Source organism: Prionailurus viverrinus, chromosome A1 (genome assembly GCF_022837055.1).
Source record: "Prionailurus viverrinus isolate Anna chromosome A1, UM_Priviv_1.0, whole genome shotgun sequence".
NCBI lineage: Eukaryota > Metazoa > Chordata > Mammalia > Carnivora > Felidae > Prionailurus > Prionailurus viverrinus.
In genome coordinates this window covers 2,166,413-2,276,456 of record NC_062561.1, presented here as the reverse complement: position 1 = coordinate 2,276,456, position 110,044 = coordinate 2,166,413, and the positions used below count along the sequence as shown (strand labels likewise).

General features: G+C 40.8%; 1 protein-coding gene across 3 annotated transcripts; it reads left to right on the top strand.

Annotated features, from left to right (window-relative positions):
- The first annotated feature begins 23,716 nt into the window (after positions 1–23,716).
- ZDHHC20 (zinc finger DHHC-type palmitoyltransferase 20) lies at positions 23,717–95,892 on the top strand. 3 transcript variants are annotated; one of them, XM_047853080.1, is made up of 13 exons: positions 23,719–23,982; positions 49,510–49,536; positions 54,148–54,251; positions 60,074–60,194; positions 67,868–67,937; positions 69,484–69,516; positions 70,619–70,739; positions 80,470–80,602; positions 84,571–84,697; positions 87,851–87,940; positions 89,377–89,492; positions 90,585–90,662; positions 92,388–95,892. In XM_047853080.1, the coding sequence occupies exons 1-12, from the start codon at positions 23,865–23,867 to the stop codon at positions 90,620–90,622; spliced, it is 1,098 nt and encodes a 365-aa protein (XP_047709036.1). In that variant the 5' UTR covers positions 23,719–23,864; the 3' UTR covers positions 90,623–90,662; positions 92,388–95,892. The 3 variants fall into 3 exon arrangements, with proteins under 3 accessions (XP_047709053.1, XP_047709036.1, XP_047709044.1); XM_047853097.1 differs by lacking the exons at positions 90,585–90,662; positions 92,388–95,892 and adding an exon at positions 88,985–89,029 and having other exon boundaries at positions 23,717–23,982; XM_047853088.1 differs by lacking the exon at positions 90,585–90,662.
- The last annotated feature ends 14,152 nt before the right edge of the window (positions 95,893–110,044 follow it).

Genomic DNA, 110,044 nt, shown 5'->3' with positions numbered 1-110,044 from the left:
AAGCAGAGATAATACCTATCCTTCTCAAGCTATTCCAAAAAATAGAAAGGGAGGGAAAACTTCCAGACTCATTCTATGAAGCCAGCATTACTTTGATTCCCAAACCAGACAGAGACCCAGCAAAGAAAGAGAACTACAGGCCAATATCCCTGATGAATATGGATGCAAAAATTCTCAACAAGGTACTAGCAAATCTAATTCAACAGCTTATAAAAAGAATTATTCACCATGATCAAGTGGGATTCATTCGTGGGCTGCAGGGCTGGTTCAACATTTGCAAATCAATCAATGTGATACATCACAGTAATAAAAGGATAAGAACCATACGATCCTGTCAATCGATGCAGAAAAAGCATTTGACAAAATTCAGCATTCTTTCTTAATAAAAACCCTTGAGAAAATTGGGATAGAAGGAGCATACTTAAACATCATAAAAGCCATTTATGAAAAGCCCACAGCTAATATCATCCTCAATGGGGAAAAACTGAGAGCTTTCCCCCTGAGATGAGGAACACGACAGGGATGTCCACTCTCACCACGGTGTTTAACATAGCGTTGGAAGTTCTAGCATCAGCAATCAGACAACAAAAGGAAATTTGTCAAAGGCATCCAAATTGGCAAAGATGAAGTCAAGCTTTCACTTTTTGCAGATGACATGATATTATACCTGGAAAACCCAATAGACTCCACCAAAAGGCTGCTAGAACTGATACATGAATTCAGCAAAGTCGCAGGATACAAAATGAATGTACAGAAATCAGTTGCATTTTTATAAACTAATAATGAAGCAACAGAAAGACAAATAAAGAAACTGATCCCATTCATAATTGCACCAAGAATCATAAAATACCTAGGAATAAACCTAACCAAAGATGTAAAAGATCTATAGGCTGATAACTATATAATGCTTATGAAGGAAATTGAAGAAGATACAAAGAGATGGAAAAACATTCCATGTTCATGGATTGGAAGAATAAATATTATTAAAATACTTAACAAAGTATTAACAATATTACCCAAAGCAATCTACACATTCAATGCAATCAAAATTGCACCAGCATTCTTCTCAAAGCTAGAACAAGCAATCCTAAAATTTGTATGGAACCACACAAGACACCGAATAGCCAAAGTAATTTTGAAGAAGACCAAAGCGGGAGGCATCACAATCCCAGAATTTAGCCTCTCCTACAAAGCTGTAATCATCAAGACAGCATGGTATTGGCACAAAAACAGACACATAGACCAATGGAATAGACTAGAGACTCCAGAATTGGACCCACAAAAGTATGGCCAACTAATCTTTGACAAAGCAGGGAAGAATATCCAATGGAAAAGAGACAGTCTCTTTAGCAAATGGTGCTGGGAGAACTGGACAGCAACATGCATAAGAATGAAACTAGACCACTTTCTTACACCATTCACAAAAATAATCTCAAAATGGATATAGGACCTGAATCTAAGACAGGAAACCATCAAAACCCTAGAGGAGAAAGCAGGAAAAAGCCTCTCTGACCTCAGCCGCAGCAATTTCTTACTGGACACATCTCCAAAGGCAAGGGAATTAAAAGCAAAACTGAGCTATCGGGACCTCACCAAAGATAAAAAGCTTCTGCACTGCAAAGGAAATGATCAGCAAAGCTAAAAGGCAACCGACAGAATGGGAAAAGATATTTGCAAATGACATATCGGATAAAGGGCTAGTATCCAAAATCTATAAAGAACTCACCAAACTCCACACCCAAAAAACAATCCAGTGAGGAAATGGAGAGAAGACATGAATAGACACTTTTCTAAAGAAGACATCCAGATGGCCAACTGACACATGAAATGATGCTCAACGTCACTCCTCATCAGGGAAATACAAATCAAAACCGCACTGAGATACCACTTCATGCTGGTCAGAATGGCTAAAATGAACAAATCAGGAGACTATAGATGCTGGCGAGGATGTGGAGAAACAGGAACCCTCTTGCACTGTTGGTGGGAATGCGAACTGGTGCAGCCACTCTGGAAAACAGTGTGGAGGGTCCTCAAAAAATTAAAAATAGATCTCCCCTATGACCCAGCAATAGCACTGCTAGGAATTTACCCAAGGGATCCAGGAGTGCTGATGTATAGGGGCACTTGTACCCCAATGTTTATAGCAGCACTTTCAACAATAGCCAAATTACGGAAAGAGCCTAAATGTCCATCAACTGACGAATGGATAAAGAAGATGTGGTTTATATACACAATGGAATACTACTTGGCGATGAGAAAGAATGAAATCTGGCCATTTGCAGCAACGTGGATGGAACTGGAGGGTATTATGCTGAGTGAAATAAGTCAGTCAGAGAAAGACAGATGCCATATGTTTTCACTCATATGTGGATCCTGAGAAACTTAACAGAAGTCCATGGGGGAGGGGAAGGGAAAAAAAGTTACAAACAGAGAGAGAGGGAGGCAAACCATAAGAGACTCTTAAATACGGAGAACAAACTGAGGGTGGATGGGGGGTGGGACGGAGGGCGGGGTGGGTGATGGGCATTGAGGAGGGCACTTGTTGGGACGAGCACTGGGTGTTGTATGGAAGCCAATTTGACAATAAATTATATTAAAAATAAATAAATAATCCATGAGCTTACACTGATAACTGACTGACTGATTAATGGGACAAGAGAAACCCCTCCCTTTCCAGCTGTCAAATGGTAAGGCCTTGAAATACGCCAGCCTGCTAAGTGGGAGACTCGTGTGATTTAATGCTTGAGAATGACAAGGGGTGAAAACTTTTTGTCCAATTATTATAAAAAAACACTTATTTTGCTGCTGATTAGGAAACAAACTTGTTCTCATTTTAGAAATAACTAATTCTTGTATTTCTCTATTGTAGAACCAAACCAAGAGAAAGGAGAAACAGTGCAAATGGAGAATGTGCATCCGCCATCATTTCCTCTGTTAGCCACGAAAATACTGTCTAATTCTCTCCTACCTGTCTGCTCACTTGTACTTAGGGGTATAAAAACCAAAAACTAGGATAGTTTCTGGTGTCTTCAGAGTCTCAACTTTTCCAGCCCCTCCCCTGGTGCTGACCCCCCTGACTACTTTCCACAGCATCCCATGAATACCCTGCTCCCACCCTATAAAACCCTTGGCCTTTCCCCACACAGGCCACGTGCTTTTCATTGTCACGTTTCCCTACCCCCACGCCTTTACACACACCCCAACTTCTGATGGCAATGCTTTTCCCTCTCCTGTCCTTCTGGTGAAGCTTTAGACCTCAAGTTGCTGTCTACATATCAAGTTTGTGTCTACTAAACTGTTAAAATTAGGAGCAGGAACGGTGACTTTGTCATCTTTATATAATCTAGCTGACTACCTGACACAGAAGGCATCCAACAAATATTGGTTAAACAAAGGAAGGGAAGAGGAGAGAAGGACAGAAGAGAAAGGCAAAGAGTGGAAGAGAAAGGAGGGAAGGAAGGGTTTTAACGTCTGGCAGCCAATAACGGTGCAAACGAGGACCTACGAGGTTGGTGAGCATAAAATGGTGAATTAAGACAAATGGTCACTTATGGAACACAGTCGAATGTTTATTTCTAAAAAAGCAAAAAAATTCAAATATACCATTATAAATTGATTGTTTAAAAATAGAGTAATGTTAGGGGCGCCTGGGTGGCTCAGTCGGTTTGAGCGTCCAACTTCGGCTCAGGTCGTGATCTCCTGGTTTGTGAGTTTGAGCCCCGCATCAGGCTCTGTGCTGACAGCTAAGAGCCTGGAGCCTGTTTCAGATTTCGCACTCTGAAATTTTCAGAGCTTGCACTGTCTCTCTCTGCCTCTCAAAAATAAATAAACATTTTAAAAAATGTTTAAGAAATAAAGCAATTTGGGAGAACTGCAATAAACTTTCTTAAACCAAGAGTTTTCAGGAATTGAGGATACAGTTTTCAATTTTTCTAAGACAAAAAGAGTTCTAAGCAAAAAGTCTGAAAATGAATAGTTCATTATCACTGTCTATGATTGCTGCAAACAACTCGATCCCATTTGAAAAGAATATGGATAAAATATCTGTATCAAATAAGCAAATTAGATTTCCCAGTGTCTCCTTGTAGGAGTCTGGAGACAGTCACCTTGAAAGCAGCTGCACTTCCTAATCTGAGCTGAATTTTCAGGCACTTCCTTTACTGTGATTATGTTGAATAAATGATCATTAAGTCTCCTACTATTTTGGTGGTTAGCTTGTATTTCTCTGCTTCTCGAAGGCAGGGAGGGGGGCGGTTGTCCATTCCTGAGCCCTGCCTCCACCTGTCTTCTCGTCCACTGCCATCTCATGAACACCTCTGGCTTCTGTTGCCTCCGCTGAATTCCTGGCCCAGTTACATTCAGGATGTCTGCATTTGGTTGGTGCAACTCAGCATGTCCAAAATTGATCTGGTCATCTCCCCCTCTTTTCCCAAACCTTCTTCACATGTGTTCCTCTATTTCAGCAAGTTCCTCTATTTCTATTTCAGTGACCAAACTGGGAAGCAGGGAGTTGTCCTAGAATCTTACTTCCCTATTCCTCCATATTGAATGAAGTTCTGTCAATTCTACTTCCTCAAAATCTCCCAAACTTGCTCTCCACCTTCCAGCCCCATTGCCACTGCCTTAGTAGAGGCCTGGAGCAGTTAGTTATTACTGACATCGCCACAGTAGAATCCTAACTGCTACCCTCCAGGCCCCACCCCCAGTAAAAGCACAGTGATTAAGCATCCAAACTGATGTTAGACTGGATTTAAATCTCCATCACTTACCAACTTTCTAGCCTTTGGCAAAGTACTTAACTTTTAAGTGCCCCCGTCCTCATCTAAAAGGTGGAAATGATTATCATTCCAGTGTGGTAGTGTTTTATGAGGATTAAATGAGATAATATTTAAAATGCATGGGAGTACATCCTCATTATGTGTTAAACTACTGTTGTTAACTTCTTTCAAATCCGCCTTCAGAACAGATTGATTTTTCAAAAACAAATCTGATCACATTACTCCACTACTACCATTCCTGTGACACTACAGTCCCTACAAAATAAAATTCAAGGGGCACCTGGGTGGGTCAGTCTGTTAAGCATCTTCGCGACTTCGACTCAGGTCATGCTCTCATGGTTTGTGAGCTCAAGCCCCGCGCCGGGCTCTGTGCTGACAGCTCAGAGCCTGGAGCCTGCTTCAGATTCTGTGTCTCCTCCTCTCTCTGCCCATCCCCTACCCATGCTCTGTCTCTCTCTCAGTAGTAAATAAATGTTAAAGAAAAAAATTTTTAAATAAAATAAAATTCAATTCCTACCTGATCTCGCCCCACCTACCTTTCTGGCCTCATCTCCTAACCCTCCCTCCCCGGACCCCACACCTCACACCAAAATTACTTGTTAGCACTCCAGCTGGCTGTGTTCTCACTCTGCATGTATTTGGACTTGGTGCTTCTGCTGAAGATGTTCCCACCTGGCTAACTTCTTCAAGTGCCACTTCATTTGTGAAGTTACTCGTTTTTCTCCCAGCTTTTCCCTCAAACTCATTTAGGAAGTCCCTCTCTTAGCTCCCTCAACATCTTTTCCACCTCTTTCAAACCTCACCAAGTATACTGAAATTTTTCTCTTGCCTCTCGGACTCAACTAGCAGCTCATTAAGAACAAGGATCTATGGTTCTTTTAAGACCATCTCCCCAGCATCCATCAAAGAGCTGGCACATCGTGGTTGCTCAAAAATATGTGAGAAATCAGAAAGAAAAAGGAGGGAAGGAAGGAGGAAGAAAAAAATGAGACGAGTAATATCCCCATATGTGCATGGCCTTTCCTGGTAGTTCAGCTTTTCTGTTATAGGATGGACAGGAAAAAGAAGACCACTCTCTCAGGATCTGTCTTAGCGGAACTACAAGACAGTTCTGGTTTGGCCTCTGCCTTGGACATAGAGGGCAAGTGAGAGAATCTGGCCAGGGCTCTGATCTGGTCGAAAGGCAGAACAGGTGCTGCACACAGAAACAAAGGCGAAGTTCCCTCCCGAGACAGAAATAGGTTTACCGTCAGGGAGTTCAAGAATATAAACAAACATAACATAGAGAACGATGTCAGGAAAGATGGCAGAGTAGGAGTCCCAAGAATCTGTCTCTCCACATAAACAACTACTGAGCTGGCAGGAACTGTCTAAAGTTACTATTGTGGAACTCAAGTTCAGCATCTGTGGGAGAGCTCAAGGAAGAGGCTGACAAATTTTGGTGAATTTGAGCCTTTTGCAAGGTTGCAGTTACCAGCCTACATCCCAGCAGCAGGCAGCTGTGGATGTAGCAACCTACATTCCTTGTGTGGCCTACTAGAGCCAGGAGGGGCAAAAAGTTTGTCGTGTTGATGGCTGATTGCTGCCTTTGGTCACTGAAGGCCCAACACAGAGGTCAGCCATTTTTCAATGCCCATTTCCTATGAGCAGCTTCTGAGTCACATGGAATTTAACGAGGCAAGACTTTTTCCCCCTTACTCTTAGGAGCCAGACATGTAAGGAAATCTTTGTCAGGTCAGGGCTGGCCACAGAGAAAATTGAAAAGAAACTTCGATGACTACAAAACAAAAAGTATACACTTCAAAAAATAGTTTGGAAAAGCCACAAGTGGATGGATCTAATCCAATGAAAAAAAAAATCTCAGAGGAGTGGAAGAATTTAGGTTTCCAGAGTTCCTATAACACAGACTATCGAGTTTTCAACAAAAAGTTATAAAATATAAAAAGCAACAAGCAGGTATGATCTTTTCACAGGAAAAAAAATTCACAAAAATCATCCCTGAAGAATCCCAGATACTGGAATTAATACTCAAAGACATTAAATTAACTGTCCTAAATATGTTCGATGAGCTAAAGGCAACGATGGACAAAGACCTTTAGGACAACTTCCTTTAGGAAATCAGGAAACTGATGTCTGAACAAAATAAGAAGGTCTATAAAGAGAAATTATGAAAAGGACCAAAATAGATCACTAGAGTGACTTAGCAGCAGACTTGAACAGGCAAAACAAAGAATGGGTGAACTTGAAGACAATGCATTTGAAATGATGTGGTCTCAGCAATGGAAATAAAAAAGAATGAAGAAAAATGAACAGTCTGAAGGACCTGTGGGACACTGTTAAACATACCAAGGTATGCATAGGTATCCCAGAAGAGAGAAAAAAGCAGGAGCAGAAAACATATTTGAAGAAATAATAGCTGAAAACTTCCCAAATCTAATGAAAGCCATGAATATACACATCCAAGGAACTCAATGAACTTTAAAACTATAAAATTCTTAGAAGAAAACATAGGGAACAAGCTCATGACATTGGATTTGGCAATAATTTCTTAGATATGACACCCAAAGCACAAGCAACAAAAGAAAAATTAAGTAAATTAGTCTTCACCAAAATTAGAAAGATATATTTATCAAAGGAAAGTATCAAGAAAATGAAAAGAGGGGTGCCTGGGTGGCTCAGTAGGTTGAGCTTCCGACTTCGGCTGGGCTAATGATCTCACAGTTGATGGGTTTGAGCCCAATGTCCAGCTCTGTGCCGATAGCACAGAGCCTGGGGCCTGCTTTGGATTGTGTGTCTCCCTCTCTCTCTGCCCCTCCTCCACCTGTGCTCTGTCTCTCCCTGTCTCTCAAAATTAAATAAAAATGTTAAAAAAATGAAAATAACCCATAGGATGGGAGAAATATTCACAAATCATATACTTGATAAGGGATTAAAACCAGAATATATAAAGACCTACAACTCAACAACAAAAACAACCAGATTCAAAAAATATGCCAAGGACTTGAGTAGACAATTCTCCAAAGAAGATATACAAATGGCCACTGAGCACATGAAAAGATGCCAAACATCATTAGCCACTAGGGAACCAAATCAAAACCAATTCACACCCATTAAGATGCCTATTATAAAAAAAAAAAAAACCCTGAAAATACCAAGTTTTGGTGAGAATGTGGAGAAATGGGAACACTTATTCATTGTTGGTGGGAATTTAAAATGGTGCAGCCACTCATGAAAAACAGTTTAGTGGTTCCCCCAAAATGTAAACATAGAGTTATCATACGATCCAAGAATTCCACCCCTAGGAATTGAAACAGATATTTGCATGACAATATTCATTATTGTTCATGCATCATTATATACTTAGCCAAAAGACACTCAAGTATCCATCAACAGATGAATGGAAAAACAAATATGGTATATCCATACAACAGAGTATTATTCAATCACAAAAAGAAGTGAGGCTCTGCCATGCTACATGGATGACCTTGAAAACATGCTAAGTAAAATAAACGAGGCACAGAAGGACTAATATTGTATGATTCCACTTACATAGATACTTCATAGGCAACTTCATAGAGACACAAAGTGGATTAGATATCACCAGGGGTTGGGGAGGAAAGAGAATGGGGAAATGCTTAAGGGTACAGAATTTTAGTCTGGATGATGAACATTTTTGGAAATAAATAGTGATGATAGTTGCACAAATTTGTGAAGGTAATTAATGCCACTAATTATATACTTAAAAATGGATAAATTAGGAGGGCACCTGGGTGGCTCAGCTGGTTAAGTGGCCGACTTCAGCTCAGGTCACGATCTCACAGCTCGTGAGTTCAAGCCCTGTGTCAGGCTCTCTGCTGACAGCCTGGAGCCTTCTTCGGATTCTGTGCTTCCCTCTCTGCCCCTCCCCTGCTCATACTCTGTCTCTGTGTGTGTGTCTGTGTGTGTGTGTGTGTGTGTGTGTGTGTGTGTGTGTCAAAAATAAATAAAACATTAAAAAAATTGTTTTTCAAATGGTTAAAATAGGGCACCTGGCTGGGTCAACTGGCTAAGCATCTGACTCTTGGTTTTGTCTCAGGTCATGATCTCATGGTTTGTGAGTTTGAGCCCCACATCAGGCTCTTCACTGACAGCATGGAGACTGCTTGGGATTCTCTCTCTCCCTCTCTCTCTCTCTCTGCCCCTCTCCAGCTTGTGCTCTCTCTCTCTCTGTCTCTCTCACTCAAAAATAAATTTAAAAATAAACATTAAAAATGGTTAAAATGGAAAATGTTGTTATACATTTTACAGAAGTTTTAAAAATTAGTCATGTTATATACCAATGAATGCTGAAGTTTATCCTTTACATGGTTGAACCATATGGTATGTGAATTATATCTCAATCTATTTTTTTAAGAAACCATAATGTATAATACAGACCAGGTTAGCCAATGGTAGGTTGAGAAAACATATTTGGAAATGTCAGAAGTCAACAAGGGATTAATATCTAGATCAGTGGTACTCAATCTGATGAGACTCAATATCTTCCCTACCACCATCACTATTTTTTAAAAATATTTTGTAATGTCCTTTTTCCTCTCCTGAAATAAAATTCATAGGTAATATAACCTTCTTACACACAGGTTTTTTAAAAATAACATAAAGCACTAACAAATGTTTTAAAGAATTTATAATAAAATAACATGTAATCAATATGCATATGTTCAGGCACTACTCTACTAGAAGATCCAAAAAAGAAAAATATCTATATATTTCCAAAATACCTCCAAGGGTCAGTACAATATTGAATATATATATAACAACAAAAAAATAACTAAATGAGGGGTGCTCGGATGGCTCAGGTACAACATGCAACTGTTGATTTTGGGGTCATGAGTTCAAGCCCCATGTTGGGCGTAGAGCTTACATGAAATGAATGGATGGATGGATGGATGGGTGGATGAAAGAAAGAAAGAAAGAAAGAAAGAGGCTCTTGGTAGGAAAATAGGCAGTTAATACCGATTTGGGTAACTCACGAAAGGAAAATGAAGTAGTAAGTAGAAGATGGATCTGGGTGACTGAAAAAGAAATCTTTGCTCACTAGCAATCAGAGAAATACAAATTAAAACAACAAGATATCAATTTACACTTATCAGACTGGCGAAAAATAGGAATCTGATAATACCAAATGTTCATGTAGACATGGAGAGACGGAGTCCCTCCTATGCTGCTGTTTTCTAAAACAATCTGGTGGTCTTAAGTGAAATTAAGTATGTGTTCACCCTGTGACTCAGAAGTCTCACTCTTGGATAGATGCCCTCAGAAAAACAAGCACACACCTCCATGAGGGCATGTACAAAGATGTTCATCCCAGTATTAACTGGGGGAAAGGTGGAGGAACACAGGTGTCCACCACTACAAGCTGCATAAGAAAAATGTGGGGAGTGCATGCTGTGGAATACTAGGTACAAAATAGAGCTACAAAATGGAACAACATGAATAGATCTTCAAAATATAATATTGAGTTTAAAACAGAAAAAAAAAATAAGATTGATAGCAAATACAACTTACATAAATTTAAAATACAAGAGCAACCACATTGGCAGAGGGGAGGAGGGGAAGGAACAGCGATGAGAAAAAGGAATAAAGAGGAAAGCGAACAGCAGTGAAATAGAATGAGACCAATAATGATGGCGTGCCTCAAAATAAGGAGTATGACTAACTCAACGCTATGGACCTGAGGTCCAATATAAAGCAAAACTAATAGGATCTGATGCAGGCAACATCACCTAATAAGATGGCTTCATGTTATAATTTAATAGAATATTAATCTATCCAAAAACTTTTTTCTCTCAGGCTCATACACTGGATTTCTCTTCAGAAACCATGTGAGCAAGAAGAGAATGGAGTGAAATATTTATAAGAGTTGGAAGAAAAAGGAGGCACCTGAGTGGCTCAGTCGGTTAAGCGTCCAACTTCGGCTCAGGTCATGATCTCACAGTTCATGAGTTCGAGCCCCACATCGGGCTTTGTGCTGACAGCTCAGAGCCTGGAGCCTGCTTCATATTCTGTGTCTCCCTTTCTCCCCCTCCCTGCTCATGCTCTGTCTCTCTCTGTCTCTCAAAAATGAATATATGTTAAAAAAAAAAAAGAGTTGGAAGAAAACAACCCCACCAACCTAGAATTTTCTATCTAGCAAAATCATCCTTCAAAAGTGAAGCAAACAAACAAAAATTCAGGGAATCTGTTGCCAGGGTTCCAGCTTTGCAAGAAATGTTAAAAGAAATTCTTAAGAAAGAAAGAAAATTATGTAAGTCAGAAACTCAGCTCTACATAAAGGGAGAACATTAGAGAAGGAATAAGTGAAGGTTTTTTTTTTTTTCTTATTCTTTATTGATTTAACAGATGACGGTTTGCTCAAAACGATAATAGCAACAATGTCTTGGGTGATTCTGGATCACCAGTTTATAGATAAGTGAAATGAAATGGCAGCAATACTATCATTATTGGGTGTGAGGGAGAAATTGGGAACACCCTGTCGTACATGAAGTGTATAGTGTTCTCTGAAAGAGGGCGTGATTAGTTGTAAATGTATATTGAAAACTCTAGCACAACCACTAAAAAAGTAAACAACATATTTAGGTTACTTTCGAAGGCCTCCTGTAACAATAAAATATGAATGTTACCATGGTCTCAAGGTTCTTCCAGGCCCTGCCCCGACTGTCCCCATCCTGCCGCCCATTCTTCTTCTTGCTTGGCCATTGTGGCCATTTTGTTTCTTCTGGAACTACAAGCTCACTCCTGCCTCGAGATGTTTGCCCCTGCTATTCACTTAGCCTACACTGTTCTGACGCTGGGTCTTCCATGGGACCCCCTCTCTCAGCCTCTACCCTCTCTCAAGCTATTCTTACCAAAGAGACTCTCACAATGTCCATCCTCTTGTGATCTCCAACTCCTTTCCGTCTTCTTATTCCACTTTTTCTTCATAGAACTTTATCATCACCTAAAAGGGCATATGCACATATCTTTTTGAAATACTCTGGTCTGGCCAACCTTTCCTGATCACTCTGTGACCTGGATGTGGTCCTTCCATGTGTATTCATTAAGACTCTTGGACACAGACGGTAGAAAATTATTCTTTTTTTTTTTTATGTTTGTTTATTTTTGACAGAGAGACAGAGAGAGACAGAGCATGAGCAGGGGAGGGGCAAAGAGAGAGAGAGACACAGAATCTAAAACAGAATCTGGAACAGGCTCTGAGCTGTCAGCACAGAGCCCGACGCGGGGCTCGAATTCACAGATCGCAACATCATGACCTGAGCCGAAGTCGGACACTCAAGCGACTGAGCCATCCAGACGCCCCTGTAGAAAACTACTCTGAAACAGGTTAGACTTAGACAAAAGAGGAACTTTTTGGAACTGTGTCACATAGTCAAGCCCTGGGAAAGTCAGAGGAGCAGCTGAGACTTAGAAAAACTCCAACCAAGGACTTGAAAACCACCAGAACTTTACCATCCTTTGCTCTGCTCTGTCTGGGTAACAATTTCATTCTCTTTCACTGCACATGCACCAGAAAAGGACCAGTTCTGCTCTCTCTGAAGTTCAGAAACTCCTGGGAATGGTGCTGATTGGCTGGCCAGCCGGATCAGGTTCCAGCCCAGGCCAATCAACTGTGGCCAGAGGGTGCCAGCTTCTAGGAGGCCGGGTGGTCGGAGTGTGGCCGAGCAGGGGCCTTTTCTAAAACAGCGGACTGCCGCTCTCAGAAGAATGGGAAGGTACCGGGCAGACACACAGTAGATTCTTTCTCCTCAAAATGAAATTATGTAAACTACAACCAGTTCAGGAGTCTCTAGAGGCATGCAGGGCAAGGTAGAACTCAAACAGGCTTCAGGAGAACTTTCAAGAAGTTGGCTGCCTGGCCAAAAAAAGGATACAACTAGGCAAATTCCTCCAAAAATTCAATATGCTTAACCTTTTTTCACAAGTGGATTCGAAAGGAATAAATTAAGAGCTATGGAAGAGGTCTGAATCTGACTTGCATACTTCATTTTTTTCCTCCTCTTGCTACGGCACGTCTTATACTTCTGCGTGGGGCCAGGAGGTGGAAGAGAAGGAAGATTTGGCCAGAGAGCAGCTAGCGAGGTCTTTGGGTCCTGCGTCTTCCTTTCTAAGCCCGTAAGGATCCCACATACGAGTCAAAGCACTAGGGCCTGGAATCTTTCTCTTACTGACGTGTGCAATCTTTCTCCAGACCCCACCCTCCCTACCAACAGGGTACCAAAGAGAAGCAGAATCGGTATCTGCAAATGCACGTGTTGAACATTAAATTTCATTTCATGGAAATTACCTGTGCTCAAAAGCTGGGATGCAAATCAATACTAATACTACCCCAATGCCAAAAGGATGAGATGTTTAAAAAGAAAAATTAATATTGAGAAAAATGTAAAGAATCCTGCAAATGTTTTGTAGTAGCTCTACAGTTAATTTAAAATCATGAAAGAAAGAAAGAGAAAAAGGGAAAGAAAGAAGAAAATTAAATACCAACGTTCCACCAGATGGCACTCTTGCTTTTCCAAAATGTTTCACCTGCCCTGAGCACCAAGCATGATCTTTAAGAGAAAAACCAAGCAAATGTATAGAAAATTACAGAACGTTTCAAAGAGGACTTCCTTGTTAAAGGAGAAGCACTCTGGGAGACCTTGGACTGACCTTGGACTGACATGCCTTAGCTAAATATTTACCAGCTCTCAGAGAAATAAACACAGTAAGTTACCATATTTACCACTAACATGTGCTATTTGTGTTTGGTTAGATTCAGCGAGGAAGGAAATTAATCTTTGGAATCTGCAGCTAATGCACCGGAATTGGGGAGGTTACGTCCTCAGCAGCACTGCCATCAAATCTTTATTGAAACTCTCTGTTCAGGGCACTCCCTGAGGGGCTAATCGTCCTTCTGTAAGAGTTTTATTCCCAAAAGGATGGGAACAGAAGATATTTTGGTTATAGCATTTATACCACCTGGATTTACATAATTATGAGACATCCAATATTGCAGGAAAAGAGTACAGATTAATAACTCCGTTATTGTTTGTGGAACGTCATAAAGCCCTCCCCAACTGCAAGTTTTACAATCCAAAGAATATTAATTGCAGCATCATTCCAGATAATAAAACCCTGGACCCGACTTGAATATCCAGCAGCATGAAAATGGATAAATAAACTGTGTCTACAGCTGCGCCGTGGAATTCTAGGCAGCTGCCAAAATGATGAATGAATCGACTAGAGTTACATGATTTCGCTGGTCACTAAGCTATTGTCTCTGGCTCCCACCCCTCCCTTGCACACCCTCTGCTTTCTGATGCTGGGCAGACCCTGCAAAGCCTGTTCCCCTTTGCTGGGAGGTTCTTCAGGGCTGGAGCAGCTCCCGTTGGCCTGCTGTCCTGGCGGTGTCCCCACGGTCACAGCCTTCGCCCTGGCAGCTGCTGGTACCAGTCTCGGGCTCTTGTTGTTATTGTTGTGAAGCTCCCAGAACCAGCCCATTGTGTCCTGGAGGGCCAGTACTGACTGGCAGGCGCCCCCCTCCCTGAGCAGGACAGGGCCTTTCCCCCAAGCTTCTAGATCTTAACACACCTGACCTCTCCCTTTGTGCCCCTGGCCTTGGGAGTGGTAGCCCTTGCTGCAGATGCTTTCCCTGTGCTTTCCCTTTGCTTTGTTAGTTCTCTAACACCTGTTTGACCCATTCCTTCATAGTACACTTTGTCTGTTGAAATACTTAATGTGGCCCCTGACCGATACAGTTGCTATATATACACCAGGAACTATAGATATATAATATAGGTAGATGATAAACAGACGGATTCATATATACATATGAAACTGTATGTGTGTATATACATGTGTGTATATATACCGACAAGTATATACATATACTTGTTTTACGTATACTACATGAATACCCATATGCCTACATTGTACTTAAAACTTCATCTAGTCCTGGCAAATGCTAAGAGATAGATACTATTACCCCTGTTATACAAAGGAAAAAAGTCTCAGGGAGCTGAGACAAATTTCCCAATACTACATGGCTGATAAGTGACGAAGCTGGAATCTGAGTCCAAATATCACTGACTCCACAATCTTTTTTCTAGTCTGCCCAAAGTCAATTTATCCTGAATAGGGCTCTATATTAAAGTTCAATCCCTAGGCTCATCCACAAAATTTTTTTTCACCTCATAATATAAACTATAACACTATTCTAATAACCTAGAGAATATAACCATCATATACAAGACTGCCTCTGTGATTGAAGTTATGGGGAGTTCTAGAAGAATCAGGAAAGCATGGACATACATAATTCCAGGGTACTTATCATTCATTTGATCATTTAATATGATTTAGTGCCTTTTATGTCCCTGGCAATGCACTGGGCTATCAGTGCTAAGCAAAACAGACCTAGTCACTCTTTTAAAAAGCTTGCAGTCTGGGGAAAGTGACTATGTTTGTTTGTTTTGAGAGAGAGAGAGAGAGAGAGAGAGAGAGCAAGCACACGCAGGCGAGCGGGGTAGAGGGGCAGAGAAAGTGGGGGGAGAGAATCTTAAGCAGACTCCACGCTCAGCACAGAGCCCGACTTGGGGCTTGATCCCCCAACCCTGGGATTGTGACCTGAGTCAAAGTCAAGAGTTGGATACTTAACCGACTGGGCCACCAGGCACCCCAAAAGTGACTGTGTTTAATTAAATAATCGTACATAGGAGAGATACCTGAGTGTATTATATAGGGACAAACAGAATGATTACAGGGCAGTTCCAAAAGCTGGACCCCCTGTACACACACATTCACACTCACACTCGCTCACATACACACATACACACACACACACACACACACACACACACACACAATGTGGCGTCTATCCATCTCCTGTCGAGTTGGTGTGTCCTTTCTGCTTTTGTTTTCCGAGAACTTGTCAGCTCTTAATTCAAAGTGATCAGAGAGAGAGAGAGAGAGATCACAACAGTGGAGACTGTGGAGTTGTGAATGTTTCCTGAAATCTGCTCTCCTCCTACAAGGAGTCAATCAATGTTTCCAACGGCAGCAGCCACACCCAGACTCTTCTCTGTCGGCTAAATGCAATCAGTGACACATGCCTGGACTGATAGATGAACAAGCGGCCGAGAAGCTTTCTGGAGGACAGACTTCCAGATGTGCAAACATAAATGTAACCAAACCAGAAACTCTTGCGGTCATCAGGGTCAGGAATCTATCTGTCATCTCATCGTGACAGCTGATCGTGACTCCCTTTTTGGCTGTATCTCATTAGTCAAGAAACAGATCATTAGTCAACGATGCAGCAAAGCAAAAGGCCTCGCCGCAGCCCAGGTCCCCAGATGGATGTGTTAACATTTGAGAAACCTCACAGAGAAACAGGATATTTGCATAGCCTCAAAGTACCTCCAATTACTGTTAACGGTTGGAATAGATGTCCACACATTCTTTGACATTCCTCCCTCCGGGAGGTAGAATTTAATTGCCCACTCCGTGAGTGCGGCCAGACTTAATGACTGTTTTCCAACGAATAGTGTAGGGAAAGAGAGAAATTGTGACTTCACGGTAGCGACAGCATCTTATCCAAGGGATGAAGGCCAGACTAATATTACCAGTAAGAGCATGTCCACACCGACATGATCGGAGGGGAAAAGCACATCATCTCTGCAGTTTTCTTCCCCAAACCCATAGCCCCAGTCTCGTCAAGGGAAAGCATCAGACAAACCCAAATTGAGGAGCCTTCCACAAAATACCTGACCAGTCCTTTTCAAAAGTGTTTTTCCATGCAAGGCAAGGAATGTCTGAGAAATGGTCGGAGAAAGAAGTGTTGACTGAAAGCCAACCTCCAAGTAGGTTAGGAAGCACTTTATTCATTATCCTCCTGAGGACAGTAGACTGGGAGTTTTTCAGCTTGCCCTGAAGAACTGCTCCACAGCTTCCAGAATTAAAAACAATTCTAGAATTAAAAACAGGGGATTCTAGAATTTAAAGCGTATAGGGGTATATGTGCTTGTAAGCTTCACAAGGTATACTTTGGTTGTAAAACTTAAGGTTTTCGGATTTCCACATAGACATGAGAAAGACCCTTAGGGCATCTTAATACATTATGTTTCTATCACATCTGATTGTCCAAAATTATTGCCTGCATGCTTCTGCTTAACTGGCTTCCCGGTTCTTCCTGCTTTGGTATTTCCTTGAGGTCTCTTGAAGGTGTCACAGAAGGCTGACATCAGTCACCTACTGCAGTTTGAGTGCACAGGAGACTAAGAAGACATGATAACTAAATGCAAGTCCTGGACCAGAAAATTACATTAGCAGAAAAACTGGTAAAAAACAGCCTGTAGTTTAGTGAAAAGTGTCGTACCAGGGTTCATTTCTTACTTTTGAGAATTACGCCATCATTGCGTAAGATACTAACGTTAGAGAAGCTGGGTGAAGCTTATATGGGAACTCTCTGTAGCATCTTCGTAACTTCTCTGCATATTGAAAATTATTTTCTAATAGGGGCGCCTGGGTGGCTCAGTCGGTTAAGCGTCCAACTTCAGCTCGGGTCATGATCTCACAGTTCACGGGTTTGAGCCCCACCTTGAGCTCTGTGCTGACAGCTCAGAGCCTGGAGCCTGCTTCAGATTCTGTCTCTCTCTCTCTCTCTCAAAAATAAACATTAAAAAAGTGAGATTTCATTAGGAACATGTGGTGATAATATCTGTAGGGTAAGTGCTGATTAACTACTTGTCCTACAAGTTCCTTTGATGATAAGCAAGCATTCCCATCCCTTGAGCCTAGGCCTATGTGTTCTTGGTTCCTTCAGCTGTGCCTGGGGATGAAATGACCTCTAGTGCTCTGAACTGATAAGATGGGTGTTTGGATGGTGTCTTCATTTCCACCTTTCAACAATTGTGAATGGTGCTGCTATGAACGTGGGTGTACAATATCTGTGTGAGTCCCTGCTTTTTTTCTCTGGGGGATACACCAGAAGTAGATCATAGGATCATCCCGTGGTTAATTTTTTGAGGGATTGCCATATGTTTTCCACAGCAGCTACACAAGTTTTATATTTTCTGTTTATATATAAATATATTTTATATTCCCACCAGCAGCATACAAGTGTTCCAAGTTTCTTCATATCCTCAAAATTTGTTATTTCCTTCTTTTGTTGTTGTTGTTGTTTATGTATTTTGAGATAGAGAGAGAATGAGTGGGGAAGGGGCAGAGACAGAGGGGGACAGAGGCTCCAAAGCGGGCTCTGTGCTGACAGCAGAGAGCCCGATGCGAGGCTTGAACTCATAAGCCGTGTGAGCAAAGCCAGATGCTTAACCAACTGAGCCACCCAGGAACCCATGTTGTTTGTTTCAGAATAGCCATCCTAATGGGTGTAAAGTGGTATCTCATTTTTTTGTTTTGCATTTTCCTAATGGTTAGTAATGTTGAGTGTCTTCTCATGTGCTTATTGGTCATTTGTATATCACTTTTTGGAGAAATATCTATTCAACTCCTTTGCCCACTTTTTAGTGTATGTGCTGCAGAAGTGAGCACTCCTTTGCTCACTTTTTAATGGAGTTGTCTGGTTTTGTTGTTGTGCAGTTGTAGGGGCTCTTTATATACTCTTGATATCAATCCCTTAGCAGATATATGATTAAAAGTATTTGCTCCCATTCCAGTAGGCATTTTCAATTTGTCTTTATTCTTAAGTAATCGTTTCTCTGGGGATAAAATTTAAGGATAGTATTTTCTCTCAGCACTTTGAAAATATTACTTCAGGGGCGCCTGGGTGGCGCAGTCGGTTAAGCGTCCGACTTCAGCCAGGTCACGATCTCACGGTCCGTGAGTTCGAGCCCGCATCGGGCTCTGGGCTGATGGCTCAGAGCCTGGAGCCTGTTTCCGATTCTGTGTCTCCCTCTCTCTCTGCCCCTCCCCCGTTCATGCTCTGTCTCTCTCTGTCCCAAAAATAAATAAACGTTGAAAAAAAATTAAAAAAAAAAAAAAAGAAAATATTACTTCATTCTCTTCTGGCATCTGTCATGGCCAATAAGAAGTCAGCCATCAGTCTAATCGGTGTTTCTTTGGTAATTTAACTTTTATGCCTGGAATTCTATAAGAGTTTTTTCTTTTTCCTAAACATTCAATAGTTTCACTACTCTTTGTCTAGGTAAAGATTTATCATTATTTGTCCTGGTTGATATCCAAGTGCCATTTTAACATAAGACTTACATCTTTCTTCAATTATGAAATACTCTCATGTATAATCTCTTCAAAACTTGCTTCTTTAATATTATTCTCATTCTCTTTTTATTTTTAAATTTTTTTAACGTTTTATTTATTTTTGAGACAGAGAGAGACAGAGCATGAACGGGGGAGGGGCAGAGAGAGAGAGAGAGACAGAATCGGAAGCAGGCTCCAGGCTCCGAGCCATCAGCCCAGAGCCCGACGCGGGGCTTGAACTCATGGACCGCGAGATCGTGACCTGAGCTGAAGTCGGACGCTTAACTGACTGAGCCACCCAAGCGCCCCCTCATTCTCTTCTTTTGGAACTCTTTTTTTTTTTTTTAATAAAAAGTTTTTTCGTTATTTTTTGAGAGAGAGAGAGAGAGCGAGAAGGGGAAGGGCAGAGACACAGCGAGAGAGAGACAGTCCCAAGCAAGGCCCCACACTGTCAGCACAGAGCCCAATGCAGGGCTTGAACTCATGAACCATGAGATCATGACCTGAGCGGAAATCAAGAGTTGGAAGCTCTTGATGAAGTCCCAATAATTTGTTTTTGCTTTTAATTCCCTTGCCTTTGGAGACATGTGGAGCAAGAAATTGCTGCGGCTGAGGTCAAAGAGATTGTTGCCTGTTTTCTCCTCTAGGATTTTGGGTATCCACCCCCCAAACCAAAAGCACACTGTATACACTGTATGTTAGCCAACTTGACAATAAATTATATTAAAATAAATAAATACAAAAATAAAATAAAAAGAAGTTAAAAAAAAAAAAGAATTGGAAGCTCAACCAATTGAGCCATCCAGGCACCCCCTTCTGGAACTCTTAGTAAAGATTTATGTTGAAGCCTGCTAATATAAGTGTTTTTCCATGTGTTTTCATATTTAAAGAAAACTGTCTGTGTTGTGTTCTGCATGAGTTACTCAGCACTGTCTTCCAACTTGCTAAGTCCCTCTTCTCTGGTGTCCAGATTACACTTATTTTATCGATTTTTTAAATTTGACAACAATATTTCATTATCTTGAAGATTCCTAAATATTTTTCAAAGCCACCTGCTCTTTTTCCATTTTTGTTTATTATGTGTTTCATATTTTCTTGTTCTATTTAGATAGAAGTTATTCTTTTACCTCTTTGGGCATGCAATATAGAGTTTGGAAGTCTTTTTAAGATTGCTTCATAAAATTAATTTTGTTTTGAATGAATTAATTTTTTGTGTGTGATCATTTTTTTTTTTTTGGAGGGAGAGAAAGTGCAAGCAGGGGTGGGGCAGAGGAAAAGGGAGAGGGAGAGAGAGAATCTCAAGCAGGCTCCATGCCCAGCACAGAGCCCAACATGGGGCTCGATCCTGCAACCATGAGATCATGACTTGAGCTGAAATTAAGAGTTGGACACTCAACTGACTAAGCCACCCACACGTCCCTGCATTCTTTCTTAGTATCTTTGTGGGTTTGGGCATTGTTACTTGATTCTGAATTTGTGAGTTTGTATTTTTTTCTTCACTTTTTCCATATCCACATGGTTTCTGTAAACCCTGTCTAATGGTTCCATAGCTGCCTCTAGCTGCCCTTACTCTTCTCCATCTTGTAGTTCAAAACTTGAACTTGAAATGGCATTTTGAGGTTCCTAGATGGTGGTAATAATAGGGACACCATATCGAGTCACAGCTGGCAGTTTGGTCTACTTCCAGGTCAGGGAGCTGCACTGTGTCCTTCGGCCTCTCCTAAAAGCCGTGATCCAAGGGGTTGAGCACTTTTTTCTGTCCCCTTTATTGAAGGCTGGGGACAATAGAAGTTGGGACTGGAGGTTTGAACCTGAGTTGGTCTGATTAGTTTTCCATGTTTAGATTTATATTTCCTATTGATGTGCTTTTGGAGCAGAGTGGGTATGTCAAAGTTGATCTGAAGCCCTAAATAGCTTTCTTATCACCCTCTTCACTGCCACACCCAGTTCGGGCCACCATACCTGTTGCCGGCATGACTGCAGCATTGTCCTAACTGGTCTCTCTGCCTCTAGTCTTTCTTTCCTCCAGTCCATTCTTCCCCCTCAGGCCGGGGGATTGTGAGAAAATGTAATTCCACTCACACCACTACCCTGCCTAAAGTCTTTAATGATACTCTGTTGTCACAATCAGTAGCAGAGATGGTGAGAAATCACCAGCCCAACGTGGAGAAGGAAGCAAGGAATCTAAGTTGCAGGTTCTTTTTTTTTTTTTTTAATTTTTTTTTCAACGTTTATTTATTTTTGGGACAGAGAGAGACAGAGCATGAATGGGGGAGGGGCAGAGAGAGAGGGAGACACCGAATCGGAAACAGGCTCCAGGCCCTGAGCCATCAGCCCAGAGCCCGATGCGGGGCTCGAACTCACGGACGGCGAGATCGTGACCTGGCTGAAGTCGGACGCTTAACCGACTGCGCCACCCAGGCGCCCTAAGTTGCAGGTTCTTAGTGATTCCAGGCAAAGGAACATTAACTCATGTCTCGTCATTTAAGATAGAAAAATTCTCAAAAGAATGAAAATGTTATTACCTCCCTGAAAATGTGGAATGATCTCAGGGCAAGGCAATAGATCAGAAACATTCTCTCGATCCCATGTAGAATCAACACCTTCTTAGAACACGTGACAATCATTTAGAAATCAAAACTAATGTGATCCGGTTGGTGGCTCCAAAAGTTAGGCAGAGTAGCTAGATCATAACGGAAGCATTTAAACATCCACTCAAGAAATAGCTATTGAAAATTCACAAGGCACTGTGGAGAAAATCAGATGTGTAGATACCATCTACCTTCAAGGATCTCACAAGGTAGTAGGCAAGGTGACATTTACAATTAACTACCAAAAATGTGTGTTGTTGTGGGTCGGATGGTGTTCCCCAAAAGATATGTTGAAGTCCTAACCGCCAGTACTTTAGAACGTGACCTTACTTGGAAATAGAATCCTTGCAGATATTGTTACTTAAGACGCGGCAGTATTGGAGTAGGATGGGTCCTTAATCCAATAGAGAAAGACGGATATGGACACAGGAAGGGAAAACATCATGCGACAATCGAGGCAGAGATTAGAGTGATATAGTACCAGAAATGGGCAAGGACTATCCTCTATAATTTTCAGAGGGAGTACAGCCCTGCTGTCACCTTAATTTAGGACTTCTAGCCTTCACAACTCTGAGACAATACATTTCTGTTGTGTTAAGCCATTCAGTTTGTGGTACTTTGTTATGGCAGTCCTAGGAAACCAATAACGTGTATTATGAGCAAAACGGCACAATGGAAATGAATCATTCCCAGATTAAGAATGACTTCTAGAGGACATGGCATTTGTACTGAGCTTTAGTGGGATGATTTTTATATACAGAGATGGCAGGAAGGAAAAAGGCTTTAAGTTATGGTCTTGCCTGTCAATCCAAATTCCAGCCTGAAGCCTAAACCTCCTTGAGAAGCCTCTCTGGACAAGCAGCTGAATTTGCTCGACTTTAATGCCTTCAACCTGCTGTCAGTTTTGCCACTAACACCACTTTCAAGACACAGAATCTGGGACAACAAAGTATTTCCCACATCCTTTATTGTTTCTAGCACCGGTGTGCGGTGGTTAAATATTATTTGCTCTCACTAGCTTTTTATCACACCCATAAAAGGGGGAAATCCATCTCACGGAGACGTGGAGAGCAGTAGCTAATTAAAATCTTAGTCTAACCAAAATAGACATGAGAGCAACTGGAAATGCGGCTTGGAATAACTCGTCATGCTCCTGACCTTGTATTATGATGTCTTCACAGTGATGCTTCAGGGTTGTTATGACTACAGGCATCATTTAGCAAGGTGCCCCAGTTGTAAATAAATTCTCGAAGATTCAGTAGTCGTTTGGGGGGCAGGGAGCCGGTGGTTCCCCCACTTCTCACAACCCGATCTTAAATTTGGGTTCCAGACCAAATTGCCAGATGCTACATGGCTTCTATACTAAATCTCAGGCAACTACCAGTTCCATCTTCGAAAAATGATAACGCCCTGGGGTCTGCGGTCGCCCCTGGGCACCTCTTCCTCCTGGGAAGGAGGGATCGATCAAAGGGGTGTTTTCATCTGTCAGTTCTGCCTGCAATACGGAGCATATTACTTCCAAGTACAGGGGTTCCTAACCTGAGATGTCATCGTAAGCATCGGAGGAGCTTAAAACAATACCCATTCCTCGCCCGCACTTGACGGGGGCACGGTCTGCTCCTTATCGGAAAATGGGCCCCGACCAGTCAGAGTCCGCAGGACCCCAGGGGAGCAAGTTCCGTACTTCGTGGCCGGAGGCCCACGACCCGGCCAAGGAAATCTTTCCCAGCTGCCCCCCGACGTGAGACGCAATCCACGAGAGCCACGTCCTCTCCCGGGCAGCCACCCAGGAAGCGTCCGTCGCCGCGCGCACCGCGCCGGGCTCGCTTCCTTCTCGGCCGCCGCGGCCTCCCCCGCCCCCCGGGCCGGTCCGCACCCAGCCCCGCCACGCCCCAACGGCCGCCGCCGGCGCAGGCCCCGCCCCCACGCCCGGGCCCCGCCTCCTCTGGCGGCGGGAGCCACGCCCCCGGAGGCGCGGCGCGGGCTGCGGCGCGCGGAGGCGGGGCGGGCGTGGGCGCGGGGGCGGGGTGGGGGCGGGGGCGGCGGGATGCAGGACCGGGGCGGGACCCGGCCGGGCGAGGCGCGGGGAGGAGTCGCGGAGGGGCCTCCCATCTACCCTTCCTGGGGCTCGGGCTCGGCCTCGGCCTCGGAGGCGGGGCGCCTGGACGAGGAGCGGCCCGGAGCTCCCGAGTCGCCGCCGCCGCCGCCGCCGCCGGGGGCCTGGCGCTCCCCTCGACCGTGGGGCGCCCGCTTCTGCAGCCGCCAGCGGAACATGGCGCCGTGGACGTTCTGGCGCTGCTGCCAGCGCGGCGTGGGCTGGGTGCCGGTGCTCTTCATCACCTTCGTGGTCGTCTGGTCCTACTACGCGTACGTGGTGGAGCTGTGCGTGTGTGAGTACCCGGCGGCCGGGCTGCGGGCGGGCGGAAGGCCGGGCCTCTGCGGCCCCGCGCCCCGCCGGCCGGCGCCTGCGCTCGCCAGGCGGCCGGGGTCCGGCCCAGACCCGGGAGGAAGGCCGGGCCGCCGCGCCCGTGGCTTTGTCGCGGCGGTGCGGGGCGGCGCGGCCTTCCGGCGTGCGCGACACCCCGCGCCGCGCTCCTCGGGGCCGAGGTCGGGGCGGAGCGAGGCGGTGTGAGCGTCCTGGGGTCTGCGGTCCCCCGCGGGCGCCTCGTTCTCCTGGGGCGGAGCGCTCAGAGAGGGGCTTTCCTCGAAAGGAGCAGCCGCACATCGTCCAAGTGTGTGTGTGTGTGTGTGTTGCATTCTTTGCTTTTGTTAATGTTGGCAATAAAGAAATCTGTCCCTCCTAGATCGCCTAACCAGCGCGAGAGGAAAACTGTGCCACCCGAAGAGCCGGCTGGGGGCCGGGGTGGGGGGTGGGGGGGTGGGGACAGGTGGCCTGTTCGCTGTCCCCTGCTGACCGCAGGCAGGTGAGCGGCGCGAGTGAGCGCCCGCTTCTGATTTCTCGTGGCGCGGGACCCGTTTTAAAGTTCATTTCTTTCGAGTTTGAATCCAGGAACTTACAGAAAATGCCATTTTTAAGACCGAAAGAATGAGTGATGAGACCTAGCCCGATTCTCTTTGATATTACGTCCATGCTGGGGGTTTGAGGTCTTATGTTCGTTACTGCCGATTCTCTCGTTAGTTCTTCGTACCCAGTTTCTCACCAGGTTCCCTGGGATTAAAAAAAAAAAAAAAAAAAAAAGGAGTAGCATGGCGGTACGCTTCGAGGATGTACGATTCCGATTTGAATAAGTTGCCGTTAAGATGGAAGGGAATTGTTTGTAATCAAAACGTTGTTTGAGGGCTCCGACTGTGTGTGTCACAGTGATTGGTTGCTCGGCCTTAAATGTTCGTAGGCTTTGGGTGTGCGGCTGTTCTAGGGTTAGGCTAGACGGTTAGACTAGCCTTCTGCTTTCCCGTATGTCTGCTGTTTATACCAGTGCTTCTTGAAAACTCAGGACCGAGTGGGAAGTGGTGTTAGTAAAAGCAGTCCCTTGGCATCCCAGAATGATCTAGTTCGTCCCCAGACTGAGGCCAAAGCTATCCAGAGGGCTCTTGTGACATGCACTTAATAAAAGAGCCACCTGAGCTAGACTGATCCCAACAGGATGAAATGAAAAGTAGTTACACCACCCAGTCCTCTTGAAAGTGGCAAACCCGGGACCGTCGGGTTGTGGCTCTGGGATCTGTGCAGCTCTCTACCTGGTTTGGACCGAGTTCTGCACGTGAAAGAATGCTTTGGTTCAGGAAGTTTCAGGGTCAGTTTTTAAATGAAAATAACCACCTTCAAAAAAATTATACAGGGGAGCCTGGGTGGCTCAGTCGGTTAAGTGTCCGACTTCGGCTCAGGTCACGATCTTGTGGCTCACGAGTTCCAGCCCCGCGTCGGGCTCTGGGCTGATGGCTCAGAGCCTGGCGCCTGCTTCCGATTCTGTGTTTCCCTCTCTCTCTCTGACCGTCCCCCCATTCATGCTCTGTCCCTCTCTGTCTCAAAAATAAATAAACATTTAAAAAAAATTTTTAAAAATTTATACAGAAAACTACCCCTGCGACTAGGCCCAGAATAAATTAGCTGTCAATAATAATAGCATTCATCTGTTGAATGTGATTGAAAAATGATGTTTGAATCCGTTAAAATTGACTAGATTTAGGTATTTCTTGAAGCTGCTTCCCAAAAGTGATAGTGATCATAGGATTGATTCTCTTCCGCTTTTGATAATACTTGGTCTTATTTACTCTGAAGTGGGCGTTTATTCCAGAAGTGGTACCAGTCTCATTTAATTCTGTCAGAAGATTATTCCCACGCCATTCTAATGCCACAGTGGCTTCGAAGTGCATCTTGTGAAGGAACGCTGTTACGTTGAAATCACACGTCTTAACCTATAGTTGGGTTTTGTCCAGAATATCAAAAGGTGACATTAAACATAAGGAAAGGGAAATGAATATGAATTGGGAAGTGCTGGGTGCGAGTGTGGGTGGAGGGGACATTTTATTCATTCTCTCCTTTAATCCTCAGTATCTCATAGCATAGATGTCTCTACAGATGTAGGAAATGAGACTGAGCACATAGGTCGTCCTTTGGTCACACAATTGTTGAGTGGCCGTTGTACTGTGATCCACATCTTTATACTCTCCAGGTAACCTTTAGTGAGTCAGTGCAATGATAATTGTTCCATGATTGGGGAAGGGGTTTCGGTGGGGATAAGTGGTTGCCCTTTCTGGAGATCGTACCTTGAGTTAGGCTTTAGGCCCATCCTTTAGAGAGCATACCCCAGGATTTCATGAAGTTACACATTCTGCAACAATTAAGGCCCAGTGCTTGACAAAATTTTAAAATATTCAGTAGTGAAAGGTCTTCCATAGGGCCTGCATTCAATACTTCTAAGTTTGGGACGCCTGGGTGGCTCAGTCAGGTAAGTGTCCGACTTTGGCTCAGATCATGATCTCGTGGTCTGGTGGTTCGAGCCCCACGTCGGGCTCCATGCTGGCAGCTCAGAGCCTGGAGCCTGCTTCAGATTCTGTGTCTCCCTCTCTGCCCCTCTCCCACTCACGCTCTGTCCCTCTCTTTCTCAAAATAATAAATATTTTAAAAAATTTTAATACTTCTAAGTTGTCTGAGTTTAACTAGGGAGGATTTGGGAGGTGTGCAGTGTCACGGGACTGTCTGGTTGAGCATAAAAGCTCATTCACTTTCATAGTAAAACTATCTTTACTGCTTATATATATTTGTTTTCATAGCACGGACCCTGCCACTAGAATATATCGCTATATAACTTTGCTTTAAGTTGAGTGAAGTGTGAGTTTTACTTGAAGTGCTGTTTTAGCATTATTTACAATAGCTACACTGCAGAAGTAGCCCAAGTATCCACTGGTTGATGAACGGATAAAGAGGAAATGGTGTATATATACAAGGGAATATTACTCGGCCATAAAAAAGAATGAAATCTTGCCATTTGCAACAACATGGACGGAGCTAGAGACTATTATACTAAATGAAATCAGTTAAAGAAAAATATCATGTGATTTCACTCTTAGGTGGAATTTAAGAAGCAGAACAAATGAACAACAGGTGAAAAAAAGGCAAACCAAAAAATGGGCTGTTAATTACAGAGAACATAGGGGAGGTAGGTGAGAGGATTGGTAAAGTCGGTGAAGGGAATTAAGAGTACACTTGATGAGCACGGAGTGCTGTATGCAATTGTTGAATCGGCCTGTTTTACACCTGAAACTGATACAACACTAGTATGTTAACTACATGAATTAAAATAAAAAAATAAAGTGCTGTTTTAATAATTTTTATAGAGTTTTCTTAGTTCCTGGTAATTTTTTTATCAAACCAGATGGGAAAGGATGATTGTATCTTTACTGTGTTAATTCATTTAATACTCAGAAGTGAAATAATTTGTCCAGGGTCATACAACCAGTAAGTGGCGTCAAGTGGCTTGGAGCTAGAACCCGTGCTTTTAAAATTAGCTGCTATGCGGGGCGCCTGGATGGGTCAGGCGGTTAAGCGTCCGACTTCGGCTCAGGTCGTGATCTAGCGGTTCTTGAGTTCGAGCCCCGCGTCAGGCTCTGTGCTGACGGCTTGGAGTCTGGAGCCTGCTTCGGATTCTGTGTGTGTGTGTCTCTCTCTCTGCCCCTTACCCGCTCATGCTCTGTCTCTCTCTGCCTCTGAAAAAATGAATAAATATTAAAAAAATAAAAAAAATAAAATTAACTACTATGCAAGAATAGTCTACTTGGTTATCAGGATCTGTACACTGAAGGCAGATTTCAGTCTTATCTGTAATATATGTATAGAAGGTAATTTTCTCCTAAAAGATAGCCTCAGAAGGTTCCTAAATATCTCAGACAATTAAAATGCCTGGCCCACAGGAAGACAGTTGACAAATAGGGTATGAGAGGCCCTCATTCCATCTTAGCCTCTGTAAGTTTCTAATTTTGTAATTCCATACACACACATATGAAATGTGTAATTACTGTTAGAAGACGGAATAATATTGAGGACAAAATTGAGTAAGAATTCATTAATCGAAGGTGGCCATGTTACAAGGGTGATAAGCAGAGAAATAAGGATCAAGTAATTAGTCATATCGGTGCTTGGTGTTCAGCTGAACTCCTCTTTTGATTTTCTCCCAAGGCTGATATTTAAACATGAATTTATGGGCGGATTGCCCCATTTTTACACTTTGGCCAAGATGGTTATTTCTGAGGAAAGTGCTAATTCAGGTTCCCAGGGTTTTATCAGGGTGTCTCATTCAGGTCAGCTAGAGCTGTTAATAGTAGACGTGTCCCTCTTATGTGGCATGTAGAAGATCTTAGAGCCCAGAGAGATTTTAGAGATGATCTAATCATTCCATTTATTTAACTGATGAAGAAACTACTGCATGGAACAGCTGTGTGGTTTGCCCGAGGATGGATATGGCTCTTTTCTCGGAGAGAAGTGTGTAGAGTAGAAACGTAACCTCTGAGTCTATGTATCTGACATTCCTGTGTCTCCTTCGTAATTTCTTCAAATTTAGAATGAGGCAAGATAAATAGTTGAAATATCAACATTGAGCATAGCTCTTGCCACAGTTGATTCCAGTGTTTTTTATTGATTTCAAAAGAACCAGCTTTTGATTTTTCTTGATTTTATTTTCTATTTCATGGATTTCTTGTCTGATATTTATTATTTCTTTTCTTTTACTTTGGGTTCCTTTGCTCTTTTTTCTAGTTTTTTTTTTTTTTTTTTTTTTTTCTTTTTAGAGAGTGCGAGCAGGGGAAGGGCCGAGGGGACGGGGGAGAGAGAATCTTAAACAGGCTCCGTGCCCAGCGTGGAGTCCAAGGTGGGGCTCCATCCCATGACCCTGGGATCATGACCTGAACCAAACTCAAGTTGGACACTCAACCGACTGAGTCACTCAGGTACACCCCCTCTTTTTCTAGTTTCTTAATATGGAAACTGGAGTCACTGATTTGAGTCCTTTCTTACGTGTTTAGTCTTGGAAATTTATTCCAGATACTGCTTAGTTCACATCCCATCAATGTTGATATGTTATACTTTCATTTTCATTCAGTTAAAACAATTTTCTAATTTCACTTTTGATTTCATCTTTGACCCATGGGTCAGGCTAGAACTATGCTAGTTTGCAGTTATTTGAAGATTTTTCCAGATACCTTTTGGTACTGATTTTGAATCACTTCCATGTGGTTGGAAGACATACCTTGCATGACACGACTCTTTATGTACCTGGGCTTGGTTTTTGGCCCAAAATGTGGTCTGTGGTAGAAGCGTTTCATCTGCATTTGAGGAAAACATATTCAGTGTTCAGTCGTGTGTTTTGCTGTTTGCCAGTAGGTAGAGTTTTCTATTATGTCATAATGTGCTGTGGATGTCAAGGCAAGTTGGTTGACAGTGTTTTTCAGGTCTCCTATGTTCTTGCTGATTTGCTGTTTGTTCTAGCAATTAATTATTGAGAGAGGTATGACTATAATTACACATTTGTCTCTCCTTGTAGTTCTGGCAGTTTTTGCTTCATGCATTTTTCAGCTCTGTAATTAGGTACATATAATGTTTGGGATTATTGTGTTCTCCTGGTGAATTGACCCTTTGTCATTATGGAATGACTTTCTTATCCCTGGTATTGTTTGCTTTCAAATCTAGTTTGGCAGATATTAACAGTACCACTAACCTTCCTTGTGATTAGAGTTAGCGTGGCAGATCCTTCCCCGCCCTTTTAGCTTGTTTGTGTCTTTATATTTAAAATGCATTTAAAATGCCTGGGTGGCTCAGTCGGTTCAGCGTCCCGACTCTTGATCTCAGGGATGTGAGTTGAAGCCCCACATTGGGCTTCATGTTGGGTGTGATGCCTATTTTAAAAAAAGAATTGAAATGCATTTCCTATAAGCAGCATGTAGTTGGGTTTTTTGTTTGTTTGTTTGTTTGTTTCTTTGTTTGTTTTAATTCAATCCAGTCTGAAATGTCTGGCCTTTTTTCCCCTTTTTTGGGGGCACTTTATAGAGCTAAAATTGACATATAACATTATATTAGCTTCAAGTGTACAACATAATAATTTAAAATATAAATATATTTGGGGCGCCTGGGTGGCGCAGTCGGTTAAGCGTCCGACTTCAGCCAGGTCACGATCTCGCGGTCTGTGAGTTCGAGCCCCGCGTGGGGCTCTGGGCTGATGGCTCAGAGCCTGGAACCTGTTTCCGATTCTGTGTCTCCCTCTCTCTCTGCCCCTCCCCCGTTCATGCTTTGTCTCTCTCTGTCCCAAAAATAAATAAACGTTGAAAAAAAAAATTTTTTTTTTAAATAATAAAATATAAATATATTTGACATAATTAAATGATCACTGCAGTAAGTCTGGTTAACATCCATCACCCACATATAGTTAAGTAATTTTTTTGCTTGTGTTGAGAACTTTAAATATAAACTCTCTGCAACTTTCAAATATACAATAATATTATCAACTATAGTCACCCTGCTGTAGAATCTATTTTAATTGAGGTGTTTTAACCAGTAACATGTAGTGTGATTATGATGTAGTTAGGTTTAAGTTAGGTAGTCAGGTCATGACCTGAGCCAAAGTCCACGCTCAACTGACTGAGCCACCCAGGCGCCCCTTGAGTTAATTTTTAAATGATTTTTGAGTTTCGGTTTTTTTAAATGATTCTGTTTTCTCTCCTTTGTTGGCTTATCAGCTGTAACTGTTATTTTAGTGATTTGCGTTAGGGTTTAGAGCATACATTTTTAAAAATGTTTTTATGTATTTTTGACAGAGAGAGAGAGCGTGTGCGCAAGTAGGGGAGGGGTGAGGGGAGGGGTGAGTACAGAGGATCTGAAGCAGGCTGTGCACTGACAGCAGAGAGCCTGAGGCAGGGCTTGAACTCATGAGCCCTGAGACCAACACCTGAGCTGAAGTCAGATGCTCAACCAACTAAGCCACCCAGGCGCCCCTTAGAGAGTCTAATTTCCATTTGACATTCAGTTAATGTGTGTTCAGTTGAATAGAATCATACAGTGAGGGTCTTCAAACTCACTTGAATTGTGTTTGAATATGTTAGAACAAACATCCACAGTAACAATATTAATTAAATTGTAATTACCTGACATATATTTCAGTAGTCTTCAGGGTTGAAGCCTAGATGAGAATGCCTAGTCTTTGTTTTGGATAATGAAACAATGATTCTTTGAAATTATGCTCATGTTATTTAAGAAAAAATTCTGGCCCCTATGTCTCATCGCCAGTGGTTGACGTAATTATAGGAAAATTTAAGATGTGATTTAGAATATTTTTAAAAACCTTCTTATTTTGTTATTTCCTTTTCCTATCTGTTCTCAGATCCTGGAGTGTAGTAATTTTCTATATAACTTGCCTTTTGAAAGCTATAGTGCCCTGCAAGCCTTATTTACATTCTATAATTATCCCAGCCTTCTTTCCTTTTTTTTCTTTTTCTAAAGAACAGATTTTTTTTTTCTTTTCACTGCTAGTGAATTAATCTGTTCTTATGTTATTCTCTGTTGAGACCAGAAAGCAAACTGGTCAGAGAGAGCTCTATAAACAAGTATCCAAAAAAAAAAAAAAAGTCCAAAAACAGCCCAACCCAAATGAACAAAAAGAGCTTTTTTTTTTTTTTTTAATGTTTATTTATTTTTGAGAGAGAGACAGAGCACGAGCAGTGGAGGGACCAAGAGAGAGGGAGACACAGAGTATGAAGCAGGCTCTAGGCTCTGAGCTGTTAGCACAGAGCCCAATGCGGGGCTTGAACTCACAAACTGGGAGATCATGACCAGAGCCAAAGTCAGATGCTCAACCAACTGAGCCACCCAGGCGCCCTCAGAAAGAGCTTTTGTATATTCTTTTCTATAAACTGATCCTTTGCGTCTTCACTGGTTTCTTATAAGACAGGAGATACGAAGGAGAAGGTACTGGACAACTTAGAAACCAAGGCAGACTGTTTGGAAGAGGGTGATGCCCTTGTGATACAAATAAAACTTTCCTTCTCCCCTGGCCTCTTCTAGTTTGTGACACAGAAGATAGAGCATATATCTTTCTTTGTCTCTCTTTGTCCTTGCCTCTCTCTCTCTCCCCTGAACCAGCTCTTCCTGTCCTAGCTCAGTAAATGAGTTTCATCCTTCTCGTTTCTTGGTTGACAAATCATCCCATAGCCAATTAATCAGCAAATCCTGGCATTAAATCTGCCTGCTGACCATCACTCCTGCCACTATATTCATTCAAGCCACCTTAAAATCTCTGTCTTGTGAAGCAGATGGAAAAACAGGATTCCAGCAATTTGCACCTCCTTTCGTCAGGATAGGGAGTCTTTGCCTGCCCCCTGAGTCTGGGTTTGGCGTTGTACTGGCTTTGATCAATAGAATGTGATAGAAGTGATGTGTGAGATTTGGACCCGAGGCATCAAGACAGCATGCCGCTCCTGTCTCAGCTCTTTGAAACCGGTTGCCTTAAGGGAGGTCAGACTATGGAGAGAGAGGCCCAGCCAAGATGAGCTAAGTGCCAAAGGCCTTGATGTGTGAATGAGACCATCTTAGACTCTCCTGCCCCAGCTGAGCTGCCAGTTGACTGTAAGGAGCAGGAGAACAGTCCAGCTGATCATGGCCTGAACTGCTAACCCCCACGATTCCTGGAAATAATACATGGTGGTTTTTTAAAGCCATTGAGTTATCGGTGGTCTGTTACATCATTATAGTACTCTACATTTTTGGCGCTCTCTCCTCACCCCGTACCCCGTCCATTCTCCACACAGCAGCCAGAATAACTCCTTGAAAATCAATACCACATTCGTCACTCCTCTTCTGAAAACCTCGGCTGGCTTCCTGTCTTGTTCAGTGGACTACGTAAGGTCCCTACCATGGCCTCCTCCCCTCACGACTTCTCCGACATAATTTCCTCTCCATTCCTCCTTTGTTTCGACAGCTGCTACACACTGGCCTCCTGGCCAAACTAATACTTGTTGGATGATCTTCATAAATTATTTAACCTGCCTGTGCTTGTTGCCATGCTATAAAATGGAATAATACCGGTCTTGCAAAATAATGTAAAGTTTTTAGCAGAGCAGGCTTTCAAATATTACTGGAGGTGGGGCAAAGATTTAAGTAGCCACTAGCATATTTTTTCTTGTCTTCCTTTTTTGGGCAGTTTTCTTTGTTTCTTTATTTTTAGTTTTTTACAATGTTTATTTATTTATTTTGAGAGAGAGGGAGAGAGAGCACCAGCAGGGGTGGGGGGCAGAAAGAGGGAGAGAGAAGATCTCAGGCAGTCTCCATGCGGCCAGCACAGAGCCTGACATAGGGCTCAGTCACACAAACCGGGAGATCATGACCTGAGCCAAAACCAAGAGTCTGATGCTTGACCAGGTGGCCACCCAGGCGCCCCGTGTTTCTCTATTTTTAATTCTTAGAGTTTTTATCCCTTCCTCCCTCTGACTTCAGTGCATGAAAGAGCACTTTCTTACAGTCTTTTTTAATTCTTAATTGACTGCATCTGAAGATCATACTGCAAAAGCGTGTGCCTATCTGGCATGAGCGGGTGGGGGGGAGGGGGAGTATGCTGAGAGAGGGGGTCCTCCACGTCACATGGGACTTTAAGATTGATACCTGGCACTGTTCTTGCAGGTGTATGAGCTACACAGATTTAGGTGTTGCTGAGATACGCAGCACGTCGTCTTTAGGGGATGGGCCTCTCCACTGAACTCAAGTAGTAGGTCCCAAGTAATGGTGATGATGCTTTGATGGAAAACAGGTCTCTCTAGAGTTGAGATCCACACGCCTTGATGATAAAAGATCGTTTAAAATTATTTTTAAAACATTTCTGTTCTCTGTGTCCTCCCACTTCTTCCAGTGCTTCATTATACTTACTAACGTGAACGTAGGCCCACCCAGTTGGAATCATAGGAGGAGACATTTTTATTAGCATACTAATTGGACAACGTATAAAACTAAGTATGAACTTATTAAATGTGAAGTCTTCAGGGAAGCTTTTTAAACTAATTGCATGAAAAGGATATCATCAGCACCTGGAGGAATTAATAACACCAAAATGTTATTTTTGCACATGTGGATCGCATATATCACTGGTGTGAATTTACACTGATTTTTTCTTGTTCCTGGTACTGTATGATTCTTATTTTTCTGTGGATAAGTGTATACTTTTTACAAGTATTAAAAAAGGAGAAGTGAGGGGTCATGGCTATGAGAAATACCATGTACACATATGCAGTAGCTTCCTAACAGTCCCCCCCTCAAATGTCAGCGGGAATCATTAAAAATCCGAGGCAAGATGATTACTTCTGTGTCCAGCACCCTCCAGTGGCTTTCCTCTTTGCTCCTCACGAAATCCAGTGTTCTTTCTGTAGTCCGTCAGGCCCTAAGTGTTCTGGTCTGCCACTGATTTTGACTCCTCTCTTCCTTTGCCCGCTTTGCTTCGGCCAAACAGGCCTCCTTGCTTTTTACCTGTCAGACCACGCACGTCCCACCTGAGGACCTTTGTACTTCCTTCTCTTTCTGCTTGGGATGCTTTCCTCCCAGATTCCGAAGGGCTGCTTGTCTCCATCTAGGTTTCTTTCAGAATACTCAACTGTCAGAGAGGCTTTGCTGACTACGCCATGGAACATAAGTACTTCCTCTTTCACTTTCTTACCCTGCGTTGTTTTTCTTCATGGCACTTACTGCTGCTTAATGTAGTTATTTATGTTTCTCTCCTGAGTAATATGTTCACTGCTTTATTTCCAGAACCTAAAAACAGGTCCTGCTTAATATGTACTCAGATATTTGTTGACTGAGTGAATTGATTATATAGCACCAATTCCCATGCTAGTAGAAGAGAGAGAATTGAATGTATTCACATAGGAGATAGCTCACAATTAATCTTGAATACAGATATGCCCCCGACCTTAAGAATATCTCCGTGTTGATTTCGTCATTTAACAAACATTAAGTGCGTATAGTGTTCTCTGTGCCGTATTTGGCACTGGGAATACAAAGATGTATAAATGTGCACGGTCAAATGCACTTGTACTTCATACGGTAGTTCTTTAATATCACAGTGCTCATTTGCATATTACAAGTTTCCGTTTTAAATGCCGGTGTGATTAACAGTGTTGTATTAGTGTCAGGTGTTCAGTGTAGTGATTCAGCAGTCCCATAGACTTCGCATCTCTCATCAGCATAAGCGTCCTCTTAATCCCCTTCCCCTGTTTCATCCACCACCCACCTCCCCCCTGGTAACCATCAGTTTGTTCTCTGTAGTGAAGAGTCAGTTATTTTTGGTTTGCCTTTGTTCGTTTGTTTTGCCTTTTAAATTCCACAGATGAGTGAAGCCATGCGCTATTCGTCTTTCTCTGACCGGCTTATTTCACATAGCATTGTACCCTCTGGATCCATCCGTGTTGTTGCCAATGGCAAGGTTTCATTCTTCTTTATGGCTCAGTAATATTCCATTGTAAATATATAGCACAGCTTCTTTATGCATTTATCTGTCAACACTTGGGTTGCTTCCATAGTTGGTTATTGTAAATAATGCTGCAGTAAACATAGGGGTGCATATATCCCTTCAAGTTAGCGTTTTCATATTCTTTGAGTAAATACCCAGTAGTGCAGTTCCTGGATCATAGAGTCGCTCTATTTTTAATGTTTTCAAGAACCTCCGTCTTCCACAGTGGCTGTACCAGTTTGCATTTCTACCATCAGTGCACAAGGGTTTCTTTTTCTCTACTTCCTCACCAACGCTTGTTTCTTGAGTTTTTGGTTTCAGCCATTCTGACAGAAGTGAGATAATCTCTCGTTGTGGTTTTGATTTGCATTTCCTTGATCATTAGTGATGTTGAGTACATCTTCCTGTGTCTGTTAGACAAATGTGTGTCTTCTTGGACAAATGTCTATTCATGTCTTCTCCCATTTTTAATTGCATTATTTGTTTTTTTGGTGTTGAGTTGTAGAAGTTCTTCATATAGTTTGGATATTAACCCTTTATTGTATAGGTCATTGGCAAACATCTCCCATTCGGTAGGTTTTTTAGGTTGTTGATTGTTACCTTTGCTGTGCAGAAGCTTTATATTTTGATGTAATCCCAATAGTTTATTTTTGCTTTTGTTTCCCTTGCCTCAGGAGACACATCTAAGAAGTTGCCGTGGCCGATGTCAAAGGTTACTGTCTTTGCTCTTTTATGGTTTCAGGTCTCATATGTAGGTCTTTGATCCGTTTTGAATTTATTTTTTGTGTGTAAGAAAGTCGTCCAGTTTCATTCTTTTGCATGTGGCTGTCCAGTTTTCTCAGTGCCATTTATGAAGAGATTGTCTTTTTCTGATTGGATATTCTTTCTTGCTTTGTTAAAGATTATTTGACCATATAATTAGGAATTTCCTTCTGGGCTCTGTATTCTTTTCCATTGATCTATGTGTCTGTTTTTCTGCCAGCACTGTGCTGTTTTGATCACTACGGCTTCGTAATATAACTTGAAGTCTGGAATTGTGATAACTCCAGTTTTGTTTCTTATCTTTTCAAGATATTTTTTGGCTATTTGGGGTCTTTTGTGGTCCCATACAAATTATAGGATTGTTTGTCCTAGTTCTTTGAAAAATGCTGTTGGTATTTCGATAAGGATTGCATTAAATGTGTAGATTGCTTTGGGTAATAATAGATATTTTTTAACAATATGTGTTCTTCCAGTCTACGAGTATGGAATGTCTATTTTTTTTGTGTCATCTTCAATTTCTTTCATCAGTGTTTTATAGTTTTCAGAGTACAGGTCTTTCACCTCTTTTGTTAAGTTTATTCCTAGATATTTTATGCATATTACAAGTTTTAAGAAGCCCTGCCATAACCAAGTCAGTAACTGTTTCACCCAGTATTTTTCTAAACTTTTGCCATAGAATTCTTTTTTCATGAAATACCTATTTAAATTCTTTCAGACTTGTTGATCTTTGGGAACAAAGCTACCAATAGTGGTGATGGGGGTGGAGGGTGGGGAGCACATCACTACTGAAAGGACTGTGCCTCTGGAAAAAGTGGTATTACAGTACATCCGGGAGGTAGTAGCTAATTTCTTCTACTTACCTTTTGTTATTAAATTCATCATTTAGGAAGAAAAGTCATTATTGCGGTAGATGATGAAGAGTTACTTGCAAAATGCCAACATCTATTTCTAATTTTATGTATTTTTTAAGGTTTATTTATTTATTTTGAGAGAGTGAGAGAGAGAATGAGTGCTAACAGAGGAGGGGCAGAGAGAGACGGAGAGAGAGAATCCGAAGCAGGCTCTGCACTGTCAGCACAGAGCCCAGTGTGGGTCTTGAACTCACAACTGTAAGAACATGACCTGAGCTGAAACTAAGAGTCGGATGCTTAACTGACTGAGCCACTGAGATGCCCCTATTTCTCATTTTAAAAAAGACTTGACAAAATAGTAATAAATGACTTTTGGACAAAATTACACACATAACAAAATACTTGATCACGTTCTGCTAAAACCAGGAACAAGTAAGATGCTTTGTTACCATGGCCATTGCTGTGTGCCATTGTACTGTATTGACAAAATCAACTGCTATATTCAATCAAGAGAAAATAATTAGAAGCATAAGACATTGGAAAGGAATAGAAAAAGCTACTTCTCTGTGTAGATGATGTGATAGTATATGTTGAAAAGCCAAGAGGATCAATAACAGCAGAACACTGAAACCAAAAGAATTGAGTAAAATTAGCAAACAAAAACCCAATACTTTCTGTGTATACATAATAATTTGTTTGAAAACATAGTGGAAGAAAAGTCTCCTTTTCCACTAACATCAAAAAGATAAAATACTTAAGAATAAACTTAAGAAATATGCCAAATCTGTAAGGGGTAAACATTCTTGAAAAACACAAAAGTAGACTTAAATAAGTGGAAAGACATTTCATATTTCATGTTCATGAATAGAATAACATTACAGAGATTTCTGATCTCCTCAAGTCAATATGTAAATGAATTCCATTCTCAACAAAGTTGTCTTTTTTCTGGCACTAGATAAGTCGATCCTAAAAGTCATTGGGAAAAACAAACAAGAAAGAACCAGGAAACCTCTGAAAAAGAGTCATAAAGAGGGCAAACCCCACCAGATTTTAAACTACAAAACCTCTACAATTAAATCTGTTGAGGGGAGCCTGGGTGGCTCAGTCAGTTGAGTGTCTGACTCTTGATTTCGGGTCAGGTCATGATCTCATGGTTAATGGGATCAAGCCCCACATCGGGCTCTGGGCGGACAACATGGAGCTTGCTTGGGATTCTCTCTCTTTCTCTCTCTCTGCCCTTCCCTTGCTCATGCACCGTGCGCGCGCTGTCTCTCTTAAATTAAAAAAACCTGTTGGGGTAAGGGGGGTATTTGAGAACTCACTCTACTGTCCCTTCAGTTTTGCTCTGAACCTAAAGCTGCTCTAGAAAATAAAGCCTTAAACAATTGTATGGTATGGTGTGTGGATAGAAGTATTGGCCAATGGAGCAGACTAGAATGTCCACAAATAGTAATTATAGAAATGTAGGACATGATAAAAGTAGCATCTCAAGTCACAGAGGAACAGATGGGACAACTGGGTAGATATTTGGTGAGAGATAAAATCCAGTCCATACCTCACATGATACTCCAAGAATAAACTACAAATTGATAAAATCTAATTTTTTCTTTTCTTCTATTTCAACATTTTAATTTTATTATTTTTTTAATGTTTATTTATTTATTTTGAGAGACAGCAAGAGCTGAGGAGGGGCAGAGAGAGAGAGAGGGAGGGAGAGAGACAGAGAGAAAGAGAGAGAGAAAATCCCAAGCAGGCTCCACACTGCCAGCACAGAGCCCGATGGAGGGCTTGGTCTCACAAACCGTGAGATCGTGACCTGAGCCAAGATCAAGAGTTGGATGCCTAACCGCCTGAGCCAGCCACCCGGGCATCCCTAAACTTTTAATTTCAAAGTAATTTCAGACTTGTGAAAAATAGTCCAAAGAATTTTCATATGTCCTTCACCCTGATTCCCTGAATGTTATTATTTGCTGCCCGTTCTTTGTCATTGTCTCTGAAACAGTTTGAGAGTAAGTTGTAGATACAATGTCCCTTCACCGATACTTCAGTGATATTTTCTAAGAACAAGTTTGTTCAAACTTCTGTAACAGCACCGCAGGCCAGGTGGCTTATAAACAACAGAAATTTATTTCTCAGAAGGCTGGGAAGTCCAACATCAGGCACCACAGATGTGTTGTCTGGTGAGGGCCCGCTTACTGGTTCATAGATGGCCATCTTTTCACTATATCGTCACGTGGCAGAAGGGGCAAAGGATTTCTCTGAGATCTCCTATGAGGGCACGAATCCCATTCTCGAAGGCTTCACCTTTATGACCTGATCACCTCCCAAAGGCCCCATCTTCAAAAAATCTATGAATTGGGCGGGGCGGGGGGGGGGGGACACAAACTTCCATCCCCAGCAAAGAGCATTTTCTTACGTAGTATCAGCATACAGTTCACAAAATCAGGAAATTAGCGTTGATAAAATACTACCCCAGTCTGTAAGCCTTACTCAGATTTCACCAGGTGCCCCACTAATCCCTTCTGCTCCACAGTCCGGCCTAGGATCGCACTGCGGGTAGTCTCCTGTCTCTTAGTGTCTTTTCATCTGGAAGAGTTGCTCAGTATGGCTTTCTCTCTCATGACCACAACAGTTTTGACGAGGACAGGCTTCCTCTGCGGAAGGCCCCTTAAATTAGGTGGTGTTGCCTCACGATTAGATTCAAAGCGCATATTTTTAGCAGGAGTACCCCAGAGTGACGCTGTGCCATTGATCGTACCATGTCTCGGATGTTAACTTCAGTCACCACTTCGGGCGCTTCAGGCCAAGTTTCTCCATCCCGTAAAGGTACAGCGTTTCTTTGTAATTAACAAGTAGACTCAAACGTACCACACAGATCCTCCGAGGAAGCGCTTGCCGCTCAGTGGTGTCCGCTTCTGGCTGTCAGCTCTGTCAGTGTGACTAACTGCACACACGGTCACACCTTCCTGTGCCAGCCTGCATCCATCCCGTGTCTGAGTGAGAAGGGGCCGCCTGCTCTAGAGCTCTCTGTAGTCGGCCAAGGTTTTGGTAAGCCTGCGCCACGGTTGGATTTCTCCTTAGTACACGGCTTGTAGCCCGCACGGTGTCTCGGCATCTGACTCCAGATGGGTGTCTTGGTGGGCAAATACCTTGAGACTCTGTAATCTGTTCCTCATATTGTCCCGGATTTGGCTGGGAGGAGCCCCTTCGACTTTTCCATGTTCTTTCAACATGTCGCCATCATTTATCCTTCCCTGACTTTCTGGCGACACAAGATTTTTCAGGCTTATCTGATACTTTTCCCCTTTCAAAATGGGCCACATTTGAATGTAAAAAATGAAAACATTCAAGTACTGGAAGGAAACATGGGTGGATGGCCTTATAAGCGGGGAGTGAGGAAAGCCCAATAGAAAAAAAAAAGTGCATAAGTGACAGAAACAGTTGCGGGGAAAGGATGGAAGGAAGGGACTGGCTCATAAACATATGAAAAGATGCTTATTCTCACGTAGAAGAAAACGCAAAGTAAAATCACCCTGTGATACAAAACGTTTAGAAACACTGTGTTGGGTCGATGGTGGAAAAACGGGCAGTCTCCAGCATTGCTGGGAGGGGTACAAAATGGAACAACCCTTCTAACAGGGATTTGGGGAAACCAGGCAGATTTACTTTTGGTCCAGCAATTTCATTATCAGTAATCGACACCGAGAATAAACTTCCACAAGTAAACAACACATGCATAAGGTTATTCATTGCCACATTGTTTGTAACAGTAGAGGTTGGAGACTGCCCAAGTGTCTATCAATAGAGCCCTGATTGTAGAACTGGAACACCCACACAACGGAATACTGTGCACTGCTTTAAAACACAAACAATGATTGTCTCTGTGTACTAATGTGCAGTGATTTCCCGGGTGTGTTAAATGAGAAAAGCAAGATGCAGAATAAATATGTAAAGGAAGAAATTAGAAATACATTTTTATTTGTTTACTTTGCTAAAAGAAATATGATAAAGGAGGCTAAGAAAAATGACTACCTGGAGTGAGAGGGTAAGGAAGGAAAGCCAGGTCTTTCTGAGTACCTTTTTGTGTAGTTTCGACTTTTAGGCCATTTATATTTTTTGCATATTCAAAAAATAAAATTAAACAAAGAGGAGGCAAAAGCAAACTGTAAAGTTTGGGACCGTGACACAAATAACGTAATTTTACGTAAAATTGATACTATACACAGGAAGGAATCGTTTCAAGTGGCTTTTGGATGTTGTACTCCTTCGTGGGATATAGTTTAAAGCCAAAACGAAGCAGAATTTTAAAACTACAAAGAAACCGTAAACTAGAATGCAGTTTTTAAACTATTTTGTTTATATTTTAGGATGAGCTGAGTAAGTAAATTAATTAGGAACTAAGATTTTCACTGTACATAAATGCAAAGAGATACAAATATAATGCCAAGAAAATTAAGGAAAAACTTCATAATGTTCTATTTGAATTGGAAATATCAATGTGAATATAAATACGGATTTGTAACACTATTTCGGTCATCCCAAAGGGCCTAAAAGCAATGAAACTCCAGTAGCTATGAGCACCCCTAGTATTCAACACTTGGTTTCCAAATACTACTAAAAGGAACCAGTGCGGGCACCGTGGCAGGCTGGGTCCATAATGCATGCCCTCTTGATTTGGTGGGGGGGTATGGGTAGGGGTCGTGAGTTCAAGGCCCACATTAGGGTTAGAGCCTACTTAAAAAAAAAAAAAAAAAGAACCAGTGCCCCTTGGAGAAACGGCTAATTTCAGGTCTGCAGGAGGGAAGATGTAAAGTGGGCCCTGGGACATCTTGTGCTAGACAGCAAAGACGTGCTCAGAGGCTAACGGGGCCCACTCAGGGGGTTGCAGGGGTCCCTCGGAAGAGCATTGGCCAAAGACGAGACAGTTTGAGCCTAAAAAAGAATGAGGGTAGCCGATAATGGCATATTAAATAAAAATCCATAAGTTTCCTCATTGACATTCAAAAAGAGAAAATTTGAATTTATTTGCTAACAGTGGAGTTGAATGTTATATCAACATTCTGTTCTGAAAGTGGGTAAAGGGCAATAATTAAGTTTTTGTGCTGCCTTTTTCGGAAGCTCTAGTTAATCACTAGTTGAAAGCGCTTTATAGAAGAATGCCTGCTTAAAAGTGTAGAAATAAATAAAAGAGGGTTTTTAATGGTAATTTTCAGATTCTACAAAATAATTGATTCATCAGCGGATATTAACACCATTCGGTGAAACGTGTTGGGTGAAGAAGATATTCACATATTGTTAACTTTTACCCCACAAAAGACTTCATGATTGTTAAGTGAAAAATGTGCCTTCACAAAGGAGAGGCTTGGTGGTTGCCACCTTGTCAAGTGATCCAAGTGTGGCAGAGTGACAAACTTCAATAATATACCTCCTGATCCCAGAATACTTCAGATCTGAATATTCTTGTCCATTCTCTCCCTCCCACCCCCAAATTACATCGAAACCTTTACACTTGGAGTGGAATAATAGGAAGAGGAGTTTGGGGTAGGGGGATAGAGTATGAAGTTGAGGACACCAAAAAGAAACAGACAAATCAGTACATTTCATAAGGCGTCTGGCCTATTCTTTTCATTACTTATTTATTTTCAGAGAGGAAGAGGGAGAGCACCCATGGGAGAGCAGGGGAGGGGGTGGGGGAAGAGAGAGAACCTTTCTTTAAAAAAATTTTTTTAACGTTTATTTATTTTTGGGACAGAGCATGAGCAGGGGAGGGGCAGAGAGAGAGGGAGACACAGAATCTGAAACAGGCTCCAGGCTCTGAGCTGTCGGCACAGAGCCCGACGCGGGGCTCAAACTCACGGACCGCGAGATCGTGACCTGAGCCGAAGTCGGATGCTTAACCGACCGAGCCACCCAGGCGCCCCGAGAGAAAGAATCTTAAGCAGGCTCTGTGCTAAGCTTGGGGCTCAGTCCTCTGACCCTGGGATCATGACCTGAGCTGAAATCAGGAGTCGGATGCTCAACCATCCCAGGCACCTCTGGTCTGTTCTTTTCAAAAAGTCACTGTCCTGGGGCGCCTGGGTGGCACAGTCGGTTAAGCGTCCGACTTCAGCCAGGTCACGATCTCGCGGTCCGTGAGTTCGAGCCCCGCGTCAGGCTCTGGGCTGATGGCTCGGAGCCTGGAGCCTGTTTCCGATGCTGTGTCTCCCTCTCTCTCTGCCCCTCCCCCGTTCATGCTCTGTCTCTCTCTGTCCCAAAAATAAATAAAAAACGTTGAAAAAAATTAAAAAAAAAAAAAAGTCACTGTCCTGAGATTCTGGGAAGGTGATGGTGCATTATTTTTTAGTCTCCCCAGAGCACAAAAACATTCAACAAATTGAATAATATCTATGACAAAACCAGTTTGCTAGAGAATGGGAATGAGTTTTAGGCAACCAGAGTGATTGCAGAGATCTCAACTTAAACTCTGATATGAACATTAAGTACGTCTGTTCTTAGAGACCTAAGACCTATAAGTAAAGGTAATAAGGAAAAGGGACTACAGTTTGTAATTGGGTATATGCTACAACATGTAGATATAGTAGAGCTATTAGAAAATGGACAGCAGTGTGAAAAAATTATTTAAATGAGTAATCATATTTTCAGTAATAATATTGGTCTCATTATCAAAGTTGTTGGGTGGGCAATATGGGATAAAGAACATGAGTAATAAGGGGCACCTGGGTGGCTCAGTCAGTTGAGCATCCAATTTCAGCTCAGGTCATGATATCGTGGTTGGAGAGTTCGAGCCCTGCATTGGACCCGCTGCTGTCAGCACAGAGCCAGCATCAGATCCTCTGTCTTCCTCTCTCTCTGCCCCTCCTCTGCTTGTTCTCTCTCTCTCTCTCTCTCTCTCTCTCTCTCTCTCTCTCTCTCAAAAATAAGCATTTAAAAAAATAAAATGAGTAATATATGATATTCTAATTCTTCATCCTGTCTTTGAGAACCAGTGTTCTCCGTTCTTAAAAAAAAAATACAATTACAAGATAAATGATAAAAACTTTGTAGACTTGAATTTGAATTTGAATTATTAGTATGAACTCATGAGATGTTTTACTTAAAAAAAAAGCATGTATATGCATATACATAGATAGTAGGGAGAGGAAAACTGTTAATAGACATCATATATGTAGAAAATCCCAAGGAATATACAAAAATACTACTAAAAACTAATAAGTGAATTTAGCAAGTTCATAGGATATGATGCAAGATCACTAAAGAAAACTCAGCTATATTTCTAACTAATAAGAATTAGAAATTGAAATTTTTTAAAAGCACTATTTATAATCACATCAAAAACATTAAACACTTTAGGGATAAATGTAACAAAATACATACAAGATTTTGTGTATTGATGAGATAAAATCTAAAACGAAGAGATGCGCTGTGTCCACGGAACGGAAGACTGATTATTACAAAGATGTCCGTTCTTTCCAAATTGATCTATGGAGTCAACACAAAGCCAACCAAAATCCCAGCAGGCATTTTTTTTTTTTTAAAGAAATCAGTAAGATAAGTTTAGAATTTATGTGGATGTGCCAAGGACCTAAAATAGCCAAAACACCTTTCAAAAAGAAGAAGTTGGAGGACTCACACTGTCTGATTTCAAGATTTACTAAGAGCTACATATATTCAAGTGAGTGTGGTATTGGGGTAAGATTGGTCACATATACATCAATAGGCAGAATAAGAGTTCAGAAACAGACCCTTACACATATTAATTATTTACTTTTTAAAAAATGTTTATTTATTTTTGAGAGAGAGAAAGCATGGGGGAGGGGCAGAGAGAGGAGACAGAGGATCTGAAGCGGTTTCTGCACTAACAGCAGAGAATCTGAGCCATGAGATCATGATGTGAACCAAAGTCGGATGCTTGGCCAACTGAGCCACGTAGGTAACCCCCATTAATTTAATTTTTAATTAGTTTTTTATCAAAAGTTTCAAGGCAATTCAACAGGGAAAGGGTAGTTTCAGCTAAAAAGATTGGAACTGTTGGCCATCTAACTGCAATAAAATTGATTTCAGCCCTGTTTATACCATCTTTCTTATACCCTAATTTTTAAAATCAGCTTTTAAAATAGACTACAGACCTAAATGTAAAGCCTGTATAACCTCAAGAAAGAAATATATGAGCAAGTCTTTGTGTCCTGTAGTTGGTAAAGATTTGCTAAGTAGGGCCCAAAGCATGAACCATATAAGAAAAAAAATGATAAATTAGGCTTCATCAAAATAAAATATTTCTGCTCTTTAAAACTCACTGTTTGGGGCGCCTGGGTGGCGCAGTCGGTTAAGTGTCCGACTTCAGCCAGGTCACGATCTTGCGGTCCGGGAGTTCGAGCCCCGCGTCAGGCTCTGGGCTGATGGCTCAGAGCCTGGAGCCTGTTTCCAATTCTGTGTCTCCCTCTCTCTCTGCCCCTCCCCCGTTCATGCTCTGTCTCTCTCTGTCCCAAAAAAAAATAAATAAACGTTGAAAAAAAAAATTAAAAAAAAAAAATAAAACTCACTGTTTTACTGTGTTTCTTTAAAAAAATAAATAAAACTCACTGTTAAATAAGTGAAAAGATAAAATATGGACTAGATGGAAATATTTGCACAATATATTGGTTAAAGGACTATATCTAGGATATATGAGGAGCCTACAGTTCAATAATAAAGGAAATAATGATTAAAATGTGGCCAACAATTTCAACACACAACTTCACAAAGAAGTGTAGGACTGGCCAATAAGCATGTAAAAAGATATTCAGCATCAGTAGTCTTTAGGGAAACACGAAATCACAGTGAGGTATCACTATATATTTTTTAGAATAGCTGCGAGTTTAAAGATTGACAGTTCCAAGTGTTGATGAGGGTGTGAAGCAACTTGTGACATACATTTTTGGTGGGGAATGTAAAACAATACAGCCACTTTTGAAAGCGGTGTGGCTGTTTCTGATAAAGTTAAACAGAGCTCCAGCAATCTCGTATCTAATATTTACCCAAGTAATGAAAATATATGTCCACCCAAAGGTTTGTATGTGAGTATTCATAGTAGCCAAAAACCAAAAGCAAATGTCTTATCAGCTGGTAAATGGATAAATAAGTTGTGGGACCTCCGTACAATAGAATACTACTCTGCAGTAAAAAGAAACAAATTGGAATTTCCAGTTCTGGGACGAGTGAATACACACTCTTACTGTTCTTCCTGCTAAGTACAACGAAAACCCCTGGATATTGTACGGGGGGCGCCTGGGTGGCTCAGTCGGTTGAGCGTCCGACTTCAGCTCAGGTCATGATCTCGCGGTCCATGAGTTCGAGCCCCGCGTCGGGCTCTGTGCTGACAGCTCGGAGCCTGGAGCCTGCTTCAGAATCTGTGACTCCCTCTCTCTCTGTCCCTCCCCTGCTCATGGTCTGTCTCTATCTCTCTCTCTCTCTCAAATAAATAACCATTAAAAAAATAATAATAATAATAAAAAACCCCTGGAACATAAACAAACATAAGATGCTGAAGTGTGGAGAGAGAAAGGCAGATCAGCTGAGGACCTTGGTGCCTGAGGAATGATACTGAGGCAAACTCCCTGCTTCATGTGTCCCATCCTGCATGCTAGAGAAGCTGCCAACCTGGAAGCACCAGTGGGCACAGACAGAAAAACCCCAAGAAAGCTGGTTTTCTTTAGCCAAACCAGGAGAAGAGCAACCTAGGAAGACAAACTAGACAGTAACTGCCCTGCTCCAGCCAAAAACCATGGAAAAACTACACTCTGTCCTCACTTTCTCCAGCAGAGGCTGAGCGTGGGCTTAGACTTCCCCCTGGCCCAGCTTTCACAAGGAAACCCTCTTGTATCTCCTCCCCCACTTTCCTCCTGGGGCCGTAACAGAGCAGGTGAAGGCCTGGGCAGTTGGTAGATGTCCATTCCCACGGGGCAGGAATGAAGCATCGTCCCCATGGTATCAGTGGAGGCTTGTGGGGAGCCCTCGTGTAGATCTTGCCCAGTTCTTATGTCCATCCATAGGAATGTTATCTTTTTAGGTGGCTTTATAAATAAAACTTTTATTCACTTATAATTTCTACAGAGTGATTGCACGTATGTTGGGAAAGCTCTGATTTCTGTATACCACTACCACCTTCGTTTATGGTAGTTTCTCCGTTGGTTTTCTTTGGCTATGAAGGCATGTAGTCTTACAATATACAACTAGTGATATGTTTGCTTCTTTTCCATTTGTATACCACTAATTTATTTCTCATAATTGTGTGGCTCGCATAGTGCTTCCTAATCATTTCACATCAGGACAGTATTGAAAATTATATTTTTAGTGTATATTAGCACAAATGGGGAATGCTCTGTGAGGCCAGGGGGGACCAGCCCAGGATCTAACTACTCCGCTGTTCTACCTGATTGATCTGAACTGCGTTGAGAAGAAGCCCTATGCCTCTCTAAAACAATGCTTTAAAAAAAATCATGAACTTGCTTATTTTGTTCCTGAACGTTAGTGGGAATACTTCTCTCGTGTTTCTCATTAGTTATGCTGGTTTGGGGATCGAAGTAGATATATTTTAGTTTATTAAGGAGGTGTCCAGGTACTTCTCTCTTTTATCAACAGATTTTAGTCCAAAATGGTTATTGAATTAACAAGTATTTCTTAAGCATTGCTGCTGTATGCCAGGCTTTGGGACTAAAACAATGAATAAGGTGAGAGACACTATAGGACACGTTACAAGTCCAAGGAGGCTTGAGCTGCACCCCATGTGCTAGTTTTGCGACTTGAGCCAAGTCACTTAAATATTTTGAGCTTTAGCTTACTTGTCTGTAAAATACAGTTAATAATAATTTTTAGGGTTGTTGATCTAAGACGTGATTCCACACCTGTGCAGTCCAGTAGAGTGAGACAGACATATCACCAAGTAATTGCAAAAAAAGTGGCGTGGCATGGTGGAGATGAAAGAGTGAGCAGTGATGATAGAAAGGAGTGTCTGCTCTGCCTAAAGAGGGACTCGGGAAGGCTTTACAAAGGAGGTAGTATTTAAACTGTGCCTTGGAGTGTGAGTTGGAGAGGCGCACGGCACATGTGAAACTGCTTGATACATTTAGGAAACTGCTGTTTGTTGAGGATAATTAGACCACAGGTATGGGCAAATGACAGACTGGAGAGGTAGATCACAGAGGGCCTGTGGTTGCTACCCTGAAGATCTTGGACTTTATTCTGAAGGCTGCTGGGAAGTGTTAAAGAATATTCAGCCATCAAATTTGCTGGTGGTGAGGTGTGTTGAAACTGATAGTTGAAAGTGTCTTTAAGCCATTATGTTTGAAGAGGGCCTGAAATAAGGTAATGGGAAAAAATGAAAGGAGGTGACAGATTTGAAGAGGCTTAGGTAGTAGAATTAACAGGACCTAAAAGCCATTGGACTACCTGGAGAGAAGGAATAAATAGCAATTCCCAGGGTTTTAGGCTAGAGATAAAAAGCACTCTAAAAATTATAGGGATGGGTTCCTTTCCTTTTTTCTATAGAAAAAGACAAATTGTCTTGAGTATAGTTTTCACAAAGTTTAGTAAGGTACATCCCAGACTGATTACGTAAATATGAGTGCCATAGAGGAGAGTCCTATTTATTCTGTAGGTGGCATTAAGGAAAGAGCTAAAGAAAACATAACTGTACTGTTTCCGATTCTGTGTCTCCCTCTCTCTCTGCCCCTCCCCCGTTCATGCTCTGTCTCTCTCTGTCCCAAAAATAAATAAAAAACGTTGAAAAAAAAATAAAAAAAACCCATAACTGTATACATATTGATAGGTTTGAAAGTAACAAAGGTCTGAAAAAAATTTTAATGTGATTGGTTGAGGAGAAAAAAAATTTTATGTTTAGCACTTTAGTGTTTTTAAAGTGTGCAGTCTTCTCATGTATGGAACTTGAGAAACTTAACAGAAGACTATGGGGGAGGGGAAGGGGAAAAAAGTTACAAACAGAGAGGGAGGGAGGCAAACCATAAGAGACTCTTAAATACAGAGAACAAACAGAGGTGAAGAGGGGTGGGGGAGAGGGGAGAATGGGTGATGGGCATTGAGGGGGGCACTTGTTGGGATGAGCCCTGGGTGTTGTATGTAAGTGATGAATCATGGGAATCTACCCCCAAAACCAAGAGCACACTGTATACGCTGTATGTTAGCCAATTTGACAATAAATTATATTTTAAAAAATAATAAAAAGTGTGCAATCTTGAATTTGCATTAGTGTTTACATATTATAACTAAATTTTATTTTTGTGAAAAAGATATTAGGATGAATAGTTGCTCTGAAATAAAATTTATGTACAAAATGTTTAAAGTATATTATTTATTCACTATTTTTCTTCTATTCTAGTTACTCTCTCTGGAAATGGAGAAAACGGTAAGACAATTTAAGTCTCAATTTAAGTAGAATATTTATGGTATCGTAATTGCAACCCGCTTGCTTTTATTTAGTGATGACTATATGTGTTTTTGTTTTCAGAAATAAAATCTATGTTTTTAAAGTTTAAGTAGGAGATACAGTATTGTGTTTATTCGTATTCATTCGATATCTTTTCATTTGTGGTGTTTATATAAATTGGAGTAGCTGTTATTTTGTAAGGCACCTAGTACCCAAACTTCTTTGATATATTTATGTACATATTTATGCCTTGTATGTTCTTCAGAACTCTTGACAGTAGTACTTCAAAGACTTTTTTTTCTTTTTTTTTTAATGTTTAGTTAGTTATTTTAGAGGGACAGAGAGAGCTTGAGTGGGGGAGGGGCAGAGGGAGACCGAGAATCCCAAGCAGGCTCCATCCTCAGCATGGAACTGACACAGGACTTGGTCAGTTTCATGACCTGAGCCAAAATCAAGAGTCAGGTGCCCAACCAACTGAGCCATCCAGGCACCCCCAAAGATTTTTAATATCCGTTCTAGCTAGGGTTGAAGAGGGGATTTTGTTTCATGACGCCCAGATTTTACTGATGGTTCTTCTGATAATGTGTTTGTTAAAAATAATGCTTTACTGCTCACAGACATCTTACAAAATAACCAGACTAAATTTGTGAATTGTATTACGAGTTTATTTTGAAAGGGAATTCTGCTTTTTGTAAGAACTAGTCAACGAGATAATGCCTAGAGGGAAAAATCATTGCTCAATATTTCACCAGGATAAAAGAAAATACTAAGTTATTGAAATCAAATTTCAAAAATAAAATTTGATTTGAGATACAAAATCCAGAGGATTTCTAAAACAGTTGAACAGTTAGAAATTACTGATAAATACTTATTCTTATTGGAAAGAATTAGGCATTAAGCATGTAGATCTCAAGTTGCCTTTGACTCTGATTTGTCAGTTCTAGCCAGGGTTGGAGAGGAATATAGACTTCCCCTTGGTAGGCTTAATTTTCTTCCTTTCAATCAAAACTGTTTTCTATATGTGATAGCACAGATACAGAAAGCAGAGAAATTTCTGAAGTATTTATAAAAGAACATCTAACTTATTCTTTCTTGGGGCTATTTTGCCCATGTCTTTCAAAGATTGTTTTGATGGAGTTTTTTTTTGTTTGCTTATTTGTTTTTTTAAATTCACTTACAGGTGATTTTTGAATCAGATTTTTTGATTTATAGATTTTTTTTTGCTTTTATTTAATTTGCTTAGTTAACTAAGATTTTACTTTGTTACTTCTGACCAATGGTTTATAGCATATATATGTGACCAGAAGTTTTCTTACTAACAATCACATTATTTCTAATTTATTTAAAAGCAGTATTTCATCAGGGCGCCTGGGTGGCTCAGTCGGTTGAGCGTCCAATGTCGGCTCAGGTCATGATCTTGTGGTTCGTGAGTTCAAGCCCCATGTTGGGCTCTGTGCTGACAGCCCAGAGCCTGGAGCCTGCTTTGGATTCTGTGTCTCCTTCTCTCTCTGCCCCTCCCCTGCTTGTGCTCTGTCTGTCTGTCTATCTCTGTCTCCCTCCCTCTCAAGATTAAAAATAAACATAAATAAATAAAAGCAGTGTTTCATTACATTATAATGTGATAATTTCCATTTGTTAAGAACTTATTATATTTCAGGCATTATGCTAAGAGATTTATCTGTTTTGTTCTTTTAGCTGAGGGTTGAGATTTTTTAAAGCAGAAACCATTTTGTTCTGTGGAGAGCAGAAATACTCTCAAAATATATTAAATGTCTTTAAAAATATTTTGAGAGTATATTGTTTCATATGCTGACCTTAGTTGTAAGTAACTAAATGATTAAGAAGTTTAAAGTACCTCAAGGTTACCGTTTATCTCAAAGCTATACAGTAGTATACAGACGAAGATTGACAAATTTGATTGAATATGGAGGCCAGGCAAAAATATAAAGAAGTGAAGCAAGCTAAGTAAAAATAATACTGCAGACTCAGTAAATGCCTCACTGTTCATATAACAGTAGGAGACTGAGCTCCAGTATACTTTTCCAAAGGAAAGTCGAATGAAGGAATAATAATGAATCCATTAGGTAGACCATGGGGTTCAACCTGAAGGGAGCAGAGATTTTCAGAAACCAGAATTTTCAATGAGGGTGACAGTCAGTTTTAGTGGACGTTGAAAAGAAAGCAAATTTGAAGGTAGATGGGAGTTGTGGGAAAGATTTTATCTTGGCATCAGATGTTGGCTCTGAAATCGGATGTAACTACTAAGATGGTGGGTAAAGTGAAGGAAAATATACTTTTGGAAAATACGACGTAATGAAAAGAACCTTGGATTTTTGTCAAGCGGATGTGGGTTTGAATTCTGGCTTTATCATTTACTAAGTGACACTGGGCAAGATACTAAATTCTCTGAGCCTCAGGTTTCACGTTTGTAAACTGAAAGAACACCTTCCAGGACTATAGGGAGGGTTAGAAATAAGGTATACATTATATACCTTCAGGTAGGCTTTCAGTGGGTGGAATTAGTGATCTGAGTAGCTGTGGTCAAACGTGGCTACTAAGAAGTCCCAGTGGTTTACAGCGCATACACCAGTCATGCACGTGGAGTTCCTTCCCAGCCGTGTCACAGCCAAGGTGATACTCTGAACAACAACACATTTTACACTGGCCATTGAGCTGGGCTGGAGGCAAGGAGACCAGTTGGCTTTTGCAGTGAACCAAATGAGATCAGCAACAGGATATGAGCTGTTACACTGAGAGTGGAAATAACGAGAGAGAGTTTACTTTGAAAGAGATTTTAGGAATTGGAATTTGAAGGACTTTGTGCCGATCAGCGGTGCGATGTGAGGAGTCCTTGGGCCCGGGCTTCCCGCGCCAGTTAACTGTGGGACTGGTGGTTCTGCTCTCTTAGCCACACATGCACCAGTATAACAGCAAAAGAAAAGGCTGGGTCCAACGATTGTTAATTTTTTTTATCATTATTTTATTTCAAAAGAACACTTTTTTTTTTTTTAATTTTTTTTTTCAACGTTTTTATTTATTTTTGGGACAGAGAGAGACAGAGCATGAACGGGGGAGGGGCAGAGAGAGAGGGAGACACAGAATCGGAAACAGGCTCCAGGCTCTGAGCCATCAGCCCAGAGCCCGACGCGGGGCTCGAACTCCCGGACCGCGAGATCGTGACCTGGCTGAAGTCGGTCAAAAGAACACTTTTTAAACCAGAAGTGAGAGAAAAATAACCTCAGACCAAAGGAAGAATAGTACTTCGAATTCAATACATGTTAGCTTTATGAAAACTTCACTACATCGTTCTTAATGTTTCTCATTTCACTGCAGACCAGTGAAAACTTTTATCATTTCTTTAACTTGGGAAACACTGAAATAGGGAACGTGCAAAAAGAACCAAATTTTGAGAGGAAATTAAGATTCTTGGATAGTAATGATAATAATAGCCAGTACTGGGGCTCCTGGCCGGCTGAGTCAGTAGACATGCGACTCTCGATGTCAGGGTTGTGAGTGCGAGCCTCACGTTGGGCGTAGAGATTACTTAAAAAAATAGCCAGTATTTATTAAGGATGTATTATGTGCCAGGCACTGTTTTAAATGTTTTGCATGTATTAGGTCATCAATATTAAGCAGCTAACTTTAATGAAACCAGTTAAGTGCTTTAACTGAAGTCTGAGCAGATTTTGGAGGGAGTATGGTGTGAAGAGGTAATGAGTTGCAAAAGTAATAGAGAAGGCTTATGTGGAAGAAGTAATATTTGATCTCAACTTTCAAAAGGAGTAGAATTGCAGACTTTTATGCTTGTGTCTGCTTGGTTTTGTTCAGTGGTTTGTGGTGCCACATTCCAAATGGAAAAGGACTTTAGGCACCTGGTAAACAGTCCTTGCTTCTTTCGGAAACCTGTTCTGCTTCTTTCGAATAGAAAAACTGCAGAAACAACAAAAAGCTTTGAATTATATCTGTGAGTTAATATTTGGAGCTAAGGGTGTTAGAATGTTACGCTAATCTACTTGGGAACCAGTTATGGCAGGAATTTTAAGGGGCTGAAAATTCTTGGGTACCCTTTGTGGAAAGGAGAATGAAATTTAGCGTAACTTTTCTGGACAATCCAGGAACTGAGTTTTTCAGATGACTCATTATTCACTGTGATGGGAACTCCCTGTATTACTTTCAGCTGATAGTTCCTTGGACTTAATGTTCATGGTGGTGGCTTCTGTCTTAAATAAGTTTTAAATCATTTAAAATGTAACTTTTAGATGTAACTTTTAGAAAGACCTTGAAATACACTGAGAGAAGGTGTTTCAACTTGAATCTTAAGCATTTTAATAAAATCAAATCTCTTAGACTGCAGTCTTTACTTATAAACCAGGCTGATAACCCTTAAATGCAGGAATTGAATGTTTCTTCATATCTGTAATTGTGACGTCATGCAGATAAAGGCGTTTACATATTTGATGTCTTCAGTAGATTTTAATGAAGGTTATTTATTGGATTAAGCCTCCTGACCCTAAATATTGTGTTTTAATGTAAAGCTTCTTCCTGTTTTCACCTGGATTCAATGAAATGTTATTTGTTTTTATTTACCAGGAAAGGCCGTTGTTTACCTTGTGGCTTTCCATCTGTTCTTTGTTATGTTTGTATGGTCCTATTGGATGACAATTTTCACATCTCCCGCTTCCCCCTCCAAAGAGGTAAATTTCATGTTGGTAAATTGCCAAATGCTGTAGCTAATTGTGGAATTATTTTCCCTGTGTTACCTTCGTTAAAACTTTATTACATAATGCATTTGTTCTGTTTCCGCTCATGAACTCGCTTGGTGACTCCACACTGTGAATGTGAGTCGTCAGCCCGGTCTCAGATACAACCCGCTCAGCTCGCTGAGATCGAGAATAGTGCTAACGTTTGCTTATACTGGTATTTTTCTGCCATGCTATGTTTTCTTAAAGACATATATTTTTTTTTATTGGAGTAAAAAATCTTAAGGGACAGAGAATTGAATTAGAGAAGTAGAGTTTATTTTTGGACACCTTAACGTATTTTCTCAGGCCTGAACAAATATGCTGCGACAGAAGAAAGTTTTGGCTGTGGAGAACAACTTGTCTAGGCTATTGTTTGTTATACTTTAGTATATCTAGTGTTTCTTCTAATTTGAGGTTCCATTGGGAAAGATAATGTGAGTAAATATTCATGTAGAGTAAGTTTTAAGACCAGTGTGTTTCTCCTGCCTTGACATAGCTGACTGACATTCGGTATAGCTAGATGGCTAAGAATATGCTCTCTGGCGTTAGGGTTACCTGAGTTTGATTTTCTGCTCTAACACATTACATAATGTCTCTGAACCTCAGTTTTCTCATTGGAAAATGGAGCTAACAAGTAGTGCCTGTTTCCGTAAGATGTTTGTGAGGATTAAGTGAGATTCATTCACGTAAAGCTTTTAACACAGTACCTGCCACATGGTTGGCAACCAGTGATGATGACAATTATTTCCCCTCCTATCAAATTCTTTCAGAATTATAGACCCTGTGTTTAAAAATGATATCAACGTTCGTTTAACTTTTTGTAGAACATACATGCAGAAGAGTATAAACATAAGTGTACGCTTGATGGATTTTCACAAACTTTCACACCTTTTAGTAACCACCACCCAGTCGAAGACACGACACATCTCCAGCATCTCGTAAGCCTCCTCGTGCGCCCTTCCAGGCACCCACCTGCCACAAACCACTCTCCTGCCCCCCTAATAGCATCAGTTTGCTCTGCCTGGTTTTGCACTTCATGTAAATGGGATCCTGCACTCTGTGTGTTTGTGTGTCTGGCTTCTTTCATTAACATTCCGTTTGTGAGATTCATCCGTGTCGTTGCATATAGTTGTGAAGCATTCATTCTCATTCTTGTTGAGTATTCGGTTGCGGTAAATAACAGTTTGTTTAGCTGGGCTGTTGTTCATGGGCAAGGGCATTTGGGTGGGTTCCAGTTTAAGGCTGTTAAAAATAGGGCTGCTGTAAACATTCTTCTGCATATGCATACTGTATACACATACATGCATATTTACAAACGTACATATATAGCTCTTTTGGGTAGATGCCTAGGATTACAACTGCTGGATCGTATGTGGTGTGTAATTGAGCATTAAGAAAATGCCAAATGGTTTTTGCCCTTTTTTTCTATTGGGTGCTTTTGTTTTAAGGGGTAGTGAAATCATCGATCAAACTTTGTGTTTCTTCATATATTCTTCAGACATTTGACCATAATTAGTCGCCCCTTAAAAGTTATGTTACAAACTGCCATCCATACCTTAAGCTCTGAGCTGAAAAGGAACTGATTTTATTGGATCACTCAATACTAGTGATGGCCGTTGAAAATATAGCATGTGTAGAAGTAAATAGTTGTCATTATAGGAAAGAAAACATAGAATAAGAAAAACAGTCGGTAATGCTTTTGAGAAGCAGTACAGCGTAGAGGTGAAGAACTCAGGCTCCGGCCCCAGACTGCCCCGGCTCAACAACACTGGAGACTTCCCTCAACCGTCTGAACCTCACGTCTGTCCTGTAGAACGAGGACAATACTAGTGTGTGCCTTACGGGGTTGTTGTAAACGTTGAATAAATTAATAATATACGTGGTTAGTAATGTTTATAATAACAGTAAATGGTTAACAGTGTACGTAAAGTGCTCCGAAGAATACACAGCACGTAATAAGCACCATTTGAGTGTTATTTACTTATTTTGGTGGTTGTTTTGTCATAGTGCATCCATCTAGCATTCAGCCCAGGACCCAAGCCGTTACATACACCCCCATTCTTGACGCTCCCTCTTCTGAGAAGGTGAGCTGACTGCCCCGGCCTGTGGCCAGTGGCCCTGCCCTGGCACGCTCTACCTTCCCGTCATAGAACTTACCGTCCGGTTTCATAGTTGCCTGGTGCCTTGAATGCATCACTTTGCTGTCCGTTTTTTGAGGGCAGAGGTCATTTTCATGCTGTTCTGTGCTACACCCGTCTCCCCACTACTTAGCACGTAGTAGGTGTTCACTACTGAATGAGTTGATTATGAAATCGTCAGGGGCAGGCTAAGTTAAGCTAGGGTGACAGCCAGAGAAGAGCAGGAGTTTGTGGTTCTCTGCTGGCTGACTGAGGTAGCTCCTCGTAGGAGTTACAAAGCTGTGAGGTGGCTCCTAAAGTAACTGCATCAAAAGGACTCTGTGAGCTGAGAGGTTAGAAAAACACTTGGCCATCAGACGCACGGAAATCGTTTGACTCTAAGAAGCTCTACATTTTTAGGAAAGTTAAGTTATACATACGGGTATTTTTTTCTTTTTTTCTTTTTTTCTTTTTTTTCTTTGAGTGTTTTTATGTTTAAGAGAGAGAGAGAGAGAGCGAGCACGAGTGTGCACAGGCGGGAGAGGGGCAGAACGAGAAGGGGGAGAGGATCCGAAGCGGGGCTCTGCGCTGACAGCAGCAAGCCCGACGCGGGGCTCGAACTCACAAACTGGGAGATCGTGACCTGAGCCGAAATCAGACGTTCAACCGACTGAGCCACCCAGGCGCCCCTGGGTATATTCTTCATTCTTTGTCAGCAAGTACTTAGCACCTCCTGTTTACCAGACTGTGCTAGGCTCTGGGAATTAAGGGAACAAGACAGACATGGTCCTTACATTTTAAAGGGAGACACAGATGGTAAACAAATGATTATAACTGTGATACATTTACCTAGTTTTAGAGTGAGAACATGATGATGGAGTAAAGCATAACAATAAAAGCCACCAGGGAGAAAAGCTACTTCGGGTCGTATGGTCAAGGAAACCTCTGAGGACGTGGCACCTAAACTGAGACCTCTATAAGCACAGTATCTCTCTCACTGAAGTCTTAGCTCTTTGAAGGGAGGATCTTCGTTGTTTATTGCTCTGTCCCCATTGCCTCGAGTCAGACGTCTTACACAGCAGGCAGATTGCTAAATATGTGAATGAACGAACTGTGAGGAGGAGCAGCATCTGAAGAGCCAGCAGGCGTCTTCTGTCACTAGGCGTCTTCTCTCCGAGGACAAGATACGGCCCCATCGCTCCTCCCATCACCCTGCAGCGGCTGCCGGCCAGCTACAGGGTGCAAGCCGTGCTCCTTTGCACGGTGCACGAGACCCTTCGTGACAGCTGCAGGGTGCAAGCCGTGCTCCTTTGCACGGTGCACGAGACCCTTCGTGATCTAACATCTTAGCAGCGTCATCTCCACTGCTTCTTCCTGGCCCTCGACAGCCAAGTCCTATCTCGCGCTGACTATACCTTGCGGTCACGTTGTCGTGCTTTCTGCATGCTGCGCCTGTTACCGAGATTCTCTTCCCCTCCTTGTTTTCCTGCAAGATTCCTATTTATCTCTCAGAACCCGGCCCGGACCCCACTTCCTCCAAGACACTTTCATTGGCAGTTCCCGCTCCCTCCTAAGGGAGCTTTTATCGTACCTGGCACTTACGCTGATTTGTAATTTGTACTTCTCTGTTGGCATGGCTGACCTTCCGACTGGGCTGTAGAAACGGACTTTGGAGGCAAGGGCCCCGTTGTTACTCATCTGTGGATTCCTGTTACCTGGAACAGTGCCAGGTTCCTAACTGGTATTTAATGTGTATTTAAATGGAACCATCTGAACACTGAATTTAAGATACTGGCGTTTTATAGTTTGAATGATAGCCATAGCTTTTAACGAAGACCAGAATCATCATAATAATTTCAGAACTCGAACCCATTAACATTTTTTTTGTTCCATTCCTCACCTAAAATTCTGGTGTCTCGTGAGATTTTCATTTCGTTTAAGTTTTTCACAGTTTGTGACAGTAGTCCTTAAGGCAGAGTGATGATGTTGAGGCCTGGCTAGAAATAGGACGGTCCAGGGAAATCTGTTCACGTTTTACGAGGAATGTCTCCCTTCCAAATACATATTTATCCTCATACCATATGGTTCTTATACTTTACTGTGAATGCGACAGGAGCACATCATGTCAGGAAAGAACGTCTAATTCAAACAAGTTACAAGTTATAATTCTCTTAAAAGAGAATGGGCCATTTCGCAAAGCAGGGAAGTACTTCATTATCTGATTCAAGAGGGGCTGGATCTCAGAAACGTCGTCTGAAGATTCCTACCTGCCCGGGAGGTTAGATACGTGACCTCCACAGTCTCAGGTTAAGGTGATGGGAATCTTTTCTGACTGCTTTCTGTCCTTTTTATTTGTCTGCATTACTCCTTGCACATCATTTGGGGATTTCTTGTGCCATCAAGATTTGAGTGTGAGAACCAGGTGAGGTAATCTAAATAGACTTCCACATCCTGAACTGTGCTGTCCGGTCAGGTTAGAGTAATAGTCTGCGAAAATCAAGAACATGTATTTTACGTTAGCAGTATGGAGGGACGCATGCTGGAGTAAAACTCAAAAGACTTGTATCTTAATGTCAGCTCTGTCAGTAGATGCGCAGTCTTAGAAAGTTCCTCAACCCAGAGCTCCTTCAGACATGCCAAACTGTTGCCTTGTTTGCAATAGGAGAGACTGCACTGCTAAGCTAATACTGTTATTATTGATGGTGGGGCACCAGGAGTATGAAAGTTTAGTAGTGAGTTAGCAGGTGGCTCAAAATACTTGAACGGAAAGAGATGAAACTCCATTCAAGCAAAACCCTGTAAGTAAAAATTGAGAAACAGAGCAAGTCTCAAGCCATTTTAGGTTGAAAAAGAAATTCTGTGAAATAGAGAGAGAGAAACTGGAAGCATCCATCTGCCTGAAATTATAGAGGCATAAGACTCAGGGTCCTTGAGATGCTGGGATGACCACGACCTGACAAGAAGAGCAGCCTGGACAGTCCTTTGTGGGGAAGGTGCTGTTCAAGGAAACGAACTGCAAGCTGGCCACACTGCGGGATTGAAGACGTGAGAGATGGAAACTGGAAATAACTCCATAAAGGAATCGCTCTTGGAGAAAGGGAGACTGTGCCTGCCTCGACAATCCTTAGTCATTTTGCAGAAAGTACTCCTGTTGGTTGGCTTTTTCAAAGCTGAAACAAAGTAGTAAAAGAATGGCTTGTCCTCACTGAGATATTTGGCCAGAAAGTAGTTGGACCCCGTGCCCGCGATGTAACCTGTCACCCAAAGCAAGCGAACCTTTGGGCATCCTTGCAAAAATTAAAACTTTCCTGACGCTAATTTCCAAGCACCAACGTTTTCCTAGTAGAAAGTGTATACTCAACCCTGTTTGGCTGGGAGGTATTTAGTTTTGTCTGTAGAAAGCAAAGATACACAATTTTCTAGTTCATATTCTTTCCCATCATTACAGTAGAGGGCAGATATTTTTTAATCTGTCAAAGGTATGTAGTTTTGTTAAAACGTACTTGATTTAGCCTCTTAAATCTGAAAACAAATTTTGCCTTTTCTTCATGGAAGAAAATGTTTTTGGTTTGTTCTGGATAACACTTTCTTTTTCTGAGTGTGATAGTTCATGATCATGGGATTAAAAAGAATTAATAGTTATTTGTCCTTTTATAGTTCTATTTGTCCAATTCTGAAAAGGAACGTTACGAAAAGGAATTCAGCCAAGAAAGACAACAAGAAATTTTGAGAAGAGCGGCAAGGGACTTACCTATCTACACCACATCAGCTTCAAGGAGTAAGAAAAACCAGTCTTAAGTTTTCCTTTCCGTAGAAGTTTTAAAATATAATTAACCCTGCCAAGATGTGTCTGCGTGATTTGACTATTAAATGGATATTGTAATTGCTGCAGATAATGTCTTCAAGAACAAGATTTTCCCGTGTTCTGTATCTTCTGTGGTATTTCAGAGATATGTCCATATATGTACATATGTTGATAACTGATTTTTTTTTAATTTTTATTTATTTTTGAGACCGAGAAAGACAGAACATGAATGGGGGAGGGTCAGAGAGAGGGAGACGCAGAATCTGAAGCAGGCTCCAGGCTCCGAGCTGTCAGCACAGAGCCCGACGCGGGGCTTGAACTCAGGGAGTGTGAGATCACGACCTGAGCCGAAGTCGGACGCTCAACCGACTGCGCCACCCAGGTGCCCTGATAATTGATTTTTTAAGGGGCTCACTATGAGTCTCCGTGCATTTATTTTCCAACTCAACATCATGGCTAAAAATTTCATTTGTTATTCTTAGTGAACCATCTTTTGGAAATTCTGGTTTGAATTTGAATATCGTGTGTCATCACAAGAGTAATTTTTTTTTAAGCAAGAATGCACGAACTTAGAATGGATAGGAATAAAAGACACAAAGGGGAGGAAGCCTGTTCCAGTTTTTTTTTTTTTTTTAATGTTTGTTTATTTTTGAGGCTGGGGGAGGGGTAGAGAGCGAGAAAGAGGATCCGAAGTGGCTTCTGCGCTGACAGCAGTGAACCCAGGGTGGGGCTCAAACTCACTATGAGTTCGACCTGAGCCAAAGTTGGACGCTCAACCGACTGAGCCACCCGGGTGCTCTCTGTTCAGTTTTTAAAACTACTGTTCAGAGAGCCAAAATTTGAACTCAGGTTAGTCTGGTTCCAAAGCCACTGGTATTTCCGCTGTCCCACTTCCTGCACTGAGGTGGGTGCTCCTCCAGCACCTTCCTTTTCTCAGGTGAGAGTCTTACGATAGGGATGAATTTCTGAGTGACCAGTGTGGTCACTTCAATACAGGAAATTGTCTTACGTTATGTATTACGTACCTCCTGAGTTTGTTCAAATAGCAGATACTGTAATGGCCGACAGTTACTCAGTTCTGAGTGCTTTACACACACTCGTTTAAACTTCACGACAGCCCTGTGCCGTAGACACTGTTGTCTTCATTTCACAGGTGAGGAGACTGAGACACAGAGAGGTTGATAACTTGTTCAAGGTCAGACAGAGACTATGTGAAAAATTGGCATAAAATCGAGGTGCTGTGGCCCTAGAACCCACTATGCTGCTGAACTCCGCGGGGAAGCAAAAGGAACTTTACTTTCGTATAGTCACATACAAGCTGTGACTAAGGAAGTACAAAGTTTGTGCCAGACTTTAGGAGGGGATATTTGATTTTTAAATTTTTCGTGCGCTTAATACTATTCATTTTGCACGACTAATACGTTGCCATACATAACGAAAACGTGAATATCAGATCAGACCCCAGCTTTTCTATTACTAGTGTAGCGAGAGTCACTAGCTTTGTAAGTGCTTGTGTCCTTATTTTCAAACAAGGCTAAACATATCTACGTCTTTGGGTTAGTGGAAATATTAAGTGAGATACGTAAATGAGATGTGCATTTAGTGTAGATCTTGGTATATAATTATAAATTTTCAGTAAATGACAGCTAATATAAAATAATCCTTTTTCTATTCAATCATGAAAAGTGTGGTTTACAATAATTATTTGCGCTTCTAGTTCTGTAGATTAGACGTTCTTAACCTGAAATCCAAGATTTTGAAGAACTTATGAATCCTGAGATAATATGCAAAGTTGTGGGTACGTGTAGCTTTCAGAGTAGCCCATTCATAGCAAGATCATCTGATTTTCAGAGCAGTACATGTGTCCTGAAGAGTTAATAGCCGCTGATGTAAAATCTTTACACTTTAAGCTTTATTATTTTTCATTAATTATAATGACTTTCCTCTAATCTGAATAATGTCCTTCATCTATTCAGTCTTACACACTTTGCTGGTGATGATTTAATCCTCGGGACATCTCTGAGGTAGGTGATGCACTTGTCCTCATTTCAGAGATGAGGACAGGAGGCACAATGAGGGGTCCAAAGTCCCCGAGTGAGAAGGTCTGAGATTCACAGCTTCTCGCCTTCTGACGACAGGCAGAGTCCTAGCTCTGGAGCACTGTTTTATACTGCACTTCTGCTGCTCAGAATTCCAAACTTTGGGGACTTTTATTCTTTTTTCTTGTTGTAGAAGTCAAATCTATTCATTCTTTAAAAAACAAAATTACAGAAACACGTATTATAGGAAGTGGACCTTCCATAGGCCAGAGACGAATGAAAGTGACAGAGCGGCCTCCACAGGAAGGATCTCCGGGGGCAGAAGGGAAGCTTTTCACTCACTTCCTCTTTGGTCTTTTTGAACCATGTGGACATATTATTATCTATTCGTCAAACAAACAAAATTTAGTCTCCACAGGGTGGATCCAACCAACGTCTCTCTCCCTTTGTCCCACACTGTTTCCCTGCATCAGCTCTGTGCTGAAGCACTCTGTCTTTCCCCACCTTTTTGAAATGTCTTTTCCTCTGCCTAGAATGATTATTTTTTCCTCTTTAAATCCAGTGTAAGTTTTAATGTCTACTTTTCACCCATTTCTATTCACTTGAACAAGAAGTGATTTTTAAACGTGCTTGGAACTTCTCAAATTCTCACCTTGTTGATCACAAATCACAGCCTCATAGTCATTTCTGTTTATCTCACCTCCTCGACCTGATTCTAAGAGTCTGGCAGTCAGGAGTTTCTCCCGTGGTCCCTAACGAAGTGTCTCATTAATAGGCCCTCGGTAGGTGTTTGTTGAATGAGTCTGTCCCTCCTCCGGGGCCGCTCCTGCGCTCCCTGCACGTCACTCGCGTGCGGGGGCCGTGCCGACCTTCTCTGTGTCATCCCAGTTCTGGTGTCGCACCGTTGGTGCACTTGCGAATCTAACTAGCCTTCTCTCCGTGATTTTTCCCATCGTAGCCCGAACTTCTATCTTATCAGGAATTGTCATCATATATTTACCAGAAATAATTTTTATTATCCTATGAATCACACCTGCTTTATTGAGAATCTGATATGTTCTAGAAGATTTTGTATTTAATCTGCACGGCAGTCCCTTACACCTGGTATTATTTGCACTCACACAGGAGGAAACTGAGGCTCGTGGAAAGTGAGTTACGGACCCAGTAACTGACGCGGTTGGCTGGAGAACTGGCATCTCACCCGACTGGTGACAGAGTCCCTGCTGCTCCCAGCACAGTGCACTGTCACCACACCCTTACAGGCTGGCTTTTCCAGAGCTTATCAGTTTCCTCTTGGTGTCTGTGTTCCTCTGCTTTTTTTTCTTAATGTTGATTTTACTCATTTCGAGAGAGAAGAGGGCGGTAGAGGGCCAGAGACGGAGAGAAAGAATCCCAAGTAGGCTTTGCGCTGGCAGCATAGGGCCTGACGTGGGGCTTAACCTCATGAACCGTGAGATCACGACCTGAGCCGAAATCAAGAGCCAGACGTTTAACAGCTGAGCCACGCAGGCGCCCTCGTCCTTTCGTGTATTCGCACGGAGACTGCTGACCTTTTTCCTCTCTTCTCCCCCGGTTTTCTCCTAAAACTCTTGCTTCTCCACTTAATAAATTACCGCCAACTTCTTCCTTCTGCTTTCAGGTATGCGTCAAAGTATGTCTCTCTTAAAAACAAAAAAAAAAATTCAGGGCACCTGGGTGGCTCAGTCGGTTAAGCACCAGCTGTTGCCTTCGGCTCAGGTCCCGGCCTCACAGTTCGTGGGTTCAAGCCCCACATCGGGCTCTGTGCTGACAGCGAGGAGGCTGCTTGGGATTCTCTCCCCGCTCCCCGCCCCTCTCTCTGCCCCTCCCCCACTCATACACTCTCTCTCTCTCTCTCTCTCTCTCAAAATAAATAAACTTAAAACAACAGTCACAACAAAAATTCGGTTCTGTTGATATTCTAACCACTGTTATATTTTGAGTTAGATCCTCTGGTAAGCTGTCTGTACCCAGGGCCTGTGTTCCCTCCCACGTGATTCCAGACAGCCGGCCTCCATTCTCCCTACTTGAGCTCAGTGGCTTTTGCCCTCTGACTTCTTGAGAAGCTTTCTTCTTTTTGCTTTTCTAGTATAGTTCTGTTCTGCTTCCTTGAATGATGATTCATCCTCCTGAATTTTTTTCTTTTTTTTTTAATTTAATTTATTTAAATTTTTTTTCTTTCTTTTTTTCTTTTTGGAGAGAGAGAGAGAGAGAATGGGAATCTAAAGCAGGCTCCCTTCTCAGTGCAGAGTCCCATACAAGGTTTGATCCCACGACCCTGGGATCATGACCTGAGCCAGATTCAGGAGTCAGATGCTCAGCCAACTGAGACACCCAAGCGCCCCTCATTTTTCTATTTCTTCACTTCACAAGGGTGCCCTGCCCCAATTCTTTTTGTACTGTTCCTTCAACTTTTGTTTTCAGTTATGGAATTCTGACACTGTGATATTGTGATCATTCGTTTATTATGTCTCAATTTGTTTTCTTTAATAGTTTTCAAGAAGGAGTTCACTTTCCTCATATGAATTAGAGCAGATGCAAGGACACTGTCACACCAGCACTCACCTATCCCAGACCCTTTCTTGTACGTCAGGTACACGGGCGGAGTTGCAGCTACACATGAGGATTGCTTGTCTGCCTGGAGGCCTCCCACCTCCCTGCCCCAGGGCTGCAGCGTCCTCCCTGGGGATGCAGAGGGAAGAAGGTGCAGCCCTCTCCCCCTGGGGGCCCAGGACCCATCATTTAAGGCTTCCCACTCTCCTTGGCCTGCGCCGCCCAGTTCAGCATCTCCCGCTTGGTTCCTGTTCTGGGTTTCTTGCACCGATGTGTCTGTGATCTGTGGGTGTCCGTGGGATGAGGTGAGCTCGGGGTCGTGCTGCTCCATCGTCTTCCCAGGCCTCCCCCAGGACAGCTGTCCTTGAGCCACCTATTATCCAAACCTACAAACCCAAACAGAACTGGGCGCATCAATTCAGACTTTAATACCGTCAAGCGGTATTTGCCACATGGCAGAAACTCTCTGAATACAGTACTTGCTGCCTGAATGGGTGAGAGAATGAATCCGTGAAAAACGCCTACCCCAGGCTACCCGCCCGGCCCGCCCTCACCTGGGCTCCCTTCGGTGGTTTGCCGCCTCGTTCATCTAGGTGCCCTAGACCAGAAACTGAAGTTTTCTGATTGCTTCCTTTTCCTCGGTTCCTCTATCCGCTCAGTCCTCAAGATCCACCACAAGTCTTCTTCAAACGTCTGTTCAGGGGCGCCTGGCTGGCTCGGTCGGTTAAGCGTCTGACTCTCCGTGGCAGCTCGGGTCATGACCTCACGGTTTTGTGAGTTCGGGCCCCGCACGGGGCTCTGTGCTGACAGCACGGAGCCTGCTTGGGGTCCTCTCTCTCTGCCCTTCCCCCACTCACACTGTGTCTCTGTCTCAAAACACATAAATAAAAACTGAAAAAAAAAAGTCTGTTCAGTTTAGTCTCCTCTCAGGGCAAAATTACCATCTCAGAATTTTGAGTAGAAGAATAGAGGAAAAAGAAACTAAGATACTCTTGACCCTCTTACTTAACCGCCAGTTCAGCTGTGTTTAGCCTTTGGGCAGATTACTTCCTCTCGACTTTGGGGTGTTTTTCATCTGTTGAATGGAGAGATCAGCTAGCACATTCCTACGGTCCTCAAGCTTTACTTTTTCTACATTGTCTGGTTTTACCTCCCTAGTGTCCAACCCCGGTGATGGGGTGAAGGCCCTCTAGAAGGCCCTCAGTGTTGTACGGCTTACTCATTTAAGGAGCGGGTGTTTACCTACATCCCCTTCATTTTAAAGACGTCTTTGTTGAAATTACAAAAGTAATACATGCACACGATTTTAAAAACAATTTTTTAGGGCACCAAATGAAAAGTGAGGTTGTCCTTCACCCTGGCAGTGTTCTCCGGGGGGACCCTGTTACATCCTCGCAGAAAATTTTCATACTTGGCAGAGTACTACAAAACGTACATGCAATTAATATAGTTCAACAACTAGAGTGGATAGATAGGTATTAACCAATACAGAGTTAGTTACCTGGATAGTGCCTTTTAGCAAGTATAACATTGCTTCAAAGCTTCAGAATAGCACTTTGTCTCTCTTACATGTTAATTCGCCTCTAGAAGGTGGATATATTTTATTGGGATATGTGAAGAGGAAAGAATATACTTATTTCCCTTAGAGATGTGAAATATATTCAAACTGTTCTACAGTTTGCTTTTTTTCATCTGATATATTTGCATTTTTCCAATTTAGGGTGCGTGTGTATTTTGTGTGGAAAATTCTCGTTAAAGTCTGCGTAGTATTCCACTGTATGGATAGATATAAAATGCCTAGCCATTTACATAATTTAAGTAATTCATAATATTTTATTGTTAAAAATAATACTATAGTGAACATGCCTGTAGAATCTTCTAGAAGTAGAAATCCTGGGTCAGAGAACATATACATCTTAAGTTTTTATAGATGCTCCCAAATTTCCTTCCAAAAAGATTGTAACACACGACATCGTCCGTGCAATTTTTAGAGGGTATCGTTAATTTAAATTTTTATTTGAACCTATTTTCTGTGCTAGGAAACAAACAGTAATAGTACAGAAAATAGGCTCAAACAAATAGGATCACAAGTAATAGGCAGCAACTTAGGCTTTTTAACTCTCACCCCAAAAAACCACCGAAAAATATGAGATGGTGTCAGGAATTGGTGGGTATTTCCAGTATCTTAAGGGCAAGACTGCAAGACAGAACTGAAACCAGAATTGGAGAGCCAAAGCTGGGACTCTGTGGAGCTTGTTTCTTCTGGTTCCTGTAGATCTGTTTGATTTGTAACACTGTCTGCCTCCAAATGAGTTTTCATTTTTTCCCCAAGTCACATGGCAGACTATCACCGTCGCGTGTTTCCCAGCTCCAGTGCTCCGTCTCTGTGCTGCATCCGTGGGAGACAGAGCACGAACTAGAAGGGGGAAGGGTGGTCTGGACTTGTTCCCCAGAGGAGGAGAGAGTGGCTTTTCGACCAGGCAGATATGCCCCAAAGAAGCCCACTACACTTAGAATATCAAGTAGAGTATTTACCATTTAATTGCTCTAATCTGTAAAAGTTTCAACAGTTTGCGAGAGACCATTGGCCTTGTTGCCAAGTCGGTACAATCTGTTTGCTTTAGAGGCCGTCACGCAGAGAACAGTGAGCATCTAACTATGATGATATTGTCGTTATTCATCCATAATCATGGTTTAAAAAAGTACTTTTTGAGGGGCACCTGGGTGGTTCAGTCGGTTGAGCATCCATCCGACTCTTGGTTTCAGCTCAGGTCATGATCTCATGGTTTGTGAGTTCTGCATTGGGCGGAGCCTGCTTGGGATTTCTCTCTCCCTCTCTCTCTCTGCCCCTCCCTGGCTTGCTCTCTCTCTCTCTCTCTCTCTCTCTCTCTCTCTCAAAATAAGTGAACATTAAATTTTTTTTAAATGTTTAGTTGCCAGTTTCACAGAGTTATTTGTAAAAGAATGAAAGCAAATGTTATAGCCAAATTCAGCTTGTGCATCCTTCAACAATTTCCTTTTAATTCTTAAATGTAGCCATCAGATATTGTGAAAGATGTCAGTTGATTAAACCTGACCGGGCACATCACTGCTCAGCATGTGACATGTAAGTATGACTCATTTGTTTTCATTTAACCCTAGCACTGCACATTGGTGACGGGAGAATAGTAGGGGATGGAATATTTTGTATGCTTTATGCTTAGCAGAAACGCTTCATCCTCTCCAATTACTTGCTATGTATGCTGGGCTAACAAAAATATTTATATAAGCTAGAATATACTTTGAAGTAATCTCGCTTCCTATACTAGTTGATAGAATGTTTTTTAAATATACTTCCTATGCTTACGCCTAATGTAACATTGATGAGCAAGTAATAACCCCTTTGAGAAAGCTAACTTTAGCTCGCGGATTAAAAAGACTATCATGACAATATTCTTGTTTATCTTGTTAATATTAAAACATAACAAACCACAAACATACTGTTTTCAGTTACTGTCTGTGACATCGTTCCCAGAAAAATTTGAAAGATTTTATTTTATGTGCACTTTTGAGAAGATAGTGTGTTGAAGGAAAGATCTATAGTTTAGGAATCTCTGCTAGTCCTTGAACTGTAGTTAGGTTGTTTAACATTCTGGGTATTAGTTTATTCATTTCTTATGTTACAGCAGTCCCCTCTTATCTGTCTGAGGATATGTCCCAAGATCCCCAGTGAATGCCTGAAACTATATACACTATGTTTTTTCCTATACATACATAACTATATGAAAAAATTTAACTCCTAAATTATGCACGGTAAGAAATTAACAGTAGCTAATAATAAAACAATAGTTATGACAATAGGCTGTAATAAGTGTATGTGAATGTGGACTCTCTAAAAATGTCTTACCGTGTACCTACCCCAACTGGGAAGAGATGAAGGGAGGTGGGTGACATAGACCCTGTGACGCAGCGTCTGGCTGCCGCTGACCTTCTGGGTGCGTCAGAGGGAGGATCATCTGCTTCCAGACCGTGGGTGACTGCTGGGAGCTGAGACGCAGAGAAGCAACTCTAGATAGGGGAGACGGCTGTATTTGAGATGTTCTCTGGTCTGACTTCATACAAATCTGGATTATGTGTATTGGCGGGGAGGCAGATTTGGAGGGGTTTTTTTTAATTATAAAAGCATAGTCGTGCTCATCTATGGAATCCAATTTTGTGAGTTGTGTGGAAAAAATAACCATCTACAAGCCCATCGTTGGTAATATTTTAACATATTTGCTCCTATGGTTTTATTTTTATGTCTTGCATGTGGTTAAAACAGCCTAGGGATTTCTGTGTTTCATTTTATCTCCCTCAGCTAATTTGTAAGCTGGACCTGTCTAAGTGACCTAGTGTTACGTGTACCATATCAGTATATTAAAATATCATTTGATGTGGTTCAAAGCAGTTGACTGTGCACAACTGAATTCCCAGCATTAAAAATCATTATTTCTTACCTGTAAAAGTACTTGGCGAAATATCAGAAATATTTTTGAGCCTAATGTTCACTGGGTTGGTTTTTCTAAGATGTTACTTGTAAAGGTAAAAATTTAAGCCAAAGAAAAAGAAAATTATGAGCAATTAGAATTAGGGGAATTTTTATAAGGATTTTCTTATGCTTATTTGTTTTTTAGATGTATTCTTAAGATGGATCATCACTGTCCTTGGTATGTATAAAAAATAGAGGAAATCTCATTGGGGGTGGAGAGGTGGGAAGGAGAGAATTGAGCGTAATTTACCTCAGCATTTTTAAATTTTGAAGGGCAGTGTAATTACTCCTAGATATCAAGATTGATGTAGTCATTTATATGCATGTATATGTATGTAGTTGTTTATATTAAATATATTCCTTTAACTATACAGCTGATGTATTAACCCAAGTAAGTACATAATAAGAATTGACATTGGGGCACCTGAGCGGCTGTCAGTTAAGTGTCCACTCTTGATCTCAGCTCAGAGCATGATCTCGCGGTTCGTGGGATCAAACCCCCTCCGCCCCCCACCCCCCCCCCCCCCCCCCCGGGCTCCACACTGACAGCACGGACCCTGCTTGGGATTCTTCTCTCCCTCTGTCTCTGCCCCTCCCCTGCTCGTTCTCTCTCTCTCTCAGAATAAATGCATTAAATTAAAAAAAAAAAGAATTAAACATCAAAATTCCAAATTGCTTGAGACACCTGTGTAGCTCAGGCGTTTAAGTGTCTGAACTGTTGATTTCGGCTCAGGTCATGATCTCACAGTCGTGAGGTCAAGGCCCGTGTTGGGCCCCATACCGAGCTTGGAGACTGCTTAAGATTCCGTCTCCCTCTGCCTGTGTCCTTTCCTCTTCCTCTCACTCACTCTCTCTCTCTCAGAAATAATCAAATCAAATCAAATCAAATCAAATCGAATAAATTCCAAATTCCTCACGGAATTCACTAAAAGCACGCGTCCACAATGAAGACACTGCCTCTCCTACTTCCCAAATGGCTCATTTCCAAGGAATAATGATTACGTTTTTTATCCGTCGTATGTGTTATTGTTGTTTTTATTACGGTTCAAAAACTGACGCAGAATGTACCACCTCAGCCATTTCTACGTGCGCACTTCAGCGGGTACGCAGTGCGTTCGCACTGTTGTGCGCCCCGCGTCCAGAGCTTCTCATCCTGCACAGCTCAGGTCCTGTGCCCACCCCTGCCCCCTGCAGCCCCTGCGAAACACCACTCTGTGTCTCGTCTCTGTGAGTTTGTGGCTTGTCATATTTTTACAGTGTGACTTTTTGTATTCTTCTAGGGTGAATAACTGTGTGGGATTTTCTAATTACAAATTCTTCCTGCTGTTTTTATTGTATTCCTTGTTATATTGCCTTTTTGTGGCTACGACAGTTTTACAGTACTTTATAAAATTTTGGACGGTAAGTCTTTTTTCTATCTTAAACCGTATATTTAAGCCTTTTTAAGATGCTGTATTCATAAAGAGTTCCTTCATTCTTTATTATAAATAGATACATTTCATTTCAGTTTTACTAGATGGAATTTATAATGGATCAGAAAGCAGATCGGCTATAATTTACCTTCGTGTGTTTATGTTTATTTGTATATAAATGGATAGTAAACAAGATACGGTGAACTTTAGTGATCCAAACTCTTTTCACCCACACTGTAACAGTAGATACACCAGTTTTAGGGAAGCAGTTGCTTTTAGCTGAGTTGAAGAGACTTCCTGCCTTTTTACAGTAATAAAAGTGAAATTGCCAATACCCGAAACGCCCACTAATCTGTTTCCTGCCTCTGTAGATGTTAATCTTTTTTCTATCAGGAGTCGCAAAGGTTTTTTTCGACGTTTTCAGTTTATATCTTACAACCCTGTTTTGTTTTTATCAAACTGAAGTTTTATATTTTTAAAGCAGTATTTTTATGATTTCTGACTTTCCTATTTATTTAAAAGCCATGCTTTTCATTTATGACTTCTGGCTTTAGTCTGTTCCCTATACATTTATACGATATTGACCCAGGTTTTCCTTTTCCATTGGCATTGTAATTAGTTTTGTTTTCACATTTAAATCTTTGATTTTGAAGAGGGGATTATTGTGGTCAAAAAGTACTTTGTATTTATCCTTCCTAAAAATTCTATTGAGAGGTTTTAAAATGTAGCTTTTATGACTGAACTGCTCAGGCATGTTGAAGCCAGCCGGTCGGGAGCTGATTAGGTATCATCGAAAAGGAAGTTTGTTCCTCACGGTGTCTGAGGGGAGGGGCCCACCGCGCCATGCAGGACCACGTGGGAAGCACCAGCCAGGGTGACCAGATTTAGGGGGAGCCAGTTTGAGTAATGTCTGCAGTCCCTGGGTTGTCTTCACCTTTCCGTGGAGTGGTGAAGGCAGGGCAGTATTGTCTCCTGGAGAGTAACAGCCAGAGAGAGGAGGTGGCTTGGAGTACGAGCTCTGGATTGGTCAGGTTGTCATAGACAAACAGGTTTATTCCTTGCTGTCGCTTAAGGACCGGAAAGCTGTGGGAGAGGCAGCCTCTCTTCAGTCAGCAAGGCCCCAGGTGCCAGTGCGTCAAGAGTACAGAAAATAAGAAACTGAAGTTAATGCAGAGGGAGCTGTTGCTCTTCCCATTTTCAGAGTTGAAAACCGAGGTTGGACGAGTTAGGTAACCAGCCGGAATCTGAACGTAGATTTTTCTGTTTCAGCATCCAGCTACTTTCCACTGTGAGTTGCTTTTCATAGCGTTCCTTGGACATAACATAATTAAAGCCTCAGTCATCAAGCATGATTATTTATCCAGGAAATAGCTAAGATATTTTGCAAGGACTTTCACTAAAACATTTTTGGATGTTTTCAACTTGGGGCATTTAAAACCAGGGGATGCTGGTACCTGCAGTGCCTTTGTGCATATTAGAAGAAAGCACCCAGTTCTGTGTGGTCTCAGCCCACCGAGTTTGGGGTTCTGTTGTTCCCCTGGTTCTGAGCACCTTTGTTCAGTTAACAACCCTCTTAACCCTGTTCAGTGGCCCTGTTTAAGTAAAGGATTTAGTGCCAGATGAATAAAGTCTAAATTATAGAATTTTACATTTTTTATCAGAAACTCCAGTGTTTGCATATAATGATTTATTAATTAAAGAATAAATATTTTCAACTCTTTCAGATTCATTATGAGTAAGGAAACGCTAGCAAACTTAAATCTTTTTCTTCATTCAACAAATATTTATTGAGTACTTATTATGTACCAGGCAGTGTTCTAGGCACTTTGGATAGATCAGTGAACAAAACAGAGTCCTGTTTTTATAGAACTTATTTTTGAGAAGAGGAAGGCATATACACGTAATAAATAAGTAAATCCTACTGTGTATTAGAAAGTAAACACGGTGAAGAAAAGTCAAAGTAGAGCAGAGTGAGGGATGCAGCAAGTTTCTTGGGGTGGCATGACCAGGACAGACAGAAGTGTTAAAGGGATCAGTGTAGACCTCAGGAGGAAGATCAGATTTTAGCAAAGGTTTGACGGGAGTTGGTGGACATCTGAAAAAGGAATATGTGCACCCAACATGGGAGCACCTAAATACACAGAGCAAATATTAACAGACCCAAAGGGAGAAATAGGAGCAATACAGTAATAGTAGGGACTTCAAGACCCTGCTCTCATCGATGGATAGATCATCCAGACAGAAAACCAATGAGGAAGGATTGGCATTAAAATGACACATTAGAGCAACGAGGCAGTTTAAATCGTGGGGGAAAATATGACACATTAGAACAGGTGGACTTAACAGACATACAGAACACTCCATCCAAAAGAAACAGAAAACACAGTGGTATAAAAGTAGAAATGAGTCACAAAAACGAAAACTGGAAAACTCACAAATGAGAAAGATCTCAAATGACCTAACGTTACATTTCAGGAACTAGAAAAAGAACATACAAGCCAAAGTTGGTTTTTTGAAAAGATAAACAGAATAGGTAAACCTTTACCCAGACCCATCAAGAAAGAAAGAGGACTAGGGGCGCCTGGGTGGCGCAGTCGGTTAAGCGTCCGACTTCAGCCAGGTCACGATCTCGCGGTCCGGGAGTTCGAGCCCCGCGTCAGGCTCTGGGCTGATGGCTCGGAGCCTGGAGCCTGTTTCCGGTTCTGTGTCTCCCTCTCTCTCTGCCCCTCCCCCGTTCATGCTCTGTCTCTCTCTGTCCCAAAAATAAATAAAAATGTTGAAAAAAAAATTAAAAAAAAAAGAAAGAAAGAAAGAAAGAGGACTCAAAATTAGAAATGGAAGGGGATACATTACAGCTGATACCACAGAAATGCAAAGGATCATCAGAGACTACTCTGAACAATTATGCAGCAACAAATTAGACAGCCTAGAAGAAATGGATACATTCCTAGAAACATACAACCTACCAAGACTGAGTCATGATGAAATAGAAAATCTGAACAGATTGCTAGTAACAAAATCAAATTAATAACTTCCCAATAAATAAAAGTCCAGAAACCAGATGGTTTGGTAGTGAATTCAACCAAACATTTAAAGAATTAATGCCAGTCTTCAGAATCTTCCAAAAAAAAAAAAAAAAATAGAAGAGGGAACACTTCCAAATTTATTTTATAAGGCCAGTATTACCATGATACCCAAAGTAGACAAGAACACTACAAGGAAAAAAAAATTATAGGCCAATATCCTTGTTGAACAAAGACATAAAAGTCTTCAAAAAAAATATTAGCAAACTGAATTCAAGAATACTTTAAAAGGGGACACCTGGGTGGCTCATTCAGTTAAGCATCTGACTTTGGCTCGGGTCATGATCCTACAGTTTGTGGGTTGGCCTCGGTGCTGACAGCTCTGAGCTTGGAGCCTGCCTCAGATTCTGTGTCTCCCTCTCTCTTTGCCCCCTCCCCCCCTCCCCCCCCCCCCTCCCCCGCTGCTTGTGCATTCTCTCTCAAAATTAAATAAATAAACATTTAAAAAAAGAATACATTAAAAGGATCATATACCGTGATCAAGTGGGACTTATTCTAGGGATGCAGGTTTGGCTCAGCATCTTTAAGTCAATCAGCATGACGTACCAGATTAAAAAAATGAAGGAAAAAATCATATGATTATTTCCCTGGATGCAGAGAAACATTTGACAAAATTCAATGGCCATTTTTTAAAATGTTTTATTTTATTTTTGAGAGAGAGCATGAGCAAGGAAGGGGCAGAGAGAGAGAGAGGGAGACACAGAAGCAGGCTCCAGACTCTGAGCTGTCAACACAAAGCCCGACGCGGGGCTCAAACTCATGAGCCATGAGATCATGACCGGAACCGAAGTCAGAGGCTTAACCGATTGAGTCACTCAGGGGCCCCTCAATGTCCATTTTTGATAAAAATTCTTAACAAAGTAGTTATAGAGGGAATATATCTTAATATAATAAAAGCCATGTATGACAAGCCCATAGCTAACATCGTAGTCAGTGATGAAAAGCTTAAAGTTTTTCCCCTAAGGTTAAGAGCAAGATAAGGATTGGGGTGCCAGGGTGGCTCAGTCAGTTAAGTGTTGGACTCTTGATTTCTAGTCAGGTCATGGTCGTACAGTTTGTGAGATCTAGCCCCACACTGGGCTCCACGCTGACAGCATGGAGCCTGCTTGGGATTGTCTCCTGTCTCTCTGCGCCTCCTTCTGCATATGCTTTCTCTCTCAAAAATAAACATTAAAAAAAAAAAAAAGAAGAAGACAAAGATTCCCACTCTTGCTACTTTTATTCAACATGGTATGTATTGGAAGTCCTATCCACAGCAATTAGGCAAGAAAAAGAAAAGGAATTCAAATAGGAAAGAAGTACAATTATCTTTGCATAATGCATATGTTTAGAATACCCTAAAGACTCCACCAAAATGTATCCAAAGGATACAAAAATGCTGATTTGAAGGGGCACATGCACCCCAGTGTTTAAGCAGCACTATTGACAATAGCCAAATTATGGAAAGAGCCCAGATGTCCATTGACTGATGAATGGGTAAAGAAGATGTGTGTGTGTGTGTGTGTGTGTGTGTGTGTGTGTGTGTGTGTGTGTGTGTGTAAGTAATGTAATATTACTCGGCAATCAAAAAGAATGAAATCTTGCCATTTGCAACAACATGGATGGAACTAGAGTGTATTATGCTAAGCAGAATAAGTCAGAGGAAGACAAAATATCATATGATTTCACTCATGTGGAATTTAAGAGACAAAACAGATGAACAGAGGGGAAGGGAAGGGAAGGAAAAATAAGATAAAAACAGAGAGGGAAGCAAACCATAAGAGACTCTTAACTGTAGAGAACAAACTGAGGGTTGCTATAGGGGTGTTGGGTGGGGAGGATGGGCTAAATGGGTGATGGGCATTGAGGGCACTTGTTGGGATGAGCACTGGGTGTTATATGAAAGTGATGAATCACTAAATTCTATTTCTGAAATCATTATTACAGTGTGTTAACTAAGTTGGATTTAAATTTTAAAAATAGGATGATTGGGGTGCCTGGGTAGCTCAGTCAGTCAAGTGTCTGACTTCGGCTCAGGTCATGATGTCACGGTTCATGAGTTTGAGCCCCGTGTCAGGCTCTGTACTGACAGTTCTGTACTGACAGGCCTGGAGCCTGCTTCGAAATCTGTGTGTGTGTGTCTCTCTCTCTCCCTCTCTCTCCCTCTCTCTCTCTCTCTCTCTCTCTCTCTCTGCCCCTCCCCTGCTCATGCTCTGTCTCTCTCTCTCATAAATAAACATTTAAAAAAAACCCAAAAAACAGGATGATATAAATACACTTTTACTCTACATTATTTTAGAAACCTCATAAAGTATCTTTTAAGAATTGGGAAGTACAGGGTGGGTATGTCTTCTCAATGAAAATACCTATATGATTTTCACAGCCATCCTTTTATGCTAGTCTATCAATAAACATTATGTGAACAGAAAAAAATAAAAGACTTCACAAAAACTGTTAGAACTAGGAAACTAATTTGGTAAATTTGCAGGGTATAAAATCAGTTGCATTTCTGTATTAGTAACTAACTGTCAGAAGAGAAATTGAGAAAACAATCCCATTTACACTGGCATCAGAAAGGGCAAAATACTTAGGGAATAACTTTAACCGAGGAGTTGAAAGACCTATACATTGGGGACCGTAAGAGACTGCTGAAGGCAGTCGAAGGCACAAACAAATGGAAAGTTAACTGTGCTCACGGGCTGGAAGAGTTAACATTGTTAAAATGTCCATACTACCAAAAGCCATCTACAGATTTCAGTGAACCCCATAACTAAGTTCCAATGGCATTTTTCACAGAAATAGAACAAGCAATCCTAAAGTTTATGTGGAACCACAGAAGACCCCAAATAGCTAAGGCAGTCTTGAAAAGGAAGAACAAAGCTGGAGGTGTCATGCTTCCTGATTTCAAGCTGTATTACAAAGCTGTAGTAATCAGAACCATATGGTATTGGCGTGAAAACAGACACAATGGTCAATGGAACAGAATAGGCCAGAAATAAACCCATGAATCTTGGGTCAGTTAATTTTTGACACAGGAGCCAAGAATATACAGTGGGCAAAGGACAATCTTTGTAATAAGTAATGTTGGTCAACATGGACAGCCACAGGCAAAAGAATGAAACTGGGTCCCTACCTCCATCATACAAAAATCCGTTCCAAATGGATTGAAGACTTGAACATAAGACCTGAAACCGTAAGTCTCCTAGGTTAAAACATGGGCAGTAAGCTCCTTCATGTTTTTTAGGTTTAACACCAAAGGCAACAAAAGCAAAAGTAAACAAGTGGGACTGCATCAGACTAAGAAGACAAAGGAAACTATTAACAAATCAAAAAAGCAGCCTCTTGAATGGGAGAAGATATTTGCAACTCATGATCTGATAAGGGGGTAATAGACAACATATACAAAGAACTCCTATAACTCAGTAGCCAAAAAACCAATTAAAAAATGTGCAGAGGACATTTGCAACTACGTGGATGGAACTGGAGGGTATTATGCTAAGTGAAATTAGAGAAAGACAAATATATGACTTCACTCATATAAGGACTTTAAGAGACAAAAGAGAGGAACATAAGGGAAGGGAAACAAAAATAATACAAAAACAGGGAGGGGGACAAAACATAAGAGACTCTTAAATATGGAGAACAAACAGGGTTACTAGAGGGGGTGTGGGGGGGGGGATGGGCTAAATGGGTAAGGGGCATTGAGGAATCTACTCCTGAAATCATTGTTGCACTATATGCTAACTAATTTGGATGTAAATTAAAAAAAATAAAAATGTGCAGAGGAGGGGTGCCTGGGTGGCTCAGTCGGTTAAGCATCCAACTTCAGCTCAGGTCATGATCTCACGGTGTGTGAGTTTGAGCCCCGTGTCAGGCCCTGTGCTGATAGCTCAGAGCCTGGAGCCTGCTTCGGATTCTGTGTCTCCCTCTTTTTCCTCCCCCGCTCATGCTCTGTCTGTCTCTTCTCAAAAATAAAGGTTAAAAAAAAAATTTTTTTTTAATGTGCAGAGGATCTGAACAGGCATTTTTCCAAAGACCTATGGATGTCCAGCAGGTACATGAAAAAGTGGTCAATGTCACTAATCAGGGAAATGCAAATCAAAACCACAGGGTGAGACATCAACTCATACCTCTTAGAGCAACTATTATCAAAAGATAAGAAATAACTGGTGTCGGCGAGGATATAAAGAAAAGGGAATACATGCACCGTTGGTGGGAATGTAGATTGGCTTAGCCACTATGGAAACAGTATAAGGATTCCTCAAAACATTAGAACTGTATATGGTCCAGCAATTCTACTTCTGGATATTCATCCAAAGGAAATGAAAATACTAACTTGAAAACATATGTGTAACCCTGTGTGCATTGCATCTTATTTAGAATAGCCAAGAAATGAAAACAACTAAGTATCCATCAATAGACAAATGGATAAAGAAACTGTGTGTGTGTGTGTGTGTGTGTGTGTGTGTGTGTGTGTGTACACAATGGAATATTACTCAGCCATAAAAAGAAGGAAATCCTGCCATTTGTGACCACATGGATGGGTCTGGAGGACTTTAAGTGAAATAAGTCAGAGAAATAAAAATACTATTTTTGTCACTTAAATGTAAACTTTTTGAACTCATAGACACAGAGAGCAGATTGGTGATTGTCAGGGACAACGCATGGGGGGTGGGCACAGTGGGTGAAGGTGTTCAAAATAACATACGTCCTGAGTATGTAATGCACAACATAGTGACTATAGTTAAATGTGTTGTAAAGTCTCTAAGATAGTACCTCTTAAAAGATCTCCTCACTAGGAAAAGAAATTTGTGCCTGTGGTATGGATGTTAACTAGACTTATTGTGGTGATCATTTTGATATATATGTAAAATCATGTTTTACAACCGAAACTAACGTTACATGTCAGTTATATCTCAATTTTTGAAGAGTGTGATCAGGGTAGATCTCAATAAGAAGGATAAGATTTGAGCCAAGACTTGAGGGGAGTTAGCGGACATCCGAGAGAAGACTTCTGAGAAAACATCTGGACTTCAGAGCAAAGGCCCCAAATTTTGTAGGCGCACCCCCACCGTGTTCGTGTAACAGCGAGGAGGCTAGAGTGGCTGGAGTAGAATGACTGAGGATGGGAGTGATGCGAAGCCCAGGCAGTGGGCCTCGGAGAGTGTCGAGGATGTTGTCTTTCACGCTGAGTGAAACGGGAGCAGAGGAGTGACGTGGTCTCACTGTAACGCGTCACCCTGATTGCCGAGCTGAAACTAGACGGCAGGGTAAAGGACAGCACCTCTGAGAAGGCTGTCGCGGTAGCAGTGAAGGTGGTAAGAAATTCTCAGATACAGTTTTTAGAAAGAAACCACTAATCAGAAGTTTTTTAATAAGAGCTATTTGCTAAAAAAAAAAATGAATTTTATTTTTTCCTAGATATAAATCTGTTTTTAAAAACAGTGTAAAAGTGTCTGTTTAAAGTGTACCTTGAATGTGCTTGAAGAGCTAAATATTCGTGTCTGTGTTCTCTTTTGTGTTTTTGGAGGAAATGTCAACGACCTTTAGAGAGCAACATCTTAGTGTTCCTTCAAAACATAAAAGATCTATGAAAGTAGTGTTCAGGATAATTTTGTATAAAATTTGGTTTCTTAATACATTATCTCTATTTGTACAAGCTTTGCCGCAGGAAATCTACAGAGAGTTGTCCAAAGGTAAAAGAACATCATTGCCATGCCATTCTTGTGACATTTCTAGTAAATACGTATAAAACTCATTTGCTTCACAAGATGGGAAGTTAGAAGAATCACTTGATGTATTTAAAACACATTGTGGTTACTCTGGGAGAGAAGAGAAAAAGATGAAAGAATCATCTAATGCTAAAAACCTTCCATTTACCCTGTAAACAATGTTTCAGTCAAGCAGAACCACCTCATGCTCTAGTGGAAAACCATATGGACGGTTTTATTTTAAGAGCCAACACTTAAGGGCTTCCTCTGTCTCCTATTAATAGATAATAATTCCAGGTTAAGGTTTTGCTTCTGTTAAAATGAATATTGCCATAAGAATGGGTAACAGAGAAGCTGTTTCCATTCACTAATACCTTGTGGTAAATGTATTTACCAAAACTGCTAATTACCGAAAAAGACTGGAGGAATTGAACGAGGATAAAAAAGGTAGGAATCAAGACAACTGAGGGCATGGGGATATTTGCTGTGGTGTTCCAAAAGTAGAAATTAAAGATAAATTTATCACAGTTAGTGTCTGATTAGCAGCATGTGTCATTAAAATAAGCAAATATTTTGGCATAGATAAGGAAAGCCGTTGTATATCCTGGATATTGGGGAAAGCATATGAAGATATGCGTAAAGTACAAAAGAAAATGTTGAGCAAAAAAGTGCATCCTTATTATTGAAAACATTACTAAAATTTTTAAATGTTTAAGAGTAATTTTTAAAATGACTCTTTCCACCTTTTATATAAGCAAGCTCCTTTGATAATGCCAATTTTCTGTTTTTGGAGATGTTGCCTTTGGATTTATTACCTCAATTTACTCCATAGTCTTCATATCTGGCAAGAATTTTGGTAGAGTCGGCAGTCTTTAGGAAGAACCAGATAATAATATATTTTAAGGCTGACGATTCTAAAGTTGACTCTTCTTTTTTCCTTCCTCAGAATGAACTCTCTGATACACGTGCAAAGTTCCACGTACTTTTTCTTTTCTTTGTGTCTACAATGTTCTTCATCAGCGTCCTGTCACTTTTCAGCTACCACTGCTGGCTGGTTGGAAGAAACAGAACAACAATAGGTAAGTAGATTAAAAGAAATCCTAATTATTTAGGAAAATGGCCATAAATGAGTATGAAGTATCATGAGAAGATAGATGATAAAGAAGTGTAAAACAGTTCCGTATTAAGACAGTGACTGGATAAGAACAATGGGTGTACAATAAATGTAAACGTTCATTATTTTGAAGGTTGAGGAGATGAGTTTGGCTTTTGTATGTATTTTCAGTGGTGCATTGTATATAAAAGAACCGACTGCATAAATTTTAGTAAACAAAAGCTGTTTCCTGCCTTTATACAATGCTTTTTCAAAAATCAACCTATAAAGGTAGATAGTAGATTTACACGTTATAAGGAAGTTCATTCTCTGAATGCAAAAAAAAATTTTTGAATCCTCATTTACAGCTTTTTTTTTTTTTTTTTTTTTAGCTAAAACATGTGTCTTTTACTCTTTTCCCCCACAGTTGATTGCACACTGACTGGCATTTTCCCTGACTGAGTAGTGTTTTTAACATGGCTTTATGTCAGTTGACAGTGAAATTTATGTATCATATCACTAATATCAGTATTTATTTCCTACTTTTTGTTGTTCATTTTTTAAAGTACAATATAGGGGAGAAACTCAGTGAAGTATTAAAATAATTGGACAAACATTTCCTAAATAAGGGTGATGTGGCATTCATTGCTCAAACTAAGCTATTAGCCTGTAAGCAGCTACCGTGCTCTAATCGAAATATTTAGGCATTGGCTAATGTACCAGAGTACAAGATAAGGATTTCTTGGGGCACCTGGTGGCTTAGTCAGTTGAGCATCCAGCTCTTGATTTCGGCTCGGGTCATGATCCCAAGGGTCATGGGATTGAGCGCCACGTTGGACTCTGTGCTAAACATGGAGCTTAACTGAGATCCTCCCTGCCCTTCTACCCTGCTCACACTCCCCCCCCCCCAAATAAAAAATTAAAAAACAAAGAAGACAAAACGGGGATTTGTCACATCGTTTCATAGGAAAGTCAGAGACTCCCTGCCATCTAAAGCCATGTGTCTAACAGGAGAATTCGAGGCAGATAGATTATAATACAGAAAGATAACGACACCTCAGGGAGACTTTTAGATACGTCTCTAGGCTATCTTAACCTCGTGTCCTACTGAGTCATTTAAGGCACGATGGGCTCCATGGTAAAGATTTCTGTGCCCTTTCTTTCCCAGCCCACCTCCTTGAGTCCCAACATGCGTTCCTCCCTTTTCTGTATAAATAAACTTTCTGGTGCCTAGTAATTAATTCATTACCCTGTTCACAGATATCCTGCCATCTCCTTGTCTTTAACCGGCAATGATAAAAGGCAGCCTACATGGAAAGTCTAGTCCTTGTGAACCACCCGAACTAGAAAGGGAGAGATTTCCTATAGAGAAGTAGAATTCTTTTCAGAAATTGGTAAATCCGGTAACAGTGGGCCCGTTTTCCTATCTGGCATCCTTCGGTTGAAGCTGAGTCATAGCCGACTGCTTCAGATGGGAGCCTGAGCACTTTAACTTTTTAACCTTGACACTTGGAACACTTACAGTTCTAATCCTGCTTCGTTTCCTGCCCAGCGTTGTTGTTACGGGAGAGCAGTGTTGCATGGGAAACCCGTTCTCTTTAAATAGTCTTCTTCAAACTTTTTTGCCTGTGACTCCAGCAAGAAAGGCATCATTTGTATCGTGACCTAGTGCATGCACACATTTATAAAATTATATAAATAAAATAAGCAAAAAATTTATAAAACATTATTAATCTTTATTTGCAATGTACTCTAATACTTTCTGTTCTAGTTCATTAAAAAGAAATGCTGGTCACAAACCACTGAGTCGATTTCACAGCCTATTGGATGTGAAAAACACCTATCCGGGTGTTTTAACCCACACTTTGAAAAATCATTACCCGGACACTCCACTTCCTTTACAGCCTCACCTTCCACACCCCTGACCTTGGGCTGGTTCTCCATTGCTTCTTCCAGAGTCCTGCTCTTGTGTCCTTTGAGGTGTCCCCTCTACCCTTCTCCATTACTGTCACCTACCTACCTTGAGACCAGTTCTCCAATTTAAAGAGTTTCTGTATTCAGACAACTGCGATCATCCCAGACAGGCAAGCTGTCTTTGATTCTGGTGGCTAATCATTCCCATAAACTAAATATTGAACCTTTTATTCTCTTGGAACTGAGGAGTCCCTGAAATTTTCAATTGGAATTGTCCATTCTCTGGCCATTCTTCATCCTTTCATCTGTCCTTTTCTGTATGCCACCGAATTTCCTCTTTTACCCTGCCTGTATTCTCCAGCACTTCTCTCTCAAGGACTCCCTTCCTTTCTGGTCTCATTTTCTCGTCTTTTCCGTTTTAGATCCTGTAACAAGTGACTTTAACGACTCCTGACAGTACTCTCACACTACACCCACCCTGGTTTCCTCCCATAATTCATTCGCTGATCTGCTCCCTGGTTATTCCCCAGCGCTTCACTTTATCCACAAGTATGTTGAGGTGTAGAAAGCTGGGGAAGGCAGTCTTACTCCCACAGTGATGGGTGCACCTACCCAGTTAAAGTCTCAGACCTCACTTGGGTCCTCTACTCTCTTTGGCAGTCACATGTCATGTGTTTCTGAAAAAATTAGAAGTTGTCACAGGTAAATTTTTAACCGCCTTCCCCCCACCCTTGTAACCTCACACAGACATTTCTCCTTTCAAACCCGTCACTGTCACGCTGCCTCCAAATTCTGAGGACAAATGTCTTTTCTGGTATCTAAGGTTAATCTTTAGAACTCTTCTAGAGGCTGTCCCATTTCTTCTAGAATTTTCTTGCATCAGTTTTTACTTTACTGTTCTGTATCATCAACCTTTCCCAATTCCTCTCTCCCTGGCTTCTTACCCATAGCTTATAAAACATGCTAAAATGCATTGTACTTTTAAATAAAGGAAAAAAACCATTTTTCTGGTGAGAAGTGTATCTTTCTTCAGCCCTCACTATGGAGCATTTAGCAGCCAAGTTTGAAATAATGGTCTCTGATTAGCATCTGCCTCTTTTTTTATTCATCGTTCAAGATCATGTTCAAGTACTGCCACCCCCATTCACACCTGTATCTGTGTCACAGTGCAGTTTTGTTAGACTTTATTGGACTGTCGGTTCTTTAAGAATTTCATCAATTTACCTTTGGATCTCAAACATCTGGTACTGTGCCAACAGGCACGTGGTAAGAATTTCATAAGTAATGAATGAGTGAAGTCACAAGAGTTAGCATATCTTTTTTTAAAAGGGAGATACAGGGGCGCCTGGGTAGCTCAGTCAATTAAGCATCTGACTCTTGATTTCGGCTCAGCTCATGCTATCACAGTTCATGGGTTCAAGCCCCATGTGGTTCGAGCCCCACACTGTCAGCACAGAGCCTGCTTGGGATTCTCTCTCCTTCTCTCTCTGCCCTTCCCCCACTTGCATGCGTGTGCACATGCTCTCTGTCTCAAAATAAGTATTTTTTCTATGTTTTATTCTTGCAAGAGAGACAGAGCATGAGCGGGGGAGGGGGAGAGAGAGAGAGGTAGACACAGAGTGTGAAGGAGGCTCTAGGCTCTGAGCTGTCAGCAGAGAACCCGATGCAGGGCTTGAACTCAGGAACCGTGAGATCATGACCTGAGCTATAGTCAGATGCTTAACTGACTGAGCCATCCAGGCACCCCATAAACTTTTGTTTTTTAAGGGAGATATAATGAACACACTTCAGTAGATTTTTTAGTAATATTAGATAATTCTTCTCACATTTTCATTTTATAAAGATGATGAAATACTCAGAGGTAGTATTTTTTCCCAAATAAGCTTGAGAAGTTTCTTTTAATTGTTACAAATATTTGTTTTAAATTATATTTATAAAACTTTGATATCAGAGAGAGTAAGCAAGAAAATTGCTACTTTCCATCCTTGTATAATTATTCAATGGATTAATTGTTTTTTTTAATCTATGTATCTACAACAGAATCATTCCGCTCACCCACATTTTCATATGGACCTGATGGAAATGGTTTTTCTCTTGGATGCAGTAAAAATTGGAGACAAGTCTTTGGCGATGAAAAGAAATACTGGCTACTTCCAATATTTTCAAGGTAATTTATAAAACGCAGGTCTCAGAAATTACAGAATCTGTGATAGTCTCTGTCTCTCTGACTAAATGTGTTAAGATTCACAGAATACTGTATATGACATCCTCTGAGCCTGGGAGAATGAAAACTCAGAATATCTTGATTATATAAAATATTTTATTTTTCATGTTTTTTATTACATGGGCAAAAGAGGGTTTGGTTTGGGCATATATTTGGAAAGCGGAAAAAATGATTCATAAAAATAACAATCACTTTCTCCTGCAAAATGTAAATAAGTTTTTTGAAGTAGAAAATGATAAGAATTTATACTTACCAGCTACATCTCAAAGATTCTATCACGGATTATTCTGTTGTGTTTTAAAGACCCAACACATAATGCAATTTTTAACTTCAAATTTAAATGAAAATAAATGCTTGAGATGATTCATAGTTTCCTTGTCACCCAGACCCCAGGCGTCTTAGGCTATCTATATATCAGAGTCACTACAGAAAAGGAAAAAAATATTTGAAATTCGAATGACATATTTATCAATGTTACGGGATTTTCTTCTCTTCATTTGCTGCACTTCCTATAGTTTGTCTGAAAATAACGTTTTGTTTTCACTTTTGAAAAACATTCTGCGTGGCCTATAATTCTGGATATGGCTTTAATGGTCTTCTGTGTTACATTTTTGTCTGACAAGTTTGCAGTCATTCTTTTTTACTCTGTGTGTGATGTGTCTTTTTCACTGAGTGCTTTTAAAATGGGCTTTTCATCACTAGTTTCATGCAGTTTGATTAGGATGCGCCTTGGTATATGTTGTTCGGTATGTTCGTTTTTTTTGTGCTTGGAATTGGTTGAACTTCTTGGAGCTGTGATTCTATAACTTTCATCAGATTTGGAAAGTGTTTGAATCATTATTTCTTCAAATAAGAAGAATGCATGTATATTCGTACACGAGAAGTTCTACCACAGCTCAGCGATGCGCTGTCCGTTTCTTAGTCTTTTTTCTGTGTTTCATTTGGCAGATCCTATCGCTGTATCTTTAAGTGTACCAATCTCCTTTGTCTCCTGTATTACAAGGTCGTCCACTCCGACTGGGTAGAACACAGACTAGTATTTTTTAAGATTATTTGCTCTAAGTAGCAACTTCAGTGTTGACTGGTTTGGTTGTTTTTTCCCCCATTCTTTAAAGATGTTGTTCCATTAATTTACAGATTGTATTGTTTTTGACAAGAAATCGGCCTCATTCATCTTTATTCCACTATTTGTAAGTTACTGGGTCTTTTGTTTCCTCCTTAGCTTCTTTTAAGATATTATCTTGATCACTGATTTTAAGCAGTTTGATATGATGTATGGTTTCTTTGTGTTTATCCTCTTTGGGATTCATTAGGCTTCTTGGATCTATGAATTTATAGTTTTCATCACAATTAAATAATTTTAATCATGCCTGCCCATGCTCTCCCCGCACTGGGTTTTCGGGCACCCTTAAATATATGTATGTTAAATTGCTTGATCGTGACCCACAGGTCGTTGCTATTTTTCCCTGCCCCCCCATCTTTTTTCTCTACCTGCTGAAGTTTGGATAGTTCGCTGATCTTTTCTTCTGTGATGTCTGCTCTGTTGTTAAGCTCATCTAATGAATGTTTCATTTCAGATATTGTGTTTTTCAGAATACACAGAATATTGTGTTTTCCTTCTGAACTTTTGTAGAAGTTCATTTTGGTTCTTTTTTTTATATCTCAAATTTCTCTTCTCATTATGTCCATTTTTCCTGTTAATTCACAGACGTTTATAGTCACTAATTTAAAGTGATTGCTTCAAGTTTTCATAGTCATTTCTAATTCTTTTCTAGTAACTGTTTTCTTCTTAGCTGTGGATCCCATTTTCCTACTTTTCATGCTAGTAATTTTTTATTAGGTGGTAGACATTTTGAATTTTGTGTGTTAAATTTTGCTTTCTCCCTTTGGCAGTTACTTGTGTTTTTAGTGTCGTCCTTTTGAGGCTGTTTTAAGCTTTGTTACGTTGGGTTTAAAGTAGCATTTTCTTTAGGGCAGGTTTAGCCCTGCAACACAGGCGAGAGCAAGCTGGGGTCTCTACCGAATCCAGACGTACAGTAAGATCTCTCTAGTGTGGCTGGTCAGATTCGAATGCCTTCCAGTGCTGTAGGAGCTTCATGGATTGTTCTCTTGTACTTCCCAGTTGTTCTTCTCCCAGATCCACATGTGTAGTTTAGCATTCACCACGAGACTCCAGTGAAATGCTGTGCACATTGCCATAGGCCTTCCTCTGCATATCCGCCCTTCCTCAGCTCTGTCCAGTAGATTCAAGCACATCACCTTGAAACGTGCATCTCTGAAACCTCAATTCAATGAGACGACCTTGCTCTGCTTCCCCTGGTGGTGCCCAGGTCCTGGCAGAAAGCTGGGACTCACTTGGTTGGTTTCTCTTCTTTCAGACACTACAGTTCTGTGTTGCCTGTTTGGAAAATAGTTATTGTATATAGTATTCAGTTTTCTGGTTGTTCATGACAGGAGGTCACATTTACCAGTTAACCCATCTTGGCTGGAAGTGAAAGTCTGTTTTACCTACTTTTGGTATTTTTAAAATGTGAAGATATGTCTATAACTTTTTAATTGTAAACTTCTTGAAGGCAGAGATTTTCTTCTCCTTTGTTCACTGCTCTATCCCTACCTCTTATAATAGTACCCAGAGCATTGTAGGCATTTAATAAATACTTGTCAAATGAATAAATATGTGGAACTTACATCTTGAATTCCATTTTGTGCCTTTATGATGTCCTAACTGATAGTGATGAGCAGGTCACTTACCCAAATATTTGATTACCTGTGTTTGAGGCAGCATAATCTTAATAATAATTATAGTCTTAATTACCCAAATTTTTAATTATCAGCTTCCCTGGTACTTGAATACCTATGTTTGAGGTATTATAAGAGGCATTATAATCTTAGTAGTCATGAAAGAGATTGTTTTTAAATACATGTAAATTATAAGAGAAGAGTAACCCTCTAAATTAGAAAATTTTAAGAATTATTCTCTGTAATGACAACGTATAATTTCTTTATACTGTGACTTTGAAGAATGGTTATTAAATTTGAACACCTTGATTTACATTAATATGATTTAAATTATTGCTGATATTTTTCATTATGCAGCTTGGGTGATGGTTGCAGTTTTCCAACTCGCCTTGTGGGGATGGATCCAGAACAAGCTCCTGTTACAAATCAAAATGAATATGCTAGAAGGTGTGCTTCTTGTCATCAAGTTTTTCTGTATTCATTATAAAGCAAACTGTGTGTGTGCGTGTGTGCGTGTGTGTGTGTGTGTGTGTGTGTGTGTGTGTTGTACATACATATAAATAACAGTAGTAATTTGTGAGCCAACATAGGCAAAGAGAAATTCTATATAAAAGGTTTTTAACTGAGAGTTAATGTGGGTGTTGACCTAATATGCTGAAGACAGCCGTATTTTTTATCATCCAAACCGTAACACTTTTAATAGTAAGAAAGAGAATGCTTGCTATTGCTATTAATAGTTGAACTAGAAATCTCTGGGCCAACCAGGAAACATGGCTATCCTAAATATGTTACATCTTTCTAGAAACAAAGATATTCTTCCAAGATTTGATTCTGTTGGTTTGTATCAGCTCTATTTTTTCAAAGAAATTGGTCATGCGATCCATCATTATATTTTGATAAACAGATGTTAACTGCGGTGTGAAAATAATATTAATGAGGATTTCAAAAATACAAATGTAAAATTTTTTCTCATTCATTCATATTAGGAGATAGTTTCTCATTATTTCCATGCCAAGCAATCTGATTCATAAATTCAGAGAAATAGCTCATTTTAAATGAAATTTTAAAGAAGATAGAGATGCTTCTGTCAAAGTGAAACAGTTGAAATTTATTTAAGACAGAAATAACTTGCGGGGGAGGAGGGATCATAAATTCCAAGCCGGCCCATTAATATCAGAACGTCGACCTTAGAACCTCCAGTCTTTGGACCTTAGAACTCTAACGCTTACTGTGGGTCTGAACAAGTCACCTCAGCTGTGTGAGACTCGGTTTCCAGCTCTGTCTAATGAGGGCCATCACAGCTGCCTCCAAGGGTTATTGTGAAGCTTGACATGTGTCTGACGCACCCAGCACAGTGTCTGGCCCGTAGTAAGTACGCAAGGAACACTACTTCCCTTTTCCTCCTTCCGTTCCTCCACTCCCTCCCTCCCCGGGTCTCTTAGCAAGAAAAGTAAGTCTGCGCTGAGTCACTAAATCGTTTTTTCCCCTTAGATCTAAACTGCAGAGGTAGAAAGCAGAAAACTTGGGAAATGACAGGTAATTTTTTTTGTCCTGGCCACAGACCTAGATCCCCACCTCGTGCTACCTTAACGGCTCTTGATTAACACGTTTTAAAAGTTTCACACCAGCCTTTGGAGCTTTTTTCTTTTGTCTAATAGTTTTCATTGGCACTGTTGGAATAGAGATTCTTGGGTCTAGAGAGCCATTCAGTCGGGGGTTGGGGGCATATTTTTCTTTTGAAGATAGAGTTTTTTAAGAGTGCTGAGATCTCATGAGTTGCCCTCACATACGTAGGAGAAGAAATACTAATTTGCTGCTTATTAATTAAGTATTATTAATTGAGCATTAAACTAGTTACTGAATTATTTTCCTCCTCTTTTCAGTATTGGCTCAAGTCAACCCTTTCCTATCAAACCGCTTAGTGAATCAAAAAACCGATTGTTGGACAGTGAATCTCAGTGGACAGAGAATGAATCTGAGGAAGGCACTGTCAGATCAGGTAATACTTACTTGTCTTCTCGAAAACACTGCTTTTTCTGGTTCAGATGAAGGTCAACCAGGTTTAACAAATGTGGAAAAATCAAAATAACACCATATTTAAAAATACTAACATATGAGAGACTTTTTAATGGAATATCTGACATATGGGGTGTCAGTGTTTATTGGTAGCTTTTATGGAGAAAAGGTTTGAGGAAGTGTAGTGGCTACTCCTGTGTTCTGTTCTGTTGACACAGTTGGACTTGCCTTTTGTTACCCAGCCATGTGTTTCTTGACCTCAGATGTAGAAAGTTCTTTTGGCATTCACGATTCTGAATAGCGTTTAAACAAGATTTTTCTCTAGGGTCTTAATTTTGCTCATTTGAAAACAATTTTTGAAATGCATTGTAGTCTTTGCTGCCTTAATATATAAAAAGAGTGCACCAAAAATATTTTAACCTTTTCATGATGACTGTTAATCATTTCGTGAATTATGGATTCATTGTAGAACAGTTGACAAGACAGAGGTGGTCTTTCGAACCAGGCCAGGTTTATGACATAGGCTGGCCATTTAACATGCATTACAAGCTACACTCTTTGCGTGGCGGTTTTTAATAGCCATAGTAATAGCACTGTCCTCATCTTGCTCTGCGGGAAAATGGTTTGGACATTCAGATCATTTTGTACCAAGGGAAATACCCTAAGACTTGAAAGCCTGCTGTCAGAATTTCTGATTTTGTGTTTGTTTTTGGCTCTTCGCAATGCTTAAGTTATTCTCTTGAATTCGTATCATTAGGATATTCTCTTGAATTAGTATTCATTAGGATCATCAGACCCCATGTATAAGGTCAAAGGAGAAATTCATTCATGGGCTTCGCAGTTATTGCTGCTTTCAAAGCCAATGGACATTTTCACAAATATAAGCCTAAAACCAGACTTTTAGCTCTTAGCGCTTCTGGGTTCTCCAAGAGGATATGGTTATGGTTGATAACCATAAGCATAATATAGTGCTTTCGTAAGAGTTGCTTTTACTGTGATCATCAGTTCTACCATTTAGCCAGAAACTTAATACTTCTTTTTTTGTGTCATGTCGCATATAATTATGTGCTTACAGGGACAAATAACCATGTTACAGTGGCAATAGAAAATTGAGTACCACTGGTTCGTAACTAACCATTTGAATAAGAACAAGGTAAGACAGTATAAAGGTAATCTCCTTGAACAAATGCAGTTATTTTCATGTTTTCTAATCTCAAAACAATTTGCAAGTCATTTGGTTTTTACTCTTTCAATTATATCAGCAAAATTAGGTGGTTAAGAAGAGATTGGAAGGTAACAGCTGCCTAAATCCCATTTTTCTTACCACTTCCAGCACAGTCTTAGTAAACATGTATTGGTAGGTTAATGAAGAAGCTAAAAGCTTTTTTGGGTTGGTATGTGGACGACTAATCTTTCAGGAAACGGTGTCTTATTAATGAGTTTAAGAAAGACAAGATGGCTTTTGCCTACTATTAGAAAGATGTTGATCCAGAGAAGAGTGGCTGCAGAAAAGACTGAAGAGGTTCGCTGATGTGATCTAGTTGGAAAAGAGGTAACAAAACAGCAGTTTCCTGTAGCCAGCCACGCTGAGCAGCTGATCTCTGTCTGGCCAGCCCGAGACAGCAGCCAGAGGAAGTTAATGTAACTGGCAACCAGGAACTTCCCAGACAGACTAAACACAAACCTTAGTGCAAGCAGGTGGTGTAACTAAGTTGAACTGTGAGGGATGTAGTGAGCTCCGCGTCTCCCGATGCTTTGAAACAAAGACGGCTCTCTGTTTCAGTCGGGGACTCTCTCGATGACTTGGGAGCATCTTGGGCAGCTATTAGGTTGTTCCGAAGTCTTCCTCGTAACCTGTATTGGTTACCCTTTGCTGCATAACAGACGACCACAAACAGCAACTGAAGACAATGTCCCTTTATTGTCAGTTTTTCTGTGGCAGGAGTTCATCTTTTCAAGGAGTGCTCATCTGCAGTCTCAGGGGAACATCTGCTTCCTTGCTCAGCAGTTTTCATTAGCATTCAGTTCCTCACAAAGGACCTGGAGCCCAGGTCCAAGGTAACAGGCAGAGCCTACGTGAGACCTAGCAGAATCAGAACAGAGGCTCTCACGGTGGGCTTGTGTCAGGCTGGACTCTGGAGAGGAGTGGTGACTGTGTGTCATGAGGTGACCATGCCCACCAAGAACTGTGGCTGTGGTATAGCCTTGGTTCTAGAATTCTTAATGTGGGTGGAAGAATGTCTGATGCTAGTGGTTGTTGAAAATCCTCAACAGTCTATAAAGGTTGCTGTGGGTACCTCCCTATATGCTCTAGCAGTCTTAGGAAGGGGTGGGTAAAGATGTCCTCGCAGGTTATGTCCAAGTTAACAGTAAGGGAGAACCAAAAGAATCCACCTCTTTTAAAATGTTCTCGTTTGCTTCCGAGGAAGAAAGCCAGCAGTACCCCTTACTTGCTGCTTCTAAAAATCTTTGTTATTATTACAGTATTAGTTGTATTAAAGTATTTATTTCCTGTCTTATTTTATTTTATTTTATTATTTTTTAAGTGTTTGTTTATATTTGAAGGAGAGAGAGACAGAGCACAAGGAAGGGAAGGACAGAGAGAGAGGGAGACACAGAGACACAGAATCCGAAGCAGGCTCCAGGCTCTGAGCTGTCAGCACAGGACCTGCCGTGGGGCTTGAACTCACGAACCGTGAGATCATGACCTGAGCCAAAGTCGGACGTGCAGCCGACTAAGGCACCCAGGTGCCCCTGTGTCCGGTCTTGTTATTTTAGCAGCTTTATACCTTAGCCCACAGAACCGCTTAATAAATCTTATTTTCAGAACTATAAAATTAAGTTTTAACCAATAACTCAATTGTTTCTGATTTTGTAGGTTTATAAAAACATATTATGGACTGATATTTTCAGTTTTATTTGCAAGAAAATGATCAATGGAATGAAATAATTGAAGTATAACAGAAGATATATTTTTTAAAAAAGGAAGCCTTTGTACAGATCGCTGGATCCACAGAAGCACTACTCCAGAGCAGGAAGATGCCTTAATCTAATATAAGCCCATTTGTGCTACATCGACTGACTGCTACAAAAGTGACTTAATTTCATTTTGGAAATAACACTTACCTGTTATGAGATGCTACAGTATGAGCTATCAAAACACGTTAACATGGCAGATGTATTTTTTTGACACCTGAGTTCTATTGTTAGAGTCGTTTCTTTGTATCCATATAAATTTTCACTCCAACAAGCTGAGAAGTTGTCTTAAGTGAAGTACATGTAGGGCAGTGTGGTGGCTGAAGGTGATTGATAATATCCACTTACTGTTGCTTGTACTGTGTAAGGAAAAGAAAATAACTTTTTTTTATTGGGTGTTTGCTAATTTATAATTACTGTTTTATACTTTTCAACATTTTTAATAATAAAGTTTTTTTATTGTTGGCTATAAAATAACACTCAGAAAGATTCAGATATCTAAATATAGTTATTTAAAACATGGAGCACATTTGTATAATTCATTGAGGGCTTAGTTCTAAGCATTAATACAACCATGTAATGTAGTGTTGTGCCCAAGGCTTAAATAGAAATATTTTTGGTTTTCTCTGCTTTCAAATTCCTTTTTTGTTGAACTTCCATGGGTATTTTTATGGGCAGGGAAACACGAAGGCACATGTGCTATAGAAATATTGGACACAGAATAGTGGCAGTGGCTAGGAGAAAAGTAAAGAGGAAGATGGGCAGGTTTTGTAAGCTGTTAAAAATTACTTGTCGTCCTAAGGTATTTAGGATACACATGCTGTTGACTTTCAAATGTCAGTTTAGGTGATTACTAAAAATTGCTTGGAAACTTTTTACGGCGATCCTATAAAGCTTAAACGGTGACTTAAAATGCAATTTGAACTAGAATAAAACTGCTTAGCATAATTCTACCTTCAGGAGAGAAATTCTAACCTGAGTAGTCCATTTAAAACTTCCAGTCTGTGAGCAGTCGGGATTCCACTCTTCGTGCCAATTTTGAAATCTGACTTCCTTTGGAAATCCTTTTCCTTTGGAAATCCAGTCTAAGCGACAGGAATTGTTGAATTAATTCTAAGGGAAAATACTGTACCCTGTAAAGGAGAAACGACACAGAAATGTTACCTCATTTGTCCTGTTTAGTCCTATGTGCACACACAAACCAAAATGATTGATTGCTTCCAGTATTGGATAGAGCTGAATCTTAACCAGCATCTGTAAATGTTGACCATTACAGTTTATCTCTCTGTAAAATAGGATTGGAGGAAGGGGTATGATGCATGAGTTAGACTGGATGACCTCTCACGTTCTTTGACTCCTAATTTTGCAAAATTAGCCTTATATTTCATTCATCCACCAAGTATTTTGGAGGTACCTTCTGTATGCCAAACATACGCTGTAGGGATAGCTCTGTAATTTCCTCATGTAGCATAAATTTTTAGTCAGCTGTTCCAGATCTTCAGTTTATAGGATTTGTCTAATTCCATTGGCTATGCTAATATTAGATTTTAATAGGAAGTAATGTTTTCTCCCTTTGAACCAAAGGAATGAGTTACTTTGAAAATACAGTTTGGAATACTATTACAATGGTTCCTATACCTTTATTTGAACTTTGTAGTCCTAATACTCTTGACTCTAGAAGACTTTTAAGTATGCGAGTTAAGGGAGTTAAAAAAATCACTTCACTTTGGCGGTTTAGGTATTGTAAGGAGATTGTGAACGTTTAAACTTACCTGACTACTTTCAGAAATGTTCTCCCGGTACTTTTTGTGAGTATTTCTACATTTAGATCACAGGATTTGCATGCACCTGATTAACAGTTGAGGAAACATAGTCTTCCCCCTTTAACCTATTCAGGCACTTTTGTGGTGACGTAATCTTTCTCTTTTAAGTTTTATTTAACGTCATCTTTAATAGTAGAGCAAACACCTTTTCAAAAGTTTTCACTTAAAGCCTTTGCCTGAGTTACCTTTGGTTTAATTTATGGCCAGCACTTTGCCACATTCTAGATACTTGGCTGATTTATTCATACATGTTAATGGTCATTCAGCAGGGGCCTACAAATGGCCTGGGAGTCCCGGCAAGGTTGCCTCTTTGGTGTTTCGACTGGTATTGATTGATTAGTGCTATCAACTCTTTAGGGGCAAAGGTCAAAATGAAGGCCTGTCGAAATCTATTAGTACTCTATCTTTGGTCCTTCGAACACTTTGATATATTTAAGGAAAATAAAGTTGGATTTCAGGTCCTGCCATTGCCATTAAAGACAAATTCCACCAGGAGTCTTGGTTTTGCCTGGGTACAGATTTACTTGAATGTTCGGTACCTGAGGCGTCTGACCGGTATCATTATGCCAAACCAAAGAGCAGCTGCACTACAGTAGTTCTTAAACATGAACATGTTTACAGAGTTCACTTCCATTTTTACATGTGGATGATTTTTTAAAACCTTGTTGCGTATTGAATGATTTTCATCCAATGTGTCATAAGCGAATTTAACTGTAAGGTTAGTTTAAATCAAATATGCAACGTTTACTTGAATTTTACTTCTTTTAGAAAGATTTTGACTATGTTTGTTTACAGGATTGTTTAAAGTAAAGATTATCAGACATGTGAGATGTCCATTCATTAATCTTTAAAGCAAATGTATATTAAGGGCTTAGGATCTGTATATTGGGGGCACTGAATAGACAGTGACTTACAAATATGTTTTGCTTACATTTTGTTCTAGGACTAGCCCTGCTATCAATGGAAACTATTTTTAACTAATCTGTTATTAAGAAATTAATCGTATTTTTGCATTTCAGCCAAAATAAAGACCATATCTGATCATTTGCAAGGCACAGGTGATGTGTACACCTGAAATCCACGTGTTTCATATGATCTGAACTGTATTTTCCAATCTAAGTTACAAATGCAATATAGATTCAGAAAGGTCCCTATTTTTCTAATGACTTCACTTGCTATTACTTTGTTGGGTTGCGTAAAGGAGGAAGGAATTGTATTTGTATTAAAAGATTACGAAAGCTATTCGTCAAGTTTATTATATTTGTACATGATTGCAAATGAAGCTATATGCCCATTTGAAAGAAAAGATGGATACTATTTTAAAATGGTCTTTAATATGTTTTTATAGAAACAAATTTGAAATACAGTTTATTTTGGTTGTCTTTACTTATCAAGTACCGTAAGTCCTGTATTTGTTTCTCATAAGTATAATCCTGGACCATGACTTACTGTTAACTCTGCTTTGTCTTTTGGATGGCCTAACCTACATTAACATGAAGGCTGAACATTTTTAAACTTTTTTTTTCAAAAATCATTATATTTACCTTATTAATAAATAAAAATAAAGTCTTGTATTTGAACAGATTTTTGTTGTTATAAAGTGGTATATATCAAATGAGAGAATAACTGTTATTTTGATCCTTTTGGAAATTTGGTAAAATAGTGTTTAGTTAAAGAAGTAGCTAATAATTTGCGCTAACCACATCTAAGACAGGTGCTATTTGAGTGCAAACGTATTGTAGTTTATGTAGGCCAGGGATTGCTTATTCAGAACGTTTTAAGTTTGCTTTTTCTGAACATGTTAACTTTCAATTCAAAAGTCACTTTAGGATTGTAAGTACCTTGGAAACCCTGTAAAAGTTGAACTGTGGTTGTCAGAATGCTGAATAATGGGTTTTATCTTGTGTAGAATTCTTTCTGACATTTGTATTCTCATTCCCTTCCAAATCAGCGGTTTTGTTATTTGAGGCTGCTGGATAAAACAGGAAGGTTCTGAGAGCCGTGATTCCAATTTTTAGACTAGCAAAATTTCAAAACGTTTGCAAGAACCAGGAGAGATGCAGCAGCCTTTTCTGTTTTAATTGGCAGGACGGCAGGGGGGGGTGGTAATTTAGAGCACCGTGTTTGAGGTAGGAAGGAGGACAGACTACTAAGTGGTCAAGAGGCCATTTTGACACCAAGAGCAGTAGTGACATCACATCGGCCTTACTTTTCTCACTTCTCGTAAGTTAGCTTTTCGGAACCATTCTGGAAAAGATGTTGGCCTCTTTTACCTGTTTTATACTCAGGTCCTCCAGAATCTGGAGGGATGAAAACTAACATTTAGTCTTTTGCGTGTAACCGGTTTTTATGAATGTTTTAACAGCTCTGTGAAGTTAGCCTCATTTTCTTGAACCCCTGCATATCCGTGCCTTCCATTTGATAAAGAGGATTTAAGGTTCCTTAACTCCCCTCCTGCTGTTCTTCCGGCAAGAATGTCACCACCTGTCAGCCCATTCTCCATACAAGGTAATTCTCTTCATCCAGGATTCCCAATACAGTAGAAACCATACTTCCATCATACTTTCCCGTGGCCTCCAGGCCAAGTTAGCATCGCTGTGCTATTACTAATTTAATTTAGCCATAGATTAGTCACATGTACTTTGAAGTCAACTCACTGGATTATAAATTCTTGAGGACTTTTTTTTTTTTTTTTTTTTTTTTACTAACTACCCACAAAATGAACACGGAAGTTCAGAAAACAATTGGAGGAAAGAATTTCATGTTCATTAATCTGTCGTGTCCCAAGCTCTCACAAGTGAGCATCAGAGCCTATAAAATTATCGCAAACTTCAAAAATACTAGTTGGTCTTTCACACATTTTAGTGGAAGTACAAATTTATGGGGCAGCATCATTGGAGAGCAGTTTGGAAAAATCATGCTTTCAAATGTCCATATTCTCTGACCTAGCGGTTCTACTTTGGGGAGTGTTATAGATTTACTTACGCATTATAAGCGGTACGTGAGGATGTTAGTTGCAGAGCTGTTTAAAGCAACAAAAGACTGGAAACCGCATGTCCCACTGCCATTTACGGTGGCCTAATGCAAGAGACTATCTGAAAGGATACACAATGAACTATTAGTGTCTCCAGAGAGGAAACGGGTGGGGGGGGGGGGGTGGAATAGGTTACATACATTTCACTGTGTGCCCTCTCACTAATGTATTTTTATATTATGTGCATGTTACTTTTAAAAAAGAAAAATGGTGGGTTAGATATTCTATAGATCAGTGAGGGAGAAGTCAGTTATTTGATATATCATGCTGGGCCAATGTGCTAGCCATTTGGGAAAAAAGTCCTTCACATCCTACATCAGAACAAATTTCAGTTGCTCATGATATGTTAGATAGTGAAAGCAAATACTGCAAAAAAAAAAAAAAAAACAAACCCAAAACCTATGGGTAATGGATTTAATAATGGGCTAGGAAAGGGATTTCTAAGTGGGCACAACGCTGGTGACCGTAAAGCCAGACAGATTTGAATACCTGCAAAATTAAGAAAATTAGCACTAATAGGAAAAAATGGAGCTAGAACAATAAGAAGAAATTCACGAAAGAAATACAGATCAATAATAGCGTATAAAAGATACTTCGCTTCATTAATTAAAGAAATGCAAGTGAAAACACCGATTAGATTATTTTTGCCTATGGTAGATAATAGCCAGTGTTGCTAAAGAAGCATTTTGGCGGGAACGTAAAATGGCTTCACTTTACTAAAAAAGTAATTTGGCAATACACGTCCCAAGTTTCACTGTGCGTAATCTTCGTACTTAGAGATACGCACAGAAGGCGAGTTGTTTGAGAGGCTTTGGTAAAAGCAGTACGAAAGGAATACCAGTGTTCGTTTATAGGAAATCTGCTAAATTATGTCGCTGTTTTCCAGAGACCGCGATGAAGGCATTTGAAGAAGAGGCCACGTGTAGCTATTTTCATCAGAACTGAAGTGCCTCCACTGGAACGATCTTGAAGACATTATGTGAAATAATCAAATCGCAGCGCTCTGCCCACATGGTGAGATCCCACCTAGAGGCTTCAAAGTACCTGTTGTGTACCTGTGGGTTCAAACTCCGCCTACTTGTGGAGCACCTGCTCCAGAGGATGGGTGAGTGCCGGGACCAGGGGGAGTCCGGGGCTGACTCGGGTGGGGTCGCAGCTGCCCCTGCCCTCTGGCTGCCGCCGGAGACATACAGGGACCCCAGGACCCACACGCTGGAATGGCAGGGGAAGCTCCCAGGCCCGAGTCTGCCGGGGTGCCGGCAGGCAGAGCGGGCCCAGGACGTCAGCGGGCCCCCGGGCGTTCTCGGTGCCAGGCGTGAACAGTACCTCATGTGGCTGCCCGGAAGGGACGACCGCCTGTTGGGAAGGTTTGCCAACGACAAACCTGTGCATACAGGGTGGACAAGCTGCGGTAACACTTTGCTCAGCCTTTGACAATAAACCTCAAGCCCCTGTTTGCAATCTGTAGCCTTTCTCGATGCAGAGAAGCTGTCGACGTATGCTGAAAGTCCGGTTAGAAAAACGACTTGTTTTGCGATCGCCTTTGTGTTAAAATTCACTCAAGAGACACATCATCCGGAAACGACTTGCGGAATTGCGATCTCTGCATCGCTTCTTGGATTCAGGTCCACGCTTGTTTCCAGAGTTCGAGGGAAGGAGAGAAGACAGTGAGGGATGGGGAAGGGTTTCCCCAGAATGTGTTGGAACTGTTGTCCGTATGTGCATGGTTTTCCAGCATCCTGCACGTAGTGTATATAGTGATTAAACTTAAGTCCTTATTTAAAATATGTAGCTTTTCTACGTGCTTAGGTGTGCTTGTCATATGTTACATATGATATACAACAATAGGGAGAATATTTCAATAGTCTTAGATTGTCTTTCTAATAGAAACAGTGAATCACTCTGAGAAATAATTTAGACATTCGCCAAGTGGGTGGAGGAGAGTGAGGAGGGAATTATGCACGTTTACTGTAGTGTCGCTTATATGTGGTGTATATAACAGAAAAGGGCGTGCTCTAATTTCATATAACAAATAGGGAGCTAATAAATACTTTCGTATACTTTCTTGGTTAAGTTTGTAAGAAAGACTTTTAAACATTACTTTTAGAAGTGAAATTCTTCATCTACCCCTGAAGTACAACATGCCTGTATTTTGTCCTTGAGATAGGCTGTGAAGACAAAGAAGTAAGGAAAGAATTTGCCAGAATGTTCCTATTTAGGCGACACTTTCGGATTGTAACCGGCCCTCCCCTTGTGCCCTTTATTCCAAACGGCTGTGTGCAGAGTGAACACTGTGGGTCCGTATTTTAACATCTGGTCTTTCCAGACACTTTGAAGTGAAGATGTGCGTTACAAATAGTAAAGTAATGTGGTTTTTCATGCTTTTTTTTTCTTGGTTGTTAAATTCAAAACCTAAGGTCCTGTGATGGGGTTTACAAAAGAGGACTGTCTTCTGGAACCGATGTGGTTGGTCCATCCCTGTGTATCACATTTGTGACTCTTTACTGGAAAAGTGACAGAAGAACGTAGGAAAGGAAAGGTCCGCTGCCAGTCTGTTCACTTTTAGGAAACACTCCAAATCGTACTTCGTTCCATATGTGTGAGGGGGTTTTGGTGGTCTGGGGGCTTGTTTTGTTGTTTGTTTGTTTGTTTGTTTTGGTTGTTTCGGTTGTTAAATGATCCTTTACTGAAATACTTTTCCTTTGTAGTTGTTAGCTAGCGGGCATTCGGCTGCACCTCCATTGATGTCGTCAATGATGTCACGAGGGTGGTGGCCATCAACATTGCAGCCCACATACTGGGCAGTCCTCAGGATCTGTGTCAGGCTCCAGAGAGTTCTCTGGCTGAAGATCAGTGCCACATCCGCCAGGCAGTGTTGAGTCTCATCAAAAGTGGTATTTCCACTGTGCTTAGGAGCCAGGGCAGAGGTGGCACGACTTTGATCTCCTTGGGGTTGAACTTAGGCAGCATGGGGGAGGTGGCTAGTGTCGCATGAACCCAGGTTAAGGAGGACTGAAGATAATTGTTCCTTGGCCTCCTGTCAGCCAGAAGGTCCACATATGTGTGTTTTCTTTAACATGCCTTTGAAGTGGGTGAAATTACATTTCTTGTTTTGAAACACCGAGTGGAATAACATTTTTAAAATGTCTTTCTGTTTAGTTTTATGTAGAATTGGAGACATATTTTATAGGTAGAATTGTTAAACCACCTTTTTTTAAAAAATGTTTATTTATTTATTTTGGAGGGGGGCAGAGAAAGAGAGAGAGAGAGGGAGACAGAATCCAAAGCAGGCTCAGACCTGTCAGTGCAGAGCCCTACACGGGACTCGAACCCCCGAACCATGAGATCATGACCTGAGCCAAAGTCGGACACTCAATGGACTGAGCCACCCGGGCGCCCCAAACCCCAAACGACTGAGCCACCGGGCCCACCCAAACTACTCTTTGAGAAGTATCCATTCAGTACTTATTCATTGGTTTGTGAGTGAGAGAAAAGGCAGTACAAGGTTAGGGTTCTACAGATGTGTTTATGTTTAGATTATGGCTGCAGATCAATCGATGTCAATCAGCACTTTATGTAACTATATAGATACATTGTTAAGCAATTAAATGGAAAACATGCTTTCTTGCTAATACTCTAGTAGTATGTAGATCAAATAATGATTAGTCTTAGAAGCATTCAGTTATATATTCTGTGCTTTGTTGCTTAGTGCTGTATTTTACACTGATTATTAAGAGAAAAGGGGCCCTTCTAATTGAAATATTTATAGAAGCCTGATGTTCTTTCCTGCTTCTAAGATGAAACATATTTTTCTCCTAGCAAAGACTAAACTGCCTTTCCTTATGGTCTGAGTTGGAGGTGTTAACTCATATTGATAAAACTACCAATGCTTTCAGACTCTGACACAGGACATTATTCACAATACATGAAAATGTAAGACGCAAAACCATGTGTATGACCCCCAGTCATAGACAAAGTGTGTGTGCCTGGGTACTGGGCTCTGATTTTGTGATTTTAAGCGAGTTTGTTGTGTTATCGAATTATTTTTTAGTTCTCTGTGATGGGAACATATTACTTTTAAACTTGAGGAGAAAAACATACATAAAAGCATTGAAGGAGATTGGAAGGAAGCATCAAGACGGTTGGAAAAGGGGGAGGAGTAAGTAGGGTGGCCGTGAAGGGATCGTTCATGTTTTGCTTCGTATGTTACATACTACATGAATTTTTCAGTCATCATAGGAATCAGCTCAGTGAAATTCCTGTGGCATCAAAATAAATACAAAGTAACATCTGCTTCTTGGAAATTTCAACAAACAGAAGTTGTCAGCATAAACAAAGAGTACAGTCAACAAAACCATCCTTGACTGTAGAGATAAAGCTCCCCGGCTGCAATCAGACTCGTGTGTCATGAAGCTTTTTTTTTTTTTTTAATTCTTTTAAATGTTTTTTTATTTATTATCAAGAGACAGAGAGACAGAGCATGGGAGCGACAGAGAGAGGGGGAGACACAGAATCGGAAAGCAGGCTCCAGGCTGTGAGCTGTCAGCACAGAGCCCGACGTGGAGCTTGAACCCACGAACCACAAGATCATGACCTGAGCCGAAGTTGGAGGGACGCTTAACCCACTGAGCCACCCAGGCGCCCCCACCCACGTATGTCACGAAGCTTGTGGGATTTGCGCTGACACCGCAAATGACTCTCTTGGTTTCAGTTAGGGATAATTTATTGAACATAGTATAAGAGTGATTTAGAATTGTGGCTAGAAATAAAGTCAGTGTGAAATAATACATACGGTCTTTATTGTGCTGCTCATATAGATCACTCAGTGGGCAAATTACTCATGTTCAAGTTAAGGTATAAGGAAGGAACAAAAAATGGATAGAACAGAAAGTCTTCCATTTTTAACAACAACTTTTTAAAAGAAAAAGGGCAGCAAATAAGTAAGAATAATAATATGAGGAATCGTGGCTTTGGAGTTCCTGGCTTCTGGTATGAGAAAATGTGAATTTTCATAATAGGTTAATGAGAAAAGATTCTTTGGGGTGAATAGTTTGGTTTTGAACATTTTTGAACATTTTATTTTTTTTTTTAATGTTTATATATTTTGAAAGAGAGAGACAGCGTGAGCATGTGAGCCGGGGAGGGACAGAGAGGAGAATCCCAAGCAGAATCCCAGTCTGCACTGACAGTGTAGACAGAGCCCAGTGCGGTGCTCGATCCCTTGAACCGTGAGATCATGGCCTGAGCCAAAATTAAGAGTTGGACGCTTAACCAACTGAGCCACTCAGGCGCCCCTGGTTTTGAACATTTTAACTTGGAGATAACATCTCAGTAAAGATGTGAAATAATGGGATATTTTAATCCGGAGCTGAGAAGAGATATCTAAATAGGAAATACAAATTTTGTGCATCAGATCTATAGATAGGAAACGATTACAGTAATGGTAAGTGTATAGATAAGTTTGTAAAATTATATTTTATTATCTTCTCTAAAAGATGTGCTTGTTCAGGAGCACCCGGGGGGGCGCTCAGTCGGGTAAGCATCCAATTCTTGGTTTTGGCTCGGGTCATGATCTCGCAGTTCATGAGTTCGAGCCCTGCTTGGGGCCCTGTGCTGATGGTGTGAGCCTGCTTGGGATTCTCTCCTTCTCTCTCTGCCCCTGCCTCACTTGCATTCTCTCTCTCTTTCAAAATAAACTAAACTTAAAAATTTCTAAGAGGTGCTTGTTTAAAACAAAGTATAGTGCTATATTGTGAGATTTGTAACATAGTAAAAGCACAAAAGATGGGTTGGTAAATGGAACTATACAGTTGTAGTGAAAATAGTACAATATTAACTCTAAATAGACTGATAAGTTAAAGAGGTATTTCATAATTCCTGGAGAAACCGCTAAAAAATACTGCAGAGAGGTATAGTCAAAAAGTGAACAAAGGAGTCAAAATGGAATAATAAGAAATGTTAGCCCAAAAGAAGTCAAGGGGGGGAACTGAAACACACACACACACAAAAACAAATGAGACTAATTGAAAACAAATAGCAAAATGGCAGACTTTACTCATAACTTAAGTGTAAGTTATGCTTAAATGTATGCTTAAATGTATACTTAAATGTAAGTATACACTAAATACTACAAAGACAGTAATTGTCATATTGGATTAAAAAAAAACCACAAGACCCTATTCTATGACTATATGCTATCTCTAAGAAATGTATTTTAAACACAAAGATAACTTGAAAGTAAAAGGATGAAAAAATATACATCATGCAAACATTACTCATCAGATAAAATATACTTTCATAGTGATAAAAGATCAAGGCTTCAGGGGTGCCTGGTGGCTTGGTCGGTTAAGCATCCAACTGTGGCTCAGGTCGTGATCTCGCAGTTCGTGGGTTCAAGCCCCGTGTCGGGCTCTGTACTGGCAGCTCAGAGCCTGGAGCCTGCTTTGGATTCTGTGTCTTCCTCTCTCTCTGCCTCTACCCTGCTCACACTCTGTCTCTCTCTCTCAAAAATAAACATTAAAAATTTAAAAAAAAAAAAATCAAGACTTTAGGAAGGCATAATGCTTGCAAATTTTTATGTGCCTAATTACAAAGCTTCAAATACATGAAAACAACTAAAGAGAGAAACAGACAAACCTGGAGTCATAGGATATTCTAAACCCCTTTCTTTATAATTGATAAAATGGCTATACCAAAAGTCAGGATATAAAGTAAGAATATAAAGAGACTTGAATGACACTATTACCCACCTTGACGTAACTGACATTTCAGAACACCTCACCCATTAACCTTAGAATGCACTCATGAACTCGTGGGATGTTCACTAAGACCACATGGTGAGCCATAAAAAAAATTTCAATAAATTTTAAAAGGCTGAAATTGTTTTCAATGTCTTATTACCGTGACAGCATAACATTAAATTAATAGCAATAAGACATCTAGAAGAGCTTAAATTATTGGAAATTAAAAGACACACTGATTATGTGAAGGATCTGCGATGTTACCTTTCTTACGTATTTATATAGATACTAGCAGAAACACCAGTCACCTTGGTCAGAGGTCAGCCTAATTCACATTAAGAACAGCCAGAATAACATTGCAGTATTATTAGTCCCCCCGCATGCCTAACACTGTGCAGATGATGAACTCAGACTGTGTATACCTACATATGTGGTGGGGCGATTATACTGTCAGAGAGGAATCCTGAAAATATGAATTTCTGCACTTAGAGAATTTCTGTCCAATGAGAGGAGGAAGGATCCTGGGTCCTTACCCTTTGAAATGTAACTCTATTTCCCTGGAGGGGAGACTAAAAGGAAGATAATGTTCAAAATCACTCCTGAGGTCTGGGTTATTCATTCAGTCACCCTTGCCATTAGCCTAGGTCTCTACTCTGGAACGTAACCATTTGGCTTCCCAAAGAGATTATTCTCTTATCTTTTGGATGGTAACCATTAGTTCTACCTTTCAGGGGCAAATGGCTGCAAAGTGATATATGAAAATCTATTATTTCTAGGGGAGTTAAAAGTAAGCACCTTAAAATCAATTTTACAGCTCAGGAGGTTAAGACTTCGTAGGAACACTGAAAAATTCAGGAAGGATTTGTCCTTTCGTAGCATATAAATCTATCAATGGGTCAGGGCACCTGGGTGGCTCAGTCAAGCATCCAGCTCTTGATTTTGGCTCAGGTCATGATCTCATGGTTCATGGGATCAAGCCCCGCATTGGGTTCTGTGCCGATAGTGCAGAGACAGAGGGATTCTCTCTCTCTCTCTCTGACCCTCCCCTACTCATGCTCTCTCACTCGCTCACTCTCTCTCTCAAAATTAAACATTTTTTAAAAAATCTATCAATAGGTCAAAAAAATCAGACAGGAAATTAGTAAATACTTGGAACTGAATGATAATGAAAATACAAAATTTCAAAACCTGTCTTGTGCAGCTAATGAAGTGCATACGGGGAAAATTAAATATTTAAATGCTTGTATTTTCAAGAGCCTTCAAAATCGATCTAAATTAAAAGGCCAGAAGAAGAAAAGCAAATGAAGCTCAAACGAAAAGAAGGTAAAAATAAGACCAGAGAATAATGATGTAGAATATGAAAAATAGCACAAAAACTAATAGAACCAAAAGTTCTCTGGAAGCATTACTAAAGTTATTAGCAAAGTCTCGATCAATACATAAATTACTAGTATCAGTAATGAAGAAGTTACTACAGATCCTACTGACATCAAGAGAATAGAAAGAGAATATTACAAACGTTATGCCAATGAATTTGATAACTTAGATAAAACATCCCTAAAGAAACACAACTTACCAAAACTGATAAGATGAAACGAAATCTGAGTGGCAAAGACAGTGAGTTTGTAATCCAAAATTTCTCCAGGACTTCCAGGTCTAGAACAAGATTGAATAATTCCCCCTATGACTCCCACTAAGTACAACAAAAATTTCTGGATATTACATAAAAAACATAAAGGTCTGAAAAGTGGAGAGACCATTTAGGAACCTCAGGACCCAAGAAACAACATTTCTTTTTTGCCACATATATCTAATATTGGGTGTTGGAGAAGCCGGCAGTGTGGAACACCAATGGGAGCAACCTGTTCTGCAGCCAAAAGACCGAGAAAGGAACACCTATCAAGACAAAACATTTAGACAATAACTACTTTACTGAGTCAAACAGCACACTTACATACACACAACCACCAAAATGCAGCCCTAGCCTGACCCTACCAGCAAAGCCCAGTGAGGAGCCTAGATTTCTACTCTCATTCATCTGTAATGAGGTCCCCTCCCACCCCATCCTGCTGGGGTCATATCAGAGAAAACCAGGAGGGCACCCCTCCCACAGTGACATTAGAGACTACATGGGGTGGGTTGGGGGGTAATAATGAGGCTTCAACGACCAGAGGTGTGGTTGGTGAAAGCCAACTGAGGATCCCAAAATACCACCTCTGCCTGACAATAAGGAGGTACCCCTTGTCCCCAGTGAGTGTCAAAGGGAAAACCTGGACTTTCACACCCATTTGGCAGAAATGAGACGTTACCTATTTCCTTGGGGGTAGGGTGGGCAGTGTCAGAGGAGACCTGCTAAAACAGAAGATCTAAGAAGACCCGAGGTCCCATCGTACCTAAGATGTCCAAGATACAATAAACAATCAATCATACCAAGAACCAGAAAAACCTCAACTTCAGAGGTAATACAATAGGCACCGGCACAGATGTTAGAATTATCTGACAAGAATTTTAAGACAGCCATCATAAAAATGTTCCAGTGAGCAATTATAAACATGCTTGAAGCAAAATGAAAAATAGTCTCAGCAAAGAAATAGAAGCTATGAAGGAGAAAGATGGAAGTTCTAGAACTGAAAAATACAATAACCAAAATAGAAAATACAATGGATGGGCTCAACAGTAGGTAGAATGGAGGGAACAGAAGAAAGAGTGAAGTTGAAAATAGAAAAATTACCCAATCCGAACAACAGAAAGGAACTCCCCTCGAGGAGAGAACAGAGCCTCAAGGACCTGTGGGCCTAGAACAAAAAAAATTCCAACGTTCCAACATTGGACAAAATGCAGAAACCTACAGATTTAAGAAGTTGAGTGACTGTCAAACAATACAAAGATACCCAAGCCAACACCCATCGTAATCACTTCTGAAAACTAAAAGACAAGGGAAGCGATTCTTGGAAGCAGTGAGAGAAATGACACCTTACCTGGAGGGAAAAACAAGAAAAATGGCAGTGGATTTGGATTTCTCATCCGAAAATACGAGGCAAGAAGGAAGCGGCACGTTTTTCAAGTGCTGAAAGAAAGGAATTATCAATGCGGAATCCAATATCTGATGATAATGTTATTCCAGAATAAATGTAAATCAAGACTTTCTCAAATGAAAACTAAGTGAATTTGTGGTTACAGATGGTAGTTACACTTTTGGTGCAATGGTGCATGGCGTAAGATAGAGCCTAGACATTGAATCACCGTGTTGTACACCTGAAACTAATGTAACACTGTGTGTCAACTATGTTTCAATTTTAAAAAAGCAAATGAATTCATTGCCAGCAGACCTATCCCTAGATAATGTCTAAACAACAACAACAAAAAATGATATCATCAGAAAGAAAAGAGAGAGAAAGAAAGAAAGAAAGAAAGAAGAAAGAAAAGAGAGAAAGAGAAGAAAGAAGAAAGAAAAGAAAGAAAAAGAAGAAAGAAGAGAAAGAAAAGAAAGAAAAGAAAGAAAGAAAGAGAAAAATAAAAGAAGGAAGCAGCAATGACCTGGATCTGTTTCTTCAGAGTTTGGATCCATTTTCCATGTGACTGATCCATTTTCCATATGACTACAGCAGCCATAGCTACTAACCTTTGAAGGTTCATATTCAATAGGAATGTGAAGTATCTGTATCCCAGCATTCCAAGGAAAAGCACCATTGTGCCCCACGGACCCTTGGTGGATCACATAACCGTTCCTGCACCAGTTGCAACCATAGGTATGTGATGTGCTCACTGGCTGAGTTTGAGATGGATCAAGAGGACCAGCTGGGGCAAAAGGCTGAATAAGGAGGGATAATTCCCTGGAGGAAAATCAGAGAATTATTAGCAGAAAAAAAGGGAATGCTGGAAAGCAGTGAATAGACGTTTCACTATAATGAATGAGTAATGGTGAATAATAAAATGGAAAAGACAAAACAAAGCAAAACTTCGCCACAAAGAAAACACCAAACTCAGATTGTTTCATTGGTGAGTTCTATCAAATATCTAAGGAAGTAATAATACCAGTCTTACATAAGTCTTTCAGAAGATAAAGGAGGAAAGTTTCCAACTTATTTTAGGTACAGCATAACCCTAATGTCAAAACTGACAAAGGCATTACAAAAAATTAAGTTCCAACATAAACATAGGCAAAATAATCCTTAGCCAAACAAAGCAGATCCAGCAATAAATAAAAATAATATATCATGACCAGGCAGCTTTTATCTCAGAAATACAAGATCGGTTAAACATCTTAAAATCAACTAACATAGGCGCACCTGGGTGGCTCAGTCAGTGAAGTGGCTGGCTTTTGATTTCTGCTTGGTCACGATCTCACGGTCACGATCCCCAAGGTCACGATCTCTTGGGGTTGGTGACATCCAGCCCCACATTGGGCTCCTCACTGACAGCGTGCAGCCTGCTTGGGATCCTTTCTCTCCCTCTCTCTCTGCCCCTCCCCAACTCGTGCGCTCTCTCTCTCTCTCTCTCTCTCAAGCTTTTTTAAAAAAGAATAAAAAGTCAACTAATACAATCTAACGTATTACCTGAATAATACAGACAAACCAAATGATCATATCAGTGGATGCAGGGAAAGCATTTTACAAACTTCAGTATTATTAATGGTAAAATGCTCAGGAAACCAGGAATATAAGGAACAAGGGAAAATGTCCACTCTTATCACTTCTATTTACGGTAATACTGGAGGTTCCTATCCCTTTCTGGAGGTCCTATCCTATTTGGTAAGGCAAGAAGAAAAATGAAAAACAACAGAAAATAAGTAAACCTCTCCCTATTTGTGGATGACAATTCCTTAGAATATTCCAAGGAATCAGTAACAATGAAAAAAATTGCTATGATAAGATTAGCAAGGGCTCAGGATACAAGGTCAACAGAAACCATCAATTGTATTCCTATACACTAGTATCAAAGGCACAAAATAGTGAAAGGAAAACAAAAGTTTTCTACACTGAAAACTGCAAAACATTGCTGAGACAAGATTAAATAAATGAAGAGTTAACACATTGGGGGAGTGGAAGACTCAATATTTTCAACATGTCAGTCCTCCCCTAGATGTACTTACAGATTCAATACAACGCCAACTGGGATCGCAGCAGGCTTTTCGTATTTTTAGGAAACTGAATAGCTGATTGTAAAATGTCTGTGGAAACATAAAGGACCTAGAGGAACCAAAACAACTTTGAAAAAGAAGACCAAAGCTGCAGAAGTTACATTTCAAAATTTACCCTGAAGCAAAAATAATGGAGACAGTGTGACGTAGGCACAGCTACAAAACAAATGGATGGAACAGAACGGAGTCCAGAAATACACCCGCGCTCATATAGTCGATTTATTTTCAACAGAGATGCAGTACGAATTTAAGGCAGGGGGGTATTTTTGAACAGACAATACTGACCCAACAGAGGGAATAAAACAAAAGTGAACTTTGATTCCTACTGGATACCACACACCAAGCAACAGGAGAGAGAGAGCACTGAGTTAAATATTCAAGGAAAAACTAAAGCTTTTAGAGGAAAAAATAAAATCGTCATTATTTGGCCACAGGTAAAGATTTCTTAGAATACAAGAGGTGCCTGGCTGGCTCAGTCAGTAGAACATGTGATTCTTGATCTGGGGGTCATGAGTTCAAGCCCCACAAGAAACAACCAAAGCAATTACAACAACAACAAAAAATTGATAAATTAGACTTTGTTGAAATTGACAAATTCTTTTTTTTAATATACTTTATTGTCAAATTGGTTTCCATACAACACCCAGTGCTCATCCCAACAGGCGTCCTCCTCAATGCCCATCACCCACTTTCCCCTCTCCCCTAATCCTCCATCCACCCTTAGTTTGTTCTCTATATTTAAGAGTCTCTTATGTTTTGCCTCCCTCCCTCTCTGTAACTTTTATTTTCAATTTTTTTAATGTTTATTTTTGAGACAGAAAG

Bases quoted from the DNA above. Each gene is read 5' to 3' on its own strand.
- ZDHHC20 (XM_047853080.1), top strand. From the start codon at position 23,865: ATGGCGCCGTGGACGTTCTGGCGCTGCTGCCAGCGCGGCGTGGGCTGG. The intron at 69,517-70,618 runs GTATGTATAAAA...GTATTCTTCTAG, and splicing joins ATGGATCATCACTGTCCTTG to GGTGAATAACTGTGTGGGAT. The intron at 89,493-90,584 runs GTAATACTTACT...ATGTGCTTACAG, and splicing joins GGAAGGCACTGTCAGATCAG to GGACAAATAACCATGTTACA.